Source organism: Tenebrio molitor, chromosome 4 (genome assembly GCF_963966145.1).
Source record: "Tenebrio molitor chromosome 4, icTenMoli1.1, whole genome shotgun sequence".
Classification (NCBI taxonomy): domain Eukaryota; kingdom Metazoa; phylum Arthropoda; class Insecta; order Coleoptera; family Tenebrionidae; genus Tenebrio; species Tenebrio molitor.
In genome coordinates this window covers 26,803,874-26,932,966 of record NC_091049.1, presented here as the reverse complement: position 1 = coordinate 26,932,966, position 129,093 = coordinate 26,803,874, and the positions used below count along the sequence as shown (strand labels likewise).

At 36.1% G+C, this 129,093-nt stretch overlaps 7 protein-coding genes and 5 long non-coding RNA genes across 13 annotated transcripts; 7 read left to right on the top strand and 5 right to left on the bottom strand.

The window, feature by feature from the left end:
• The first annotated feature begins 13,171 nt into the window (after positions 1–13,171).
• On the top strand, positions 13,172–14,398 carry LOC138128956 (uncharacterized). The gene is made up of 2 exons (XR_011158970.1): positions 13,172–13,311; positions 13,383–14,398. It is a non-coding gene; the product is annotated as an uncharacterized lncRNA (long non-coding RNA).
• Positions 14,399–17,967: 3,569 nt separating this feature from the next.
• On the top strand, positions 17,968–19,271 carry LOC138129209 (uncharacterized). Its single transcript, XM_069045461.1, has 2 exons — positions 17,968–18,185; positions 18,256–19,271. The coding sequence occupies exons 1-2, from the start codon at positions 18,140–18,142 to the stop codon at positions 19,008–19,010; spliced, it is 801 nt and encodes a 266-aa protein (XP_068901562.1). The 5' UTR covers positions 17,968–18,139; the 3' UTR covers positions 19,011–19,271.
• A 204-nt stretch (positions 19,272–19,475) lies between these two features.
• LOC138129208 (uncharacterized) lies at positions 19,476–19,731 on the bottom strand. The gene is made up of 2 exons (XR_011159153.1): positions 19,627–19,731; positions 19,476–19,568 (listed from the first exon to the last, which is right to left on the bottom strand). It is a non-coding gene; the product is annotated as an uncharacterized lncRNA (long non-coding RNA).
• A 3,037-nt stretch (positions 19,732–22,768) lies between these two features.
• Positions 22,769–23,836, top strand: LOC138129207 (uncharacterized). Its single transcript, XR_011159152.1, has 2 exons — positions 22,769–22,840; positions 22,910–23,836. It is a non-coding gene; the product is annotated as an uncharacterized lncRNA (long non-coding RNA).
• A 4,501-nt stretch (positions 23,837–28,337) lies between these two features.
• On the top strand, positions 28,338–29,629 carry LOC138129070 (uncharacterized). The gene is made up of 2 exons (XR_011159057.1): positions 28,338–28,635; positions 28,706–29,629. It is a non-coding gene; the product is annotated as an uncharacterized lncRNA (long non-coding RNA).
• A 1,861-nt stretch (positions 29,630–31,490) lies between these two features.
• Positions 31,491–32,599, top strand: LOC138129069 (endonuclease G, mitochondrial-like). Its single transcript, XM_069045323.1, has 2 exons — positions 31,491–31,603; positions 31,747–32,599. The coding sequence occupies exons 1-2, from the start codon at positions 31,552–31,554 to the stop codon at positions 32,514–32,516; spliced, it is 822 nt and encodes a 273-aa protein (XP_068901424.1). The 5' UTR covers positions 31,491–31,551; the 3' UTR covers positions 32,517–32,599.
• Positions 32,600–43,808: 11,209 nt separating this feature from the next.
• Positions 43,809–46,783, bottom strand: LOC138129430 (protein neuralized-like). The gene is made up of 2 exons (XM_069045724.1): positions 46,775–46,783; positions 43,809–44,507 (listed from the first exon to the last, which is right to left on the bottom strand). Exons 1-2 carry the CDS (start codon positions 46,781–46,783, stop codon positions 43,809–43,811), a joined length of 708 nt encoding a protein of 235 aa, XP_068901825.1.
• LOC138128028 (protein neuralized-like) lies at positions 44,368–48,550 on the bottom strand. 2 transcript variants are annotated; one of them, XR_011158494.1, is made up of 3 exons: positions 48,102–48,550; positions 46,775–48,050; positions 44,368–44,507 (listed from the first exon to the last, which is right to left on the bottom strand). XR_011158494.1 is itself a non-coding variant. In XM_069044225.1 (2 exons), exons 1-2 carry the CDS (start codon positions 48,108–48,110, stop codon positions 46,863–46,865), a joined length of 1,197 nt encoding a protein of 398 aa, XP_068900326.1. In that variant the 5' UTR covers positions 48,111–48,550; the 3' UTR covers positions 46,478–46,862. The 2 variants fall into 2 exon arrangements, 1 of the variants encoding a protein (XP_068900326.1); XM_069044225.1 differs by lacking the exon at positions 44,368–44,507 and having other exon boundaries at positions 46,478–48,050.
• Positions 48,134–86,125, top strand: LOC138129429 (ras-like protein family member 10B). Its single transcript, XM_069045722.1, has 3 exons — positions 48,134–48,245; positions 60,016–60,173; positions 85,367–86,125. The coding sequence occupies exons 1-3, from the start codon at positions 48,134–48,136 to the stop codon at positions 85,940–85,942; spliced, it is 846 nt and encodes a 281-aa protein (XP_068901823.1). The 3' UTR covers positions 85,943–86,125.
• Positions 86,126–89,982: 3,857 nt separating this feature from the next.
• Positions 89,983–90,758, top strand: LOC138129768 (uncharacterized). Its single transcript, XR_011159376.1, has 3 exons — positions 89,983–90,237; positions 90,292–90,444; positions 90,502–90,758. It is a non-coding gene; the product is annotated as an uncharacterized lncRNA (long non-coding RNA).
• A 19,691-nt stretch (positions 90,759–110,449) lies between these two features.
• On the bottom strand, positions 110,450–116,540 carry LOC138129428 (trichohyalin-like). The gene is made up of 4 exons (XM_069045721.1): positions 116,444–116,540; positions 116,105–116,363; positions 113,788–114,559; positions 110,450–113,554 (listed from the first exon to the last, which is right to left on the bottom strand). The coding sequence occupies exons 1-4, from the start codon at positions 116,538–116,540 to the stop codon at positions 110,450–110,452; spliced, it is 4,233 nt and encodes a 1,410-aa protein (XP_068901822.1).
• A 2,727-nt stretch (positions 116,541–119,267) lies between these two features.
• On the bottom strand, positions 119,268–120,040 carry LOC138129501 (cytochrome P450 4C1-like). Its single transcript, XM_069045793.1, has 3 exons — positions 119,700–120,040; positions 119,490–119,657; positions 119,268–119,437 (listed from the first exon to the last, which is right to left on the bottom strand). Exons 1-3 carry the CDS (start codon positions 119,947–119,949, stop codon positions 119,268–119,270), a joined length of 588 nt encoding a protein of 195 aa, XP_068901894.1. The 5' UTR covers positions 119,950–120,040.
• Between the last annotated feature and the right edge of the window lie 9,053 nt (positions 120,041–129,093).

The window sequence follows — 129,093 nt, the reverse complement described above, 5'->3', positions numbered from 1 at the left end:
CCCGGGTATAACCTATGTGATTGGAATTCAAATCTGTACCGTGTGCGAGTCCGGGCCTGTTTCGTCGCTGGAGCCGTGCCTGTGTCCAGACTGTGTTCAACCATTTGCTCAACGATCAACAATAATTAAGTAATAATTCAGCGTCGAGACAATCCAGATCAAGGAGGCCCGGGTCAGAGGTGAGTCGATTTTTGGGTTTTTTCCCTGGTCGTAAATCAAGCGGGATCTGAGGCGGGACAGGGACGGGGGCGTAATTTCGCCGGTGATCAATCATTTTTAATTTGTAAGGAAATTGCTGTTTTTCGCTTCTGGAAGAGTTATTTCTTGTCGGGGATCAAGTTTGACAGGTAGTATTTAAGCGGGATTTTGCAAAGGCGATTGGATCTCGATGTGTCAAGTCGCGCGGCGTTGCCGCTGTGCGCGCGATTGTTATGTAATCGAACCGATGCGCCCTCTCGCGGATTTTTTCCAGACGTGTTTAAGTGAAATTGGTTTCTTGAAAATACGCTGTTTGCGGGGGATTACTGCACTTGAGCGGGTTTTAGTTAAAGTTTGTTTTACGACAGAGCTTAGCCTAGCAGAAAAAGAACAAACAAGAAGAAAGATTGATGAATAAGTGACAAATAATATAAATAAGATCTACAAATATTTAACTGAAAGAAGACGTTTTATTATTTAAAGTGAATATTGTGAAATATTGTAAGATGTGAAAGAGAACTAAAAAAATAATGACAAAAAAAATTGGAAAAGATTATATGCAATAAAAAAAAATTTCTCTATTTACATAAAAAAAGAAAAATTTAGAAACACGTGAAAAAATATTTTAATTATCTCAGTAGGGAAGATCAAGTTTGACAGTTAGTATTTAAGCGGGATTTTGCAAGGTCACTGGATCTCGCGCGGTGTTGCCGCTATTTACTATTGTTATGTCATTGAACGACGCCCTCTCGCGGGTTTTTTTCAGACGTGTTTAAGTGAAATTAGTTTCTTAAAAATTTACTAATTGTGGGGGATTACTACACTTGAGCATATTTTAGAGATGAATTCGCGGAAAAAAATGCGCGAGGGGCAATTCCAGATAATAATTGTCGCTTTACGGCGCCGGCGGCATAAAAATAAAAGTTTCTAAAGGTGCGATAAAAAGTACTTGACAATAACTCGAAGGAGAACTGAGATTACGGTTTGTAAACTTTATTTCAGTTTTGGCTTGTGAAGTTTTTATGTACTGGAGTTTTTTAGATATTTTTGATGCGAATTATTTGCTGCGAAGTTTCCTTTTTCACAATGACAAATCAAATCGAAGATTTCAGGTGATGTAAAGTTGCGATAAAGTTTTTTTCTTCAAACGTCAGTAAAATATGACATTTACTGCTGGATTGATAATGCTGAAGTGTTACTCACTGCCGTGGCATGACGAGCTGACGAGCGGCAGATAAAGTAAACTAGCTAAATCATTCCTAACCCAAATTTTAACAAATTCGGTCCCGAATCTGCATATTGAAAGCGGGAGTGGATAAATGAGATTTAATCAAGAAACCTGTACATAATTGCAAAACGTACTTATAAAATCTATCCAAATAAAACTGGACAGACGAATAATTAAAAAAATCGGCTCTCAAACTACGAGCCTCAGAACATAAAACTTCATTTTTGCTCCTAATAAAATGATATACTTTTTTTTTTTTTTAAACAATAATTTCAATATGATCAATGTGATCAAGAAAATAATATTTTGATTAAGTGTGCTGTGATCACGAAGAAATGAATCGAAAACTATTTTTGGAAAAGTTATTTCAAATTCAATGTTTTGGTTGGAATTTTGGGAGGGATTTAATTCACTTTTTGTTTCAAGTGTGAATGAACACAAAATAAAATGAAATGATAAAAAATCTTAAAATATGTAAAAGGTGAGAAGATTTTTTGAAAAACAGGGCGTGTGTGAAATGTTCTTACCTTTGTTTATTTTCAGAATATTGGAGAAATAAAATGAGAAAGAGAAGTAAAAAAAAACTAATGACAAAACAGAGAAAAGAAATGGAAACAAACAATAGCTATTTATGTAACCAGTTAGGAAATGCGTTATTTTGTGTAACGAGTGGAATATTTGCGGGACGAGCGCAGCGAGATCCCGCAAAATCACACGAGTTACACAAAATTGCATTTCCTAACGTGTTTCCTAATGTGTTAAAATATCAAGTAGGTAAGTAGGAACGGTTATTTTGCTTAAAAACAAAAAATATGACAGTGTCAAATTGATGATACAATAAATTTTTCCTAACCAGTTAGGAAAGATTTTACTTTTCGTAACCAGTTACGAAAAGTGTGACGTTTCCAAACGTCAATTAATTTTGAAAAGTGTCACTTTATATGTCAAAATTAGAAAAAATATTTTTTTCTCCATTTCCACTCTTAAGTATGTATTACATTCTGTTCTTTTATTTTTTCTGCTTTTTGATAATAGCTTTCCTTTATTACCACTGTTCTCACCGAGATGTGTTGCATTTGTTTGTAATTAAATCTACTGCAGAATGTTTTTTACGTTTGTTTATTTTCAGAATAAGTATTGTAGAAACAAGATGAGATAGAGAACTAAAAAACTATTGCCAAAAAAAAAAAAGAGATGAGAACAAACAAAACATGTTTTTCTTCATTTCCACTCTTAAATATAAAGAAATGATAAATTGTAGTGATAACATAATTACATAACATTTTTTGATTTACAATGCAAAAATTTCCGATAATAATGCGGAATCTGGAAAAGTGCCCCGAATGCTTGCAGCGTTTCCACGTTGAGTAGCAAGGGAAATCCTCTCGAAAAGGAATTTCTTTGATTTTGAATCGCCTGATTCCGCGATAAGTCGGTTTCCGATGACATTAATGAAATCGATGGCTTCTTTGCACCAAGGGCCTAAAGTTTCAAAGGCTAAACCTTTAAATATGTAATTTGACGAAATAATTGCCATTTCAGCGGCAAAACCTGAAACTTCAGAAGTTTTGAAAACGTAACTATCTGCAAGTGTATCTCTTAAATATTAAATTGTATACTTTTCATTTTTCTTTTATAACTTGGACATTTTACATGATTCTTTTATTTTTTCTACTTTATTGGCACTGTTTCCACCCTCTTTTTAATTTTTTTAACTTCCATTTCTGTCCAATTATTTCTGTCAGCTGGAGATTATTTTTTCAAAATTTTTTTATGTATTTATTTTAATGTACTTATCTTTTTGATACCAAAAAATTTCTCAATTAACATTTGTTCCCTCTTTTTTCCTTGAGTATTTTCTTAGTCTTTGCACCATAATTTTTATCCAATTTTTGGATTGACATTTTTGGAATTTTTCAGTTTCTTTTAACATTTTGTGTCTGTTTTTATTTCTACTTTTCCAACCATGAAAATCTTTTATATTTTATCATTGTTTATATTTCATTGTCATCTAATTTTTTAATCTACTTCTTTTAATTGTCTTTCTGTATTTTTAATACCAAAAAGATTTTGACCTCAACTGACATTTCTAATTTTCTTTTGTGTTCAGAATTTTCATTTATTCTTTCATCTTGATTTTTAATTCAGTTTTTTTAATTCAACTTTTATCTCGTATTTGTATTTTCAAATTTGTCTTTTCTTCTGATTCTTGAGATTCTTTATATGTTTTGAATTTGTGTGTATTTCTATTTTTTTAACCGCAGTTTTATTTATTTAAATTGATTTCTCTTTTTTTTCCACTCTATTTTCTCATTTTTTTCTTTCATCTCAATTTCTTATATCAACATTTATCTAATTTTTACTATTTTTTGACTCTTGGGTGGTTTTCCATTTTAAATTTATTCTTCTTTATACCCTCATTTTTATTCAGTGTTTAATTTCCAAATTTATCTTGTTTGTAAACTCTCTCTGTTTTACATATACATATGTCAAATTTATTTCTAATTTTGTCAATTTTTTATTTGACATCTTTACAAAAAAATAAGCATTAAACTTCTTACCACTTGTTATTTTCATATTTTATCCAATCGCGCTTGTGAAACGTTCTTACCTAAAACTTTTTTGTTGTAAGTATTTTTTGTACCTTCTAAACAAAAAACACTGTTATTGATTTGACAACATAAAGTGTGTTGGGTTTAAGTGTTGTATACTTTTAAACTGCAAAACAATAGATGTTTTGAGACACCCTGTAGTAAAATAAAAATTATTTTTATGGTCCGCGGGATTGTTATTGTCATCAATGTTTGAATGAAATAATTAAAAAAAAGAAGTCATTGTCTGAAAAATTTGACTTTTTTATGAAATACGTAGTACACTTGTTACTGTGGAGAACTAGTGTACAGAGCGGCTGAAAAAATACCCCAAATTTTCATATTCGAAAAAGGATCAATTTTTTGAAAATAATTCTTGCGAATCTATCAATTCCGAAAAAACCTTGAAATATCATTTTTAGAAGAAAAACTAACAACTTATCTTACGTAATAATTCTATTGAACATTTAATTCAGTGTGGCTCAGGTCAAGGTAATTTGTTTGAAACACCCTGTACAAAATGTATACCGTAATTTTCGAATTTAAACAAATTTTCCAACTTTTGAGACCACTAACACCATACAGAAGACATTTAAGCTATTTTTAGATTTTTTGTCTGTCTGTTTGAATCCACTTAACTCAAAAACCTTTGAATCGATTTTGACGAAACAAAGTTTGTTACAAAGAGAACACTTTGAATTGTGTTCTTCACTTTATCTCATTACGATATCACGTGGTGAAGCTGCACAGGAACGATAAATGTTTACCTCTTCTTACTTACTTCTGTTTCGCTTATTTACATCTAAGCCGCATGTGGACCTCACGTCTCGTATTTTTTTTTTACATTGCAAACCTAAGCGCTACTGGCAAAAGCTGTTATGTAATTAAAGGAAAACCTTTTCTAGCTTGGCGATTCCTGAGCAAGCAAGATTTAACAAAAAGTGAAATAAATACATCGAAAGAAAGAACAGACATTTTTATTTACTAAATACATATGAGGAAATATTTGTTGTTGTTGACAGTAATATCCGTAACAACGAATCAATCCGGCCTGGATGCCATGCCCTATTATTTTTTGGGTTGCCACTATTTTCAGTTATTAATAAAACATGATACTAACTAATAATGGCAATGAATCAACAAATTTTGAAAAATTGGAATAAAGTTTTCGTACATGCTCCTAATAAATATTTTATTCTCTCTTTTTATGGATGTTTATGGTCGTTTATGGAGTCTTCTTCCCACACATTGTACACAAAGCGAGACCACATTTTGCAGAAGTAAACGCTGTAATATCGAATGACCTGTTAAGTATTCATATCTCCAAGTCCATTAAATCCATTTATGAGTCGTGTAAGAGCGATCTTCACCAGAGCTTGCAAAGCACGAATCTGCGAACAATGCACAACCGAAAAAAACCAACATCCATCGATCGAAGAATTTATTCTACGTTATGTTTTTTAAACAGGTCGAACCTGTTGGCAAGAAGAGCACATCCCGATAAAATCGCGGCTGGCTGTTTATTTTTTGCCAGATTTTTGTTTTATGAATTGGTCGGAATCGGCACTTTCCGAAACCCTTTTGTCAGCTTTCTTATTGGTAAATCTATCCTTAACCCCGGCGATTGTTATTTCCGGCCCAGTCAAAGCTTTTGCTCACCTTATTCAGGCGACTCTGAGGATCCAATTTAAGCGAACCCCGACAACAGATATCAAGATTTCACGAGGGGTCTGCCGAGATGTTTTCCTTTTTACGTCTGGCACGCTCAGGGCAATTTGTAATAAAAGGGTTGCCAAGCGAAATATTGAAAAGCATCGTCGGGGGAGGGAAATTAAATATATATTTAAAGGGTGCACCACTGCGGAAGAGCCGAGTAATGTGAACTTATGTTAATGGTCCAGGTTTATTGAGAGGACTTTATTCAGAGTCGGCTACGTTTTGGCAAACGTGAAAGGTATTTTGTCGAGGAAACTTTGTGAATTTTCCGACGATAAAATCATCTTTGCAGGCAGGACGGCGCGTTGGAGTTGTTTTATTTGCGAGCTCTCGAGGATTTTTCGCGTTGTTATGTGGACCGGGGAAATTTGAATCATTGTTTGTCCAGGAAATGGACAAAACGCAATTTGCCGCTTTCCATTTTCCACATATTTTCTTTTATCCTCTCCACACGTAAACAAAAACCAAGTCGTGATTTTTTTTTAACCGGTTTTAAGCGCTTTAGGCTTAATCCAACTCGCAAAGCAACAACAATAAGATAAAAAATTCAAATGAAAATAATGAAGATCTAAAATCTGATTATTGTGTGACACCGTCAAATATTGGGTAAATAATCTGTGTCTAAATAAATTTCTGGTTCAGAGTCCTTTGACAAAAAATTTTGTTTTGTCACGTATGTCGTAACTTACAGTCAAATTAGGTACGCGTTTGTGTCAGGTCATTGTTTTTTTATCCTGTGTCGTATTTTTCGTAAAAACAGTTTTTTTCCCAAAACGAAAATGATTTACTCAACTGAGCAGAAAGCGTTTATGAGAGAAAGTAATTTTCTCAAAGGTCGTAAGGTCAACGATGGGTGATCCTGTTCAGTGCAACATTAATGGCAAGCTTTCAGGTCCAATTTGCATACCTTGTGTTTGAATCGCGCTGCGCAATTGTTTGGGCAGACTGGAAAGATACAGAAAGAAAAAAGAAAGTGGAGGAGCAACAAAACGTGCTCCAGGGGTTTTCGATGCAGCTCTTTTTCTTTTCTTCGTGATTTAGCTCAACGAGTGAATCTTTCTGTTGAAAAGTGTCGCACAATATTAAAAATAGTTTTATATTTATATCCTTGTCCCATGACTTCTGTTCCGGAACTGTCAGCACAAAGGCTTCAGTTTTGTGAATGGTTTATAAACACGCCGCGTGTTGATGACGCAACCCTAAGTAATTTTTTTTTTGTGATGAAGCTTAGTTGTACAGAGTGCCTATAAATGAATGTGGGATCCTAGTAGGCGTTGAAAGTTTGCCGACTCTTTCACCAGAAATCGAATAATGTATGATCTACGACATGCATACAAAAATAGACAAAGACAATACCTTTGTAACACCACCGGGAATTATTTAGTTTGGGAAAAAGCTTTTTGTTAAGAATAAACATACCAGGAAAGCAAGAAACAACAAAGCAGGACTTCAAAAGTGGAAATGAGGTTAGTGTTTCATTAATTTAAACAAGGTGGCAAATTCAAATTCCAGACGGTATGAATTTGTAAAATCGTACAGTAATGGGTCACTTTACAGCAACAATTACTGTACGATTTTAAGTAATATTCAATTTTTTTACGAACAAATTTTAATATTCTTAAAATGCGAAAAAATAGTACATGCTCCTCGTCAGAAAAATGATTTTACTGGACTCGTATGGCATTTAAATACTCGCTAACGCTCGTACTTAAACTTGCCATGCTCGTCTAGTAAACTTCCACTTTTCTGAACTCGTAACGTAATCTACTATTACCTAATTTTTCCAGAATATTTCCAGAATTTTTTGCTGTATTTTATTTTTGAGTTAGCTACCAATATGACTCGGTTGCAATGAAAATGTGCAATGCAGGGAAACAAATTGTTGTGCATTGTACATTTTTCTTTCACTTCAATATAAATTCGTTCGATGAGAGCAGTCACCAAAATAGAAATTCCACTCGTTCTGAATAACTTCAAAAACTAGCTTTTTCAAGCGTTCAATGGCGTGATTGAATCGTAAATGAAAATGTTTCGCCATTCATCCTGAGCACCACTGAGTTGCGGCGAAATGATCTCATAGAGATGTTCCTGTTATAAAGAACCAAACGTTCCGGGGCCTCCGTCATTTTTACAAAATACTTAATTACTCAGCTAATTGTGGAAGTAGACTCTTGTGGTTTCATGTATTCAATTCGTTTCAATGAATTCTATGCATTGCAATTTTTAGATTCGATCAGGTGCAATCGCTAACGGAAATATCGCCACTTAATTAAAAATAAATCCCGGCGCCTCCACCATTTTCGCACAATATAATGAATTGCTCTTTTCTCAGCTAACTATAGAGCTAGGTTTATGCTGTTTTTAGCGTTCACTTCATCGCAATTAATTCTATAAAACGCTCTTTTTAGATTTGATCTAGCCCAATTAATACCGAAGATATTAACAACTTTATTACAAATATATCCCGGCGCCTCCACCATTTTTGGAGATTCTACAGATGCAATTATTTTAGTTGCTACTAAAGATAGATCCGTACGATTACTACCATTTCATTCACTACTTCTAGATCTGTTAGATGTAATTTTTGGATATGATTAAGCTCTATCAGTTGCGGAGATATCACTATTAAAACAATAATAATCTTTTTCCATGATCATTGAATTTCAGTGGCCTTTGCTCACTGAAATTAGTGAGCAAAGACGGCAATTGAATCACTAGTGAGGAAAAAATATTTTCTCACTAGTGAGCAAAGTGAATGTTTTGCGAGTATGTCGATAGAGGGCGCCAAATATGTTGTATTGAAAGTTTTTTAAATCTCTGTTTAAAATACTTTCTGAATATTAATAACTAAAGCTTGTCTTATTTTTGAGTTATTTAAATTTTTAAGCTGTTATTTAGATTTCAATTGACGAAAAAAACGTGAAATTGCTTGGGGTAAACTTCTGGAAAAATTCATGCTAAATCCGTTGTGCGTTGGTATCACTGATTAAACTAAAATCAGTAAACTCGTATGGTTGGGGTCCTCGCCTTCGGCTCAGACGCCCAACTTTCGTACTCGTGATTAAATGCACTACTTTGCTCACTTGTATCGAAAATAGCTAGCTAGCTAACTCAAATTATCACTGCCTTGATTTATATTTACGTTGCATCCTCCTAAACAAAATGTGAAGTAAAGTTAGTACCTGTGTCAAAACCAGTGGAGCAAAGTTGGCATATTAAAAATACATCTCGGCGCACCCTTCAAGTATGAAATAAAGTTTTTAAATTATAGGAAAGCTCCGGGGCGAATCGAGTTCCATAACTCCAACACCGCATCGAAAATTGTTGCCAACATAAGTTAACAATACAGTGTGATACCTGACAGGTCGCGGCCGCCACAAAATACAACCAATTTCTTGTCGCCGAACAAAGATTTCCTTGCGTTTATACCTCTCTTTTTCCTCGCTTGCCAAAAACAAACCGAAACGTCGCCGCTTTGATGGATGTTTCTAAGCTATTGGAAAAAACTGGCGAAACTTCATTATGTGGGAGGGGTGGGGTGGAGCCGTGTCAACTTTTTGCCAACGCTGGAATTTTAAATTTATCATCGAATTAAAACTCCTCTTGCACCCGAACAAAGAAACGAAAGGACGAGGTTCACCTCTATGCTTTAGCCAGGCGTCTAGATGATCCTGTTGAATATTTAAAGTGGACTTGATTGTTACTCGAGTGAAGAGGGATTGAGGGGCGATGCAGCGCTGCACCACTTTTAAAGCAGATGTACACTCGGCTCAACCACGATACAGTGTTATTTGATTTTGATACGTGATTGAATCAGACTCGTCTAGCTTGACATTTAACACACTTGGGGCTTAGCTTCTCGTCCTCCGTCTTATTCGGTCCCTGTCAAGCGCTTTACACGTGTTAAAATGAAATTAATGGTGAAAAACTTATCAACTTTCATGTAACGAGTTTAATTTATATTTTATTTTATTGTTGCAGTTGTTGCTAAATATTGTTTTATTTATTTTTTGTAAGTAACAAGTATTTACTAAACGAATGATAAATTAAATATGAATGTAAGGCAGAAGTGAAAGTATTCGCCGAACAGATAAGTAAAGCGGACCGCAGTCTGAACAATGTGTATAAGTGCACCTGTCTAACCTCGCTTTTTATCAAAAAATGTCGTTTGTAACGTAGATTAATAAAGCTACGCAAGTGAAAAATGCAAAACAGGAGCCTAACTGCACTTCCGGTCTAAGTTGTGAATACATTAACCGAATGGAGAATAAATAAAATGCAAGAAATTTCTATTTAATAATTGCAATAGAATCTGTGTTGATTTGTGTTTTGTGGGAAGTAGATTGACAGCTGGAAGCTCTCGTCGGGAACAATGCCAACCTGGCGCTCCAATTATCGAATTGTTGCGGTTGGTAGAACTGTCGGTGGCGTCCCTTTGTCGTGCCAACCCAAAATAAAACATCGAGTGGCGACGTGTTTGTCCTGCGACAAATAATTCCCATTAGAGGACGCCTCCACCTCGTCCTTTATCCAGTCGTTATCCAGCGTTGTGCGAATCGGAATCCTTTAATGCCGATTCGAAACAGACATCGAGTGTGGCGTCTGTTTTAAAAGGCATTGTTTCCGGACGCCTCGATATCGAAAAGCGAACAATGGAACTCCACACGATGTAAACCTTGGAGGATTGATATTTACAATTTTCCTGGAGAAACTCGCAATCTGTGTCTCGGATTCGAAAGTAAGTGAATAAGGGATGTCGGCGAGGCTTTAAAGTGGGGTTCGCTGTTCTTTCTGACAGGAGGGAAGTTTTAAGTGAATAGTTTGATGGCGTATTTGGGTTTTTTGCAAGTGAAGAGGGTGTCGAGCTACAAGGTTTAAACTGATGAGGTGACAAGCTGATGTGGAGTGTGTTTGATTTTATCGATTTATTTGTTTGGATAGGATCTGATATAATGTGACATCGGGGACGGTCCTCGACTAAGCTGCTCTGAACCCCGGACGAGGTTTATCAGATTTGTTCTAGTTTTGTCCGGAAGAGGCCAAACAAAATCGAGCTTCCGTAGCCTCCAAATTGCAAATTACTCCAATTAAAACTGTTTGGGAAAAGAAGAAATCTTCACACAACAAAAAAACACCCAACAATGCTGCCAGCTACCTATTTGTTTGTCAACATCGAGATCTTGTTCTTTCTTCTGGGCGAAGAAATTGTTTGCAGATGACCACGCAGAATGCGTGTCCTAGATGAAAGTCGATAAATCTTCATTGCCGATCATGACGTAATACAATAATATTGTTATCGCAGTGGATAATAAATTAATTTCAACTATAAAAGTGTACCGACTTTTACATCTTCTATGGTCTGACGTCTTCAAAGATGGCTGCCGCGTCATCTTTCTGTTGTGTGTTCCATTGGGTGTTTTTAATTTGTTGTTCACGCAATTAATCCAAACCTGGAAAGAAGTGTATTTCATCTCCTGTTTTGCATATTTCACTCACTTACTTATGCTTTATCAACCACAGCTTTGTCTGAAGCGTTTTCAAAATAAGGGAGGTTAGGTAAGTCCGCATTGTTTGGTGCTGTCCACATCTGTTCATCACGGCCTTTCACTTTTTTACACATTCTTGCTTAATTACAATATCTGTTGCAAGAAATAAACAAAACAATATTCAACAACAAATACAACAATAAACACAAATATAAATTAAAATTAAATGAAATTTGATAAGTTTTTCGTCGTTTTTGAAAATTCGAACTTGGACTGAGTGGATTTTGGGCAACATTATGTAAAATGATTATTAATTATTGTTATTCCATGAATATATTGTACTGTTTTCGACAACAATTAAATTAATCGCCAATTACCAACACCAAGTTGATAAACTCGCCGTGCAACAATCAATTATTTTTTATGGTCCATTAAGCATAACGTAGACCCTTCTACACTTACCGCAATTCTTAGAAACTCGATTGAGTCAAGAATGTCTCGCTTTCTCCAAAAGCTGTTATATTTTTGGAAAACTGGAAGAGTCTGGAAAGGGAGTTGAAGAAAAAAAAACGATTTCGTCAAGATGATCGCAGGATCTCGGTTTCTGACCTAGAAGGAGTACTTTTTGTTGTCTACAAATCTGGAAAAGATGAAACTTGCGTAAGAGTCATTTCTGCTGAAGACTTAGTAAAAGAGAAAACGTTTTGAAATTATGATTTAAAAATCCCTTTTGAACAATAGTGTATTGCATTTTTATTTACCCCTGTAAATCGCCAGATTTGGTCCCAGTTGATCATTTCTAGAACAGTGTATCACCTTCTACCTGCAAAACTTTATTGAAACTTTTTGCCTAGTGGCAAACACTATGATTCGATCAGTGAGGTTAAGCAGGGCCAACAGGGTGGGCGCTGAAGAATCACAGCTTCACCACTTGGTGGAAATATCTGTAACGGTAAATAAATTCGACCTCGATGCCGGGGAAATATAATAATAATAACTCTCTATTAACAATTTATACAATAAGTAATATACATTAATAAACAAAGAAACGAGCAACGAACACTGGAAATAATAATAGTAATAAGCGAATTGTTCCTCGATTCTTCTTAACAGTTTGTTACGTCACCATATTTATTGTTTGATAAACATTTATAAATTGTTTAAATTGATCATTAATTACCAAAATTTTATTTTTCAGTAAATAAAAGTTGTTTTAACAATTACATAAGTATTATTTCTTCATAGTCCATTATAGCTATTTACGTTACAAGACCCGTAGTAACGTTTTTATGGACGAGCTAGTGAATTACAGGTCGAGCCCGATAGGGCGAGACTTGTAAACTAGCGAGGCCATAATGCGTCTAACGGTCGTGTGACGTACAAGATTTTTTAGTATACTGAGACAATTATTTAAAAGAATATAAATTTAAATAAAAAAATTTGGCTCTGAAAAAGATTGCTATGCCTTGTTACTATGATAACAAACGATTCATCACAATTCAGTCTGTCGAAGTTTTTCGTATGATTTCTTTCATTTGCGCTAACTTCCTTTAATAAAATAAAGTCTCACAACCGAACCGAAGCAGAAGTCAAGTTTTCTTCCCAGACCACCTTTTGGAGAAGGTAGATAGTGCGCGATCAAACTTATTGCTCCAAAAATCATCGGGAAGATATTTCACATAGTACAAGTTGTTCTACAATTGGAGAATACGAAATAAAGTTGTTTGGATTGATCAAACGGTAATGCTTGGCTTTAGAAAACCATCTCAATGATGTAAGTAATTGTACATTTAATTTTTATATAAATAAAAACCAATAAATCTGACAAATTATTTGACATTTGCTACCGGCCGCGGTGGAAAGTAAAACGGACTAGACCATAAACATGTGTCTACCGGACTCGTCGTCAAGCAGGTAGACACCTACTACCAGCACAGTATACTAAAAATGAGTTTTATGTATCAGATCCTTTCATATAAGGAAGGTATCTCAGACATTTCTACAATCTACAGTGCATCAACAACAATTTTAGATTTAAGTCACGAAATGTGTCACTTACGCTTTGAACTATTCTACCTTTTCATTATTTCTGGTAAGACAATCCTTTTTTGGATAAAATGAATTCCCACCAACGAGATTTTCGAGATATGAAAATTTTTTAAGGGAGTGTGACAGCTTGCAGTGTCCCCCCTATTTTCGGGCGAGTGCGAAAAATACGATATGAAAAGTTTGTCAAAATGACAGGAACCACGTGTAACAAAGGACAAGGCCAGATCATCCAGTTTGGTTTAATGATGGATCAGTTTGTACCAAAACTCAAAGCGTGTTTAGATCCTGCTCATAGACGCCCATTTTGGATTAAACACTATTTAGGACAAAGAGGAAGTTGCGTCGACGACTCCAACGCAACATTCTCCTGGCCGAAAGACTTCTTCGAGAGACTAAATCCAGAACAAGATGGCGAAGTTTTTTCGGGTTTCGGGAATAACCAGTTGAGTCCCATATGCGACTTTGATGTTGACGAAAGCGTGATGGGGCTCTTTTATGTAAATGCAGATTCTGAGGGGAAAGTGCTCGATGAAGGGAATTGGAAGGCTTTGGAAAGAGAGTTGAGAGACGTGGTTAATAAGGGCGAGGAGAATTTGGTAAAAGTGATCACAGGAGCTGTCGGAAATTCGTTTTTGGCCGAAGACAAATTCGCTTATCCGAAATATTTTTTTAAAGTTGTTGTCCACAAATCTGGAGAAAAAGAAGTTTACATAGGAGACAGTTTCTCAGAAGGTGACGAAACTATATGCGAGAATGTTGTTTCTGATTGTGGTTGGGCTGATCGCAGCAAGGGAAGAATTTATTGTTGCGGACTTGACGATCAGCTCTTGAGCCAGTTGGGGTTGGAACCAGATGATCTTTTGTTTTGAAGATAATTTGCCAGTTGTCAAATGTTACGAAGATTTAGCTTTTTTTGTTCATTGTAATTATAATTTTATTTCCTCAAACTTGAAAAATCATTGAAGAATTATTACATCACATGATTCTATGTTGAAATACAAGCAAAAGACTCTAGTACCAATTTGCTGTTAACCCTCTGCTCATAGAGTTATTAACAGTCAAACTTGGATATTTGCTTTGATAACACAATAACACATAATTCAACAAATACAATAATCTTCCAGCACTAATTTTACCGTTTTGATTATTGTTTTATTTGTAATTTCATTTTTTTAAATGTTTTTCAAACATTTTCGAGCTATTGGAACATCGCAACTAAGCTAGAGTGATTTTTCGAAATTGAGTAAAGACAGTAATGACATTTTTGATAATAATAATAAATTTATCAAGGAGATTCTTTAAGTCCTTTATGGTTTTGTCTAGCCATTAGTCTTTTGACAAATCTATTAAATAGCACTGGATATGGTTTCAATATTAGACTTAATAATACCACACTATCCAAATTAAATCACCTTCTTTATATGGATGGATGACATAAGACTTTATGCATCTAAAAAGAATCACATTTTATCTTTACTAATAATAACTGAAAATTTCTCAAATGATATTGGCATGAGTTTTGGTATTGATAAGTGTAAAACGCAATCAATATGTCGCGGTCATTATGAAAATTTAGAATATATAACTAAAGAAGGAGAAATCATTAAAAATTTAAATAAAGGAGAATTTTATAAATATTTAGGTATTAATCAATCAAATCATATTCAACATTCAATTATAAAAGAAAATTTAGAAAAACAATTTTATTTAAGAATTAAATCTATTTAAAAATAAAAATTAAACGGTAATAATTTAATTAAAGCAGTTAATACATATGCTGTTCCATTGTTGACCTATTCTTTTGGTGTTATAAAATGATCCAAAACTAATTTAAAGAATATAAACATTCAAACTAGAGTTCTCTTTAGAAAATTTTGTAAACATCACCCCAAATCTGCTATTGAAAGATTTAATTTTTTTCAAATCTAGAAATTCTACAACACAATCAAATTGCTTCACTAAAAAATTATTTTCTCAATAGAGCTCGTGATAACACTTTTTTTAAAGCTTTGGTTTCAGCCGATAAAGGTTACACACCTTTAAATTTAAGTGATAATATAATTTCAGATATTGTTGAGCCAAATATACCTGACACTATACCAAATATAAAACAGGTCTTTACATGGGAGATATTTTAAAGAACTGGAACAACCAGAAATTAATATTCAGGCTTCTCATGCGTGGCTTAAGAAATCAAATATTCACCCTGAGACTGAGGGTTTTATATTTGCAATACAAGATCGTGTTATCAATACAAGAAATTATAAAAAACACATATGCGGTTTAAAATCGATCATCGATAAATGTAGGATTTGCGCAACTGAAGGGGAAACCATTGAACACATCATTTCTTCTTGTACCGTTTTGGCTCAAAGCGAATATAAGAAACGTCATGATATATTCGCAAAAATTATACACATGAATTTAGCAGCTAAATTCAACTTATTAAAGGATACACAACCACATTATATTTATAAACCAGAAAGTTGTTTAGAAAATGACAATTACAAATTATATTTTGATCGTACAGTTTTAACTGACATTCACATTCAGCATAACAGACCAGACATTATTATTTTAAATAAACAACAAAAGCAAGCATATCTTTTAGATATAGCTGTTCCAAATTCCCATAATATAACACAGACATATAACAGAAAAATTAATAAATATTTAGAGCTCTCCGTTGCTATGAGAAATCTTTGGAGTTTAGAAAAAAATTCTATTTTACCACTTATAATTTCAGCAACGGGAATAGTACCGCAATCTCTTTTTAAAAATTTAAAAATTCACATTGGTAGTTGAAATTCAAAAAGGTATATTATTATACTCATGTCATATCGTGAGGAAATTCCTTAACATTGACACAGAACATAATACACAACAAAGGCAAAATGCGGAGGTGAGACGCCGGTAATTATGTTGATAAGCACACTGCACTATTACTTGATAGTAATATCCGTAATAGTGTATGTACTCTGGCAAAATTGCCGTGCCGCCGGGTGGCGGAGGGATAGTTTTTATAATTTATAAATTATTGGTCTAAGAATAAATTCACATTACAGTTTTTTCTTTGGTCTTCAACGTAGATTCATGTAACATAAATAGTATGCGTCATTTTTAATACACCCTGTATGACCAATACAGGCTGTTTGATGAAAAACGCCTCAACCCATAACTTTGTTATTTATTACCCGATTTCAATGAACAAAAAAATCAAAGATATGGTTTTTCAAGCGCTACAAAACAGCCATAAAATGTTTTTTTTTTTGGCGTTATCTTCAATAGCTAACGATAGTCAACTTTTTTTTTTTAAATGGACACATGTAGTTTTTTAGGCTTGGTCTGGTAAGGTTTTTTTTTCTGGATCTAACGATGTATTGAAAGTTATCATTTGGTTCATAGCTAACTGAAAAAAAAATAAAACATTTTTTTGTGGTTCAGCTTATTATAAATTTTTTAAGAGTGCCATGAAAAACAATCGGAATACAAAGTACGATAAATGTCATCTAAACGTCAGCTTAGAAGTTTTCATCTGCTTTTTTAACCTTTTTTTATTTAAGTATAAAATAACATTGTCAGTCATGCAGGATAGCAGTCATTTGACTATTATTTTATGTTCGAGTGTAATAAAAATCGTAATTAGTCAAAAACAAAAAGTTAATAGAAAAAATAATAATAATTAAAAAAAAATATTTTTTTTAATTACATATTATTTATGTTTTCCAAGAAAATAATAATAAAACTCTTCAAGATTGCACCTGAAAATTTTCAAACTCACACTTGACATTTGTTGCTATTTGTATTCCAATTGTTTTTCACGGCACACTTGAAAATTTCATAATAAACTGAACCACAATTAAAAAAATTTTTATTTTTTTTTCAGTCAGCTATGAACCAAACGATAATTTTTAATACATCGTTAGATTCAGAAAAAAAAAACTTTATCAGACTGAGCCTAAAAAACTACATATGTCCATTAAAAAAAAAGTTGACTATCGTAAGCTAATGAAAATAACGCCAAAAAAAAAAATGTTTTATGGCTGCTTCGTAGCGCATGAAAAACCATATCTTCGGTTTTTTTGTTCATTGAAATCGGATAATAAATAAAAAAGTTATGGGTTGAGGCGTTTTTTATCAAACAGCCTGTATGCTGCAGCATATTGTTGTTCCTTTCAGCATCATAGGGGTGCTGTAATAGAATTTGAATAAAATCGGTTCACAATTTCAAGGTGCTACGATTTCAATGAAAATCGGTATATTTTTAATTGTTCATTACTGTTGCACTCCTAACAATAAAGTATACAATGTACAATTTTATATTACTCAATTAGTTGGTCCAGCTATTAAAAACAAGGTTCTAGTCTTTGGCTGGTGACACTGTAAGCACTTCGATCGGCTGCGGTCAGTGTTTGGAAGGGTGGCCGCGTTACATTCAGTGCCTCGCAGCACTCACAGCTTCACCACTTGGTGGAAATATATGTAATGGTAAATAAGTCCGACCTCGATGCTGTGTAAATAATAATAATAATAATTCTCTATTAACACTTTATACAACAAATAACTTGAGCAACGAGTAGGTAGGTACTGGAAATAATAATAGTAATAAACGAACTGTTCCTCCACTCTTCTTAACAGTTTGTTACGTCACCATATTTATTGTGTGATAAAACTGTATAAATGGTTTAAATTGATCGTCAATTAACAAAATTTTATTTTTCAATAAATAATCAGTTGTTTTAACAATTATGTAATTATTTTTTTTTAATTCTATTAATGAGTTTTATGTCTCAGATCCTTTCATATAAGGACATTTCCACAGTCTGCAGTGCATCAATAACAATCTTAAATTTAAATCACGATTAATCTAAATGTGTCGTTTACGCCTTGAATTATTCTACTTTTTTATTATTTTTGGTAAGACAATCCTCTTTGGATAAAATGAGTTCTTACCAACGAGATTTTCTAAATTTGATTTTTTTTTAAGGGAGTGTGACAGCTTGCAGTCCTCCCCGTATGAACATGGGAAAGCGAGAAATAAGGTACGAAAATTTTGTCAAAATGGCAAGAACCTCGTGCAACAGAGGACAAGGCCAGATCATCCAGTTTGGTTTAATGATGGATCAGTTTGTACCAAAACTCAAAGCGTGTTTAGATCCTGCTCATAGACGCCCATTTTGGATCCAACACTATTTAGGACAAAGAGGAAGTTGCGTCGACGACTCCAACGCAACATTCTCCTGGCCGAAAGACTTCTTCGAGAGACTAAATCCAGAACAAGATGGCGAAGTTTTTTCGGGTTTCGGGAATAACCAGTTGAGTCCCATATGCGACTTTGATGTTGACGAAAGCGTGATGGGGCTCTTTTATGTAAATGCAGATTCTGAGGGGAAAGTGCTCGATGAAGGGAATTGGAAGGCTTTGGAAAGAGAGTTGAGAGACGTGGTTAATAAGAGCGAGGAGAATTTGGTAAAAGTGATCACAGGAGCTGTCGGAAATTCGTTTTTGGCCAAAGACAAATTCGCTTATCCGAAATATTTTTTTAAAGTTGTTGTCCACAAATCTGGAGAAAAAGAAGTTTACATAGGAGACAGTTTCTCAGAAGGTGACGAAACTGTATGCGAGAATGTTGTTTCTGATTGTGGTTGGGCTGATCGCAGCAAGGGAAGAATTTATTGTTGCGGACTTGACGATCAGCTCTTGAGCCAGTTGGGGTTGGAACCAGATGATCTTTTGTTTTGAAGATAATTTGCCAGTTGTCAAATGTTTCGAAGATTTAGCTTTTTTTGTTCATTGTCATTATAATTTTATTTCCTCAAACTTGAAAAATCATTGAAAAATTATTACATCACATGATTCTATGTTGAAATACAAGCAAAAGACTCTAGTACCAATTCGCTGTTAACCCTGTGCTCATAGAGTTATTAACAGTCAAACTTGGATAGTTGCTTTGATAACACAATAACACATAATTCAACAAATACAATAATCTTCCAGCACTAATTTTACCGTTTTGATTATTGTTTTATTTGTAATTTAATTTTTTTTAGTATACTGTGCTGGTAGTAGGTGTCTACCTGCTTGACGACGAGTCCGGTAGACACATGTTTATGGTCTAGTCCGTTTCACTTTCCACCGCGGCCGGTAGCAAATGTCAAATAATTTGTCAGATTTATTGGTTTAAAAATTAAATGTACAATTACTTACATCATTGAGATGGTTTTCTAAAGCCAAGCATTACCCTTTGATCAATCCAAACAACTTTATTTCGTATTCTCCAATTGTAGAACAACTTGTACTCTGTGAAATATCTTCCCGATGATTTTTGGAGCAATAAGTTTGATCGCGCACTATCTACCTTCTCCAAAAGGTGGTCTGGGAAGAAAACTTGACTTCTGCTTCGGTTCGGTTGTGAGAATTTATTTTATTAAAGGAAGTTAGCGCAAATGAAAGAAATCACACGAAAAACTTCGAATTGTGATGAATCGTTTGTTATCATAGTAACAAGGCATAGCAATCTTTTTCAGAGCCAAATTTTTTTATTTAAATTTATTTTCTTTTAAATAATTGTCTCAGTATACTAAAAAATCTTGTACGTCACACGACCGGTAGACGCATTATGGCCTCGCTAGTTTACAAGTCTCGCCCTATCGGGCTCGACCTGTAATTCACTAGCTCGTCCATAAAAACGTTACTACCGGTCTTGTAACGTAAATAGCTATTAAATGTTTTTCAAAAATTTTCGAGTTATTGGAACATCGCAACTAAGCTAGAGTGATTTTTCGAAATTGAGTAAAGACAGAAAGAAACAAGGATTGTCATTAATGTCATTTTTGATAATAATAATTAATTTATCAAGGAGATTCTTTAAGTCCTTTATGGTTTTGTCTAGCCATTAGTCCTTTGACAAATCTATTAAATAGCACTGGATATGGTTTCAATATTAGACTTAATAATACCACACTATCCAAATTAAATCACCTTTATATGGATGACATAAGACTTTATGCATCTAAAAAGAATCACATTTTATCTTTACTAACAATAACTGAAAATTTCTCAAATGATATTGGCATGAGTTTTGGTATTGATAAGTGTAAAACGCAATCAATATGTCGTGGTCATTACGAAAATTTAGAATATATAACTAAAGGAGAAATCATTAAAAATTTAAATAAAGGAGAATTTTATAAATATTTAGGTATTAATCAATCAAATCATATTCAACATTCAATTATAAAAGAAAATTTAGAAAAACAATTTTATTTAAGAATTAAATCTATTTTAAAATAAAAATTAAACGGTAATAATTGAAATATAATGAATTAATAACAACAATTACATAAACATTTTTGTTTTATAATACAAAAATTTCCGATAATAATTTAATTAAAGCAGTTAATACATATGCTGTTCCATTGTTGACCTATTCTTTTGGTGTTATAAAATGATCCAAAACTAATTTAAAGAATATAAACATTCAAACTAGAGTTCTCTTTAGAAAATTTTGTAAACATCACCCCAAATCTGCTATTGAAAGATTTAATTTTTTTCAAATCTAGAAATTCTACAACACAATCAAATTGCTTCACTGAAAAATTATTTTCTCAGTAGAGCTCGTGATAACACTTTTTTTAAAGCTTTGGTTTCAGCCGATAAAGGTTACACACCTTTAAATTTAAGTGATAATATAATTTCAGATATTGTTGAGCCAAATATACCTGACACTATACCAAATATAAAACAGGTCTTTACATGGGAGATATTTTAAAGAACTGGAACGACCAGAAATTAATATTCAGGCTTCTCATGCATGGCTTAAGAAATCAAATATTCATCCTGAGACTGAGGGTTTTATATTTGCAATACAAGATCGTGTTATCAATACAAGAAATTAAAAAAAACACATATGCGGTTTAAAATCGATCATCGATAAATGTAGGATTTGCGCAACTGAAGGGGAAACCATTGAACACATCATTTCTTCTTGCACCGTTTTGGCTCAAAGCGAATATAAGAAACGTCATGATATATTCGCAAAAATTATACACATGAATTTAGCAGCTAAATTCAACTTATTAAAGGATACACAACCACATTATATTTATAAACCAGAAAGTTGTTTAGAAAATGACAATTACAAATTATATTTTGATCGTACAGTTTTAACTGACATTCACATTCAGCATAACAGACCAGACATTATCATTTTAAATAAACAACAAAAGCAAGCATATCTTTTAGATATAGCTGTTCCAAATTCCCATAATATAACACAGACATATAACAGAAAAATTAATAAATATTTAGAGCTCTCCGTTGCTATGAGAAATCTTTGGAGTTTAGAAAAAAATTCTATTTTACCACTTATAATTTCAGCAACGGGAATAGTACCGCAATCTCTTTTTAAAAATTTAAAAATTCACATTGGTAGTTGAAATTCAAAAAGGTATATTATTATACTCATGTCATATCGTGCGGAAATTCCTTAACATTGACACAGAACATAATACACAACAAAGTCAAAATGCGGAGGCGAGACACCGGTAATTATGTTGATAAGCACTGCACTATTATTTGATAGTAATATCCGTAATAGTGTACTTATGGACTCTGGCAAAATTGCCGTGCCGCAGGGTGGCGGAGGGATAGTTTTTATAATTCATAAATTATTGGTCTAAGAATAAATTCACATTACAGTTTTTTCTTTGGTCTTCAACGTAGATTCATGTAACATAAATATTATGCGTCATTTTTAATACACCCTGTATGACCAATATGCTGCAGCATATTGTTGTTCCTTTCAGCATCATAGGGGTGCTGTAATAGAATTTGAATAAAATCGGTTCACAATTTCAAGGTGCTACGATTTGAATGAAAATCGGTATATTTTTAATTGTTCATTACTGTTGCACTCCTAACAATAAAGTATACAATGTAAAATTTTACATTACTCAATTAGTTGGTCCAGCTATTAAAAACAAGGTTCTAGTCTTTGGCTGGTGGCAATGTAAGCACTTCGATCAGTGAAGTTAAGCGACATCGGCTGCGGTCAGTGTTTGGAAGGGTGGCCGCGTTACATTCAGTGCCTCACAGCACTCACAGCTTCACCACTTGGTGGAAATATATGTAATGGTAAATAAGTCCGACCTCGATGCTGTCTAAATAATAATAATAATTCTCTATTAACACTTTATACAATAAATAACTTGAGCAACGAGTAGGTAGGTACTGGAAATAATAATAGTAATAAACGAATTGTTCCTCCAGTCTTCTTAACAGTTTGTTACGTCACCATATTTATTGTGTGATAAAATTGTATAAATGGTTTAAATTGATCGTCAATTAACAAAATTTTATTTTTCAATAAATAATCAGTTGTTTTAACAATTATGTAATTATTTTTTTAAATTCTGTTAATGAGTTTTATGTCTCAGATCCTTTCATATAAGGACATTTCCACAGTCTGCAGTGCATCAGTAACAATCTTAAATTTAAATTTAAATTTAAATCACGATTAATCTAAATGTGTCGTTTACGTCTTGAATTATTCTACTTTTTTATTATTTTTGGTAAGACAATCCTCTTTGGATAAAATGAGTTCTTACCAACGAGATTTTCAAAATTTGAATTTTTTTAAGGGAGTGTGACAGCTTGCGGTCCTCCCCGTATGAACATGGGAATAATAGGAAAGCGAGAAATAAGGTACGAAAATTTTGTCAAAATGGCAAGAACCTCGTGCAACAGAGGACAAGGCCAGATCATCCAGTTTGGTTTAATGATGGATCAGTTTGTACCAAAACTCAAAGCGTGTTTGGATCCTGCCCATAGACGCCTATTTTGGACCCAACACTATTTAGGACAAAGGGGAAGTTGCGTCGACGACTCCAAAGCAACATTCTCCTGGCCGAAGGACTTCTTCGAGAGATTAAATCCAGAACAAGATGTCGAAATTTTTTCGAATTTTGAGAATAACCAGTTGAGTCCCATATGTGACTTTGATGTTGACGAAAGCGTGATGGCGCTCTTTTATGTAAATGCTGATTCTGAGGGGAAAGTGCTCGATGAAGGGAATTGGAGGGCTTTGGAAATGGAGTTGAGGGACATGGTTAATAACGGTGCGGAGAATTTGGTAAAAATGATCACAGGAGCTGTGGGACATTCGTTTTTGGTTGAAAAGAAACTCTCTTCTCCCAGATATTTTTTCAAAGTAGTTGTCCACGAATCCGGAGAAAAAGAAGTTTACGTAGGAGACAGTTCCTCAGAAGATGACCACATTGTATGCGAGACTGTTATCTCTGACTGTGGTTGGCCGGATCGCAGCAAGGGAAGAATTTATTGCTGCAAACTGGACGATCAGCTCTTGAGTCAGTTGGGGCTGGAACCAGATGATCTTCTGTTTTGAAGATAATTTGCCAGTTGTCAAATGTTTCGAAGATATACCTTTTCGTGGTGTTTTATTTCTTCGAAATTGAAAAATCATTGAAAAATTATTTTTCGTTAACCATGTATTTATAATAATTTATAACAGAAAAATAAACTTATTAAAAAACAAAAGAAGAAATGAACTATAGGATTTTCTTTTGACTGGTGGTGTCGAGAATAAAAGTAGGAAGTAGGTCGGAACGTTTGGAACGAAATGTAAAGAATGAAATCTAAGAAGTAGCATTTGGAGACAAAAGAGAATAAATGAAAGAAACAAAAAATGTATAAAAACTGACGATATTATAAAAATATGTATCTAAATACGAAAAAAAATCTATGACATGAAAAATGTACTAGATAGAAAGAAAGATAGATAAAATGAAAAACAAAAATTAAAAGTGGTACTTATGTAAATAAGGGTATTTAAAAAAAAATTTAACTGTAAAATAGGATTTATTACCTAGGTAATGGATGAAATACGTCATAAAATTTTGCTATGGATAAATAAAATATGATTAATCAACTTAAGTACATAATATTTTTGTTTTCCAGTACAAAAATTTCCGATAATAAAGCGGAATCTGGAAAAGTGCCCCGAATGCTTGCAGCGTTTCCACGTTGAATGGCAAGGGAAATCCTCTCGAAAAGGAATTTCTTTGATTTTGAATCGCCTGATTCCGCCATAAGTCGGTTTCCACTGATAAGAAAATTAACACGATACGGAAAAAATAAGAAATCATTGGCAATAAAAAAAATTATGTTGATGGTCCTTGTTGGGTCACTTTTTCACATTGATGATGCTAAGGTGTAGGCCCAACCATTTTGTTCTTTTTTATTTCTTTGCGTTTTTGTTATTTATAGTTTTTAATTGTTTTAAAAATATACATTAAAGATACATTTCTTTATTTTAAAGATGGGATCTATGAACGGAGATTTTATAAACTCACCGATGACACAAAAATGTCATTTACTCCCTAATTTGATTTTCTGTTCAAAATTTGGCAAGTTTTAAATGAGCTACTTTTTTTATGTAGTTTCCAAATTGCAAATCTGATAATTTGTGTAACATTTAAGAAAATAACATTTAACTTTTTTTGAAAAATTTTCAAATATATTTTTTTTATTTTGATACATTTGATTGTATTAGATATTGACTCTTTTAAAACATGCACATTTAACTAGAGCTGTGCACATATCAAACTTTTTTATAAAAATGATGCCCACGTGGCGTAGCGTCAACTAACGTCTTTCTGATATAGACAACTTGGGAATATTGAAATGATTTCGAATGAAAGAGGACTTTGCAAGCTCTCCAGTTCTATTTTAATCTATTTAATTCTTTTCTGGTACCGATTTAGCAAGATTTAAATTACCTATATTGTACATTTTTATTAAAAATAATGACAAAATCATTGTCGCATGATAAGCGAAACAAATTGTAGAGTTAAATTTAAGAAACTCTATACTGAGTTTGAATAAACCTCCACAATTAACATCTTGCTTTCATAATACGCTGTAAAAATAAAAGACAACAAAAAAAATTAACACATAAGAAATGTAATAAATTTGGAATTAGATAAGACTGATTCAATTAAGACAGCTGTAACAATCGCACAAGTCCATAAAACTTAGAATATCTAAAAAATATTTGTTCGTTGTGCATTATTCTCGCATTCACAACAATAAAGTATTAATTTTAATTGTTCAGTTTTACGCTCAATTAGTTGGTTCTGTTTTTTATCACAAAAATCTTACTATTCACGCAAATGAGGAGGACGATTCCACCACTCGCCTACGACTCGTGTTGGAATTTTTATCGAGTAGAATCATAACCATCATTATACTAACTATTAAAGTTGAAAGCTATAATAAATGCAACAATATTAGAAAATAATGTAGTAATCAATAGTAAATAATTTAGCAAGTAAAGAAAAATAAATAAAAAAGCCAAAAATCGAAAGAGCTATCTCTACGCAATTATCCAATATGAATTCATTGCAGAATCGAGTCTTGCTTCAAATTAAAAAAATGTAGAGAACGTAAATTCCGAAGCGCTATTCTACCATATAGCTGAAAATTTGTACCAAGGCGCCTTAACCGCCGCAAGTTATACAGGGTGTATTAAAAATACCGCATGATATTTACATCACATGATTCTATGTTGAAATACAAGCAAAAAACTCTAGTACCAATTTGCTGTTAATCCTTTGTTCATAGAGTTATTAACAGTCAAACTTTGATTGCTTTGATTGTAATGGAGAAATACCTATAAATAGCACCAATAACACATAATTCAACAAATAAAATAATATTCCAGCACTAATTTTACCATTTTGATTATTGGTTTATTTGTAATTTCATTTTTTTAAATGTTTTTTCAAAAATTTTCGAGCTATTGGAACATCGCAACTAAGCTAGAGTGATTTTTCGAAATTGAGTAAAGACAGAAAGAAACAAGGATTGTCATTAATGGCATTTTTGATAATAATTATTCGTCTAAGAACATATTCACTTTACAATTTTTTCTTTGCTATTCAACGTAGATTCATGTAACATAAATATTATGCGCCATTTTAATACACCCTGTATAACCAATATGCTACAGCATATTGTTCTTTCTTTCACCATCATAGGGGTGCTCTAATGGAAAAATTTGAATAAAATCGGTTCACAATTTCAAGGTGCTACGATTTCAATGAAAAGCGGTATATTTTTAATTGTTTATTACTGTGGCACTCCTAACAATAAAGAATACAATGTAAAATTTTATATTACGCAATTAGTTGGTCCAGCTTTTAAAAACAAGGTTCTACATAGATATGTATAGAATTGTATCCATTGTTGAGAGAGTAAAATTGATTTAATTTTAGACTGTAGGTAGGTACATTTCGATTGTGATTGTCTTTTCTTTTTTATTTTAACTGGTAGGTTTGACAGAACAAAATACACTTTTTCTTGTAGTAGGTGTATTGTGTTACGGCGCCAAATACAAACGAAACGCCGCCATTGTCAGATTTATCCGACACATCTTCTCGTACAAGAATTTCCTGAATGGACAGGTCGGCTCACGCACATCTGCGTTTGAGATAAACTTATCCGGAATCAAAGTTTGCGTGAATTCCAGTCGACACCAGACTTTCTGAACCCAACACTATTTGGAAACCGCGACAAGGTCCCCGGAATTGTTTGGAGATTGGCATCCGGAATCGTTTTGTATTAGCCTGCGCTGAACACACAAAGGTCAACCGACCCTCATTCCCAATTTCAACAACACTGCTGAAATAAACACAACACCAAGAGCCAAGGTGTTGAGTTTGGGGAACTGGTCTTTGCTCATTGAAAATAGTGAGCAAAGATGGCAATTGAATCACTAGTGAGGAAAAAATATTTTCTCACTAGTGAGCAAAGTGCGAGTTTGTCGATAAGGGCGCCAAATATGTTGTACTAAAAGATTTTTTGATCTGTTTTTAAAATACTTTCTGAATATTAATAATAATAAGTAAAACTTGTCTTATTTTTGACTTATTTAAATTTTTAACCTGTTCTTTAGTTTTCTATTTACGAATAAACGTGAAATTGCTTAGGGTAAACTTCTGGAAAAACCATGCTAAATGCATTATGTGTGGATATCACTGATTAAACTAAAATCAGTAAACCAATCACAAACACGCAACGCCTAACAACATAACCTCTTTAGTTTGGAATTTTGTTGATCCATGTTTTCTTGTGAAAACTGTTGTCGTGAGTTCACTATTGGGCTAATTTTGTAGAAGTTATTGTTTCAGTGATTTTAACAGTTATGAAAAATAGTGATGCAGATAGATATTGATAGGTATGTATGTACAGTTTACGTTAATATAACCTAATTTTTTACTCTTGTCATGTTTTTGTCACTTTGATTTATTGACATTAAAAAATAGTGATTTGCGGCATAATAAAGGGTAGACAACAAGTGAAAGCAATGACTGAAATACACTCACTGCAATTAACTCAAAATTCAAAAAGTGACAAGAAAATGCTGCCCGAAATTTCAAATCCGCGATTCTATTTTTTGATCATGGAAAAAATCAGATTCAACACGCATGAGCAAATGTGCACTTGTCCGGTTGAGGTCCTCGCCTACGGCTCGGACGCCCAACTTCCGTCCTCGTGATTAAACGCACTATTTTGCTCACTTGTATTGAAAATAGATATTAAATCAACAAACCTTTTTGAAATTATTGTTTAAACATCCCTTTTGAACAATTAGTGTAATGCAGTTTCATTTGGTCATGTAAATCACCAGATTTGTCCCCAGTTGAACACTTCTAGAATAGTGCTTTTACTTCGACTTGCAAAACTTTAAATAAAGTCTTTGCCTAGTGGCAATGTAAACACTTCGATCAGTGAAATTAAGCGACATCGGGTGCGGTCAGTGTTTGGAAGGGTGGCCGCGTTACATTCAGTACCTCACAGCAGTCACAGCTTCACCACTTGGTGGAAATATTTGTAATGGTAAATAAGGCCGACCTCGATGCTGTGTAAATAATAATAATAATAATAATTCTCTTAACAATTTATGCAACAAATAACTTACGTTAATAAAGAATGAAAGGAGCAACGAGTAGGTACTGGAAATAATAATAGTAATAAAGGAACTGTTCCTCCACTCTTCTTAACAGTTTGTTACGTCACCATATTTATTGTGTGATAAAATTGTATAAATTGTTTAAATTGATCGTCAATTAACAAAGTTTTATATTTCAGTAAATAATCAGTTGTTTTAACAATTACATAATTATTATTTTTTCATATTCTATTAGTGAGTTTTATGTCTCAGATCCTTTCATATAAGGACATTTCCACAGTCTGCAGTGCATCAATAACAATCTTAAATTTAAATCACGATTAATCTAAATGTGTCGTTTACGCCTTGAATTATTCTACTTTTTTATTATTTTTGGTAAGACAATCCTCTTTGGATAAAATGAGTTCCTGCCAACGAGATTTTCAAGATTTGAATTTTTTTTAAGGGAGTGTGACAGCTTGCATGCCTCCCCGTATTAACATGGCAATAGGAAAGCGAGAAATAAGGTATGACAAGTTTGTCAAAATGGCAAGAACCTTGTGCAACAGAGGACAAGGCCAGATCATCCAGTTTGGTTTAATGATGGATCAGTTTGTACCAAAACTCAAAGCGTGTTTAGATCCTGCCCATAGACGCCCATTTTGGACCCAACACTATTTAGGACAAAGAGGAAGTTGCGTCGACGACTCGAAAGCAATATTCTCCTGGCCGAAAGACTTCTTCCAGAGATTAAATCCAGAACAAGATGTCGAAATTTTTTCGGATTTTGAGAATAACCAGTTGAGTCCCATATGCGACTTTGATGTTGACGAAAGCGTGATGGCGCTCTTTTATGTAAATGCAGATTCTGAGGGGAAAGTGCTCGATGAAGGGAATTGGAAGGCTTTGGAAAGAGAGTTGAGGGACATGGTTAATAAGGGCGAGGAGAATTTGGTAAAAGTGATCACAGGAGCTGTCGGAAATTCGTTTTTGGTCGAAGACAAACTCACTTCTCCCAGATATTTTTTCAAAGTAGTTGTCCACGAATCCGGAGAAAAAGAAGTTTACGTAGGAGACAGTTCCTCAGAAGATGACCACATTGTATGCGAGACTGTTATCTCTGATTGTGGTTGGCCGGATCGCAGCAAGGGAAGAATTTATTGCTGCAAACTGGACGATCAGCTCTTGAGTCAGTTGGGGTTGGAACCAGATGATCTTCTGTTTTGAAGATAATTTGCCAGTTGTCAAATGTTTCGAAGATATACCTTTTCGTGGTGTTTTATTTCTTCGAAATTGAAAAATCATTGAAAACTTATTTTTCATTAATCATGTATTTATAATAATTGATAATAGAAAAATAAACTTATTGAAATACAAAGGAAGAAATGAACTATAGGATTTTTTTTGAGTGGTGATGTCGAGAATAACAGTAGGATTTAGGTCGGAACGTTTGGAACGATATGTAAAGAATGAAATCTAAGAAGTAGCATTTGGAGAGAAAAGAGAATAAATGAAAGGAAAAAAGATGTATAAAAACATGTATCTAAATAAAAAAAAAAAATCTATGACGTGAAAAATGTACTAGATACATAGAAAGATAGATAAAATGAAAGACAAAAAAAAACAAAAATTAAAAGTGGTATGTAAATAAGAGATTTAAAAAAAAAAATTAACTGTAAAATAGAATTACATAATATTTTTGTTTTCCAGTACAAAAATTTCCGATAATAAAACGGAATCTGGAAAAGTGCTCCGATTGCTTGCAGCGTTTCCACGTTGAATGGCAAGGGAAATCCTCTCGACAAGGAATTTCTTTTATTTTGAATCGCCTGATTCCGTCATAAGTCGGTTTCCGCTGATAAGAAAATTAACACGATACGGAAAAAATAAAAAAATATTGGCAATAAAAAAAATTATGTTGGTGGCCCTTGCTGGGTTACTTTTTCACATTGATGATGCTAAGGTGCTGAGACCAACCATTTTGTTCTTTTTTATTTCTTTACGTTTTTGTGATTTATAGTTTTTAATTGTTTTAAATTTATATATTACAAGTACATTTCTTTATTTTAAAGATGGGATCTATGAACGGAGATTTTATAAACTCACCGATATTTTCAAATTTTTGGCAAGTTTTAAATGAGCTACTTTTTTTAGGTAGTTTCCAAATTGCAAATCTGATAATTTGTGTAACATTTAAGAAAATACAATTTACCTTTTTTTGAAAAATTTTCAAATAATATATTTTTTTATTTTGATACATTTGATTATATTAGATATTGACTCTTTAAAAACATGTACATTTGACTAGAGCTGTGTACATACGACTCTTTTTTTATAAAAATGATGCCCACGTGGCGTGGCGTTAAGTAACGTCTTTCTGATTGACAACTTGCAAGTTCTGCAGTTTATTGGTTTGCCAAACCTGTGTACATTAATCTTTTTAATTGATTTCTGGTACCGATTTAGCAAGATTTGTAAATTGTATTGTACATTTGTATTAAAAACAATAACAAAACCATTATCGCATAATAAGCGAAACAAATTGTAACCAAAGTTAAATTTAAACTCTTGCTTTCATAATACGCTGCAAAAATAAAACACAATAAAAAAACCGAAATAAAATGTATTGTGTAATAAAAAAATTAGCACAATAGAATATTCACTAAAAATGTGGTGGATTGAAAAGAATTAAAATACGAAACAAGCAATAAAATGGGGATAAGAAATGTAATACATTTGGAATTAGATTCAATTAAGACAGCTGTAACAATCGCTTTATAAGATTGAGAATATCTAAAAATAAGTTGAAATAAATTTAACATGTCCGGCTTAGGTGTGATGACTATTATCGGCCATTCAAATCACCGGATTTGCCTCCACTTGAACACATTTGGACCAATGTGTATTCCATATCTCCTTCTACAGTTTTATTCATTTTTACACCGAATAACTATTCCACCAGAGAACAGTTCTAATATACGACGACTGAGTCATATTTGTGTTTTCTCAAACGTGAATCAACTTTAAAATTAACCTCAAGTACCTAATAATTTTTATCAATTTACATATCTCGACAGTTCGTTTTGCAAAACAAACTAAACGAAAATTTAAAAAAAAGCAACATAATAAAAATCGATGCAACTGAGAACGAGACGTTCAGGTCAGGTCAGGTCAAGTTTTTGCAAATGTAATTTTTCCTGGATTTTGTTTAATATTTAGTCAGCGCAAATTGTTTGTCTTGGCGATAAGATATGACAATAGAAGGTCTATAAATGGTGGGCGGAGACACTCCTTACGCCACTTGTTTCCAAAATGTGGCGCCTTCTAGTCTTGTGTCTTGTGCTTCCGTTGATAGTAATTCTTGGTAAGTTTGGGCAACTCCAAACTAATTCATTGTATTGCCTAGAACCAAAAATCTGCGTACCACGAAACCTTTTTGGTCAAAAATTCTACTATTTTGTCCAAAAATTTTTTGAAAAAATCTGAACCTTTCCCATTCTTTTTAAGGCCTGGCGGGTGTATATATCACCGTCCCTTGTATAACCTGGCGCCAATTTGACAGTTCGATCCAAGCAAATCTTGCTAACCTGCCTTGCAACTATGGCGCAGGTGAGGTCATCTACATCGGTCTAGAGACCGGACCCTCCGCCTGCAGACGGTTCCACCCAAAGATCACGGTCTGCTTCGACAGACACCAACACCGAACCTACTGGACTTCCCATTTCTTGGAGAACGTCAGATCTGACTGCTCGAAATCATCCCACAGATGGAACAGCAGTTTCTTTGATGGAGTCAATCCCGAGATGTGGTACAAAAACAATAAGTTTGACAGAGGTCACTTGAGTCCAAGATGCGATTTCGAGGGAGACTTGGAAAGAAAAATGACCTTCTACTACATCAACGCCGCACCCCAAAACTTAAGTCTGAACCGTGGCGGCTGGAAAGATCTGGAGGTCTACGCGAGGAGCAATGCCACCAAGAAGGTGGCCAAAGTGATCACTGGAACTTACGGTACTCTGGACACTTTTGGTGGAATCAGTGTTCCTAAGAATTTTTTCAAAATTCTTGTCTTTTGCGACAGTTCTTTCGAAATTTACGTCGGTGTGAATTATGGCACCAGACGTAGTGCTAATGATGTTTGTCTTCCTGTTGCGTGCTCATGGCGCCACGCTCAGACCAGGGAAGATATCATGACCACACAAATTTACTGTTGTGGATATAATGCTACACTCATCAGAAGCTTTGGTTTAACCGGAAAAGAACTCAAAATTCATTGATACCATCTACTAAATTTGAGTACCACGTATATATTAGAAATGTATTAGACTTGGTTTTAATTATACTCTAGGCTGCATTATGATATTGATTTTTCATTACAAAACTAAAGACAATTACGTTCACTTCGTTTATTGAGCATTGTGCGGTAATAAATGTTTTATCGCACACCGTGCTAATAACATATAATGCATCAAGTGTGAAAAGTTGCCGATTTCTCACGAGTGTGAAAAATTTTGGCACGAGACAAAGTCGAGTATATTCAACTATCCCACCTCCACCCGGCGGCACGGCAATTTTGCCGGAGTACATACACTATTACGGATATTACTATCAAGTAATAGTGCAGTGTTTATCAACATAATTACCGGCGTCTCGCCTCCGCATTTTGACTTTGTTGTGTATTATGTTCTGTGTCAATGTTAAGGAACTTCATCACGATGTGACATGAGTATAATAATATACCTTTTTGAATTTCAACTACCAATGTGTTATCTAAATCCAGAATTTTTAAATTTTTAAAAAGAGATTATATTTATGATTGCTTTATTTTGCCCTACGGGCTTTCGGATTCGAATTCCAAAAAACAAAAAATAAATAGTTTTATTCCTATCCCCCACCTCTTTCCTTCTCTGTTCTTTCCCTCCCCTTCGCTTCCCTAAAGCTATTTCGAGATGGTCCAATTCTACTCTCTCTCCTATTCTGAATTCTTCCACTCTTTCCCATGCTTCTTCGTTCACTGTTCCGTAATCTATCACTATTTCCCCCTATAGGTCCATTTCCCTTTTTCTTCCCCTTGTTTCTTCCCGTTCAACACTTCCCATCCATTTTCTTCGATCCATTCCATCAGTTTCTTCCCCTCTGCGTTTTACACCTTGTCTTTGGATTTTCTTTTCCCAACCCCTCTCTCCCCTCCCCAATTTCTTCCTCCTCTTTCTCCTATTCTCCCGTTGAAGTCCCCTCCCAAGAGCATACATTTTTCCTTGTTTTCTTTCATTGCGTCTTCGAACGTCTTCTTATTGTCTTCATCTATTTACTGTATATTGTCATTATTTCCACCACTTATTGCCTTTATGAACTTTTTTCCATGCATCCTTCTTCTTTTCCCTTTTCTTGTCGCTCTTCTTTAATTCCCAATTTCACCCCAGTTATCATTCCCCCGGTAGCCCTTTCCTTTTTCTTTTCTCATTTTGCCCCTCGACCTTCCCATTTGTACTCTTTCGGTAGCGACTTTCCCCTTTGTACTTCTTTTCCGGTTTCCGTTTTCTTTGTCCATTACCTTTTTATTTATCTTCTCTTTATACCTTTTCTCGCCGGTTTGTCTTCTCTTCTTCTCTACTTCTTCTAAAAATTTTTCCTCAGTTTCTCTTCTCTCTCATTCCATATAAACCATTCGCCAATTATCTGTATCTTCCTGTATCCTATTTTCACCATTTTTCCTCTATCTCTCTCTTCTCTAGTCACCTCTCTTAACTTTTTTTGTGGTTTGTTCGTCATCTATATACATCCTCTCACCTTTTCTTTCCTTCAACTTTCTCTTATTTACCACAATGTTCTTCTTTTGCTCCCAACTTTCTATTTTTGCCAGCATCATCTTATCTTTATTTCTTTTAATTGCTTTCTTTACGTTCACTTTCACCCTTATCTCCGTTTCTAACTATTCTTCCACCCCACTCTCTATATTTCCTCTTATTCCCCCTATTCCGGTTATTATAACATTATTCTTTCTCTCCTTCTTTTCTATTTGTTCCATCTTTTCCTTTATCATTTTCATCCTTTTCATCCAATCTGCCTCCTCCGCATGCCATTTTTCTTCTCTTCATCTTATCTCGCCGCTAATTCTCTCCTTAGCTCCCCCTTCTCTTCTCCCACTGCCACTAATTCCTTTATTAGTACTTTGTTCTCCTCTCTTATTCCCGCCGTATCCTCTCTTATCTCTCTAATCATGGTTTTCATTTCATTATCCATTTCCTTGCTTTTATTTTCTTCTTCGCTTTTATTCTTCTCTTTCTCTCTACCTGCTTTCATTCTTTACTTTCGGCAATTTCGGCATGCCTTCTCTTTCTTGCCCGCTGTCTTCTGCTTATCACCTCTCACTCACTCGTCGCTGTTTACGTTAGTAATTTCTGCACTTTTTTACTAAACACGTCTGCTCAGTATCGCTGCCAGACCAAGAATTCTTGTTATAAAAAGGGGGCACGGCAGCTAGGCCGAATTTATTTATCATTACAGATGTTTCTATCAAGTGAGTATAATTTCTTTGAAAGCACTCTTTTTACGTTATAATTGTTTATTATTATTATTTACTTACAAATGTCCTGTTTTCAATATTACTGAAATTTTTAGTGAATTAGAACTCGTTTGCAAACAGTTGCGACAAAGATGACTCATTCTTATCTTTAACTTTGTTCTTTTTTTATTTCCATATTTGGTATTTGTAGTTTTTAATTGTTGTAAAAATATGCATTAAGTAAATGTATTTATTTTAATGATAACATATCAACGGAAATTTTATACAAAAAAGATGTGTCGTTTACTGGCGTAATTTATATTTTCCGTTTAAGCTTTAAACCAATAACTTATTTTTTTTTTTATAATATAATTTCCTCGTTGAAAATGTGACAATTTTTGTTTAACATTTAAGAAAATATAATTAATTTTTTTTAATGTTTACAAATCATATTTTTTTTATAAAAACGGTGCCCACGTGGCGTGGCGTTAACTAACGTCTTTCTGATATTGACGGCTTGGGAATATGGGAACAATTTTGAAACCAAACAGAACTTGCAAGTTCAATTATTATTGATTTTCTAGGCCTGTGCACGTTGGATCTATGCCTGCTCTATGGTATTTCTCTTTAGGTGCCTATTTAGCAAGTTTTATAAATCGTATTGTTACATTCGTATTAACAACAAAATCGTAATCTCATAATAAGCGAAGCAAACTGAAATCAGATTTAAATTTAAAAACTAAATTGAATTTGATTAAATCTCCAAAATCAACCTCCTTAGCTTTCTTTATACGCTGCAAGGCATAAAACGAGTGGGCTTGAAGTAATGAAAATTTATATTTTAATCTGGCAAACGAACCAAGCAAAAGGAAACGAGAGAGTATTTCTATTAGTGAAAACGGAATATTTTCGATTCGGAGAGAACAATCAAGTCTTTTGTAAAAGAGAGGCACGGCATCGAGGCCGGATTAATTATCACTACAGATACTTCTGTCACGTAGTGAAGCAAGGAAGTAAGGATGAAGCGCGGTTTGTTCGGGGGGCACCCATCCAAATATTAATTGGTGGAAGCGTTGCTTAACTTCTCTAATTGTGATTTTTTGCTGTGGCTGCAAGAAATTGTGTAATTCGAGTTTAATCGAGCTTTTACAAAGATTTCTGCGGTCCAGTGGACACTCTTGAAAAGTTTGTCCCAACTTAGACACTAAATTAAGTCCAAATCTGGCAACCCCTCCCTCGACCAATCAATCGGGCCTCCCCACCCCCAATGTAGACAAAACTACTCCATCCAAGTTTCTTATTAATCCCATAACACCACCTCCTCCTCAATCAAACTAGAACAAAGCGACACCCGCAATTTCACTATCTGAAAACTTGCATCCGTCTCTCTCCCGGCCGCTGCCGCCCCCATCGCCGTCCCTTTCCCGCGTGGCGATTGTGCTCCGCACATCCCTCACCGAAAATTCTCCGATGGAGCGCTTTCAGTAGCGCTCCAACCGCCTACCAGTCCGCTCTGCTTCCGTCGCAACTCCCGGATCACGTGTCCGACGATAAATCCAAACTCCCGAAGTTATTGTCCGCCTGTCAAAAAGCGCAACTCCCTGGGGTCTCTTTGCGAACGGGAGGCGATTCGCAAATGCTCAAACTGTAAACTTTCCTCCCGGGGGAGTCGATCTTAGACGGCGGCGAAGTCCGGAGGAGGTCCCGTAAACAGGATTCTTCGTAAAAATAAATCACTTCTCTCGGCCGGGGGTGATTTATCGGGGTGGCCGAGATTGATGGAGCTCCTTCGCTAATTTACAAGCCCGCGCTTGTGAACACGCCGAGGGGTTGTGGTAGATGTAACTGCTGAGAAAAGGCTGCAAAGTGGCTGAAACGGCGAGTTCCGATGCTGACGCTATCACCCCCAATTCGAAACGGCATCTAGGTAAGTCGAAATATTTTTGGCGGGGAGGGGGAGGCTCTGATTAGGCGCTGAAAGGGAATTAATTCGGCTGTGATTAGCTAAGTCGCTGCATTAATAACGAATGATCTTCCCAAGTTTGGAAGTTGCGACCGGGAGTTTGTGCATTATTTAGGGGGTAATTAGGGCCCAAAACGGCCATACTTAATCACCGTATACTTACTTTCCATTGTGGAGAATCCCAGATGAGCTCCTCAACCAACTAATCCCCATCTAACTAGTCCACGCGATGATCGAACCACTTTCTGTGTCTTCTATTTATTATTATCATTGTTACTATAGATTGTATCGCTTTGAGTAGGTCAACGCAGAGCACGAAAAGCCACCTCGAGACTGTAGAAAGTCCAGTGCAAATGACGCTTCACCGCGCGGCCATCTTGTAAATCAAATTCTCGATCAAATTAGATCTAAATATTTAAAAAACAATATTTCACGATCTCTAAAGTCTTGGCAAAATGTCAGCTGCAGTGAGCCTACGGTCCAAGTGCGGCAAAACTTCTGAAACTTATCCGCTTTTTAATTCCATTACCTCTGAATTTTAAGCTCATTTGACGTTTGACGCGGCGCAGCGCCACCTATTCCAATTCTCCGGAAAACTCATTTCAACTTCTTAACAATTCAATTATGATTCTATTAAATTTCGACAAACAAAAGTCACTCAGGGCGTTATTATCCGTCAGAATCCAATCTCCTCGTGTTTTCTATTTAGATTTGGACGCCCACGTTGTTCGCGGTGTTTCGTTTTCCATTTTTAATCCGGAGCAACAGAGAGACCACGAGATGAGCTGTGCAACTTAAAAATCTCGTGGATTTCTCGTGAAAGTTCGTTTTGTACGTCTGCTGCTTATTACAGCGCATAACGTAAGAAAAGACATCCAAAGTGTGTTCCACCGGTGCTAGAAACAAGTTGAAACATCAAACTAGAGTGACAATTGTGCGACTGACATGTCAACTTCATCCCAACTTTCCTACCAAAACTTCCGTCGATTGACCAGGTGATGCAACCGAACAAAACCATCACTCCAAGGGAAAATTTGAATTGCAGATGTCGCGAGCTGTTCTTTCAAACTTAATTAAACTCTTCGGAAGTTGTGGCCGCAACGACCAGGAAATAATTAATTCTCGTGGGGCGGTGGAGGCGGCGTGCATCCCAACGAGCCCAGACATTAACGTTGTAGTTAAATCGCCACTTACGTTTTGTTATCGACGAATTAATTAATTAAATTCCTGTTAGTATCGCTGGTGCTAGGCAACCAGTAATGCACCGGTGCATAATTCGGTTCGTCAAACTTTCCGCACAATAAAACGAATTTGATCAGGCTGCTGCATAATTAAGCGCTTGATAAACATGATAACAATACCTTCATTGTTTCGGTTTAACGTTATGAAGCACACGAGTGAAACTGGAATCGTTCTTTATTCAACTTGATTAGGTTTGAAGGAGTTCTGTCAAAATGCGAGAAGGTGGCGGTGATGTTTGTATTTTGCGGGAAGGAGCGGATAATTTGTTGTAATTCCGCGGTAAATTTCGTATAAGGGAACTCGTTTCAACTTTCTTTGTTGGCCGGATTTAATTATCAAGGCGCCAAGTTTTAATGGATGGATGAATTATCGCGTGCCGAACAGCTTGCTCGGGATAAGGAATTGATCTATTAAATCTTCTCTGTGGAAAAACTTTTCATAATTTATGTCTTCCGTTGACGTTTAACATTGAAATGTCATTACAAGTTTTGACGAGTTAATTACTAATTAGGCCATTGTGCTTAGAAAATCACTACAAATTAACTCTTCCACGATTTCTTACTAAATTTGCGCTGTCAAAATAACTTCAACATTGTCTATGGAAGAAATATTAACATGTTATTCGAATCTTTTTCTATGGAAGAAATTTATTTCAATTTGACGTTTGTTTCATGAATTCTTTATGAAGAATATGGACACATTTTAGTCATAATTGTACTATTTAGCAACATTTGACGTTAGAGTGTCATCTTAAGTCCCCACAATGCAAGACATTTTGAGTATTTTGACTAATTTATTTCACGTTTATGATTAGAATGTCATTGCAAATTATTACTATACTATTACATTGTGACGTCATTAGTATCTATGGAAGAGGTTTTCACAGTTTAATTTGTCGTTTGTGGCTAAAATGTTGAAATTTGGAGGGAGTTAGCTTTTGAGATTTTATATACATGTCTAAGAGGTCCCCGGAGAAGAAGTTTTGACGTTCAAACGTCACTCCAAACTTTTTACCTCTTAACCCTAGAATATCGTACCTAATTTTCAAAATTTATATTTTTTCTATAGGTACTGCATGTAGCAATCTGATCTGACTTGACATTTGAGGTTAGATTAGAGGTTAAATTCATAATTTGTTGTTGAAATGTAACCATAGAATATCATTCCGAATTTTTACTGTGGAAGACATTTAGACAGTCTATGTTGTTTGTAAATCTTTGCCGTTCAAACGTCATTCCAATTTCCTCAACTCTTGATCTCTATCAAGGTTTCATTATTTTACATTTATAGTTGTTTACTAAAATTTTACAACCGACTATCACTTCCTAATCCGCAAAAAACATTTCGAGTTTTTCTGTGAAAGAAGATAATAATCTATCGTGACATTTAGGTTAGAATCTCATCCCAAATTTCTTATCGTTTGATACCAAAACGTTCCAAATTTGTGAAGAGACCCTTTCAATATTCGTGTCAACATTTAAATTTTTCTCGAAGATAAGAAAACAGTATTGTGACGTGACTTGTTGTAAACAAGAAGTGTCAACGCTTTCTGAAGTTGTTTTTAGCTCAAGTACTAATCACATTTTTATTTCGGCAAAATAAATAATTACACCAATTTATTTGAAAGATTAGTGATAAGATCAGACGTAGTTACATTCAGAAGTGACTGTCACAAAGTATATTTAGAACTGTCAACTGTCATAATCGTAACAATTTCATTTTTAGATTTTAGTCACATTTCTTTAGATTGTTGTAAAATTTGAGGAAAGCTCCAAAATATTTGCGTAATTTTCCTGTCGCTAGTTATACCCACACATAAATAAATTTCATGTTTATCAATGTCATTTTTGTAAGAAATTCCACCGCTAGACCCCCAAACCTTGACATTTAATAATAATTGAAACCACTCTAAATAATTTTCTGATATTCATAAATATTTCCAAATCCCTCAGACGCACTATTTTTCTTGTTGTTTATATCCCGCTATCAACAACTCGCTAATCGGGTATTAGATTTCATAAACAATAGCCACATTAATAATTTATGACCCAACCTGACCTTCCATTCCTCCCCGAGGGCCATAAACCTCTCAAATTTGGCAACGACGCCATCAGATTAATTCCATCCCACTCATCTTGACCCTCCACGCCAACCCCATCCCAACCCTCTTATCAATTCTGTCACGCGGTCAGTCGATCAAAGACGTGAGCGTTGCGATTATCCGACGCTTCCGGATCGCATGCAAATCCGGATTATTCGGAAAGCGATCCGGGAAAAGCCGCGTCATGAAATATGGAGCGGTTGGCCACTTTATTTAACGTCGCCGTCAAGAGGGACGTATTGAAAAAGTTCTTTTCGCGCTTTCTCCGGATCTATACTAAAAACAAGTTTTTTATGCGGCTTCCGGGCGGTGATCGTCGATCATCCGTGCATTATTCATCGAGGTTGGAGTGGCTGTTACGCGACGTGTGGTCACTCGATGCCGAATTTATGCGAGTGTGATGGATGGTCGTGCACGTGCCTACGCGCGCACGGTGTACGGCATTCAGGCCGCAATTTTTTCATGACCCGATATGTAAATTATGTCATATTTTATTAATGGGACCACCTAATCCGCCTGCTATTGGTGCACTATCTGTCAGCCATCATTTTCAAATGGGTTTCTGGAATGATTTAGTTTGTCTTGGTCTGCCAGAGGCCACGTCGGTCCAAAAAAAAACCGTTTTTGGATAAAAACTTCCAAGAAACTGCTCTGCTAATGATGAACTCGACGATAATGGGAGTGAGTCAGAAAATAAAAACATTGCTTTCGAATTTTCTGACGTGATGATGACCCAGATGAGTTAGAAGATTACGGAAAAACCGCTATATATGATGTACTATAAAGGTTGTGCCTTCATTGCGAGTAAGAAAGCACAACATAGTGTTGAAAGCTCCCATTCTCAAAGGAGAAGCTCGTGCTCTTGGCCAAACTGCAGATCCACTTTCTATATGGAATTTACTCTTTTCCGAAGAGATTCTCCTTCAAGTTTTCCTTCTAAAAGATGCAGACATGATCGAATTGAAGGATCTCTTATGACTCTTGATCTATACATCAATGTTCAAAGTAAACCATGGAAATATAGATGCAGTGGTAGTTACTGACGAAACAGGTAGAGATTCAGTACAGTCATGCATGAGCAACAATTATTTTGCAATTCTTCTGAATGTTCTATGATTCAATAATCTTGAGACAAGGACGGATCGTAAAAACATGATCCAACAGCGACAATCTCGAAAATTTTATGGTTTTATTGCAGTTTATTGAAAACTACCAAAACGTTTACGCAATAAGAAATTTGATGACAATCGACGAAATGCTTGTCAGTTTTAGGAGATGAACTCATCTCAGACAAGCCATTTCAATGTGGCGTAAAAATTGTGTCTCGCGGACGCCAGAACAAATTATCTCTGATGGACTTGACGAAGAATAACAGAAATTCCCTAAACCCTCAACAGGCAGTATAATTAAATTATATGTCTTGTAAAGCCGTTTTCTTGTAGTAATCGAGATATTACTGCCGATAACTGTTTTACTTCCATAGAGCTTGTAGATGTTTTGGTAAGAAATAAACTTAGGTACTGGTGTTAATACAGTAAAACAAAAAAGCGAGAAATTCCAGTCTAGTTTTTGTCCAATAAGAATAGAGAGCAAGGGTGGTCATTGTAGGAATTTATAGAGAAGGCCACCATGATTTATATGTTTATTAAACTTCCTCTATTCACTTCTTCTTTGGTCTCACTTTCTTTTTCTTTCCTTCAAGTCTTCCTCTGTCTGTAACTTCTTTGCTCACCCTCTCTTTCTCTTTCATTCAAGTCTTCCTTTGTAACTTCTTTGTTCTCCCTCAATTTTTCTTTCCTTCAAGTTTTCCTCTGTAACTTCTTTGCTCTCGCTCTCTTTTTCTTTCCTTCAAGTCTTCCTCTGTAACTTGCGAGTCTATTTTCCGGTAGTCTTTCCACATCTTACTCGTCAGGCTCTTAGGTACTTCCTATATTATTTTATGTTCTCCAAACAATGTTGCTCTTTAATCGTTTGTTCTCCTTCCCCGCTGATCATCCACTTTTCCTCCATTTTTACCATAGATAACAAAGAAAATGTATAAAATAAACAAGAGCAACATTTTACATTCATAACAACGGGTAATTTCCCACCTTTTTTGCCAAACGCGACGCCACTGGTGCGCAGATTTTTCACAAAAATGTCAAAGAAACGTCAACGATGTGCTGTTGTTAACCTCATACATATCGGTATGAGTCGTTCTAAGACAAACTTTTCGATAAAATAAAAGATGAGGTAGCACTCTTGATTTGTTTTCTTCACAGTAATTCGTGAAAAGTTCATACTTGCAAAAAAACCTAGCAGTCCACTCGTAGTTCGTGCAAAATATGGAAAGACGACAGAAAAATCCTCGAGGACCTAGTTCCAGTACGGTTGGCTTCAAAAAAAAAACGGGAACTGTCAGAAAAAGTTCTGTCAGATTTTATTAAATTTTTATAGTTTGAAACGGCCTTTTAGAATTTAGGTTAAAAAACTGCACTTATGTGTCAGAAATACTACTGTCAAACAGACACATCTCCGTTTTTTTTTTAAGCCAACTATACAAGAGAATTTTAGGATCACCGGAAGTAAATGTTTCATTACCAAATGAAGTGGAATCAATAATAATTCAAAAGCCCCAGGGATGTTATTTGTGTCCGAGGGTGAAGCACCCCATGACGAAATATCCGTGTGTGCAATGTACAAAAGCGATTTGTTTGCAATGCTCAAATAGTACGGGGTGATCAAGGACTGGGTTGGTAATACTGAATTTTATTTTTAAATGGTACAACTGGAGGAACTTCCGGTTGTTGATGGCTCTACACTGAAAATAATTGTTCCGTATTTCTTTTTATCGATAATTTTTACTCTCATAACCATACCTTTTTGTCGCTGTTACGTCAGAAATCTGTCAAATAAACCAACAAAACATATCCTGTTGCAGTGTGGCAAATAGCCGAATCAAAAATGTTCCTAATTGTATTGCCAACTCAAACAGTCATTCTTGATCACCCCGTATATTATGATACGAGTCTTATAAGAAGAATTTTTAGCATGCACGCGTGGACTATTTTTTTCTATTTTGTGCCTTTTTAAATGAATCAGTTTTAAAATTTGGGGAATTTTATGGTAGTTGGTAACACAAATGTGACAGTAGATCATTTGAAAGTTCAATTTAAAGTTATCGTTTGTTTAGCGTGATTTGGGGTTTGGCATTGAAAGTTACCAACCTTGAAAATGTAAATTGTACTGGTCTCTTACAGCACTTAAATCAGCTATTAAGGCACTCTTTTCAGTGCTGTAATAGCTCTGTTATAAAGGCAAAATAGAAAAACCATTATGGTCTACTCCTTTATGAATTAGTATGTACGCCTCAAAATATTGGTCGAATAAAATAATCCTTACATTTTTTTTCAAATCAAAGTTCCTTGAGTAATTCCGCATGTTCTTGTTTGAGCGTTTTTTTGGATTTTTTGTTTGTTATTTCTGGTAAACAGATAAAATAGCTTCGATGTAATGTGGTAATACGTGTATTTGAAATACTAAGCGATTTTTTATAAACATGTATGTTAATTAAGCAGTCTGTCAGGCGCCACACGGTAGTTTGTGTAAAAAAATTCACATGGTGGGTCAAGGGTTGAGGCCGCATCCCGTCACGTTATAGCTTTATTGATACTGATAAAAATCACAATACATGATAAAAAACAGAGATTGCACCAATCGACCTAGAATATAATCCGTCTGGCGCACACTTAATCAAACCAGGCTGATCCCGTCTGACGTCACTTGTACGTGCGGATCACATCCTTGATGTGAGCCCTGCAGATAGGACACTGACCATTCCCCGCCCCCTGCTTCTGCTGCATGGCGCACTGGTAGCACATGCACATATGTCCGCACTTATACAGCACCGAGTTGATGGCTTTCAGACAGCACACCGTGCACAACTCGTCCTCATTGACGTAATCCGCGGAGGTGTCTTCGTCACAGCTCGCGTCGATCTCCGCCTCGAGGGTCTCGGCCGCCGTCACGAACTCCACCGTGGTGGAGACGCCGTCGATGTCGAGGATGGCCCAAAGCGGCCCCGACGTGCGGACGCGCTTGTAGAAGGCGTCGATCTCGTGGCCGTCGATGCCGAAGTGGACTTGGCCGTCTTTCGAGACGTAGTAGGAGAGGACGGTGTTCTCCACGCACATGGTCTTGAACAGCGGCCAGATCCAGTAGCAACCTAGCTTGAACACGTCCAAGTAGGAGTAGTGGAGGTCGTCGGAGAGGGTGTTGGGGTTCTTCGAGGTGAAGCCGAAACAAATCGTGCTCGACAGCTGGTTGGAGAGCTTCAGGAGCTTGATCGAGATTTTTTCGTTGACCTTGACGGGGCGGGAGCTGAACACTAAACCCTTGCCGTAGCCTTGCAGGCGCTCCACCACGTGCCCGTTGGCCGACAGAGAGATGTTGGCGCCATGGACGTCGTGGAAACGTAACTGAAACACAAAAGAAACTCTTATCAAAAATATTTTGAGGTGGCTTTTTGTGCTCTGCGTCTACTCTCAGAATGCCTCGTCGCTGTCGTAATTTATTTTTACGTTGTTGTGCAACCATTCAAGGAGTAAAAACTACGACTATATGATAATTTACTAAACACAGTTTAGTTACCAATATTTACTTAAGTGTATTTCTCAAGCATACATCATCAAAATTTAAAATTTGATTAAATAGAATGACTCAATGTGAATCACAAATTTGTAAAAAAAAAAATTACGTAGATGGCTTTTTGTGCTCTGTGTCGCCTAACCTCAAAAATGACATCGCAACGAATAAATCAATGAAAACTGGGTCAATCTTAAAGGAATTGAAATTATTTCAAATTAATTAAGTTCTTTAGCTTAATTTCAACTTGACAATATTAAAAAATAAATTTTAACTAACCCACATTTTGCAGTTTGATACTTTACACTGTTGCACAACAAGTCAAGAAGTCAAGACCACGTTATAAGTTACTGAGCATTGTTCTCGTTACCATTATTAGCTTAACTGTTTTTCTTAAATATACCTTAACAGAGCCCATGATTGGTGATAATTGAGCAAAGTATTACTTAGCGTTGTCCATCGTGTCCACGACAGCATATATTTTTGTCCGCATTATATTTTTACACTTAAGCACGTTATCTCTGACTTAAGTAAGGTTTTGATTTGCTTCAGTTGAGCCTGTTTGGATGAAACGCAATCGATTTCCATTTGCACCAAAAAACAGACAAAAGTAGTGACCCTGAAGATCGAATTAAATGTATCAGAGTCTGGTTTAAATCTTGTAGCTTGTACAATAACAACTGGAGCGCGGCCACATGTTGCAATTGAAACATTTAGATTAGTGTGAAACGTTTAACTGATAATTCTGTTAAGGAAAATATTTTCACAAGGTTTGTGTATTTTTAGATATTTTCCGCGAAGGGGAATAATAATGGACTTGTGACGCATCCTTGCGCAACTCCTCGATTGAACCGGCGTGCTAACGACCTGTTAGCTCTAGCAAATGGCAGTGATTCATAACGTAACTGTTTAACCAAAGTGGCAAATTTATTTTTACAAGAAGAAGGAAGTAACTGTCAAGTGGGAACCAGAACAAGTCAAGACAAATACTTTTAGAGTTAAGAGTTTTGACAGTTTCAGATGAGAGAGAAAAATTCAATGTAAATGAAAAGTAAAAAAATTGTCGGTTTAAATTAAAAATTAATTTTTGAGGGACAGATTTGTCAAATTTTTCTTGTCAAATACGTCAGTTCAGTTGGCAACGATTTGGTACAAATGTCACTGAAAAGTCAAAAAAATTGTACAATTTTTGACAGCGCCACCGCCGACTACAATTGTTGCAGTGTAATTGGAGTAAGTGATCTTTGCGGTCCATTGTAATTTCTCTATCTTATCAGTGATTTCCTTCTGGAATACGTCCTGCCAGACACAGCGCCGCGACAACGCCATTTAAACGTCAAAAACCCCAAACACACTAAATCACTCTAGTTTACGACTGTTGACAAAACAAAGAACAAACAACCTCAAGGTGAACCACCACAAAAAGTGCACAGAAAGTAAAGCGGAAGAGGTAGCGATGCAAAATTCGACATTTCGTCGATTCACGCCAACTGGTTTTGTCACATTTCACGTTGGAGCGAACCCGATCAAGGCCGCCATTACCGACACTCTTACCTCTTCCATTACACAGGTCGCGTTCCTGGTACACTACTGATCCGGACGCATTCGCAAAATATCGACAGTAATCAATCGAGTGCGCGTAGCTGATAAGCCGGACCGGCTGATAAGGTCTCAGGAGTGACGTCGACACCAGACGAAGACCTAGCGAAACAAAACACTGCCAGTGTCAAGTGGGACACTTGACAGGTTCAAACCCGAGATAGGCGGCCGTGCACAGGAAAAAAAGTCAAAGATAAAAGGAGTCGTGAAAAATATTTTATTGTCAACTGTCAAAATCTAACATTTGCAACGACAAAGTTCCATGTGAGCGAAACAAAAGACAAGTGTCACCAAATAGCGAATTGCGGTATCTTCACAGTAAAATATTTACAGGTGCTGTGAATGATTTGTTATCTTATCAGTCATCAGGTCTTTTGTTTTGCGTTGTTGCCAGGAACAGTGACGGACTGTTGGTTGGAAAAACCGGAAATCTTCCGTAAATAGGAGTCGCAGACAATGCAAAGAATATTTTTGTAGTCAAGGTCATTCTTTGTCGTCTTACCTCTGTCATTGCGCCGAGCTCGCTACACTACGTACGTCACTGATTTATCGAAGGTGCACCGGACTAGTGAACGTCGAAAAACAAGATTTCATTTGTTCAGCTTGATCACATCCCTAATCACAGCCCTACAGAGCGGACAATGTCCGTCCCCCTTGCCTTGCCACTGCTCGACGGCACACTCGAAGCACATGCACGTATGTCCGCACCTGTACAACGCCGTCTCTATGACGTTGTCGTAGCACACCACGCACTCTTTCTCCTCGTCCTTGACTTGTTCCGGGCAGGTTAACAATTGAACGGGCTGGGTGGTACCGTACACGCTGAGAAAAACCCAGAGATGCAAGGTCGCGTCCACGTGGACCACCCCCTTGAACTTGCTCCCGTTCACGTGGAAGCCGATCTGGCCGGTCTCGCTCAAGCACAGTCCGATTTCGTCGTTGCAGTTCAAGTCGGAGAAGTCGCAAATGAGGACCCAGTACTCGGGTCTGTCCACCAGACAGTTGGCGTTGTCGGGTAGGTCGTCGCTGTCGAGGGAGGCGGGGTCGCAGGAAGTCACGCCCAGGTGGAGCAACCCCGCGAAGCGGCCCTTCAGACCGGGCGAGATCTGGATGGTGAGCGCCTCCCCCGGCTTGATCGACCTATCGGTGAACACGTAGCCTTGGGAGTACTTGGCGTCGAGCCTTTGCGCGGCGTTCTTGCAGACGCGGACGTTTCGGCTGTGGGTGGAGTGGAGCTTCATCGGGACTAGTTTCCTGTTGGGCTTGGGCCGCAGCTCCGCCCCTCGGGGCGCGTCCACCAGCCGCACCGCGCTCGAGTTGCCGAAGATGCTGAAGAGCGGCCACAAGAGCTCCGCCTGCTTCACCCGCCCGTCGAACGCGCCCTTCTCCTCGTTCTCCACCCCGTAGTGGACCACCCCCTCGGCGCTCAAATAAAAGAAGAGGAGCGTGTTTTGGGTGCACAGGTCCTTGGGGAAGAACCAGGACCAGTAGCCCGAATGGGTGGCCAGGTGCTGGCACGTCACCCCTTTCAGGTTGTCGGGGTTGTGCGACGTGAACCCCACGTACACGAACGCCCCCAGGTTGTCCGTCACCTCCATCAGCTTGAACGTCACCCTCTCGTTGGCCTTGACCGGGCGCGTCCCGAACACCAGGCCCCTGCTGAAGAAACTACTGTTGACGCGGCGCGCGACCGTCCCGTCGTGGCTCACTCTGATGTTCTGGTGGCGGTTGTGGCGGAAGCGCATCGGCGACTCGACCGAGGTCGAGGGTGCCGCCTCCTGCAATTTTGCATCTAGTAAGCCGTGGCGGCGGTGCTAACAAGTACTTACGGTTGACATCTTGCCGGCCTGACTGCTTCGAGATGCGCGTCTTCTTCGAATGTCTCAGCATTGTCGACTGTCAACAGTGTCAACTGTCATATGACGCGCACACGACGCAACATCGCAGCCAGCTTGATCGCTATGAAAATTGGAGTAATCCGCCTCTAATAAATGATGACTCACGGGAGTGGGGGAAGGACGGCGAGCACGAGAGTCGACTGTTTTGTCACAATTGCCCGAACAAAACGGTTCGATTGGAGGTTAGGTGGTTGCTTCTTTCGTTTTTGCTCGTAGTTGGGTATGCGAATATGTTCTGGAGTTTTCCGCAGGTCGTTCACATCGCAATTATGTCGTTTTAGCTTCGATAACGTGCGAAAAGTGCCGTAAATCACTGCGAGGTCGCTGAACTTCACTAAGAAAGATTGCCTTCGCTTTGACATTTGCAAGTTTTTAGTTTAGGGATTTTACGTTTGGTTGGTTTTTCGCCAACGATTCGTACTGAAACGTCAAAATAAATTCAAAATGCCTAAAAATAACTTGAAATTATTCGATCCCCACTTTCACATGTTGCAAACACACAACAGCTATTAGATAATAATTAAAAAATCATTTATTTGTACACAATTTCACAATTCCATTTTCATTTATTTTTTTAAATTTACCTTGCTCACGTGAAGCTGAGTAATTTCTTATCAATGATGTTATTGATAAAATACGATTTATGTAGAGCAAGGTCTACAATTTCTCGATGATATTTATAATTTAAATAACAGATGACAGATTAGTAGATCACATGGTTGGCACTTCTTATAAATTAATTTGATTATATCACCTCTCACCACACAATGCATTTCTTATAATCAGATCAATTCTCATTAGTCTTTAAATGTACGTCAATAACAATCGAGAATATCAATGTAATACACATCGCACAACAATTATCGCATCACTTTGTTTCTTAAGTGCCAATGTAGCAAATAGTCTGCAAACATTTGGTATAAATAGACTAAATTTAATCTTTAAGAAGATTTCAACCCTATATTGGAATGGTAATTGATTTTGTATAATAGTTTTTTAAATTACCTAACTAAAATGAAAGTCACAATTACCTACTTATAAGAAAAATTTTACAACACAAGAGTATCCATTGAGTTGTACTAATTATACCTGTCGGCGTATTATTGTTTGCTCGTTCATTAGAAGCTATTAAGAGAGTCCAAAGTAACATCCAGCTGAAAAAGAATTATTCTTCAGCTTAATTGTATTTGATTAAAACAGCAATTGCACTCATTACGTCCCAGAGACTAAGATCTGCTGTAATACGATATGATAAAAGGTGTTTGAATGTCAAACGTGTCAAATTTTATCGTCTCTTACATAGAATTAAATTCAGATCATTCAATATCGGCGTAAACATATTATTTCTAGTCTGTAAAGTGAAATTCAATTGACGTAGTCTCAAATTAATGCACTAATGATTCATAAGCTACCACTTATTTCTACTTGAGGGTGCCTCAAGTCTCAGCAATCGGTCCCATCCTCCACTCAACAAATAATTCCCTTCGGTGCTTCGTCGACGTTTCGTTTTATATCATATTGCAATTCATTATCTAATGGTCCGTGATAACTCCCATTTAATTAATTTTCCCGGCTTGTAGCCTCAGTTTCACTCAGCGTCTCTTTTTACCCCCAGGATTTGACATTACTCCTCGTTAAGCCACGCAACGGTTGTGTAATTAAAAGTTACTCCTTTCTGCATTTCCAATGAAAATATATTTTAATATATTCATGTATAAAATGCGTTATGAACAGGCATTCAGCTTCAGTTTCTGCACAAAAAAAAGTGTAATATAATCCGACGGGGGGTAGCATGTTGAATAGTTTTTGTGGGGTGGAAACATCAGGCAAAGATGTTAAATTTAATGAAGCAAATTATTGTGGTGTATAACTGGTTGCATAACCCACACGAGACCTCGTTTCTTGTGGGAATAACTTTTTTTTAAAATGAAATATGATTCGAAAATGGCGTTTAAAGTATCTTGAAGGAAAGGCTGAAGGATTTAAGTCGTTCAAAAAGACCTTGGATCCATCTGAGTCCTTAGAATCGGTCCGAGTAGGTACTTAGAGAACGAGGGTACAAATTAAAATGCGGTCGTTTAGCTGGAAGGGCCACCACCGCCGCCTCTCGTAATCCGGGAGCCACCCCCGGCGGATTTCCATTTTCCCCGCCGCCGCTCCGAAATGATTTTTTCAACTAATAACAAAACTCCATTAAAAACCGCCCGAGTCCGACGAGTCCGCTTTTAATGCACCCACCGACAATTAAAACTTTAAATATCGAGCCTGCGGAAAGTTGTAAAAAAAGCAACACCCCCTTTGACATCCCCGCCGGGTCGTAATCTTGGCGGCGACAGAAAGAAAACAAACATCACACAACAAGTGGCGAAACACGACTTAAAACACAAACATGGGGGCGGCGGAATTAATTCCAAGTGCGGTCGGGGAATCCGGAGATTTCGAGGGATCCCGCAAAAGGGTGGGACCACGATTGCAAAATGAGGCTTGAGGATTTATTATTTATTCCTTGACTGTTTTGTAAAAAACCTCTTTGGTAGAATTTTTTGTCATTTGTGTTGTGGCCCCCTGGCTCATTTTTCGATTTTGCCGCCCCCAGGTGGGATTAGTTCGATTTGAAAAGAGGCACAAAATGCTGTACAGCTCTTTTAAGTAAGAGCGTTAACGACACGTGAAAGAAAACGAGCTCGCAGAGTCCTTTTAAATACCGATGGGAAAAGGATCCAACGTCGCAAACACCGCACTTCCTTTGTCCTTGTGACGTCTGTGTCATCGTGGAAAGACGCGAAAAACCCGATACTCGTCCTGGGGAATTTCATCAAATTAACGCGTCCAGTGTGTTTGTTTTGTCGGTTGGCAACCGTGATCGATTGGCGATTCTCCATAAGCGTAAACGCAATTTTTCACCTTATTTCCTGGGACTCCTTCGGAACGCAACAAATATTGCCGACTCGACGAGTTTCGCTTTTTTACGAGCGAATGAATAAAAGATGGCGTTGATGGGCGAGTTTTATTAGGACGGCGGCGACAAATGCGCAAAGAATTAGCCGGAGGCGGCGATTCATCATTTTTCACTTAGGTGGTGCAATAAACGTCAAATGGGAGAAATATGGGGGCAGTTTTTCACCACACGCTGTATACGGAACTAGTCCAAGATGGCGTCTTGACAGTCGAGAATTCGCCGAGATTAGTGTTTTTGCTGTGGAAACAATTAGCTCTAATCCGGCCCTGCTCTCGCCACTCCATTAAAATGGTAATAAGCAAATTCGGCAACGTTTCGCCCCCTAAAGAGAGAATTAAAAATTTACAACCCCAGTTGGAAAAACAGTCCAGGAAGCTTTCATTAATCGCGTCGCCGCCTGAATTTTTCATCAACTTTTCACCCCAATTTTGCCACAGTGTTTGAATGCCACCCCTCCGGGTCGCTTCTTCACAACAAAAACGATTATTCCATCATCCCCGATCATAATAAACTGGACAAATGAGGGTCGTCAGGTCGTCCAGTTCGAACCTTAACCCGACCCACCCCAGACATTTGCATATAAAACTCACCCTCCCCGGTTTAATTTCCTTGTTCGATCCTGGGGGGAATACGGGTCGCGATACACTCATAAATTGAATTTCGGGCAAGGAATGCTGGAATAGGGGGTGGGTTTTGGGCGGGGGAAATTATTCGGTCGGCGGGTGGGAACGGCGGCAATGGACATGAATTTATTTAAGGGTTTTTGTGGGGGGTGCATGCACGCGTCTACCCCGTCAGGTTGAGGGTAGATGGGCGGGTGTGGGAGAATTTCGAGATGTCTTTGGGCGCGATTTTGGGGTGAATTTTGAAAATCAAAAAAGATGGAAAAATTTTGGCGACGATTGAAAATTGTGGTGATTTTCTCCGTGGAGAGGTGGTGTTTTGTATTCAGTCGTAGATGAATTGGAAGAAGAATTGTGTTTGAGAGTCTGTGAAGAAGTTGATAAAACAATGTGGGGTATCTGAATATGTAAAAATAAAATAAATAGAAAAATAGAATGAAAAAAAAATTTACAAGATATGCGAAAAGCGGATAATTGAAATGTGTAAAGAAATTATACAAGGAAAAACCAAAAGAAGATTTGACGAGGAAGTAAACAAAATCGAGTGAAGAAAGGTGGAAAAGGAGACAAATAAATAAGATTTTAATTATTATAAAATATAATTACACTGGAAAAAATCTAAAAGGATTAAAAAGGGGAGAAAAATAAAGTCAGTATAAGTTACATTTTTAAATACAGTAACACAATTAAACAAAAATGGGTCGTATAAATTATTAGGTAAAGAAAGGGGAAGGAAGAACTAGAATAGTAAAATGGAATGGATTGAAAAAGTGCAGAAAGAAAAGGAACAAAATAAAATAATATTGTATGAAGAAACATATAAAGAAGCGAATGAAGTGACAAAATGACGCAAGAAAAGAAAAAGACAAAAAACCCAAAATAAGCTTGCAGAATGCAGAAAAAGAATATACTATAGAAGATAAATGTTCTGAAAATAAATAGACGAACAAAGAAAAATTAAGTAATAAAGTAATTGAAACAAAAGAATTTTAACATTTATTATAAAAATACCAAATACAAAATAAACAATGAAAAAAAATAAATTCTAGGAAATTTGAAGCAAATAAAAGATCGTATAAAATTTAATTCATTAAGAAAAATATTAATAGGTATAGCTGCAGTAAACCACACAAATTCACAAGAAAGAAAAGAAAAATTAAAAGACGAATAACTTAAAATGTAGAGGGAATTAATAAATGATAATCAAATAAGGTATCAATTGTGAAATAAAAATATGTGTCAAGAGGATTAATAGAAAAATATAAAATAAACAAAATAAGAAAACGTAAGAAAATTGATTTGAATGTCCAGCTTTAGAAATGATAAAGAAAAATAAAGTGAAAAAATTAGGAAAAAAGATGTAAAGGGCCTGCGTAAAAGAAAATGTTATCATTAAAAGAAACAAAGTATGTATAGTACATTCTTCAACGATGCCTAATATTCAAGAAGATGAAAATTCCAACACGAGCCGTAGGCGAGTGGTGGAATTGTCCGAGTGAATGATAGCCATTATACGCGAGTTGAAGACAATACTTTCTCCACGACTATACCAAGAAAAAACAATTTTTGAAAATTGAATTTAATTTCACTTTTAATATTTGACAATTAAAATTGTGCCTCGTTTTGCAGTTGCTGCGCGATGCGCGACTTATTGTTTAGAAACGCATCCGCGATTTCCCGTGATAGAATGTAAATACGAGAGATGTGATTGTGGGTTTTATTATTTTCTATCACTGGGTGCATTCATTCTTTAATAGTCGTGCAGAAAAAAAACATTAAACCAAATAGGCTAGATTTGTGACCAAATAAAGATAACATAGCGAAAAAAATACAAAATTATGTGACCAATGTTGTAAAAAAATTAATTGAACTGTAAGGTTCAGAACATAACAATAATACAGGGTGATTCACGAGTATTAATGAGCCTAAAGAAATTTGTGATGCAACCAACAATACATTTGCACCGATTATGTGGATTTAAATAAAAATATATTTATATGTATTTTAATTTTATAAAACTAAATAGTCAACATGCCCGACATTACATTTGTCAAATTTAATCAGTATCATTATAATGTATTTTTGAGTGTACTATCGCGGCCATCCAAAAGTGAACGGTTGTTTTTAATAGTTTGATTTTTACTTTAAATCATAGGCGTCCTAAAATGTCAAAGTTTGACACTAGCGTTAAAAAAATTATTGAAACTATTTTTTTTTAAATGCCACATCTCATTCCGATTCAGACAGCTAGGGCGATTGCAAAGCTAGAAGAAAATTGGTCGTTGCCTTCTGTGGCGAGAGAATTACATTGTAATAAGACTTGCATCTTCAATATAAAGAGGCGTTGGCAAAAAAACAGGCTTGCAAGACCAATACGAATAGGTGTTGGAAAGGTTTCTTTACTACAGTTTACTTTCACTTTAATAATGTATTAATTACTTCTCAGCCTCATTTTTATTAAAAATTATTTATTACAACTTTTTATTATTAAAATAGTAACGCCTTCTGCACGAACGCCAATGAATACAGCCTGATTTAATCTAACGAAAAATACGAAAATTTTCGCAAGATATCGTTCACTTTTGGATGGCCGCGATTGTACTTACTTAATAAGTACAAAATTTCTACTATTGAATCTGACTGTACTTGCGTCAAGTAAGCGTCAAATCAAACATCAAGCGTTTTTGAGGTTATGTTACCTTTGTTTTGCAGCTTTCTCAAAAATGTTACACTTTTTTATAATATTTATACATGGCTTGTTTTTCTTTAGTAGACAGTAACATTCATTCTTTATTTTCCATAATTCACAATTTTTAAATTTTGAAAGAAAGTGACAATTGGTGATACATATTAACTGTTGAAAAGTTTTAAAACTTCAATAAAAATTGTAACCAATATAAAAATTTTTAATTACTGTCAGCCGAGCTGTCAGCTAATTAATGATTTTTGTGTTAGTCAACCAAATGTCACTTTGACATGTCAGCAGTTTCCTGAATACAGTACATTATCATGTATGGCGCTTCGAATAAAATCCTGGGCTGAGTAGGCGTTGGAGAAATCAAACCATTTAGAACAGTGTAAAGTTTGAATTTCTCTCCGCTACCCGATTACCTATGTTTAATCGGGCCATAATTGAACATGTTTGTTTTCAGCAAAGGGTGCCCTTAAATATTTGCTTCGAGAATAGGAATAGTTAAGTTATACTATTTTTAAGGTAAAACATTGCAAAGAAAGGAAATAATAAAAAAATTTTGACTCTAAATTTTAGGTTAGCTGTCAAGATGCTCCAATTAATCTACGCTTTAAAAAAGCACAACAATTGACGGTTTGCAACGCCTTCTTAGCCCAGGATTTTATCTGAACGCGCGAATCAATAAAACAGAAACTAAAAAACTACCGGGTGATCAAAAAGAACTCTTTGACTTGGCAATACAATTAAGAGCATTTTGTTATTCAGCTATCTGCAATACTGCAACCAGATATTTGACGTAAAATCAACAGCGATAAAATTGTAGGTTATGTACCTACTGTCGCAAGCAAAAAATTCTGGTCGTCAATGTCATTTCAAAATTTGGTTAGATTGTCACAATTAAAAACAATTGCCTGCCTGATTATGCCCATGTCAACAAAGTGTTAAAAAAATGAGAAAAAATGACAATTAGTGTCATACAACATGATGATAGGTTATGATATTTACGACCATTTTACAATGGAGCATTTTCCATTGTGTCAAAGCATGATTTTGACGAGTTTTTTTTGCTCGCGACAGTATGTATTTATAAAAATCAACGGTACAAAGAAACAACTTGAACTGTCAACTATCAGTGTGAAATCGTCAACAACCGGAAATTACTCCAGTTATACCATTTAAAAGTAAAAATCAGTAGGTACTGCCAACTCAAAGTCAACAGTCCTTTTTGATCACACTCTATTTTGGAGATGTATTGTTGATTGCATCACAGATTTTGTTAGGCTCATTATTACTCGTGAATCACCTTGTATAGTAAATTCAAAAAATTCCTTCACTGTCAAAATTAAATTTTGTTACCTATTTTTTTTTCCTGATAAAGAAGAACTGTTTGTGTTGGCAATAGAATTAAGAACATTTTTTATTCGGCTGTTTGCAACACCGTAACCATATATGTTTTGTCTAATTTTATGTTTTGTTGGTTTATCTGACTTAACAAAGTGGTCCGTTATGAGAGTAAATATTAACGGTAAACAAAAATTAAATTTGAAATACAGAACAATTATTTTCAGTGTCAAGCCGTCAACAAATGGAAGTTACTCCAGTTGATTCATTTAAAAATATAATTCAGTATTACCAACTCACACAGTCCTTCTTGATCACCTTACTTGTACGGTGTGATCAAGAATGACTGAGTCTGTTCGTGACAATGAAATTTGGCAAATTTAAAATTTACCATCAAAGGTTCATTTTTGTAATAGCATAAACATAACTGGCATAACCAAAAATGTCGTCTCAAGTTAAAAAATCTGGTCAGTGCCAATTATGAGACAAAAAACACCAGTACTTTTCACTTGTTTCATTGCCAACAGACTCAGTCATTGTTGATCACGCTGTATTTAGGAGAAGCAAATGTACATTTATAAAGCGGCAATAGCGCAATACGCGAGTAAATCTGATGGATGAAGGTTATAGGCTGTAAAAGCTTTTATGAGTTTTGCGTTTTTGTTCTTGTAATTAATTATCAAAACAAGTTACAAAAATAAGCAAGTTTTGCATAAAGTTCCAAATAAAAAAAAATTGCAGTATACTTCATTTGTTGTCGTCTTAGGTTTCCACCAGATGTTGAACAATTATTGCTCGACTTAATTCGCGATCATGAAGTAGCTGCTAGGATACAGTTTTCTAACAAATATTAGAATTGTCACAAAATGTTGTAATAAGACTAAAGTCCATTCAAAAATCGAAAAACCACCACCTGTTGCTTTAAGTTTGGTAAAATTTAAAAAACCCGAGGTAGTTATTTTTTCATACTATGTTGGTAAAACTATAAATTATGACATTTATTTGATTCAAAGTAAAATTCAATCCCTTTGAATCTCGTTCAAATTGTTTTGTTATTGCTCAGCACGTTTCATTTATTTGTTAATATTATTTTTACTTAAACAAGTTTACACGAACTCCCGATAAATTAGAATAATTTGACACTTAACCTCAAAATTACAATTCTCACCAAATTTCACAGTAGACAGCGTTACCAATAATAATCACCTAGGAAAATGCTACGTTGGTGGTTTTTTGATTTTCGAATGGACTTTATGTATTTTTTGTTCGACACTGTCAGAATTTGAGAATTTTCTCCTATGTGAACGGATTTTGATAAATGTGACAACTTGTCAAAACGAAACGTCAAGTTAATTTTAAAGATTTTAAGCGATTTGGAGCCTTTAAGGGGCTCGTCGAACAATAAAACGTTCAACTCGTTCGTGTGTAAATTGGACTTCTTTTGGCACTCGTGGGCCTTTAAAACGCTCGTTTCACTCGCGTTTTAATTTGGCCCACTCATATCAAAAAATCCCAATTTACACACGAACTCGTTAAATAAATAACTATTAGTTTTCCATTATTACATCAATTGGTAAATGACAAATAATTCATTTTTTATTTTGATTTATCACGGCCTCCTAGATATAACGATAGACTTTTAGTCTATCCGGCCGTGCGCATTCGTAGTTCCAAGCATCATTTTTGTTGTCTAGACTGAGCTGCGGTGCGGTGCATGGTTGGTTGCCTACTAGCATTTATTAAAAAAACAATTTTTTTGCCATTTATGCAATTAAAAAACAAGAACAACGGAAACTACACACTGTAAAATTTAATAAAAGTGTTACTGCAATGGTTGACAAGTGTTTAATTGCTTGATTTGATGGATTTGAGTATAAATAAGTATGCAATCAATATTACACAATTTTGTGCTTTTAACCTCGTTTCAAAAGAGGGAGCTTAGGTGCTCCCGTTAAATGTCATTTGGAAATCACAAAGATTTTGCGCAGGGCCGGATAAGAGACTTGTCTCTTGTCGTATCTAGGAGGCTGATCTATAGATTTTGGCTACCGTCAGGGGCGCCACTGTTGACAGAAATCAGATGATTGAAAGTCATACTCGCCCTTGACCCGGCTTATGTTTGTGCATTGTTTTTTAAAAATCGGTTATTGGTTTTACGGTTTTTATGATAGCTTTTTTAAGGTTACACAAAATTTTAGCTTATTTAGAGACAACACCAGCAAGCAGATGTGTTGTGAAAGGCGAAGAATTGTTGTGTGCGAAGTTGTTAATTTTATTGTGATATTTCACACATTTTATGCTTTATTCTTTTGGTTGGCTGTTTTTCGCAGTTCGTATAATAATATTTTTTTATTGTTTCTAGCCTCGACACATTTTTAATCCCTTTGGGGATTTCAGCAGAGTGATCACTGACTTATCGCCGCATATATACATATTTTTTTTTTGTAACTGAACCCACAACAATAAAACATTCGCAATCTGTGTTTTCATTTCGAGGACCAGCGATCCCCTTTGACACTCTCGTAATTAACATCTGCGCCGGAACAGGATAATATTTTTCTGTTGTTTGTAGCCTCGACACATTTTTAATCCCTTTGGGGATTTCAGCAATGCGATCACTGACTTATCGCCGCATATATTGTTTTTTTTTTTTTTGGTAACTGAACCCACAACAATTCGCAACCTGTGTTTTCATTTCGAGCGCCAGCGATCCCCTTTAGCACTCTCGTAATTAACATCTGCGGCGGCACGATCCTGTTTCGCCGCCCCGATCGCGAGCCTTCATTTCCGATTTGTTTTTTCCAGTTCCCTTTATTCGCATCCACCTGTCCTTTGCACGTCGCCAACCGAAGAACTTAATTAGCGAGGCAGCACAAAGGGTTGTATCGGTATCGATTCGGTCCGCAAAGTTGGCACTAATTGGTAATCACGGCATGTTTGATTACACCGGCGGAAGCGGCGGTTGATATCTTCATAGACCCTTAGTTATGGGTTGTGGGTGCGCTTCGGCGAACCCGTTTCGCTGTTTAAATGCCAATTAGGACGCTCGATCGGCTCGCCCTTCGTGCGGAAGCTTTGAGCGAACACTCGGTACAAAAACGCTAAAAAGTTCTTGGTCACAAATTTAAGAGAAATATCAATTCATGAATTTCTTCTGCACTATAATTTCTAAACAAATTAGAGAGAGAGAGAGAGAATTGAAGCTCCTCCAGAAGCTCTCGTCAGTTTTCCCCAAATTGTTTAGGTGGCAGAGAATGTACATTGTTCTTCTTAACTGCCTTTAATGAATGGGAAAGAGGTAATTCGTCTTTCTATTTTAGTCGCGTGAGCGCTTGTAGTTTTTTCCCCTCAGTTGCGTCCTTGAGTCGTTGACGCGACGCGTGGCAGTTGATGCGTGACTCACGCGGGCCGATCAACTGCCCGTCAACTGTCACTGTTGATGCGAGGTGGTGGGGCGGAGATAGCGTCTTTCGAATTCGAGTGCTGGAGTTTGTTCGATTACTTTATTTGATTCAGCGCCTCCTTTTCGTTTGCGTTCCAGTTAATATAATTTCTTGGGGAGGGAAATGTCAAGAAGCGAGGGATACGCTCTTGGGGCGCTTGCACAACACGAACAATCTTCGTTTCGGTTGTTCCGATGGATGGAGTCTCCTCAATAATTAAATTTTAGCAAAGGGATTATTATTCCCAAAATGTTCAATTACTTTTTGTTTTCTTTTTGTTAGTTTCTTTTTAATTTTATATTTGCACAACACCTTGTTTTGTGATTTTTATTCTCCACCCTCCCTTTCCATCATATCTTGCTAAAATTAGCCAATTCGAGCGAAGCCCTGTCGTGTAGCTCCGTTCGTCTAATTGCATTCAGCCATCAATAATCGCCTTTTCGTTTCTCGTCGAGCCGGAATCGCATTAAACATGCCTGAAAATTGCAAATTACAAGCTTTCAAGTTCCACCGTCCCTCAATAAAATAGCGCAATTTCCACCCGAAAATAGTCAACCGTTGCGAGCAGTTAAAAGGCTGAAACGCCGCCAAAGCGAAATTATTGGAATAATTAAAGAGCTCCAACGAAAACATCTTGTCACCAACCCCCACCCCCCAACAACTTAATTTCCGTCAATAGCCGCTTCCGGATTAGATTTTAATTGCGCCACATTAATAAAGTCGCCGCCCCACCCGCCCCCATCGATCCGCCGGCCTCTACGTGCGATTTATGGCCTTGTTGTTGTAGAGTTGGACCTGGATTTTTTGGAAAGACGCCAGAACGAGCCCAACAATGAGAGTCAAGAGGCGCCCCGGAGCCCCATCGAGATCAGCCCGGAGTCAGTCGATAGGGTTAAGGTTATACTGCTGGGGGCGCCGGCCGTCGGCAAAACCAGCATAATTCAGGTGGGTACGCAGCCCCCGCACATTTTATTATTATTATCCGCGCACACTAGAACCCCACTTATGCTAAACCCTTCATTTTTTTTAATCCTGAATCCTGGTTAATCCCTTTTTAACTCGATACTTAAGGGTTGATCCTCGCAACGTGCTTTGCTCCAAATGCAGGCCGATGCGAGCTTTATAACGAAGCACGTAGGGTGAGTTTTAATTGGAAATAAAAAAAATACACATTTTTAAAATAATAATAGTGTTAATGTCATCGGTAATAATCAAAATTTGAAATGAAATAATTGATTTCATCATTACTTGATTATAGTATTCGTAATGATCACTGCGGCCTGAATGCTGTGCCACCGGGGTGTGGTTAAAAGAAAATCATGTTGACTTCCAGTACTTGTAGATTTGCTGTGAAAGAGACCCCAAAGGGGGGATAAAGACTTTGTTTGCGTCTTAACCAAACCACCGTAAAGACTAACTCCAACTCAAAAAAACAATCTCGTTCAGTTTCGGTTTTATTCGGGATAAGAAAATTAATTCTCTCTGTGTAAGTTTGCAAAATAGTCTCCGTTTACCGAGATTGCTTCTTGTTAACTCAACACAGTCGTGGCAGACAGACGTAAAGCCGCCCGTTTGCGGCCGGAAACGGCTTTATCGCGGCTAAGGGGCGGTTAGCGCTGGCGGCGTCTTCGCAACAACTCTCCGCCCCTCTTGAAAAACGAGACGGCCGGAATCAGAGCAAATTGGCATTCATTTTATTCACTGTTTCGCGTCAAAGCTGCCGGAACAATGACTCTCGACGACAGTTAATTGGGAAGCATTTGGGAGACATTTATTTTTCAGTGATGAGGCGTGGTTTCACTTGTCTGGTTTCGTCGTCTCTCAAAATTGGGTCCAAGTAAAATCGGTGTTTGGGCTGCCACTGAGACGGATTCTCGGCCCAGTCTTATTTTTTATTTACACTCAATGATACCAAAAAGTTTTTGATGATCTGGAACCAACGAATGACTGTTTCCAACAAGACTCAGCTACTGCTCACACGACACCAACAACAAGGTTTGGGACATATTTCTGTTAGTTTCTCTGGGATTTGGCAAATCTGGTCCTCACACTTCCACTCACACCACTGCCGAAATTAATTACGAAAAGGAGGGGGAACATTCCCGTTCTAGGCATGATTAATTACTCCCACCTCGCTCTAATTATGTAGAGTAACGGTTGTGGTCATCTCGACAGCCGCGTCCTTCTTCTCATTCCGTCATGGCCCCGTGAGGGGAGTCAAGAAGCGCCACCCCCGTCGCCCACGAAATAATTAAATTCTTGGAGTGAAACGTGATCGATGTGCGAAAACACACGCGTTTCATCATTTTAATTAGATTTGTTCGTTTGTCGTTAATCGAGCCGGAGTGGAAGAGTCGCTTTGGTAATCTTTCTGCGCTGATGGCTCCAGATATTATTTACTCTGGCTAAAAGCTGTCTACAATCTCTCGGTTTGTTTTCGGCATACAAGCGCTCTAAATGTTTCGGAAAATGACTTGATTTGGATAATCGGTGATCGCGTTGGACGTAGTGTCCCAAAGGTTGTACCGTGTTGGTTCAGATGGTTCAAGATCGCTCAGATCTGAAGGACGCTGTCTTAGACATTTGACTCTTACAGACAGATTGTTCACAACACCAGGATGGGAAATGAGGGAAGATCTAAGACGCTCAATCTCTAACAATACTTTGTCCAATAAAATCTTTTGAACTGCATCCAAGTGTACACCAAGTATTTGTTCCTTTTAATGAAACACACATTTTGTGAAGCTTTGAATAAAATCGGTTCACAAGTTCCAGGTGCAATTATTGCAAATTGAATTTTTTACGTTTAAATGTGGAGTTTTCTTAATTACATATTTATTATCTTGTTTCTTTTTACAGCACATATTTTTTCATTTCTACCCATAATGTTCAATTACTTTCTGTTTTTTTTTTTGTTGTTATTTTTCTTTAACACAATATTCTGTTTCGTCATTTTTATCTTTCACCGTCCTTTTATTATTATTATCATCATTATTATTATACAGGGTGTCTCAGCTAAGACTTTCGAGCCTAATATCTCGGTTATTTGCCAACGGATTTTTATGAAATTTAAAATGCAGATATTTTAGACCGTCAAGGTTAAATTAGCAATAATAAAATTACCTCAAGTTAAAAAATGTCATTTTAACACATGTTTCCTTTATCGAAAATTATGCGCGATTGTTATTAGATTGTTAAACATTAAAAAATAGGGGTCTACACAAACAATTAAGTAAATCACTTGTCTGATTCAACGAAAAGATTAGATTTTGTCGTTAAAAATTTAATGTAAAATTTGAAGGTATTTGAGCAGTCACCTTTTGAAACAATTGATGATTAATTGCCAAGCCACATTTTGTACACCCTTTAAAGTCTGTCAAAATTGGGCGCGCTTTATTAGAAACGTCAGATTATGAAAATTTATTGAAAATACTTTAAAAATACACTACAGCGGCAGAAATTTCAATATTGTTGAAAAAGGAAAAAAAAATTGCCTATGGAGAGTGTCGTAAGGACTTCAATGACACAGTTCGTTTTCTCGTGGAACGCTGTCTAAATGTAGGCCTTATAAAATGTAAGGCTAAGAGAGTCGTCAATTTATTTGAAGACACAGGAAGCGGACGTGAACTAAATTACCTTGCTAAAATATGCCGATCGTGTTTTAGTCCTTTATGGAAGAATTAAAGCATCAAGTATAATAAATTACTTCCAAATGTTGTCTTTAACTTTGTAAGTGTTTTTAAGGTTAGCAAGATAAACGTCAAATATGTCACCTGCGCTTCTGCGAAAAGGGATGACCAAAATTCTGCAAAATTGCGCGTTTGTTTCATACGCGTCTACGTTTTTGCATTTGCAGCCACGTTTAACACAGTTTTTTGATTTTTTCTTGCAAACCAGACGTCTTTCAAGGACGAGTTTTTCCCAACAGAGTTTTTTACTGACGATTAATTTTTTATGTAAATCTTAATTGATTCAACATTTTAAAAGGGCACGTAAAAATTACGTTTTTAAGACTTGGGTGATTGCATTAATGGGATTTTATTCTTTACCGTCTAAAATATCTGCATTTTAAATTTCACAAAAATCCGCTGGAAAATAACTGAGTTACTAGGCTCGAAAGTCTTAGCTGAGACACCCTGTATACGGGATATTTAACGAGTGATAATAATGAGCTCGGTGGAATTGAAAATGCAACCCATAATACATTTCCAAAGTTAACATGGCTATTTTAATTATCGTCGGGCTCATCATCACTCGTGAAATATCCTGTATATTATACTTAATTATTTATTACCTTGTTTGTTTCTACAGCACATTTTTTTTAATTTTTATATTAAAATGCAAAGAAGCCATCGATTTCATTAATGTCATCGGAAACCGACTTATCGCGGAATCAGGCGATTCAAAATCAAAGAAATTCATTTTCGAGAGGATTTCCTTTGCCATTAAACGTGGAAACGCTGCAAGCATTCGGGGCACTTTTCCAGATTCCGCAATATTATCGGAAATGTTTGTATTATAAAACAAAAATGTTTAAAATAATAGTTATTTATTTAACGAGTTCGTGTGTAATTTTGGCTTTTTTTGGCATGAGTGGACCAGGTCCACGAGTGCCAAAAAAGCCCAAATTACACAAGAACGAGTTGAATACAACGTTTTTTTGTTCGACGAGCCCCTTAAAGGCTCCAAATCACTAAAAATCTTTAAAATTAGCTTGACGTTTCGTTTTGACAAGTTGTCAAATTTATCAAAATCCGTTCACACAGGCGAAAATTCTCAAATTCTGACAGTGTCGAACAAAAAATTGTTTTTTTCTCCCATTTTTCTCTTCTTAATTTTTACCCAATACATTGTTTTGTTATTTTTCACCGCCCTTTTCATCATAGTGTTTTAAGTATATTTTCTGTTCTCCTCTTTTCTCTTTTTTACAAAATCTACATACTTGTTTTTCCTACTTTTGTAAAGATATATTTTTAAATATTAAAACTCTTGGTTTTTGTATTGCTTTTCATGTTTTCTTCTTTTTTATCGTCCTATATTTCTTCCCAAGCTTTTTTCTATTAAATATATTTTATTAAGCACCGGATCGTTTTCTTATTTCTGCTCGGCACATTTTTTTTTCTTTCATTAATTTGGAAATACGTTGTGTTCCTCCAATAATTTCCTGTTTTTGGTGGCACTTTTTTTTTCTTTTTCATTCCATTTTTCCATAGTCCACACTAAGACCTTTTGAACTGCATCCGAATGCACACCAAGCATTTGTTCGTTTTACTGAAACACACATTTTGAGAAGCTTTGCATAAAATCCGTTCACAACTTGGAAGTGCAATAATTGCAATTTGAATTTTTTACATTTTGTTCTCTCCTCTTCCACACTTGTCCCATCTTAATTACCTTCGTTGTCAATTGTTGAAGTTGCAGTTTTCTTTATTATTCCTTATCTTCTTCGTTTTTTCAGTACCTACCTACATTTCTTTTTTCTATTTTCTGTTCTAAGCCCTTTTCAATTTTGCAAAATCTTATTCTTCCTATTTATTTGAAACTCTTGGTTTGTATTTCTTTCTTCTTTTTTTTGACGTCCTTTGCGACTTTCCTCTTGTATTTTTTCGACATATTTATTTATATTTGATATATTTCCTTACGCTCCGTATCATTTTATTCTTTTTATTTCTTTTTTATTAAATTAATTTGCTTATAAATTGTGTTTTCCCAAAATGTTCAACTACTTTATGTTTCTTTATTGTTATTTGTCTTTTCTTTTTCGTTTAATTTTTCCACAATACCCTGTTGGGCTATTTTCGTTTTTCACCGTCCCTTTTCATTGTAGGTTGCTAAAATTATCCTATATTATTCTTTTTTTTGTTCCTTTATACAGCACACTTTTTTTTCTATTTTCTGTTGTTTTTCCTATTTTTGTAAAGATATCTTTTTAAACATTTATTTAAAACTCTTCGTTTTTATATTCCGTTTCGTTTTTTTCTTTTCTTTTTGTCATTTTTTCTTTCTTTCCTTTATTGCCATATGTACTTCTATTTTCGTACACATCTTTCTGTATACACCAAGCATTATTTGTTTTGCAAGTTATTGTTCCCATTTTTATATAGATATATTTTTAAATATTTATTTAGAACTCGTCGTTTTTTATACCCTTTCGTGTTTCTTTTTTTTTTTTGGCGTACTTTTTTCCCGTATTTTTCCGTCTAATTTATATATATAGGATGTCCCAAAAATGGCGTACTAACGGTGCACTACGGTGTAGAAGAGACTACCGTAAACGTCAGAGAAATGTTTAAAAAATTCTATTGGACTTATTGGCTAATTTGACGGTCTTTGAAAATGGCACTTAACAGGAAAATTATTTTGAAATATATGTATTAAATTGTCATGACAGCTACCTCTAATCGTACATATTATCACAAAGTACAAGATTACTCACTACCAATATCTAATCCTGCACAATAGTGAATTTAGAAGCTTTGAAAATCGAAAAAAATATTTTAAATCCACTACGGTAACATTGCAAGGTAATGATGTACGAGTACATCTTTGTTTACATTGTATTACCGTTAATAATAAAAATAATAATAATTTATTTTTTTGTCTGAAAAATTTTTTCCATATTTTTTTCGTGTACATTTAAACATCCTGGATACGGTAGTAAGTAGTTAGTACGCCATTTTTGGGACACTCTGTATATATATATTTGCTGTACTTCTTTAAGCACGGTATTGTTTTCTTTTTTTACTGGCCACTTCCTTTTTCTTAATTTATTTGCTTCTAAATTGTGTTTACGTTTCTTATTTGTTATTTTTCTTTTCAAAACAAATCACAACTGACGTTGCAAATTATTATCGGTCATGTCGTAGCGAAATCGTATGAAAATGTCAAAGAAACGTCAACGATATCCTGTGTTAACCTAGAAAACAACTTTTCCAATTACTCCAGAATAAATGTTACAATGGGTTTTATTAATGATAATTAATTAATTAGTAATAGATTTTTCGAGAGCTAGGCAACTAATAAAACGAGTGTGCGTAGCAAGTATACATGTCCTGCTCTGATTACATAAATAAGAATAATAATTCACTCTGTCTCTCTGGACACATTCACCCAACATCAGCAATGGCACTTGCTGTGCGAATTATTTTAATCATGATACACTTTATTTTATTTTCCCTTCTAAACGCGACCAAGTTAATAAACCCCCAGAAGCTTTCCCGGAAAATATTTTGAAAGGTGGCAAAAGATTTAAATTTCAAATGAGTCGAGCCGCCTTGTTCCCCTTAATTAAAACCCTTCAGAGAGAAAACCTGGCGGTAATTGCTGCATCTGACCCCAATTGACTCCTGAAGGACCGCCCAACAATTAATTCTTCTGTAATTAGTAAACTCCAAAGATGCGCTTGAACAGCTCTCAGACAAGCAGAATTTCTGTTGAGCCACGTTTACCAATTAATTCATTTCCAAACAGATAACCACCGATGCATGTTTCGCATGTCCCGGGTTAACCAAACAAGCCGATGCGGATTTAGATGAATCTGTCCGGTGCACAAGTTGGTGCAGTTGCATGTTGTGGTGAGTGTTGCAGAATGATCGAATCGAATTGGCGTTGGAAATTTTGTTTAGTTGATTAAATTTTATAACTCGTGTTGTTTTATCTGTTCAGAGAATTTTCTCTGACCTTCCGACCTTTCTCAAATCAATAAAATATTATTTCTTATTTATAAACACAACACTCGAGTTAGGTCCAAGTTTGAAACTTATTGGTAAGAAAATTTGTTGTGGCTTTTCGAGTTTTCGCTGAAAAAACTATTCCAACGTATAAAATGGGGAATTGAGTGATGGATGAAATAACTGGAGAAAATCGAGCAAGAAAATGATGAGTTTTAATAAAAATTTCAGGATTTCAACTTCCCAACGAAAAAACAATAGCTATTTTCCATATGAGTACGGAGGTTGGGCGTCTGAGCCGAAGCTGAGGGCCCCAACCGTACAAGTGATTAAATGCACATCTGTTCATGCGTGTTGAATCTGATTTTTTCCATAATCACTTTTTGAATTTTGAGTTAATTGCAATGAGTGTAATTAAATCATACTAATATTCAGAAAGTATGTATTTTAAAAACAGATTAAAAAAGCTTTCAGTACAACATTGTATTTGGCGCCCACAAACTCTCAAACCATTCACTTTGCTCACTAGTGAGAACATATTATTTCCTCACTAGCGATTCAATTGATCTTTGCTAACTACTTTCAGTGAGAAAAAACCACTAAAATCCAATGATCATGGAAAAAATCCTTGAAATTAATCAGTCGGACGGAGAGAAATGATGAGGTCCTCGCATTTTTTTCGCGAGCAAATTTTTATTTAACTCTCTCCCCCTAATACAAACATCAAATCCCACCCGCCCCCGGGATCGCCGCCGTAAACCTCATCGTTCCCCCATCACCGGCAGACTCCTGATTTATGGCCACGACTCGGATTTACACAATAATTATCCCGAAACAACCCTCCACTCTGGTAAACAAGAGAACGAAAAACGCAACCCCCCCCGACCCATTTGCCGCCGCGTAAAAAATCGCGGACAAACCGGAGCACGTCATTTGTAAACGTCGTCCCTCTTCTTCCGTCACACATTTTTCTGGAAAGCAGCGATGCAGAAGGAGGAGATGGGCCGCCCCACCTTCGATAACTGACAACGAAGGTAATTAAGATGGGACGAGTGTGGAAGAGGAGGGAACTCAACGTAAAATGTATTTTTGTATTAAACGATCGTTTGACATGATTATTAAGAGAATTTCTTTTGAAATTTTTTTAACACAGTTATAAAGAAGACATGTTGTTTGTTTGCTGCAACCTCGTCTTTGATTAGGTATAACTCGGGGAATAATTGGGATAAAAAAACATTCCAAAGAAATTCGTCAACAACTTATCATATCCTCTGGATTTCTTGACTGAATTTTTTCGGAAGAGTCAAAAACTGCTTGTTATCGTGTTTTGTAAAATGTACGCCAATGCGAAGTAATCTATAGGAAATATGCTTTAAAACAAGGAAACCGCATTGGTGTACGTTTTATAAAATATGATATACAGGGTGTATTTTTAAAATGTGCCGAAATTTTACCTACGAGGTTGTTTGACAACCTAGAAGACTAAAAGTAATTAAAAAAAATTGTAGCTCAAAAAATAAATGTCATTTTATTTTTTGACATAGAATTTTTAAAATATTTTTTCCGAGTTCTACATGAAGCCAGTAGCTTGTGGTTAAAATATCTGTACAACTTTCAATAACACCCTGTATGTTAATTTTTCGTAAATGTTATCATTTCAGTTCAAAGGTTTAAAAATTAAGTCAAGAAAATTGTTGATTACAATTACAGTAAACGTGTGTAAAGTTTGCCGAAATCGAAAAGTTGTTTGCTAGGTTAACAACAGCACATCGTTGACGTTTCTTTGACATTGACGCGTAAAATCCGCTTATCAGTGGCGGCGCTTTTGACAATAAAGCTGGTAAATTACCCATTCTTAAGAATGTAAAATGTCTTGTTTATTTTATAAATGTTCTCCATTATCAGAAGAAAATGTACAATAACAATCCATGCATTGAACGCTTATTTACATAGAATTCCGCTACGACATGGAAGATAATAATTTACAACGCCTGCTCTGATTTTTTTTTATCACTTTGTATTTACGTACGTACCTCATCTATTATCAATCTTCGTAAACAATGAAAATTATGTATGTATTAGATATGTATGTGGAAATTGTCAATAAATACCATAAACAAATAAAGCGTAAAAAGCAACTACACGTGGTAATAGTTTTTTTGTCTGAATTATTAAAATGTGTAAACGAGACAGTAATAGTTTTTATCTACGACCATTACATAATACGTTTATTTTTTACGTAACTATAGATACATTATGCTAGTCATAAATGTCACCCGTGACTTATTTTAAGTCACTTGTGATTTATTATAAGTCACAGATCTTATTCGTTTATTATTTACGTAACTATAGATACATCATGCTAGTCATAACTCATACATTACACCCGTGACTTATTATAAGTCACTTGTGATTTATCATAAGTCACAGATCTTAAAAATTTTGTAAGCTAAGTGTTTTATGAAAAAAAAGTCGTAGGTTGTAGATAAAACGTCGTATTTAACTCGCAAATAATGCCTATAATCCACTCTGGTGATTAACAAACTCACCTGCGGCTCGTTTTTTAACTTTCACCCTCGTGGATTATGACAGGCATTATTAGCTCGTCAAATAATATACTATTATGCCAAACTATGACATTAGCTTGTGTTTGCTCACAAGATTTTTTCTTTTGAATTTCGAAGCGTCACTTCGATTGTAGACCTAATCGACAAAACAACGATTCACAGTTCTTTGAACTGGATTATAACGAGAAGGAACGTGGTCAAAGAATTGAGAACGCTGAAGAGGGTCGACCTGTCAATGGAAAAAAATCTGGCAGCTCTGAATTCTGGACGATTGTTCAGCACAACATCGATAAAAACTTGAATTTCTTCGTTTTCCTTGGAAGACAATTGCGTTTCCAATCTGTAAGCTTGTGCCACAATTTCGTCGCCTTTTTTCAAAATGGAGTCACAAAGCAAGATCGCTGACACAATTCCAGTCTAAAACCAAAAGGGTGTAACATTACGAAACGCACATCTCAACAGCTCTACCCAAGTTATCACAACGAAGCAAATATCGTAGTAGAAAAGCAAGTGGTCCTGCGTCAGTCACATATCACTCTTTTTGACGATCAAGTCGATGTAAACTAAAGTTCTGGATACGCAACTAAAGATGTTGAAGAGGATCGCCCATCCGAAGATGTCGTTGAAATCTTCTACACCCTGTTTCAAAGCGAAAACCCCACTCTTGACTCGCCTCAGAGTTGCGATTATCTCCTTTGAGTGGAGCTGACTTCTAGTTTTGCCCACTTGTAAGAGAATCTCCCTGAGACGCTCGTACCTCGACAGTAGCAAGACCAAAAAGGTCGAAGTGACAACAATGTAGAAGAATTGAGTGAAGTGGTGGTAACACTCGAGTACGCTAAACACGAGATGAAGAAAACTGAAGTGTTGAAAGACGGCATAGAACCCGAAAGCTGTCAAGCAACAATAGACGACTTGTGGTACTACGAAGACCATCTTGATTGGAATTCTTTGTAGCGCAGCTTGGACAGTTGCAAGACTCTTGATCAGGACGTAGAACAGGAAGCAGAACTGCTTCAGCTCGAACAAAATGGCCAACACGAATTGCATAAACGTCAAGACGTGGTAGTTGGACGTGCTGGCGCAGGTACTCACACCACAAGGTCCACGACGAAAACGCTTGTAGAGTGGAGTTTTTGCGACCAGTGCGGATTGGTGTTCTTCGTCGACGACGGAGTCAGTGCCGCAAACTTGCCCCAAGTGAAAAGTTTGTCGATTATTTGGAGGTCCATCTGGACAGAGTGGCGGCTACCCAAGCTTTGGTATGCGAATGTGGAAATTAAATTGATTTCGATCGTATCGCAGGAAATTACAGATTGGAAAACAACAACAACATGTTGTCAACAAAGCTTGATTGGTTTGTTTGTAGCATGATAATTTATTCGCTTCGGTTTTGTTTTCAATAGAGACGTTGTGGTTTAAGCTGGAAAGTCGACAAACAAGACGAGACAAAACATCCAAAGCAATTTTATTTGAAATGATGGGGGGTTAAGCAACCTCCGGTGCGGTCAGAGTTTGATTGGGTGGCCGGAGTGGAGAATTGTAATCCGAATGAATAATTTTACAAATTACGAAGTCGTTTTGGCAAGGGGAAAGAAACTCCTCGCTGGTTCAAATTGTGGTCTCTTTCGAGAGAATGTTTTTGACCAAGATGTTCGGGTTTATAAGAGTTTTAAGAGATTCCTGGTCTGGCAGCGATAGTGAGCAAAGGGCATGCCGAAATCGGCGAAAGTAAGGAAAGAAGGCAGCAAGAGAGAAAGAGAAGAGGGTAGGATGTCTGATGAAGGTGCGAACCCAATCAGAAAGAGTTCCAGAACGGGAAGATCCCCAAGTAGCAAGGAAATGGATAAGGAAATGAAAACCATGATTAGAGAGATAAGAGAGGATACGGCGGGAATAAGAAAGGATAATAAAGTACTAAGAAAGGAATTAGCGGCAGTGAGCGAGGAGAAGGAGGAGCTAAGGAAAGAATTAGGGGCAGTGAGAGAGGAGATGAGAGGAAGACAAGAAAAAAATGGCAGCCGGAGGAGGCAGATTGGATGAAAAGGATGAAAATGATAGAGGAAAAGATGGAACAAAGAGAACAGAAGGAGAGGAAGAATAATGTTATAATAATCGGAATGGAGGGAATAAGAGGAAATATAGAGATGGGAGTGGAAGAATAGTTAGAAGGGGAGATAGGGGTGAAATTGAAAGTAAAGGAAGCATTTAAAATAAATAATGATAAGATGATACTGGCAAAAATAGAAATTTGGGATCAGGCGAAGAACATCATGCTAAATAGGAGTAAGTTGAAGAAAGAAAAACACAAAAGAAGTTAAGAAAGGTTGCTAGGCAAGAGAAAGATAGAAGAAAAAAGGTGAAAATAGGATACAGGAAGATACAGATAAACGGGGAATGGTTTATATGGGACGAGAGAGAAGAGAAACTGAAGAAACATTTTTAAAGGAAGGAGAGAAGAAGAGAAGATGAACCGGCGAGAAAAGGTGTAAAGAGAAGGTGAGTAGATGGACAACGAAAACGGAAACCGGAAAAGAAGCGCAAAGGAGAAAGTTGTTACCGAAAGAGTACAAATGGGAAGGTCGAGGGGCAAAAAGAAAAGAAAAAGGGAAGAGCTACCGGAGAATAATAACCGGGGTGAAATTGGGGATTAAAGAAAAGCGACAAGAAAATGGAGAAGAAGAAGGATGCATGGAAAGAAAAGTTCATACAGGCAATTAATGGTGGAAAATAATGACAATATACAGTAAAGAAACAAAGACAACAAGAAGACGTTTTGAAGACGCAATGAAAGAAAACAGGGAAGATTGTATACTCTTGGGAGGGTACTTCGACGGGAGAATAGGAGAAAGAGGAGCAAGAAATTGGTAAGAGGAGCGGGGCGGATGGGAAAAGAAAATTCAAAGACAAGGTGGAAAATGCAGAGAGGAAGAGATCGATGGAATGGATCGAAGAAAATGGATGGGAAGTGTTGAACGGAAACAAACGAGGGGACGAAGAAGGGGAATGAACCTAGGTAGCAGGAGGGAAACAGTGATAGATTACGGAATAGTGAACGAAGAAACATGGGAAAGAATAGAAGAATTCAGAATAGGAGAGAGAGTATAGTCGGACCATCTCGAAATAGCTTTGAGGAAGCGAAGGGGAGGGAGAGAACAGAGAAGGAAAGGGATGGGGGATAAGAATAAAACTGTAAATTTTTTGAAGTACTGTTTTATGTTAAAGAAAAATGTAATCAGGAATCGGAAAGGCAAAATAAAGCATTAATTCATATAAGAGTTCTAAGCGATGTGGAGAAGATGTCTAGAAGCGATACTGCATCCTTGATGATGAATAAGTCGTGTTTGTATCGAACAAAACTAAATACATCACCCGAGAGTAAGGCCGCTTTCGTTCACTTGAACTGCATCGTCGCGTGAACGAAAGCTTAGCCTTCCTCACTCTTACTGTAAATAACCATTCCCCTTTTTTATTACTTGAGATTAAAGATATCGATTTGTTTGCGATTTCAAACCAATTCAAGCCGGCGTTGAACAGACAAAAAAACAACGAGAAAAATGTTGTTAATATATCCGGACCGTTTTTGATTAATTTTTTTTTCTAAAGTACAAGTTTATTCGCTTGAAAAACTTTCCAACAATTTTTTTTATATTTCGTAATTAACTCGATCTCGATCCTCCGGTCTTGCTTAAACATTTACAATATCAAGATTTGCGCTTCCGCTTCGTTCATTTTGTATTTAGTTCACATCTAATCAACGCGTCTTAATTTTGTGGTTCTTCTCATTTCCACTTTTTCCAGATGTGCTACTTCCATTTTATTTACATAAAACAATAAGACATAAGAATCAGAAATTTCCAAGCGTTACAAATGCTGCTGGTACCGTCTACACCGATTCGAAGCCTTTGGAAAGCCAGAACAGATCGAAATCACCCAAAAAGTAATCGAGAATGTTACTGGATGGCTATGCAACCAAATATACAATCTACAGTTCCCGGAAATATATGCAACCAGACATACAAGCAACCGAACGACCTTGAACTGCAAAATTACTGCAAAATACACGGGATTTTGGGCCATAACCGACTGTCTATAAAAGAATGTAGGATCGTAGATGGCTCTGAAATTTGCCACCTCGTTTAAATTCATGATTCGCAAACTGTCAAATATTCACAAGCAATCAACACAAAATCAACTTAACTTCATTCACGCTTTCGAAGACCTTCTTTGTTGTTTCTTGCGTTCCTGAGCTATTATTTATTCTTAAAAAAAAGTTTTTTCCAAAGCTAGATAATCTCCGGAACAACGAAATGTATAAACGACAAAAGAATAATTTAAATGAGTTAATAGAAGAGATTACCAACTGTTGTCGCAACATCAATGAACACATGTTGCAAAATATTTTTGAAATAAGAAAGTGAGAGTGAGCAGATGTTCAGAGCAAAGTGGACGACACTTCGATTCTGGTGAAAAAGTCGGCAAACTTTCAACGCCTACTAGGATCCCACATTCATTTATAAACACTCTGTACAACCACTTGATTTATTTAAACATGATTTTATTTACTTTATAGACTTGCAGATACTTTCTTTATGTAAAATTATTTGATTCTAACAAGGTTTCCACTTTTTCACTGGAATTTCATTGCGTGCATTCTCTTTATTCTCCGTTGTGCTTTAACGCGTTTATTTTATTGCTCTCGTGTCCTTGAGTCAAGTCCCAGCGCATCCACCATTTCTCTTTGTTGCCCTTCGTAAAATATCACCTAAATCAATGAAATTAAATCAATTTGGAAGGAGAGTCGTCCGTTTGCTGCGCCCGTTTGATTTGTGAATGCGTCGGCAAAGCAACAATGTCAAATATTTATTTGTGAAACTTCATCAATCTGCCGTACGTCTGCTCTGCCGAATTTCTTTTCACAAAACGTCCATAAAACATCTCCGGAAATATTCGCAGAGACACGGCAACAATCTTTCCTGTTAGGCGAGGCAGGTCGGTATTTTCCCAAGGAAAAATTCCGCGTCCAAACACGACCTATTTACATTCCATCCGGCGTCCGGTCCACAAAAAACAACAAAAAACCTCCCTAATTCCGGCGCAACAACCTAATTGACATTTAATGCGTTTCCGGCTTGCATTGTCGTGGCCGCGACATTAACTACGTGCCCGGAATTCCGGACGTGTCCGGAATGTGGAAAACTCGCCCTTTTCCCACCTCGATAAAGCGATTACTCTCCAATCCGGGCCCATTGTTGTTAATTGATGTGTTTCGCGCCACCACTTCCGCCCCTAACTATGGATTTTCGATATTAGTTATGTGTAATGCGCTTAGCAAAGGTTCGCCTTTGAAAATGCAGACTAATTGGCCGAATTGATGTCTTCTCGGGCCCGGCTAATGAGCCATATTTATGTCGGGGGCGGGGCCTGGGGTGATTTACGACGGGCCCGCGATATAATTTCGCTAAAACGGTCGTGTTTCTCGCCTTGTAAACAGGGCCTGGAGCCGGAAAAAACCGAGCAAATTAAACGCAGATTAAACAGTCGGAAGATGAGCAATAAGAGTTGTTGCGATGGAAATAAAATCCAGATTTGGATCTAGTCGAGGGGGTGGCGCAGATTTACACTTTGGGAAGGGAAGGTTTCATTTTAAAAAGCAGTTGGGGGAATTGCATTTGTGCAAAGAGACGTTTTCATTAGTTTCCGTCTCTTGTCTGGCTTAAATGAGTCGGTAATGAAAGGTAACAGAAAGAAGCGAAAAGAGGAGAGCGGAGAAATTCAGTATTAACCAATGCGAGCGTAAAGTAAGAAATAGAATGTCTTAAATTAACGCAGGTCATTTATTCTACGTGTATATTTGGTTGCCTACTCATCTAGTAATCATTACAAGAAATTTATACAAATGAAATCATAGTACAGTTCTGGATAATTAAATAAAAAATAATAAGTAAAAATATTGATGTTTTGACAAAACTGAAAGATTTTTGCCGAAGCGGATTTAATTACAAAATGTGAATAAAAAAATGTTTGAACGTTATTCGAGCGAACAAAATTATATTTCGCAAAAAAAAAATAAATTGAATGTTGAGCGTTCCAGGATAATTAACAAAATTTTTTTCATTTTCTCTTGTTTATCAAAAGCTTGAAATGTATAAATTACAGGTATCAAAAGCTAAAAATGTTTTGTTAATATTTCACGTTAAAGAGGTATTAACGAATCAATATGCGAAATGCCAGAAGTAATAAAAAAGGAATTAATTGACAAATGATGAATACAATATCCAATCCAAAATAAAGTAGAAATGATTTGTTGGAGGGGAATAATTAATTGAATGTGTAATTTTTAGCTGAAACTGTTTAATGCTAAAATAATTGAAATAATGATGGCGTGGATTAATTTTAGCATTTAAAATTGTGATATAGCGTTGAGCGAAGCTTCAGATAATGTATTCAAAATTTAATCCCTCATAAATATTCAGATAATAAAATTTTGATAGGTAATATTAATTTAGTACTGATCCTTTACTCTGATTCGTGCAGAAGTAAATAGCTATTTTCAATACAAGTGAGCAAAGTAGTGCATTTAATCATGGGTACGGAAGTTAGGCGTCTGAGCCGAAGGCGAGGACCCCAACCGTACCAGATTCAACACGCATGAGGTGTTGAATCTGATTTTTTCCATGATCATAAAATAGAGTCGCGGAATCGAAATTTTGGGCACCCTTTTTTGTCACTTTTTTTCACTGCAAAAGCAAAGCAATTTCACGTTTTTTCGTCAATTGAAATCTAAATAACAAGTTAAAAATTTAAATAAGACAAGCTTTAGTTATTAATATTCAGGTTAAAAAAACTTTCGATACAACATATTTGCCGCCCTCTATCGACAAACTCGCAAAACATTCACTTTGCTCAGTGAGAAAATATTTTTTCCTCACTAGTGATTCAATTGCCATCTTTGCTCACTATTTTCAGTGAGCAAGAAAGGAATTGCTACATTAAGGGCCAGTTTATAGAACGTGACTTTGTTTAATTTAATATTAATTTATTATTATTTAATATTTATTAATATTTAATTCGAATTAAATTTTAATGCGCGATGAATCCGAAACTTCGATTGGTTCAATCTGATCACGTGTTCAGTTAATCTCGCATTTGATTACGATTAACTTAATTTCGCTTCTCTAAACTGGCAGACAGATTTATTAGGTACAAACAAAATATTTTTTTATTATTTTTGCAGTCAGATATATTTTTGTTCCTCTTTAGATGAGGATGATTTATTTATGAGGATTTCTGCTGAAACCGATTTAATTACAGATTGTAAAAAAATATTGGAAAGTTTTTCAAGCTCATAAAATTATGTTTCATGAAACAAAATAATAAATTAAAATATAGAGCGCCTCGGGAAAATGGACATTTTTTTCGTTTTATTTGACAAAAGCCTGATTGGTATGTCCGCTTGGAGTTAAATTAGAAATGTGAAAAGCTCACAAAGTTTTATTAATGTTTCACTTTATAGAATATACTATGAGTATCTGAAATATCAGAAGTAGGTAATAAAAAAGGAGTTGCGACTTGACAAATAGGAAACGAAATGAGAATTTATTCCGTTGAAGTAAATGAAAATGCTGGGATCATAGAAAGGTACAGAAAGTGAAAAAGAAGAAACACTGTAAGTAGTTATTTAGACTAAAAGTGAGGAAGGCAAAGCTTTCGTTCACGCGAATTACGGACAATACAATTCGCGTGAACGAAAGCCGCCTTACTCTCGAGTGCTGTATTTGGTTTTGTTCGATATCTCCGTAGAAGGTGAGTCTGGAACTTTGTATTCAAAATTTTAAATAAAAATAAATCACAGTTGCTAAGGAAAAAAATCAAATACAAAATAGACAAAATTCTGTAACGTCAATAAAGGTGGTTGTGTGCACGTTGTGGAAATTGTGGAAATGGATGATGAAGAGTTATATGTTTCTCATGATGTCCTGGAAGAGCCAAGTGACAGTGAGCGAAAATGAACTGAACGAAAGAGAAACCTTCACTTGTAACTATGGAGACAAACTCACTTTCTAGGGAGTTATCGAACAAAAGAATTTTTTATAGTTTATTTTGGACCTTCGCATCTTTCTTCTATACAAAAAGCCTGATCTAGATGACTATTTTTGAGACTCGAACTGGATGTGCTCATTTTCTTCTTTGGCAAATTTTTTCGAGAGACTAAACGAAAATTACCCCCCTAGCGGCACTAACTAGGAAACCATGGGTCTTTAAAAGCTTTAAAAGCAAAGGACGTCCTTTGATTTTTTTCAAATGAGGTTTAAATTAAGTATTGGCCAAACAGAATTCAGAAGTAACGAAAGCCCCGCCCATAGATACCATTGCGTCATATTTGTGGGTGGACTGAGGATACTCAAGGACAAGTTCAAGGCTCGATAACTCGATCAATTATGGACCGAATGTCAAGTTATTTGCACCAAATTAATCAGGAGAGCAAGACGAATCTAATGAAGCTAAAATGGTCTCCGTAGCTCCAATGATAAGCCAGATCGTGTGCAAGAAATTGACTGTCTCAATTGACTAGTTCAGACGAATGGTAGTGTATGCGACAGATCTTGACACAGAATTATTTTTTGTGGGCTTCGCCCAGTTGCCGACCTCAACTACTCTGGGCTTGGCACAAAAAGAATCACTTCTACTCTTAATGATATAATCTACTATTTTATCAAATTAATTCGTCTAACCTTCCCCACGTGTTAAAATGTCTCCAAACAACCCTGTCCATATTTTTGAATTACTTTCTTTTTAATATCGATTTTTTTTTATATTACATACAAAAAGCTCCTCGACAAGGGTGCCCTAACCTTGACAAGAAGCTTCAGCTCAGTTTTCAACTTTTTTTGCCACTCCATTTTGTTCTCATAAGTTTGTGATCGATAATCTGTCTCTTTTGGTGCTCAGCAAGCAATCCCAATTCCCACCTTTCCATTACACCACAATACATTATTGATGCCAGTACGTTTTCATTTTGAAGTTAAAATATTTCTAGATATGTTTTTTTGAAAGCTGCACTATTTTCCGTAACGACACACTTGTTTTATAATTGATTGATAATAAAAACAAATTTGAAATTTTTCTCACCGATCGAATAAATATTTAATGTAATTATTGCCACACCTAATTTACATACAAATTAAACAAAAACAAGAGAAAAAAGAATGATAAATAATTAACATTCAAAATAATTAAGTCAGGAAAAAGCAGGCAAAGTTTAATTATTTGACAAGAGCGATAAAGAAATACCTAAATTTGCTTGAGCGTAAGAAACAATGGAATTGTAGGGAAAAGGTCTTAAACACTGTGATGCGAAATTGCGGGAGCGAATTCATTGTCCCGGAATTAATTTTTTACGAAGATAAGAGGATGATGGCGGAGGCAACACTTAGCACAGTATATAAAGCACAAATAAAATTTAAATAAACCTTGAACTCGGAGAAACAAACTAAAAACAATTTCCTCATCCACTTACCGCTTCTTCTTGTGCTTATTTTTAAAGAGATTCTTTATCAAGTATTTATTTGCACGTTTTATTTACAATATCTGAATAGTTATTCACATTACAAATGCGGTAAGTTACATTTTACAGCGCGAGGTTTTTAGATTGAAACACGACGGCGCAGCGGGGGTGTTTTAACAAAAACCGAGCGATGTAAAATGCATACCGCATTAGTAATGTATTAATGTTTTTGGCCGACAACTCGTTTTCTCAAAGACTGATTAAAAAAATACCAGAATGTTATCTATTATACCGATAACTGATATGCTTACGATCTATACCACAAGATGGCGCCATCAGAATTCACAATTATGTTCATTTTCGAAAACTGAACGGATCAATGGTAGCGGTCTCTTGTTTTAGTATCAATGGACTTTATGATAAAATGACAGTTTTTTTGGAGGTCCCTGAAAGCTTAAAATTTTCGTGGTATTTTACACACTCCGTGCGGTAAAATGACAGGTCGTTTGATTAGTGCGTAAAAATCAAGATACCGTAGCTGTTCAAAATGTGTAAACATGTCATTTAGAGTTGAGGAAGCCAAAAAATATATTTCGATTCCTTTCCCGACACATTGACATTCATAATTTTCCAAACTACTGATTTAAGTAAGTTCGCACTTTAGCTTTATATTATATTTTCCTCTACATTTTTTACCAAAGTGCTCGCTTAAACGAGCTCGATTAAACATTTCCTACAAGATAAAACAAATTCCTCTAATGCATAGTTAACGAGTTTGTGAACAAACTACTGAAAGTTTTATTAGGATACTTTATGAGGCAGCTCTTTCAAAACTGGAACTTTCCCCCGGAGTTGGTTTAGTTAATGTTAATAAAAAATTCAAACAGTTTCTAGTTGGTTTCCCTGTTTTTCCTTTTCTGAAATTATCATGATTAAGGCGTAAATGAGGTGTTTCCACTCAAAGCAAATTATTCTCAAAGCTCGGATTTAATTCCAATTTGCAGAATGCAAATTTTGTCTTTAATTCCTTCTTTATTCTATGTTAATGACTCCGCAATTAAAATCAACAAGAGCGCGGCGGCTGCAGTACCGATTCATATTTTACCAGAGGGCGCTGCGAATGTGTCAAATTTTGCAAGTTTTGTTAGGTTAGGTGGAGCACGCGGTGTGAAGTTTTAAAAGTACAGGAAACGTCCATAAACTTTTTTCAAGGTCAACATCAACACCGTTGCTTTAAAATTGACGTTTGTTTGACATTTCACCGAAAAATCAGTGGCGGCGCGTTTGGCAACAAATTACTCAGTTTTACGAATGCAATATTTTACGTTGCATAAGATTCCGCTACGACATGACGGATAATTTGCAACGCCTGCTCTGATTTGTTTTCTTTTTGATCACAAGATACAATCTGAAGGGAAATGGTAATTGTACAAAAACGGACAAATTGCAGAATTCCTTGACGCAACAAGCGAGTGAATAAAGAATGGAAGAACGAGAGAAAAAAAATCTTGAAAAATTGGAAATCCATCGAATGGTGCAGAACCCAAACTCAGTTCTGTTCGTCATAAAGCAAGCCCCTCTTCATCCACATTTCTACCCAAATTGATCTCGCACAATGCGAACTTATCGAAAGCAAGAGAGCTAAAAACTTGAAAGCCACCAAAAACTCCCATTTGCTTTGTCGTCGGAAAATTGAAAATTACCGAACCAAACAAATTACCATACACATCTCGAAATCTGTCCCCACATCCTGTATACCAACAAAATCCAATAACTCACCCCAACACGCTCTGAAATATTCAAACGCGGCGCCTGCCACCAAGACATTTTTCTCCACGTCTCCTCCGATAGAAATGATTGAAAAGAGCAAATGCGCCCATTTATTATCTTCTTATCCGGACAAAGGAACAAATTACGACGTGGATGGCGAGGTGGATTTTATAGGAGCTGTAATGGTGGGTTTTATCCTCCCCTGCAATCTGTAACGTTCAAACCGAAATTTGCTCGTATCGTTGGATGGTCTCGCCCTTAAATCAACCATTACGGACCGTTTCCCATCCAAGTGTGCACGCTTTTTATCGCGGCCTAACAATTTTCCGCGCCTTCGTCGATTTTTACGGCCGCGAAAAGACTTAAATATTAAATGTGATGACACGGAACGGGTGGAGGTTACGAGGGGTGTCGCCGCAAATGTACAAGCTCGGAATGTGACGGTTGCAGGGCTGGGGGCGGCGGCAGATTTATTCGCGGGCTACGTGGTCGATAGTTCTATTTGCAAAAACATCCACAACAATTTTTTCACTCTTTCGTTTTTTAATTCGTTCAGTTTGGAGTTGCTCAAGGGTCAGCACTAACTCTCGCTCTATTCACAATATTGCGCAGGTGTAGACTTCAGGTTTTCCGAGAAGATTTATTTCCAATACGTAACACAGAACGCTCAATTTTCTTACGCTTCAGCAAATGTCAATGTTAGTTTGGGAGATAGCGAGAATGAAGTTTTTTGCTGAATCCGCCATAAGAAAATCTCAGGGATGTAGTTTACAGTTCGAACTCAGTTTAAACGGGATATCTAAACATTTAATCTCGGAACTTCCCAGCGCATCCGCCATTTTTGTAATTTAGAAAATGGCACTTCTTATAGTGGCACAGCTAACAGCGTACGCCATTTATTCGTGGCTTTGCGATAGAAAAATCTGCAGTGCAGTTTTTAAGTGTTCTCAAATTTTTGTGAATAGCAGTCGCAACAAACCAACTAATCATGTCAGAGCGAAGCAAACTGTAACAATAGTTCCAAACAGGCTGCATTAAATATTCACACAACTGTGAGAGCAGCAAGGCATTTTATTACGCACGCACGTCCTCACTGAAATACAGCTCTGCACGAGGACAGTGTTGAATTTTTTAGATTGCGACAGGACGTCAAGAGATATTAATTTTTTGTTCCTTTTGTATTATTTCCAAACCTTTCCAACAAAATTTATTAATGTCAATGTAGGATTTCACCTGAACTGCTTATTGTCAGCACCGTTGCATGTTTATTGCACAGATTGTCTATAAATGAATGTAGGATCGTAGTAGGCGGCGAAAGTTTGCCGACTCTTTCACCAGAAATCGAATAATGTTAGTATGATGTAGGATATGCAACTCTCAGAACAAATTGGTTTTACTGGTTGCCTGGCTTGACAAAATATGTACTTTACAAAGAAAACGAAATAAAAATAAAATAATGAAATAATTATTTATTAGGAGATCTCAACACTCAAACAAATTATGCTGATTTGCAATATAAAAACAGATAAAGACAAAACCTTTGTAACACCACCGGAAATTATCTTGCTTGGAAAAAGGTTTTTTTAAAAGAATAAACAGACCAGGAACTCAAGAAACAACAAAGCAGCAATATTTAACAGTTTGCGATTAGTATTTTATGAATTTAAACCAGATGACAAATTCAAATTCCAGAGCCATCTGCGATCCTACATTCTTTTATAGACAGTTGTATATAGCGAACATGAAGGGGACCCGAAACAGAGCTCTGAGGAACGCCACCGTAGTGAGTGGAGCAGTTTCGTTGTTATGCGATGTGTAATTTCAAATTTGACTGGAGAGCTCATAGCAAGAAGCTATAAAAATAAATGTTTTCATGTTCTGGCAACAATCCAATCCCTGGCTTCACGATTGATAAACTTTTACTTAACTGCGTTCGCTCGTTCTTTTAATGCTTTTATCTGAACGTATTAATCATTTTTACGTTCAAGCTTGCTACGTGACTATTTACGATGTGTCTAAAGAACGATCGTGTAGGACTCGTTCGTAAACTTTCTGCACGTTTCCATCTCTTGAGGATATTGTCACCATTTACAGTCTCAACTACGTCAAGAACTGAAACATAAAACAGCAACTCCAAAAAAATAAAAATGAACAGTTTTATTCCTATCCCCCATCCCTTTCCTTCTCTGTTCTTTGCCTTCCTTTGCTTCCTCAAAGCTACAAGATGGTCCGACTCTCCTATTCTGAATTCTTGTACTTTTCCCATGCTTCTTCGTTCACTATTCCGTAATCTATCACTCTATCCCTCCTGCTACCTATATAGGTCCATTCCCCTTCTTCGTCCCCTTGTTTGTTCCCGTTCAACACTTCCCATCCATCTTCTTCGATCCATTTCATCAGTCTCTGACCCTCTGCATTTTCCACTTTGTCTTTGGATTTTTTTTTCCCTTCCCTCGTCTCCTCTTCCTCCTATTTTCCTATTTTCCTATTCCTATTTTTCCCAAGAGATTACGATCGTCCCTGTTTTCTTTCATTGCGTCTTCAATACGTCTTCTTGTTTTTTTTTTATACCCTTTCCCCTTTCACCACTTGGCCTATCAGGTACCTTTTGCGGTCGGCTTGTTTTTCTCTTTTTTCTTATGTGGTGCAGCGGGGCTCCGGGGTACTTTCCCCGATCCATGGCCCGGCGGAGGTTCCTTCCTTCGAAAAAATCCTCCCCCTTCGGTGGGATTCGAACCCACTAGCGCCGGGACCGCGACCTCGGAGCACTGTCTCCGACAGCCATGCGGCCACCGAGCTTCTTGTTCTCTTCATTTCTTTACTGTATATTGTCATTATTTTCCACCATTTCTTTCCATGCATCCTTCTTCTCCCTTTTCTTGTCGCTTTTCTTTAATCCCCAATTTCACCCCTGTTATTATTCTCCCGGTAGGTCTTCCCTTTTTATTTTCTCTTTTTGGCCCCTTGACCTTCCCATTTGTACTCTTTAGGTAGCGACTTTTCCTTTTGTGCTTCTTTTCCGGTTTCCGTTTTCTTTGTCCATCTACATTTTTATTCCCCTTCTCTTATACCTTTTCTCGCCGGTTCGTCTTCTCTTCTCTCCTTCTTCTAAAAAGTTTTCTTCAATTTCTCTTCTCTCCCATCCCATATAAATCATTCCCCGTTTATCTGTATCTTCCTGCATCCTATTTTCACCCTTTTTCCTCTATCTTCCTTTTCTCTAGCAGCCTCTCTTAACTTCTTTTGTGTTTTTTTTCTTCGTTTGTCAAATCGTCATCTATTACATCTTCTCTCTTATTTAGCATAATGTTCTTCTTCTGCTCCCAACTTTCTATTTTTGTCAGCATCATCTTACCTTTATTTATTTTAAATGCTTCCTTTACGTTCACTTTCACCCCTATCTCCCCTTCAAACCATTTTTCCACCCCCTTTCTATATTTCCTCATATTTCCTCTTTCCTATTCCGGTTATTATAACATTATTCTTCTTCTCATTTTTTTCTCTTTGTTCCAAATTTTCTTCTATCATTTTCATTCTTTTCATCCAATCTACCTCCTCCGCCTGCCATTTTTCTTCTCTTCCTCTCTTCTCCTCTCTCACTGGCCTAAATTCTTTCCTTAGCTCCCCCTTCTGCTCTCTCACTGCCGCTGATTCCTTTCTTAGTACTTTATTATCATCTCTTATTCCCGCCGTATCCTCTCTTATCTCTATAATCATGGTTTTCATTTCCCTATCCATTTCCTTGCTTTTATTTCCTTCTTCGCTTCTACTTGGGGATCTTCCCTTTCTACTCTTTTCTTTTCACCCATTTGAACGAGTATTACAGTTATCTGTAATAACCCATAATTCCTAATACTTATCTAAACGCATGCAACAGGTGTCCCTTCTTAATACATTTTTACTTGGACTATCATATTTACATTTTGATGATTCTACAATGATTTAAATTGTCTCCCCTGTTAAATTTATCTCTACCCGTAAATGGGTGGCGTGACTGCATTTTGTGCTCTGCGCCGAACCACAGCTATTTGAGTACATTTTCAAAGACGGTCGGCAAATTTTATTTAATTACTGCATCACCACTTTGAAGGGTTATTGTGCCGACGAAGATATTGAGAAATATAGAAATTTGCAACAAACAAAAATCCCCCCGAGTAGGTGGTTGTTAAGACGTTTCGTTGCAATTAGTCAAAATTAAAAAATCGTAATTTAGGGAAGCTATTCAGGCCAATAATAGGAAGTCCTAAAATGGAGAAAATTAATTTTGTAACTTTTTTTACAGCGAATATCCTCTCAAAGAACACTATTGAAATCGTTTCAAAGCTTGTCCCAAATGAAATTTTTCGAATCGCGGTAGTTTATTTGATACAACGATTTTCTTTTCACCTTGCTAATGTCATAATTAAGTTTGTTTTCTTTTGTGACTACTTCTGGTTCATGACGTTATTTTATTCGGCACAGTAGGTATCATTTCATTGTGTTGAAAAGAACGTCAATAACGCTCCCTCAGCAATAAATGTGAATTTGTGTAGAATTCGGCAGCAAAAAGCTCATTATAATATGAATGCGGTATATCAGTGCCACCCCCACGTTCAATCACACTCATCCCTATTCTGTCGACAGCAATTCGTGTGGAACGACTTCTGCGAGGAGTACATCCCCACCGACCGCAAGCACACCTATTACCCATCCGTCATCACCAACGAGCGCTTGTACGAGATCAAGATCAGCGACCTCCCCGTCATTCCCTACTTCCCGGTGAACTCGTATTACGAGTGGGCCAACTACCGCTACTACGGCTTGCGGAGCGCCTCCGCCTACATCCTCGTCTTCGACCTGTCCAACCTGGAGACCTTCCAGTACATCCGCACGCTGCGGGAGCAGATCTGCGAGAGCCGCAACATGTCGAACGTGCCGCTGCTCGTCGTCGGCAACAAGCAGGACCTCATCGCCGACGAGGCCGGCGCCGCGGTCAAGCCCACCAGCAGCCACGAGGAGAAGCGCAGGGATATCGCCAATCTGGTGAAGAAGCACTGGAAGTGCGGATACATCGAGTGCAGCGCCAAGTACAACTGGAAGGTGGTGGCGGTGTTCAGGGAGCTGATCACCATGATCGACAGTCTGGACTCGAGGGATCAGAGCCCGATGCTGGATAACATCCAGGATGCTCTCGACAGGAACAAGTGTGTCGTCATATGAAGGGGGGAGGGTGCTTTTTCTTCGCTACATCTGCAGCAATAAATTTCTTAGACAATCTTGTCCAGGCATGGATCACAAAGATTATTACGTAATCGTGGTTGTGATTTTGTTAAAATGTGCCAACTGTAGTGGGGTTTGTCACATCAGTACTATACTACCATTATCAATAAATTTGCTGAAGTAGTTTGGTTTTTTCTTATTTACGTACAAGTATCGATAAATATCAAAAAGAGAAGCACGTCAGAAGACTCCTTCATCGATGACATTATCACAAATCTTCAGACAATTCCTTGTTATTAAACAACATTTACCACTGAAGCAAGTTGGTTCGATCATTTTTCGAAATTACCAAAAGAACTTCCTCGTACAGAAACGCAAACTTCTTCTTAGCGTTCTATTTTCCAGTTTCCTTGTTTTAAAGCATATTTCCTAGACCCTAGGGGTTACTTCGCATTGGCGTACATTTGATAAAATATGATATACACGGTGTATTTTTAAAATGTGCCGAAATTTTACCTACGAGGTTGTGGGACAACGTAGAAGACCAAAAGCAATTAAAAAAAATGTAGCTCAAAAAAAATAAATGAAATTTTATTTTTTGGCATAGAATGATTTTAAATATTTTTTCCGAGTTCTACATCAAGCCAGTAACTCGTGGCTAAAATTTGGTCACACATTTCAATAACACCCTGTGTATCGACAGGTTGAAAGGGACAATAAGAAACGTGATCTGACGAAAAAACAAGTGCAAAGTAAGAATCATGGGAAAGAAGATTAGCCACGTTACCTTCAGAATCACATTGACTGTCATAAACATATTGATTCATTTAGTCTAGATTCTCTTGTGATTTTCAGTTTGGGTTTCTTCACCAGCGGAAGCGATCTGCAATGACTCTCATGATTTCTTTCACCAACTGAAGTCTACACAAATGGATCAAGATTGTGAAACTAGTCTGAAAAATATCCGCAAGAAAATTAATTTGGCGTTGATAAATTTAGTGGTAAACAATTCCCCAATTGTCAATTAGATTGGCAACACTGTTGACAACTTGATTTGAATTGTCAAAGTGACGCTTCGCAATTCCGGGAGAAAACACTTTCTGTGATTGTTAATAAAACTGTATTATTTTCTAGTGCTGAAATTCTTTTAAATTAAAACTTTTGAATATGAGAACCCTAAATGACAACAGTGTTGCCAATCTAATTTAAAACTCATTGCCTACTTTAATTATAGATTTAAATGATCTCAGGGTATTTACGTTGAGTTTCTTAATAGCTTCATAAAATTATTTTTATCTATTGTTTCCAGGATCTTCTGACAGGCTTCTTCTTCACTAGTCTTGGCATTTTAGAATAGTGGAAATTAAATAATAATGAAAATATTGTTGAAGAAAATATCTCTACTCTGAAGATGAAAAAGGAATAATTTTATTGTGAAGAATATTTTTAAATTTGAAGCAAGTGTTTTCTATGAATTTATATACAGTGTGGAACAAAATGATTTTCATCTTTGCATTACCCTTGTAAAGTACGAAGTGCCGCTCTACTAAAAAAGGCAGTACTCTAACCTCAAAATATACATCAAAATTCCAAATATGATTTATTGCGAAGGGATGAAATGAATGTAAAGTTGAGATTGAAATTGAAAAGGAAGCCAACAGATGGTGGATTTTTGATTTTGAAACAGATTGTAGCTCGTTTTGGAAAGCGTTACTATTACCGTGTGAGCAACAAGTACTGATTGAGTTGGCAATAAATTCTGGTGATTTTTGGTGACTTTTATGGCATGTTCCAACGAGAAAACCATTTTATTAATAAACGATTACAAAAACCAACAGTTTTAAATTTGAAATGTATACCAACTGTCAATAATGTCAATAAAACAAACCGAAATAGGTACAATTCACAGTCTTGAAAATTTTATGTAAATTTTTTTTTTTGCCAACTGAATCAGTTATTGTTGCTCACCCTGTACTATGACTAGTACCGTGCGATCGAAAATTAAAAAAAATCGAAATAACCATGATTAATACACTTCAGTTGGCAGCACGTAAAAATTTAATTCAAATGTCATTACAATGGTAATTGTCATTATTAATTATTGACTATTAAAATTTGGTATTACAATATGTTCACTTTAGAGTAACAAATTTTCATTGTCCAGTGTTTCTTCAGCAATTGAGAAAGGCTTGGTCCTATTCGACACCTCGAGTTTTTGAGGAATTTCAACAAAAATTTCCAGACTTTCAAGGCACTTAACCAACAACTTGCCCAGAAAGTCTACAAATGCGTAAACATGTTTTTGGAAACAGGTAGTGTTCTGCGCAAAAACAAAAAGAGTTTCATCTAGTTGTACCTTTGGATTACCTTTGTAAAATACGAAGTGCCGCTCTACAAAAAAAAAGAAGGCAGTACTCTAACCTCAAAATATACAACTGTGATTTATTCTAAATTGAATGAACTAAAATTTAGCAAATTCTTACTGAAGCTAATGTTGACCTTCTCAATGACACTGCTATTGACTGTTGTCAAAAAAAACAATTAAGTCTTTAGCCTTAAACAAAAATTGAGCTCTTGGGAAGTGTTGATTTGAAGAAAAGAATAATCACATGATATTAGGGAAAATTAATATTTTACAATTTATTCATTGATTTGTCCGTTGTAGACGCATTAGTCAGACTATTAACTAGAATATTTAGTATTTTTTTCAATCGATTGGAAGACATAATAAATAATTTTATTATTATTAGTACTTAGGTAAGCGATACATGTATCCACTCACGATAACTTAAATATTTACTAATTTCGGTAATCATCATCATCATCATCATTATATTGCTATTGAGACGTTAATATCTATCAAAAGCAGTAATTTAAGATTGAGATAATCAAACAAAGAAAATGTCTGTTGAAGTACAGCAGTAATCAGTCTCTTTCTAAAGTATAAAAGAGAATTAAGGACTCGCTTCAGTGGTAAGCTGTCCACGACAGTGGTTCACCGTTTCAAAATTCTTAATTAGACAACTATTTCGCCACTTGCGAAAAATATTAGTTTAGAGATAACCATCCTGGCAAAATTATTATTTGTCCGAATATTCGATGTATTTTACTGAATCAGAAAGATGAATCGAGTAAATCCCTTCGATGGTAAGTTTTTCACAAAACTTAGTTATTCATTAGAGATGATAAATTCCAGAGACTGATGATCCATTTGTGGGATTGAAAAAAGTATCTTATGAGTTCGGCTACCACAAGTTTACAAAGATTTTAAACGCTTGTTTGAGCTTAGTTAGTTTCTGTTGTATGTTGCTCTCTTTTCATTATTTAATTGAGAATTTCAACAAAGATTTGGTTATAAGATATTCACCGTCAGCGATTGTTTACATCTACGTAAGTACAAAAAAAAAAACTACTTCATAGCACTTTTCCGATTGTACAATTCAAACTACAGATGATACTAACGATGTTTATCTCCATGGTTCTCGAAAAAAAGACTTTTTATTTAGTGGGCGAACAGAAACGTCTGTTTTGGTCCATCAGCAGCGCTGGCCCTGAAGCACGTCTTTTGCTTTTGAAGAATGCTTCACAAATTAATCGCTTCACCTATCTTATTTACGCAATTTCAGCTGCTTGGAGCATTGTCTTGTTACCAGTTTTTGGCAGCCACAAAGAATGGTTGCTCACTGAATACGTTTTTGACCGATATTTCGGGTCAAGTTCACATATTTTATACCATCTGGCATTTTTTTTTTTTACACCTTTCTTTATTTACACATCAGTTCGTCACTGTTGCAGCTTGTTTTACTACATATTGCAGTTGTATTTGCAAATGTTTTTGATTAATCAACGCATTTTGCAAATTTGTGATGACAAGACCGTTCTTGAGAAGCTGACGTTTGAACAACGTGTCCGACACGAGAACGAAACATTCAAAAAGTTGTGTTTTTGTATCGACCATCATGTTGTAATAACAAGGTAGAGTGACAACACAAATTCTAGATGTGTCTTTGCAAGAATTATGTTTGTAGGTTAACAAGAGACCTACTGGAAATGGTGAGATCTGTGATGGCAATTTTTTTGCTTCTAGGTGTCCTAAGTTGCATCTCTGCCATGTACTCCATATCTTATGTGCGTTTCATTTAGTTAGAGAACTAGACAACAGATTAGGATTGTGAATGTTTCAGATTTATGCAGACGCGAGCAACATTTTGAAGATTCGCTTAGGTTTCGCGACTATCTTTAACGTCGTTGTTGTTGCCACTTTTTCTCACGCTGGTCAAATCCTAATCGACGAGGTATCTAGAAAATAAAACTTTTGTTTTTATCAACATTAATTTCAATATTTACAGAGTAGTTGCATTTTTGACACTTTGACGAAGTGTTCCTGGTACAACTGGAATAAGAGAAACAAGACTGTTTTGCACATTTTTATGACGAATTGTTTGAAACCTTTTGCTATCTCTTTTGCTGGAATAGTTTTAGATTATAAAATGACCATTGCAGTAAGACAATATTTCTAAGCAAATCTGTGCAAATTGGTACAATTTATTTTTTTGCAGATGTTTCGTACAGCTTGTAGTTACGCTCTGATCTTCTACAACTTACAAAAAAAAGCCGCTTGATATGGGAATATCCAATTATATCACATCACCAAATTCTTGTTATCTAAAATTCTTTGAATACATAAATATTTACAGAATTATGTGTCACTGCAATAATTATACGGTGATAGATATTTTTTTAAATTAGCCAAGCACTTCTGTGACACTTAATGTCTTTTGATTCTATGTCGCATACAATAAATAGTGAAGTGAAAACATTTAGACGATTGGATTATTCTTTTCACATGAAATTTTTAACAAAATGTATTTTCACTATAGTAGGTATCTTAGCATAAATGAAGTAGATCACAGTTTGTTTATTTATTTAATAATAATAAATTAAATTAAATTTGTAGAAGTACCTATTGGTCTTGCTTGTGACAAAAATACATATAATGAAAAGGTTCTGTTATTTCTTTCCCTGCTAAATATATTTATTTGAGTAAAATGTCGAGGAGATTGTGACGTAAAGATCTCCGAAAAAATGCTTTCTTTTCTTGCCAACCTAACGTAACTGTCATTGTTGTATCATTTGTGACTTTGTGAGGTGGTTCTCGCGTGTTCTGCGCACCACACTAGACACTACAGAGTTCTCAGAACGAAGGGAATATAAAGTAAAGATCCCATAAATTTGAAAAGAATAATGTGAAAAGAAAATACAACGAACCTAGAAATAAAAGTAAGATTTGGCTGATATTGAAACGTTTCGACTTCCTTGGTTCCTCCTCGATGAAACTTTCCTCCCTCATTTGGTGTATTGTTGGTTGCCGCATTCCCTCGGATGATATTTTTGCGCGAAAATACGAAACAAAAATAATGAGAAAATGTTTATGGATCCTACGTTGTGTTTTGTTGATAATTTAATTTAATTTGTTTCAACGAGAGGCCGTACTTTCGAAAGGTTTTCAGAAAATGGACTTAAAATGGTTGGACACATTTCACTTAAATTTTATTGAACAAGAAATCGTTTCTGGTGGTGCTTGGTCCCAACAAATGGTAGAAGTAAATAAATGAATTTAATAACAGAAGTTGGTGGACATTTGACTCAAGTAGATTTGACTCGCGGCCCGCGAATTGAGACCTGACCCATGAATAAATGACTAAGCTGGGCAAATACAGAAGTTTCTGGCGCGAACAGCATTATACGAGTTTGAGATGCAAACTATGTGATCCGATTTAGATTTGACTTGTTTCCCCAATTAAATTGAACCCGACGCAATGCCCTGGAATCTAATAGATCAGACTGGTCTACTCCGGTGGTTGAAAATAAAAGGGAAAAAGTTCTAACAAGGCCAAAGGGCAAATAATATAATCCTTATTTTAACACGATAATGAATTAATGTTGTTTGAATAATTAACCCGCGACTACAATGCAAGTACAAGACTTAGAAAATAGTTATTTTTATATTAAGTGCGTGAAGAGAGTGTTTTTTGTGCATGAAAAGGTCTTTTACGCCGAGACGAAGGTCGAGGCAGTATAAGCCTAAAAGCCTTTGAATGCACAAAAACATCTTCACGCACGAAATATAAACAATATTTTTTCTATAATTGATTCAAAAAATTGAAATTAAAAATTCAAATTTTTTAAGGAACTCTGAAGTTTCAATGCAGTGACCATGTTGCTAGGTAACTAATAAAATACAGTGCGTGAAGTGAAACACAGAAATAGTCGTGTGCGTGAAATCGCATTTCATACACTGTTTTGTATGGTTTCTATGGTTTCGATCTTACTAACAATGCAAAAATTACACGTTAGAAAATGACCCACTTCAGGCACCGATAACTATGCATGAATTTCAATTTTTTGAATCAATAATAGAAAAAATAATTTACCTTGTAAATGTAAACCACGTGGCGGCCAAAAAATTGTGGCCGTCACTTTCTTGACATTCAAGTAAAGTGTAAATAAACCTTTAGGAATCGTAACCCCACTTCCGATTCTTGTAATTTTGACAATCAATTTAAACTGTTTGAAGCTCAGATATTCCAAAAATCCGATATGAATGAATAAAATTAGGGCAATCGTACATAGATAACCTGAGGTAAACGTTCTGTGTAGTAGAAATGACAAAATAATTTTGAGTTTTGAAATTTACCACCTAAAAAATAACGTTCATAATCAAGACGGTAATCATGATGACAATAAAGTACGGATTACAATTTTTTTTTAAATTGACAGACAATGACGGCCATAGTACTATGGCGGACAATAAATTTAGGCCGGCAAATTTCTGACATTTCAAAAAAGTCAATGCAAGCGACCATTTATTGTCATTATGACTGATATGTCAGTTTGTCAAACTGAAGGTTTTCAAGCTGTTTGGCGTTTCCTTCGCCCTTTTCGTAACTTACAGATCATGACGCACTAACATAACTGATTTGTAGTAGCACTTCTCTCTGCTGCACGCTTCTTTTCCCAATTTAAATTTTGATTATCGCTGTCACGGTGACAAGAATAACAAAAATCGAAAGTGGGGTTAGTTGAACATAATGCCAGCTTCACATTTTCATGTCAAGCCAATGACAGGCCGGCCTAAATTTATTGTCCGCCATAGTACCTCCGGCTACTTTGGAGATCAAACCCCGAATGAATCAAAAAAGCCTCGTTTCCCGTCCCGCATTCGGTTTTATCATTTTTGGCGTACCCCACTTTCGCAAACCCTACTTGACCAAAGTGACCAATCAGCTCGGTTCTACTTTACGCCGATCGCGACACCTTTTCGATATCTCTAGAACTTTTGAAATTACAGTTTCCGTTTTCCACCATTATTTTAAATGTTTAAATTTAGACTTTTGTTAGGACCAGACCGAATGTACATAATTTGTTGTTGAATTAAAACTGTGAAATAGTATATTAAAAGACAAGTTTCATAAGACCAGTCTTGAAACACGAATTCAAGTTTAAAAAACCAGTGACGTAGACGAGTTATTTTAAAGAATGAGTGCTTCAAGGTCTTATGAAACAGGTTTTTTATAGTATTTTTTGTAATTTGTCCTTTTTAAGCCGATTTTAAACAAAAATGTTTACTTTCCTCGATTTAGGGATTTTTGTGGCGGTTGGTAATGTCTTAATTTTAAAAGTGAAAATTTGATCAAGTCTTCAAAGTTGCCTTTTGTTTTATTCAAATTCTGTCACAAAACACGAATCTTTCATGTACGTCCGCTGCAATACGTGAAATTGCCAAAAATACGGTAGCGAATTTGTTGCCTGATAAATCCTGATAAATGATTTTTTGCACATTTTGTAATTTAAACTGACACGCATGACGGATCAAGCTTTGCCAACCTAAAAATTTTCGTAAAATATTCCGTGAAAAAATGGCTATAAGGACATCCCAGATGATGACGTCGCGTTCGTTAATATGTCTATTAGAGAATCAAAATGGAGGCAAATTACAAAAAAGGACACTAAATTACTGACTCTATACAATAATAAACATCAGCATCAAGAAACAAACAAAATTAAAATTGAAATAAATTAACACTGTCACGCAAGTGCCATGTCATGCAACTAAATTCAGTTGATCTACTACTTCTAATAATTGTTCCTACATTGGTTTGATTCCCCAAAACTGTTCTAATTAATTAGTAATTTTTATTCGCTCTCTCTCACTCACACCTCTCCGACTCCTTTTCTACTTTGCTTTGTTACTTTTCTAACTACAAGTGCAAACGATTCTAGTTATTTTCTACGATAAAGCGCTCTGTTTCTAATTTGCAATTCTCGCCCTTTAATTACAAATATGCTACAAATTTGAGAATGCTAAAAAAAGTAATTTGAAACTTGCTAACATCAAATTCATTAATTTTAACTGGACTCCCCAAATTGTCGAACGAATCAATTTTGCAATGTTTATTTTCCCATGAAAACTGTTATTATTTGTGTTGTGTTTGGTCCGGACGCGTACCTGCATTTTCAAAAAAAGGTTGACAGATTTCACTTGAGGAATGTGGTACCACTTTTGCCGACAAAGGCATCAATAAAATAACATTTACAACTGGCTAGCATTTGCGCCCCAAAATGAACGACTTTTAAAATGTTTCCTTGAAATTATTTTAAAAATTAAAATTCTTCATTTAGCGAACCTATTCGGACCGTTACAATATATTACTTAATGTTATCTCTAGATCTAGTCTCAGAATTTGTAAAAACTTGCCAGTGCTCGATTGTCACTTTTTCACTCAGATGAAACGGGTCTTTATTTTTAATTGGTTAATACCTAGGTTGTGTACTGAGAGTAGAAAGTTATCTGACTTACCTGAATCTTATTTTGAGGATTATTGTAAATGTGTAAACTTTCGATTAGAAAAAGTAGTCGTTTATAAACACATGTAACATAAATAACAAATGTTTTGCTTGAAAATATAAATCTTCTCATTAACCAATTAATAACTTGAACCTCGTTCCACTAATAAAGCAAACATTAGGTAGGATGTTTCTTTGAGAAATAATCATCATCATCATCATCATCATTATTATTATTCACAAATCAATTGGTGCCAAAGACGAGAACGGAGAAAGGGCAAATCGGGAACGATCGTCGTTCTATCTATACAATTAAAGACCGATCAAATTAATTTGTAATCGAGTCAGCCTTGAATCCGTATGTCTTTTCGATTGATATGCACAGATCTAACCTGTGTTTTAAGCTGTGTTTTTTGTTCAAGAAACGACATACGATTTCGGATTCATGGATAACTCGATTACAAATTAATTTGATCGCTGGATATAACTTGAAAACAAATGAAAATTGAATAAGAACATATGAGTTATTTACATTATTTTCACCTGTAAATACACTCATGGAGTTTTGGCCGTTCCTCCCGACTCACCCTGTATAAAAAGAACTGCTTTAACCTTGTTGTTGTTAAAAAATAATGAATAATTTGACTGCAGTGATACATACAAATCTACCTAATTATTAAATTATTGAAGTATTCAAAATATTTAAAGTACAACAATATAACATAATTTGATCTTTCAAGATCGAGCGGCTTTTTGAAAGTTGTAAAAAACCAGAGCGTAACTACAAGCTGTGCGAAACATCTGCAAAAAAATAAATTGTACAAATTAGCGCAGATTTGCTTATAAATATTTTCTTACAGCAATGGCCATTTTATAGTCCAAAACTATTCCAGCAAAAGTGATCGCAAATGGTTTTAAGCAATTCGTCATAAAAATGTGTAAAACTGTCTTGTTTCTCTTATTCCAGTTGTACCAGGAACATTTCGCCAAAGTGGCAAAATTGCAACTACTCTGAAAATAATCAAATTAGCTTTGTCGAAGAAAAGTTCAATTTTCTAGATACCTCATCGATTAGGATCTGACCAGCGTGAGAAAATGTGGCAACAACCAGAACGTTAAACATAACCCCAAAACATAAACGAATCTTCAAAATGTTGCTCGCGTCTGCATAAATCTGAAACATTAACAATCATTCTGATCTGTGGCCTACTTTTCCAATTAAATGAAACGCACATAAGATACGAAGTACAACGCAGAAATACAAATTAGGACACCTAGAAGCAAAAAAAATGCCATCACAGATCTCACCATTTCGACTAGTTCCTTTGTCAACCTACAAACATAATTCTTACAAAGACATATCTAGTATTTGTGTTGTCACTTTACCTTGTTATGACAACATGATGGTCAATACAAAAACACAACGTTTTGAATGTTTCGTTCTCGTGTTGGACACGTTGTTCAAACGTCAGCTTTTCAAGAACGGTTTTGTCATCACAAATTTCCAAAATGTGTTGATTGATCAAAAACATTTGCAAGTACAACTGCAATATGCTATACAACAAGCTGCCACAGTGACGAACTGATGTGTAAATAAAGAAAGGCGCACAAGAATATGTTATATGGTATAAAATATTTGAACTTGACCCAAAATATCGGTCAAAAACGTATTCAACCAGGATCCATTCTCTGTGACTGCCAAAAACTGGTAACAAGGCAATGCTCCAAGCGGCTGAAATTGCGTAAATAAGATAGGTGACGCGATTAATTTGTGAAGCCTTTTTCAAAATCAAAAGACGTGCTTGAGGGCCAGCGCTGTCGATGGACCAAAACAGACGTTCCTGTTCGCTGGCTAAATAATGATACCTTTTTTCGAGCACCATGGAGATAAACATTGATGTCATCATCTGGAGTTGTAACTGTACAATAAAGCATATTAATATTTTTTACTTACGTAGGTGGTAACGATAAATGCCGGTGAATATCTTATAACCAAATCTTTGTTGAAATTCTCTATCAAATAATGGAGACAGAGCAACATTAGACAGCAACCAGCTAAGCTCATAGAAGCATTTAAAATCTTAGTAAATTTATGGTAACCGAACTCATAAAATACTTTTTTCAATCCCACAAAGGGATCGTCAGACTCTGGAATTTATCATCTCTAATGAATAACTAAGTGTTGTGAAAAACTTACCATCGAAAGGAGTTACTCGATTCATTTTTCCGATTCAGTAAAATACAACGAACATTCGGACAAATAATTTTGCTAGGATGGTTATCACAAAAATTCCAATTTCAAAAATTTTTTTTTCCAAGTACCCAAATAATTGTTTAATTAGGAAATTTGAAACGTTGAAGCACCGTCGTGGACAGCTTACCTCTGAAGCGAGTCTTTGATTCTCCTTTCTACTTCAGGAAGGAACTGATTAATATTGTACATCGACAAGCATTTTTTTTATTTTATTCTCTTTATCTCAAATGACTCCTTTTGACTGATATCGAAGTATCAATAGCAATATAATAATGATGATGATGATGATAATAATGATCTTCACCGATAGTAGTAAATACTAGTAGGTGAATGCATCGCTTTCTTAAAATAATAATAAAATTAATTAATTATTCCAATCGATCGGCTAAAATACTAAATATTCTAGTTGATAGTCTTACTAATGTGTGTAGAAGGGACAAATCAGGGGATAGACAGTAAAATATTAATTTTTTTAATATATCAAGCGATTGTTGTTTTTCAAGGATCAGCATTTTCCAACGGTTCATTTTTCGACTAGAGTTGAAGATTTTATTGTTTTTTGACAACAGTTAATTTTAATTCTGAATCATTATTTATTACATTATTGTTTCATTCACCTCCAAGAGTGAACGAGCCACTAGGAGTGTCATAGAAAGGTGAACGTTTGCTTTAGTAAGAATTTGTCAAATCAAATCTTGATTCTTTCAATTTAGAAGTTTGTCATTGTGAAGATTCACGATAGAAACTTTTTATGTCATTTTCAAATGAAAGAAAAAACTTGACGTAAAAAGTAACACGGAAAAAGGATCTTTGGAACAGTACTTAAACAGTTGTAAAAACAAGTACAGAATTATTATAAATGATTGTAGTCGAAGCAGGCCGTGCCCATGTTGTGAAATTTTTGCAGCTTCCATGTGAACTGTCAATTTTTGCCTACTTGGACTACAATCATTTATAATAACCCTGTGTAATAGTACATACAGGGTCGCTAAAAAGTATGTGAACAGCTAAATATTTTCAGAACGGTTTAGCAGAGCTCGTTGAAATTTGACACAAAGTTACAACTGTTTAAATTCTATCATCTGAGATTTTTTTATCATTTATTTTGCAAATCGAAGACTAAATTCATTTTTTTTATGGCACAGGGGGTTAAATTTAATATCTATGAAAAGAGTATTTTTTGTGAATTCCGTAATTGAGATATGTGAAGCAATTAATTTGTGAAGCATTTTTCATAATGAAAAGATGTGCTTGAGGGCCAGCGCTGTCGATGGGCCAAAACAGACGTTTCTGTTCGCTAACTAAATGCAGTGTTCTTTTCGAGTAGACCAGCGATAATCATCGTCGATATAACCAATAATCGCAACAGTGCAAGTGAAAAATCTATTTAATTCTACGTAAGTAGACGGTAAGAACAGGTGAGGGGGCATATCTTAGGGTCAAGTTTTTGTTGAAATTCTTTATAATAAAGTAAACGCTGAGGAACAGGCTGAACCCATAACATATGATCAAACAAGCATTTAGAAATGTCGTAAACTTGTGATAGCCGAATTCATAAATACTTTTTTCAAACCGATGAAAGGATCATCAGACTCTGGAATTCATAATTATCACAAGTCACAAAGAAATTTGTCAAATACCAAACTCCACAAATATTTTCGAAGAGACATTTGAGTTTGGTCATAAACAGCTTACTACTAAAGCGAATTTTCGATTCACATTTCTAGTTTAGGAAAAACGAATTAGTATTTTTCATAAACAGAGAATTTTCTTTTCATTTTTCTTTCTTCTTTAAATTACTACTTTTAATCTACCTGTACAAAACTGACAATCAAATGATCTATAATTAATTTGTGACAATTCCTTTAACATAGGTTGTTCGTAGCAAAAATGAAACAACATTTTCTCGGAACAATTTATTCACTATAATGCTGAATAAAAATCACACAAATGATCAGTTTTTTAAATAGGAAAACAGTTTTTGAAGCAAATACAGAAATGACAAGCCATTGTCAAAAGGTTTTTTTGCGCTCCGCCCAGTTGCCGACCTCGACTTCGTCTCGGTCAATCTCTGGACTTGGCACAAAAAAAACTCACTTCTATTCTTAATGATGTAATCTACTATTGCAAATTTCAAAAATGGTGCGCTCGGTGCAAACAATTAAGAAGAAACATGAACAGCTTGTTTTTTATGACAACAGTTGTGTGAGACATGCATTTTAATACACTCTCTTAAGTTTCTATCGGTGGCCGCATGGCTGTCGGAGAAAGTACTCCGAGGTCGCGGTCCCGATGCTAGTGGGTTCGAATCCCACCGAAGGGGGAGGAATTTTTCAAAGGAAGAAACCTCCGCCGGGCCATGGATGTGTGTGTATGTCTCCTCGGGGCTGACGGTAGGGTGGTGGAAGGAAGAATCAACACTCTTTCGGCCACCACCGCGAGGTCAGCACGGGTTCGAGTCCCGTCGGGAAGGGCGCCCATGGGTGTATAAATGTTGTTGTGTATGTCTGTGAATGTGAGGTGGAATGGGTGTGGGTGGCCGGGGAAAGTGCCCCGGAGCCCCTCCGCATCACCTGAAGAAAGGATAGGCAAAGGAACAAGGAAAATGAATTGAAAAAACGGCCGACCGAAAGGTACCGTAAAAGCCGTATGGCAAAAAACGGGAATGGCAATTTAAAAAAAAAAAAAATATCGTATTCAACAAGCATCTCTGTGACTGCCAAAAACTAGTAACATCACAATGCCCCAAGCAGCTGAAATTGCGTAAATAAGATAGGTGAAGCGATTAATTTGTGAAGCATTCTTCAAAATCAAAAGACGTGCTTGAGGGCCGGCGCTGTCAATTGACCAAAATTGACGTTTCTGTTCGCTGACCAAATAATGAGCCCTTTTTTCGAGAACCATGGAGATAAACATCGATGTCATCATCTGGAGTTGGAATTGTACTCGAAAAATGCAATGAAGCAGATATTTCTTACGTAGGTGGAAACGATAAATGCCGGTGAATATCTTATAACCAAATCTTTGCTGAAATTCTCTACAAAATAATGGAAAGAGAGCAGCATACCATAGCAACTAGCTAAGATCAAAGTAGCGTTAACAATCTTTGTAAACTTGTGGTAGCCAAAGTCTATGAATACTTTTCTCAACATATCAAAAGGATCGTTGGACTCTGAAAATTGGTAATCTCTGATGAAGTAAATCAGTTACTTCAAAAAACTAACCGTTAAAAGAAGTTACTTGAGTCATCGTCAGCAAAATACAACCGTATCAAGATAAACGATTTCTACGTGGTCTGAAAAATTGCAAATTTAATAAATATTTTTCCCAGGTAGCGAAAAGAGTGTCAGATTCTGATATTTCAGATTTACAAGGACAATTAATTTCCATAAAAACAACTACACAATTTTTAACAAAGGAACTGCCTACCTACTGTATAAATGCGAACTTCTTTCCAAAATAAAACATTTGTTGTAATAAACAAAGTGTGTTAACCTTCATTTATGATGCTATAGTGAGAATACATTTTATTTAAAAAAAATTATGTAATAAATTGTAAGAATGATTAACCTAGAAACTGAACACTTAATTTTTAATTAATAACTCGATCTTCCCAGATCATGCGTTTTTTTGTAAGTTGTAAAAAACCAGAGCGTAACTACAAGCTGTACGAAACATCTGCAAAAACATAAATTGCACATATTATCGCTGATTTGCTTGTAAATCGTTTCTTACAGTAATTGCCAATTTGCAGTCTAAAACTATTCCAGCAAAAGTGATCGCAAATGGTTTTAAGCAATTCGTCAAGAAAATGTGTAAAACCATCTTGTTCCTCTTATTCCAGTTGTACCAGGCACACTTCGTTAAAGTGTCAAAATTGCAACTACTCTGAAAATAATTTAATTAAAGTTGTCGAAGAGAATCTCGATATTCTAGCCACCTCATCGATTAGCATCTGACCAGCCTGACAGAAAGTGGCAACAATAAGAACGTTAAACATAATCCCGAAACATAAGCGAAGCTTCAAAATGTTGCTCGCGTCCGCAAGAATCTGAAGCATTAGTAATCATTCTGATGTGTTGTCTACTTCTGTTATTAAATGAAACGCACATAAGATACGAAGTATAATGCAGAAATACAAATTAGAACACCTAGAAGCAAAAACAATGCCATCACAGATCTAACCGTTTCCACTAGTTCCTTTGTTAACCTACAAACATAATCCTTGCAAAAACATAACTATCTAGAATTTGTGTTATCACTCTACCTTGTTATTACAACATGATGTTGGATGCAAAAACATAACTTCTTGAATGTTTGGTTTTGATGGTGGAGACGTTTTTCAAATGATAATTTCTCCGGAATAGTCTTGTCATCAGACATTTGTAAAATATGTTCATTGATCAAAAGAAATTGCAAGCTTAACTGTAATATGTTATACAACAAGGTACCACAGTGACGAAATGATGAATAAATAGCAAAAGGTGCACAATAAAAAAACATTTGAGAAATAATTTTTGAACTTGATGCTAAATATTGATCAGAAACGTCTTCAATCATTAACCATTCTCTGTGGTTACCAAAAACTGGTAACATAGCAATGCTCCAAATGGCTAAAACTGTGTAAATAATATAAGTGTAACAGTTGATTCTTGAAGCTTTCTTCAAAATGATGAGTCGAACTTGAAAACCAGCGCTGTTGATGGACCAAAAGAGACGTTTCTGTTCGCCGAGAAAATAAAAAACCTTATTTTCGAGGAGCATGGAAATAATCATCGACGTTATCATCTGCGGGCGCAGTCGTAAAAATGCAAGAAAGAAGTGAATCAAATTTAATCTTTTACTTACATAGACCATAACGCTAAATGATGGTGCATATCTCATGACCAAATCTTTGCTGAAGTTCTTTATCGTAAAGTGAACAACTAGCGACAGACCAACACAACTGGTTAAAGCCAAACTAGTATTGAACAATTTTGTAATTTTGTGGTAGCCAAAGTCGATGAATACTTTTTTCAACACCCCAGAAGGATCGTGGGACTCTGAAAATTAGTAATCTCTGATGAATAAATCTGTTACTTCAAAAAACTAACTAACTGTTAAAAGAAGTCACTTGAGTCATCGTCAGCAAAATACAACCGTATCAACATAAACGATTTCTACCTGGTCTGAAAAATTGCAAATTTAATAAATATTTTTCCCAGGTAGCGAAAAGAACGTCAGATTCTGATATTTCAGACTTACAAGAACAATTAATTTTCATAAAATTTTCATAAAAATAACTACACAATTTTTAACAAAGAAACTGCTTACCTACTGCATAAATGCGAACTTCTTTCCAGCGTTTTCCTTTTCTATTGTCTCGAAACGGCCGTTTTTGATCTATGTACAACTACAATGCTGATGTTACTTTTTTTACGAAATAGTTACCAATAATTGATTGGGGTGATTTACTTCATAATTCTCAAGGTAACTCTTTGATTCTTCATTAGTGTCATTACTAATTAAAACAATTTAGAAGATTGTGATGCTGTTAATCCAGAATGACAATGGTAAGTTTAACTTTCCAACCAAATAAAGAAATGCTACTATTGATATAAAACGAACCAGCGAACTGACCCCACGGAAACAAAATTATTTAGTGATTTTCTTAACGACGAAAACTGAATCGAACACTGTAAATATTCCTTTTGAAGTATTTAGTGACCAATATGGGTCATCCAGGTACTTCGATTGGAGAGAAAAACATAAAGAAGCTTTTGTCTATTTTATACCTAAAGGTGTTTTTTTAAATTTGGCGTCGAAGCAGGCGTTGGAGAGTCGATTGAGATCGCACCACTCGTGTAAAAGCGTAAGATTTAAACAGCTGATCCGTGATCCGTAACCTGTATAGTGCGTTCACAATCGACAATTCAACGTCTACTTCAACGCGAAATTAAAAAAAAACACCATTTATATGAACTAATTGCTAAAAGCGATAGATTTTTATTTTGCGTGAATAAGTAGCAGATTTGTGTCTTTTAAACTTTTTTGTTCGACACTGTCAGCATTTGAGAATTTTCTCCCATGTGAACGGATTTTGATAAATGTCACAACTTGTCAAAACGAAACGTCAAGCTAATTTAAAAGATTTTAAGCGATTTGGAGCCTTTAAGGAGCTCGTCGAGCAAAAAAACGTTGTATTCAACTCGTTCGTGTGTAAATTGGGCCTTTTTTACACACAACCTCGTTAAATAAACTATAGTTGACTCATATTGCAAAGAACCACTTGTCATTTGCAGCAGCATTTTTTAAATATTTTTGAACCAAATAAAGGCACAACGGGATAGTTGAGATTGAATATTTTTCATATAAGTACAGTTTTGAAGTAACTTCAAATGACTAATGCCATAAAAGTGGTTCTTTGCAACTTGAGTTTAGTTTACTATTATTTTACTAGCAACAATTATTATAATTCTGAAAAAGAACAACAAAAATAAAAATGTAGCTTTAATAGAAGAAACTCTTAATTAAATACCCAAAAACAAACAATAGCGCAAGTGTTCAAATTGCTCTCCGTCAACCATTTGGCACTGATCGATACGAGTGTAAATACTTTGTACACTTCGCTCAAGGACTTCAGGAGTAATGTGCTCTACTTCAGCGCGAATTCTTTGCCGTAACTCGTCTAAATTATTTGGCCTATTAAAATAAACCCTTGATTTTAAATAACCCCACAGAAAAAAATCTAAGGGAGTCAAGTCTGGGGAACCCGGTGGCCACTCAATTGCTCCTCGACGTCCTATCCACCTTGCAAGAAATGTGGCGTCAAGATATTGACGAACGTTGATTCCAAAGTGAGAAGGCGCCCCATCTTGTTGAAACCAAATATCCTGATGGGCTACATCTGCTTCGTGATCATTTGGAAACATTGCTGTCAGAGCTGGCACTAAATCAAACCGCAAAAAGTCCTAATAACTTGGTGCTGTAAGGTTTTCTTCAAAAAAGTAAGGCCCTATAAAAGCCGTCCGATTATTTCAATCTAAATATTTAATTTCCCTTGGAAAAAGGAAAGGATACATCTTTGATTTCCCCCTGAGAGAGGGCGGGCTGCTGAGACTTTCCAGAGCCTTTTCAGCCACACTGACGGGAAGATCCGGATTGGTGTGGAAGGAAGTACTGAGGGGTTAATCTGACCCAGCATCACCTTATTTGTGATGTGAGACCTGTGCTCATACCACGATGTGATGGTGTGGGGAAAAGTTCCGCGAAAAAACCCACCCAGGTCAGGCGGCGGGATTAGAACCAGGGACCTCCCGAGTGCAAAGTGGCGCGCTAGGCGCTTGGCCGCGATGCTCAGTAATTTCATTGGCGTTGACTGTGAGAGTCTTGAGTCCATTGAGGATTTTGTCTTGACCAACATCTCCAACTGTAACGATGTACTGTCCCATTCTGGCAAAAAGTGGTTTCGTCAGAAAATAGGATATTATTTAAAAAATTGGGGTCTTCATCGCAGCGTAACATTAGTTCTTCGCAAAACTGCATGCGGCGGTCTGGATCATCCTCGTTTAATTCGTGAATCAATTGAATTTTGTAAGAATGATATTTCTCTTTCTTCAACAACTTCACGACAAAAGAATGTTCCACGTTGTTATTTAGGGCTAGCTGACTTATAGAGAATGGAGAGGATTTTCTTCAGCTGCAACTAACACATCTAATCTGGTTTCTTCGTTTACTCGAGGGCAACCAATTTACTTACTGTGGATCTTGCAATAGGATGTTCTTGGTTGAATAATTCACATGTTTCCTCATGTGTTCTTAGCTTATCACCATATCCAACCATTATTAAAATTTCTATTCTTTCCCCTTCAATTAAACGTGCCATTTTTTGTTAAAGGCAAAGAGAATTCGCTTTTAAAAAACTTGCTAAATGGCTCTTTCACACTCTCAATAAAATACTCAAGTGCTGTTTTATAAAAGATTTATTAGTTTTTGTTTTATCCGTCAAAAGTGAAACAAACATGATAACGATAATTTGCAAAAACAAGTTTAAATTTTGAAGTATGTTATTTTCTCAAAAAAGCTATCAAAGGTACCAATTTTTTTTCACCATCATTTAAGTAGTTGGGCCATCTATAAAAAGCAGCAAAAAATTGGGGTTGTTTTTGAAAAAAAAAAAACAATGATGATGTTATTGTGTCATAAGTAAAATTTTTATCTCATAAGGTGGCTAATTAAAAAATAAAATTGACCTGTCTGAGCGTTTTGCTTGAAAATATTAAATAACGCAATTATAAATTTTGTTCCTTACTTTATCACCACATTGTATACAGGGTGTAACAGAAAAAAGTGCATTTATTTTAACTGGTAGTAGAACTCATCTACTACAACTTTTCTAAATAATTTTTTTTTTCGAAAATAAATTCTGAAGGGTTTTAAAAATTAATTTAAATTTACTAAAGTCTTGCTTACCCACCTATGGAACGATTTTAATCTAACTACATTTAATAAAGAAGGAAAACAAACAGCAGTAATAAAAAAAAAAACAAACAAAAATGAAACCATTTCATTCATCAAATGCAGGTTATACGATTCCTGCTTAAAAAAGTTTTTAGACTTATAAAATTGCCTTCAATGTGAACGGCACGTCAAAATAAAAGGAGGACAAATGGCAATTCAGTTTTGTAAATTCCAAAAAACTTTATTTAAAAAAGTTGTTGTAATTGATGAGTACTATTACCAGTTAAAATAAATGCACTTTTTTTTGTTACAACCTGTATATTTTTTTAAAACCCGTTCGAAAAACTATGTTAGTTGAAAGAAGATTTTTTCAAAATGTGTTCTGTGCTTGTTTTAATATCACTTCAATGTTTCTTTGCCGATGAAAGCAACAACCTTCAAAGGAAATTGACGTGTTGGTAATTATGTAAAAATGACTCAAAAGCCGACTGTATACCTAATACAGTGTGGAACAAAATGATTGTCATCGAATTAGCTTTGGAATTTTTTCACATGTAAATGTTCTTGCGCCTACTTTATAGCCTACTTTAATCATAAATTTAAATGATCTCACGGTATTTCTTCAACAAAAGGAAAGTTATAATGAGGATAACAAAGAAAGAAGAAAACAACATATTGTATTGAGTGTCCTGGGCAACCAAGGTACTAGGACTTGGAAGGTTTTAACAAATTTCATTAATACAAATATTAGTGTTTTCATTCATTTTTGTCTTATGTCTACTTAAATCATTGGTTTTTAATTGTTGTAATTTCTACTCTTAAAATTAAATAAAACAATCTCTGTTTCGCAATCAATTAGACGAGTCGCTCGTTCGTAATGCGTTGTGCCCATTGTGCCCTTTGTGCCACTTTAAAATTCATCGCCTTGGCAGTGAATGTATGCCTAGAGAAAATGGTGAAAAGACATGTTATAATCTTGCTTAAGTGCTTTGATATGAAAGTATTATAAAACTATTCAGAGAGTTTTTACATACACACACACCACCTTCAAGATAAAACGGCTTTTTGTAAGTTGTAGAAAACCAGAGCGTAAGTACAAGCTGTACGATACACCTGTAAAAACATAAATTATACAAATTATCGCATTTTTGCTTGTAAATATTTTCTTACAGTAATTGCCATTTTGTAGTCTAAAACTATTCCAGCAAAAGTGATCGCAAATGGTTTTAAGCAATTCGTCATGAAAATGTGTAAAACGGTTTTGTTTCTTTTATTCCATTTGTACCAGGAACATTTCATCAAAGTGTCAAAATTGCATCTACTCTGAAAATATTTCAATTAATGTTGATAAAGAAAAGTTCTATTTTCTAGATACTTCATTGATTAGGATCTGACCAGCGTGAGAAAAAGTGGCAACAATAACAACGTTAAAGATAAACGGGAAACATAACCGAATCTTCAAAATGTTGCTGGTGTCCGCATAAATCTGAAACATTAAAAATTATCCTGAACTGTTGCTAATTCACTAACTAAACGAAATGCACAAAGTAAGATACGAAGTACAACGCAGAGATGCAACTTAGGACACCTAGAAGCAAAAAAATTGCCATCACAGATCTCACCATTTCGACTAGTTCCTTTGTTAACCTACAAATATAATTCTGGCAAAGACATATCTATAATTTGTGTTGTCACTCTACCTTGTTATTACAACATGATGATCGATACAAAAACACAACTTTTTGAATGTTTCGTTCTCGTGTCGGACACGTTGTTCACACGTCAACTTCTCAAGAACAGTCTTGTCATCGCAAATTTGCAAAATGTGTTGGTTGATCAAAAACATTTGCAAGTACAACTCCAATATGATGTACAACAAGCTGCCACACTGACGAATTGATGTGTAAATAAAGAAAGGTGCAAAAGAAAATGTAATATTGTATAAAATATTCGAACTTGATCCGAAATATCGGTCAAAAACGTATTCAGCGAGCATCCATTCTCTGTGACTGCCAAAAACTGGTAACATCACAATGCTGCAAGCGGCTGAAATTCCGTAAATAAGATAGATGAAGCAATTAATTTGTGAAGCATTCTTCAAAATCAAAAGACGTGCTTGAGGGCCGGCGCTGTCGATGGACCAAAACAGACATTTCCGTTCGCTGACTAAATAATGAGTCCTTTTTTCGAGAACTATGGAGATAAACATCGTTATCATTATCTGTAGTTGCAATTGTACAAACCGAGAAATGTTTTCATGTTTTTACTTACGCAGATGAAAATGATAAATGCTGGTGAATATCTTATAACCAAATCTTTGTTGAAATTCTCTATTAAATAATGGAAACAAAGCAACACTATACAGCAACTAGCCAAGCTCAAACAAACGTTTAAAATCTTTGTAAACTGGTGGTAGCCAAAGTCTATGAATACTTTTCTCAACACATCAAAAGGATCGTCGGACTCTGAAAATTGGTAATCTCTGATGAATAAATCAGTTACTTCAAAAAACTAACCGTTCAAAGAAGTTACTTGAGTCATCTTCAATAAAATACAACAGGTTTAACAAAGGAACTCCTTAGCGTATTAATCTAAACTTCTTTCCAGCGTACTCCATTTCTACTGCCTCGTTTTGGAAGTTATTGATCTATGTAAAACTACAATGCTAATGGTACTTTTATTACGAAATAGTTACGAATAATTAATTGGGGTAATTTAATGCATAATTCTCAAGGTAACCCTCTAATTCTCCATTAGATTAATTAATAATTCATTACTAATTAATTGCCGTGCCGCCGGGTGGAGGTGGGATAGTAAATATAATTTAGAAGGTTGTGATGCTGGTAATCCATAATGGCAATGTTAAGTTGTACCTTCAAAGCACATTCCAACAGCACAGGGCCATTGATATAAAACGAATGAGCGAACTGACCCCAGATAAACAGTTTCCTGTGTGTGTTATTAGGCATAGGATTTTTTATCGAGGCGATATCCGAGATTAAAAACATGCCGTGTAGGGAAAATAGCTATTTTTCAATACAAGTGAGCAAAGTGGTGCATTTCATTACGCGGGCGGAAGTTGGGCATCCGAGCCGTAGGCGAGGGCCCCAACCGGACAAGTGATTAAATGCACATTTGTTCATGCGTGTTGAATCTCTTTTTTTCCATGATCATAAAAAAGAGTTGCGGAATTGAAATTTCGGGCAGCATTCAAATCACTTTTTTAAAGTAAATAAATCAAAATGACGAGTAAAAATGAGGTTATATTAACGTAAACTGTACATATGTACTGTTACCAAGGAGGTTAAAGTAAGAGGAGGGAAAGCGCCCTATGCTAGTAATGCATTGAAAGTGATGCCAATCGTCCACCGGGTATCGCATCGCTTTGGCGCCAGTGGCGTTCCTTTAACCCCCGCAACAACGTGGTAAGCGTTTTTATGTTACAACAAATGCTCCAGTGCGCCCCGTCATGTACTTACAGTTTTTTCTGAATTATAAATTTACTTCTTTTATTTTTGTTAATTTTTTTCATGTACTTTATGTTACAAATGACAATAAATGCATCTGTCTTTTATAGGCCACTGATACCATCCCCACCAACCACCCCTGTTTAGCAACCTTTTATGGCTCTGCACGATTTGGCGGGTGGCATCACTTTTTCAAACTGGCTTTCCCTCCTCTTACTTTAACCTCCTTGACTGTTACGTTATTTATTTTTACTCTGGCCCGATGGCTGAATAAAATAACGATTTGGGTAATTGTTCACTTTAACTACTTCTGGAATTTTCGCGTTTTTTTTGGCTATACAGCCTCAGGACGTCCTCCTACATCGTTTCCCACCAGTCAAACCTTGTGCAAATGAAAATTCTCCTTACCCTTTAGTTATACTAAGACTTGGCGCGACCTTGACGCGACCTTGAAACACAACAAGAGAGAAAAAAAAGGGCATTTGCACAAGGTTTGAATGGTGGGGCACGATTTAAGAGGACGCCCTGAGGCTGTCTAGCCAGAAAAAACGCGAAAATTCCAGAAGTAGTTAAAGTGAACAATTACCACGATTTGGGCGTTAGCGTCGTGACCAGGAATTGACTGAAGACGGCACCGCTGGAACGCAAACCGAAGGAGAGGATGAATGACAACAAACTTACTCAAGACCTCGCTATAATAAAAATAAAATGAAAGATAATTATAACAAAATGTAGAAAAGAAAAATTATTGACATATACAGGGTGGACCATCGTATGGCATTTTTTAAATTTAACCTATTTAAAATGGTCCAAAAAAGATGAAAATTGGAGGAATTGATCTTCAATTTTGATACTACAACATGGCATAATTATTTTTTAGAAAACAAAATTGTGGTGAAAGTTGATTTTGATAGCAATTTATTATCAAATTATTAAAGCTATCAGTTTTTTTTTCTTTCACTGCATCTACGTAGTGCGTACATTATGATGATATGCAAAACGGAATTTAGATTGGTATAGTGATTGAATAAACCGAAATATTAAATAATGTAATGGAAAACACTTTTATTTATGGCCGAGTTCTTAAATGACAACCCTCATGAACTTGTGTCAGGCTGATTTACAACTGTCCCCAGTAAAAGTGGTTCTGAGGTACAATCGACACGAGCTATGAGTAATAAGATCCAGGCCCGTACTTAAATCTTCTATGGAATTTAAAACTCTCTATTTTAAATTTTTGAAAGCAACATTGTTAAAACAGCTTTGCTTACTCATTTAATATTAAGCATTGAAGACAAATTACATTTATCTAGTTATTTTACCCACTTATTGAAATCCAGGTAAAAGCAAGATTAGTTGAAAATTTAAGTAGCCACTACATTACTACTTTACTTTATTTTACCCTACGGGCTTTAAAGGATTCCTATACTTTACAGTTCTAAATAAACTTACAATTCCAAAATCATTCTTTTTCTTTTTTAAATTAACCTACATTTTCTTTTATTCCCCACCCCTCTCCTTCTCTATCCTTTCCCTCCTCTTCCATACCTCTTTCATCCATCCTATCTCTCTTCCGTCTTCGTTCAGTATTTCTCCCCGTTCCTTTTCCTCCCTTTCTCTCATTTCACCGCATCCTCTCCACATGTGCTCGATCGTCTCTCTCTCCTCACGGCACATCCTGCACATTCTTTCCTCCTCCTCCATCCAGTACTTATTTTCTCTCTCTTCGTTCCCACATCTAAATCTCGCCATCATTTTCCTTTCTTTCGTGCTCTCTCTCCCCAGATACACCGGAACATCCTCTGTCACGCACCTTTCATACTCCCTGTTGTACCTCGCTTCTCTGATTCTCTCCCTTCTCTCCTGCTTGTCCGTATCTCTGTCCCTCTCGCTCAGCTCCGCACACATCCATCTTCCTTCCGCTCTCATTCTTTCCACTTCCTCTCTGGCATACCCGTTCCTCCTACAGTACTTCTCTCTCTCCTTCTCATCCGCGTTCTTTTTCTTTTCTCTATAGCACTCAGTCAGTATCCTGCATTCTTCCCTTCCACCCATTCTGTCCTCGAACTTTGCCGCTCTCTTTCCCGCTTTTACTCTCAGCTTGCTCCTCTTGCACTCTTCCCTCACTATGTACCCTGGTGTTTCTCTGTCCACTCCTAGCACCCATCTCAAATATTTCTCTTGCACCCTCTCCACCTCCTCCCGTTCCTTCCATCCCCATATCTCTGCTCCGTACATCAGCACGCTCTCCACCATGCTCTCGAACATCATCATTCTCCTCCCGAACTCGCCTCCCCACATTCTCTCTCCTATTCCCCACACACATCCAACTACCTTGTTCGCCTTCCTCACTACCTCTCTCACTTGCGCCCTGACTGTGGCTCTCTCGTTGAAGGTGTAGCCCAGGTACTTAAACTCGCTCACTCTTTCTATCTTGCCTTCTTCCCACTTCCACTCGCTCTCCTCATTCTTCCTCTTTCTCTTGCTGAACACCATCATTTTTGTCTTCTCTACATTCACTTCCAGCTTTTTCTTTCTCACATACTTTTCCAGGTTCCTCATCATTTCTTTCATCTCTCTCTCACTCTTTGCCACAATCACCATGTCGTCCGCATACGCCAGGCTCCATACTTTCTCCCTACCCACTACAACCCCCCCCGCCTGCGCTTTCTTCAACATTTCGTCCACATCCGCTACGTATATCGTGAACAGCAGGGGACTGAGCGGGCAGCCCTGTCTCACTCCCTTTGTTGTCTCAAACCATTCGCCCTCTTTCTCTCCCACCTTCACCTTGTTCCTCGTTCTCGCATATATCTCCTCGACCTTCCGCACCAGCCATTCACTTATTCCTCTTTCTCTCATACATTCAAACATTTTCACTCTGTCAACCTTGTCGAACGCCGCCTTGAAGTCTATGAACAATGCGTACATCCTCCCCCCTTTCTTCCTCAATTCGTTCCTTGCTAAATGGTCCAGGATGTACACATTGTCCACAGTACCCCTTCCCTTTCTGAACCCTGCCTGACTATCCGGCAACACTCCCTTTTCCTCGATTTCCCTCTTCATCCTTTCGCTCAAAACAGACGCATACAACTTATACCCCGTGTTCAGGAGAGTTATTCCTCGGTAGTTTTCCGCTCTATTTTTCTCGCCTTTTTTAAAAATTGGGCAGATTACGCCTTCTCTCCAGTCCTCCGGGAATCCCTCTCCTCTCCATACCCCATTCATCAGTTCCACCATTCTCTCTACCATTCTTTCAGTCCCATACATCCACGCTTCATTTTGCACCCCGTCCCATCCCGGTGCCTTTCTCTTTTTCAAGTATCTTATGTGTCTTCCCACCTCCTCCGCTGTGATTTCTGTTTCCTCCATCACCGTCTGCTTCTCTTTCCTTTGTGTTCCCACCTTTCCTTCTTCTTTCCTCCCTTCCAGCAGTCTCATGAAGTACTCTTCCCATTCTTGTATTGTTATTTCCTCGCTCACAGGTTCCTTTTTCTTCCTCTCTCTGTTTATGTATTTCCACACCTCCCTCTCTGTTCTTATTTCTTTTATCTCTTTCTCCTCCCTTTCCCTCTTCTGCTTCTTCTTCTCTCTACATCTCTCTCTGTATCTTCTTTTCGCTTCTAGGAATCTGCTTCTGTCAATTTCGTTCCTCCTCCATCCTCTCAGCGCCTTTACCACTTCCCTCTTTGCTTGCTCACATTCTCTGTCCCACCATCCATTTATCTTTCCTGCCCCTTTCGCTCCCCTTACTATCACCTCCTTTTTCTTCGTCGCTTTCTCGATCACTTCCTTTAGCTCTGTCACCATCTTCTCTATTTCCTGCTCCTTGAATGTTGCTTCCTCCAGTCTCCTCCTGTACTCTCTCACTCCATGTTCACTCCACACTTTTACTATCACCTTCTTCTCCTCCTCTCTCATTTCTCCCTTTTCCTTTTCTTCTTGGTTCGTTCCCTCTATGGTAATTTCTAGAGGGAGATGGTCGGAGTCCACTCTTTCTCCCACTCTGAACTCTTTCACTCTCTCCCATGCTGCCTCATTTACTATTGCGTAGTCTATGACTGTTTCCCCCCTGCTGCCTACGTATGTCACTTCCCCTTCCTCATCCCCTCGTTTATTCCCGTTCAGCACTTCCCATCCATTTTCTTCTATCCACTCTATCAGCCTCTTCCCCTCTGCATTTTCCACTTTGTCTTTCGTTTTTCTTCTCCCATCCCCTTTCTCTTCTTCCCAATTTCTGGCTCCTCTCTCTCCAATTCTCCCGTTAAAATCACCCCCTAACAGCATGCATTCTTCCCTGTCCATCTTCATTGTGTTCTCGACCCGTCTTGTTGTTTTCCTCATCTCCTTGCTATATACTGTTGCTATTTTCCACCATTCGTTATCTATATGAACGTTTCTTTCCATGTATCCCTCTTCTTCCCCCTTTTCTTTTTGTTTCTCTTCAATTCCCAACTTTACCCCTGTTATTATTCCCCCTGCAGCTCTCCCTCTTTTTCTTTCTCTTTTTGCCCATTGTCCTTCCCATTTATATTCTTTCGGTAGCGTCTTTTCTACTTTTTCCCAGCTCTGTTTCTCCACCCACGTCTCCACCAGTCCCACTACCTCGAATTGTCGTACATAGTCCCAAAATTCATCCCCTCTTTTTCTTAATCCCGCTACGTTCCAATATAATACTTTTGCTCCTTTCCTCCCTTTCGTACCTTGTTTCTCTTGTTCCCCTTTGTGCTTTCCTTCCGTTTTCCCTTTTTTTTGTCCATCTACCCTTTTCTTTATCCTTTGTCCATTTCCGTTGTCTCCCTTTCCTCCCTCTCCTCTTCCTACATCTACTGAAAAACCTCCAGTCTCCCCTTTTCTTCATTCCATCTCATCTGCACCCCCTCTATGGTTATTTTCATGTACCCAACTTTTAGATCTTTCCCTTGTCTCCTTTCTTCTCTGGCGATGGCTCGTATTTTTTTCTGTATTTCCCTTTCCTTCTTTGTGAGGTCGTTGTCAATAAATATTTTCTCTGTTGCCCTATTTCCTCTCAATTTTCCTTTTTGCTTCATTACCTTCTCTTTCCCACTCCACTCTTCCATTTGCACTAGTATTTGGTCCTTGTTTATGTTGTAGCAATCTTTAACTTTCGCTTCCCCTATGTTTTCTTTTATAAACTTTTCTACTTCCTCTCTGCTCTGCTGCTTGCTACTTCCCTCACTTCTCCATCCCGTTATCACTATGTTATTTTTCCTTCTTCTTCTTTCTTCATTCTCCATCTTCGTTTCCAGCCATGCTACTCTCTCAGACATGCTGTTTTTCTCCTCCTCCCATTTCTTTTCTTTATTCTTAAATTCTTCCCTTAGTTGTTCTATTTCTCTCTTGACATCTTGATTCTCTTTTCTCAGCTCCTTTATTTCCTCTGTAATTTCCCTTTTCACTTCCTCCAGCTTTTCCAATATCTTTTCCATTTCCCTGCCTAATTTCTTCTCCACTTCCGGTGACCTTGCGGTTTTTTTACTTGTCCCAAATACCTCTTCCTCCTCCTCCTCTTCTTGTCTTCCTGTCTTCCCTTTTCCCGTTCTTTTCCTTTTTTTCTTGTCTTCCTGGGACGCCTCCCCCCTTCCTTGGCTAAAAGATCGGTTTCTGCTTCCCTCGCTCATAGGCTTGCTCTTTACCTCCTAGATGTCGCCGTTTTATATCGCCGTTTTCCGTTTGTTTAACCTTCTCTTCTTGGGTGTTTCCTTCCTCCCCACACCGCTCCGCCTCTTCCTACCTTGCTTCGCTGATCTCTTGCTTGCTTGCTTCGCTGATCTCTCTTATTTTTCTATACCTTTACTACTTTTCCACTTCACTCTCTTAGCTCGTTTTCTGCCACGTGTAGCTCGCTTCGTCGGTAATACAGGAATTAAGTAGCCACTATTTAAATCTTATCTACTCAAGCGTATTTTCTGGGTTTATTAGATTTGTTAAGTACTAGGAAAAAGGATTTATTTGAAAATTTACCTGCCTGCTGTTATTTTAAGAATTTACCTGATTGTAACAAAATGTTTAGTTTATTATTGAACTTCCAACAGTCTGGACGTGCTTTTGAGTTGTGTAGTTTTTGTGAAATTAATTCTGAACAGTAATTATGCCTTTTCAATATTCATTTGAAGAAAATACTGATATGCTACTAATTTTTGGAGAATGTGGCAGAGACGCTACTCTGGCCGCTGAAACTTACGCCGCGAGGTTTCCGCAAAGCCGTGCTCCAAATCATCAAATTTTTAAATCATTAGTGTCTTCTTTACGTGAAACAAAGTACAAAAATTGAATTGGTAGAGGCGGACCCATACCTTGGCCAGCGAGATCACCTGATCTTACACCACCAGATTTTTTCTTATGGGGTGCCATCAAAGAACGTGTTTTCCGGGAGAGACCGACAACAAGAGATATTATGAGGGAAAGACTAATTACCGCCTTCCGCGAATTTAATGACCTGAATGTTGCGGCTACCGTTTAAGCAAATTTTAAGAGACGCTTGCGACTTTGCATCGAACAGGAAGGTCATCATTTTGAACATCTAATGTAAAATAAAATAAATTAAAAATCAACTATTTGTTTATTTTATCTAAATCCGATTATCAAAAAAATTTTAAGTCCGCCCCTGAAATAAAGTCTACCCTCGGCTCGTCAGAGATACCTTTTGTGATTTATGGTTGGTTGTAATACTTTACAGCGGGCATTGTGAACGCAAATTTGTTGTGGACAGAAGTTACAGCAATAAATCCATTATACTTTGCCGACAAAAATCACAAAATCTCAATTCATTTAAAATCAAAGGTTCCTATCAAATTTTAAATTTCGGGAATACATTTTCCATAATATTTTAAATGTAATTATTAAAAAAAAAATTTTTGAATTTCTGAATTTTTTCACTTTATAGCGTCCCCTTAAGCTGTTTAGAAACTTAATTCAAAAAAATAAAATTACCATGGTGTAGTACTTTAATTGAAGATTGTTACCTGTAAGTTTATTTTTTTTTTTAACAACTAGAAATAGGTTAAATCTCCAAAATGCCATACGATGGTCCACCCTGTATAATAAAACTAAACCAGGTTTGTGTAATGATAATAAATTTTGACAATAAAGTTATAAATGGACTAACGATTTGTACGAAAATGACTTAATTACAATGAGTTGAATTTGAAACCAAATGGCTGTTTAACTGCTGGCGAGTGCTGTCCTTCTGGAGGCGGCAGGGACGACTGGATGGGGTCTGCTCCAGAGTACCACTTCTTGATTCTGTGACCCTCCTCGCACAGGCTCGGCTCCGACGAAGGGAAGGACGTGGACCAGCCTGAGAACCTCGTGTTAGAAAATCTGGCGATTTTGGGGACCTGGAGGAGATCCGGCGTGGGGGTGGAGCTGCCACCGTTCGCTGTCCGTCGACCTGTTCGCGTACACGTGCGTTTTAATTTGAGGTACCGCTTGCACCCGAAAGGGGAGAAAATGTTGAGCTAAATTTCTTACCAGGCCGAAAGGGGAGAGTGACTTCGATCCGCACAGGGCGATTTGTTCCAGAAGGGAACCTCTTGGCGTAATCATCCTTGTAACGCCCTTGGTGCATGAATACCTATTTCCTCATTAGTGATTCAATTGCCATCTTTGCTCACTATTTTCAGTGAGCAAAGACCACTGAAATTCAATGATTATGGAAAAAAATTGATTTCCTACGTAAATTAAATTCGTTTTATCAAATGGTATGTTTTACAAATAAATAAAAATGCTGGGTTAAAACCAATTTATTTTAAGATAATATACACTAGGTATGCTAATAAATTTTATAACTAAATAGGTCAATTTCAAAAATGGTGCGATTGAGAGAAAACCTGAGCAAAGTAATGATAATGATTTTCACCTAAAGTGGTAATTATTTAAACTGCTCTAATTACATTCCTGCTTCATTAGCTTAAAATATTAATAAATTCATTAATAATGTCATGCAATGTGTTAAATAAATTAATAAGTAGTGCTCTAGTTAAGTTTCTGCCTAATGCGCTCAAATAGAGACAAATTAAATGAGTGGAGAGAGTGAAAAATATTTTTTCCCTACCGGTTAGAAATGTAGGTTGTGGATACCTCATTTGAGGTGAGAAAATTCAACTTTCTCGCTAAGGTAAGAAAGTTAATCATGAAATGTTTATGGTAAAACTGTACCAAAATACAAATGTCAAAAGTGTCAAAAGTGAAATAAGTTATTGATAAATGAAAGCCAATTCAATGAAGTAAGTTGGTAGGTCAATCATATAATATGGAAAATAAACAGATAAGCTAGGTAGGTAGATTACTTTACCCTGTTTATATCAAATTTTCGAACAAACCTCAAATCTTCAAATGCGATGACAAGTTAATTAAACAAATAACACAGCCTCCTATTCAATTCTCAAAATTTTCGTTTTAAATCACGAATATAACCATCTTGTTTTACTTTTTTCAACAAAGTTGTGCCGGTAGGGAAAAAAATTGTATTCAAACCTTGTTAAGAAAGTGTCCTTGCAGACCTTAGGCACTTACAAACCTCGTCTACGACTCGGTTTATAATCTTTGCCTGCGGTCTGCAAGAAACCACTTTCTTACCTTGGTTTGAAATATACTATTTTCCCTACCGGTTAGAAATGTAGGCTGTGGATACCTCATTTGAGGTGAGAAAATTCAACTTTCTCGCTAAGGTAAGAAAGTTAATCATGAAATGTTTATGGTAAAACTGTACCAAAATACAAATGTCAAAAGTGTCAAAAGTGAAATAAGTTATTGATAAATGAAAGCCAATTCAATAAAGCAAGTCGGTAGATCAATCATATAATCAGGAAAATAAACAGATAAGCTAGGTAGGTACTACAACTTCTGTTTATATCAAATTTTCGAACAAACGTCAAATCTTCAAATGCGATGACAAGTTAATTAAACAAATAACCCAGCCTACTATTCAATTCTCAAAATTTTCGTTTTAATCAGGAATATAACCATCTTTTTTTGACTTTTTTCAACGAAGTTGTGCCGGTAGGGAAGAAAATAGTATTCAAACCTTGTTAAGAAAGTGCCCTTGCAGACCTTGGGCACTTACAAACCTCCTCTACTGCTCGGTTTATAATCTTTGCCTGCGGTCTGTAAGAAAGCACTTTCTTACCTTGGTTTGAAATATACTATAATTCTTCTCATATTATAATAAAATCAAAACATATGGATTATCAGCATCACAACCCCCTAAATGGTTGACAATTTTTGTATTCTAGACGATAGTATAATCCAATTATCTTGTCCTTCGAGCCGGATTCGGTGCTGCGAAGTCAATATAAAATTAATTTGTTTCCGCACAGAGAGTCTTTCTGGACGTTCTTGTATACAAAAGGCTAATCTCCTGTATGTCCGTCCAACTGCCAGAAAATATTTTTAACACGATAGCCTTGAAACTTTATAATATAAGTCAATATGCGTTTTCCTTCTTCCATATTAATAATATATTAATAATGCAAATCTGAATAATCTGAATTGATGATTGACTCGAACAAAATCGTTAAGGTCGTTAATGACGTAAATAAAAACTTGCAAGTAGAGTAAAATTGCAAACAGTTAATTTTAAATAGACGATGAGGATATTTACCAATATTTCTACTCTAAGCACATTGTAATGGGATAGTTTACTCCAGGATAGGATATTTAAGGTAGTGACGCTACCATGGAGACCGATTTCAAATGTCAAAAATTTCAATGAGAGGGCCTTATGAACACGAAAATGTATATGAATGAAGTTGGCCATGATTTAGGTAGCGTGTGTTGCTTTTACGTATAACAGATGGCGGTGTTCAAGAAAAGCATGTTCTTACCTGTCACAGGAGTAATATTATACAGGGTAAGTAACAATAACTATTTCAGTTGGCAAAAAAAAATTTTACATAAAATTTTCAAGACTGAATTGTACCTATTTCGGTTTGTTTTATTGACAATATTGACACCTGGTATACATTTCAAATTTAAACGTCTTGGTTTTTGTAATCTTTTATTAATAAAATGGTTTTCTCGTTGGAACATGACATAAAAGTCACCAAAAATCACCAGAATTTATTGCCAACTCAATCAGTACTTGTTGCTCACACGGTATAATAACAACATAACAACACGCCTCTATTTCAAAGCAATCGCTGAAGAACTTTTGGAGATCCTAATTTACATTTTTATTTACGTATATAGATAAAATCATCTCCGAATAAAAGTTTCTTAGAATCTACTGCTTGGCTTGGCAGAACTTGACCAAGATGCAATTACAATATACAACCTAACCTATTACAAGTGCGACCTACTTTTTCCGCTTTTTTAGCAAAACTTGACACTCATCTTTGGGCATCATCAGAGCGGCATAATCCAGTTCAATCTCTTTTACAGTTTTATAGAAAACCGGTTTTACCGTGTAGATTCTAAGAAGACTGGAAAGAGTAATCTTCATCCCTGTTATTCCAATCTTCCAACCTAAAATACTCTCAATTGGAGTCGCAACTTGTTCTTGACAGTTGTCATTTACCTGGACAATTTCTGGGTCCGTGACTGAACGGCATATAAGCACAACGATGGCTCTTTTCCACCTCTTCTGGTAAGAATCTGTCTGGATCGAAACTGCACGGGTCAGGTCTCATATGGATCTTCATCATGGGAATGATGACGTTTGATCCAGCTGGAAACACTTGAGAATCTGGAAGTGCGTTAGTAGAAGTTGTAGAAACATCACTTGTACCTATTTCGATGGTCTCGTCCACTTTCCTCATCACAAAAGGAATTGGTGGGAAGAATCTCAGCGATTCTTTGATAACTCTCTCCAGATACTCCATGTTTTTGACGTCCTCCATAGTGGGATCTCTGTGGCTCTCTCCAAACAACGAGTCAAGTTCGCTCTGGACGTTCTTCTGAACTTCAGGATATATCGCGAGTATCAGAATTGTGAAGCAGGAAGCGTACGTTGACGTTTCTGTACCGGCGACGATCATATTTTGAAGTTCTGCCGAAACATTATCTTCGGACAGTTCTCTTTTGGCGAGTAAACCAAACAAATAGTTCAAATAACGTTTGCTCCTCAAATCATCATCTGCAAAAAATAATAGCATGTTGTAAAACAAGAAACTATCAAGATAGACTACCAGAGACGTCGGGATCATAAGTATATGTACTTTTCTTCAATTCAATCAACTGAAACAAGATGTTTTTGATTTTCTTTTAATTTAAAGCACAAGTGGGTACCTGTTTGATGAACGGCCACATAACTTGTGACAGTTTCTCGATGGTTTTACCCAATTAGCCAAGGTTTCTGACAACGTTCCACCACGATTTCTTCAAATCTTGAATTGTCATAGATGATTTATTGCTCTTACTGCTTTATCTTTATTTACCTTCTAACTTTGGCTATGTATTCATCTTGTCCCACTACTAGATCTGGATTGACATCAGCGAACGACTCTACCAACAAACCATCAACTTCAATCTTTCACCTTTGAACAAATCTTACCACAGAAAGCGTTGACCGATGCCTGTTCGAGGCCGGAGTGATTCTGGAAATAGCTTGTTGGGTCCTGTCTCTCTAGATGCAGGTTGTCTTTTTGTCCACATCGGTATTACGGAGCCGCAGTCTTTTTTGTAGAGGAGTGAACGAAACGAACACGTTTAGAGCGTGAACGAAATTGGGCGGAACATCGGTCGCACACGAACGGAGCCCGCTCATTGGCCGAACAGTGAGCGAGCGGAGAACTCTGAACAAACCGGGATGCGAACGATGGCGCCGCATCACAATATGCACTCAACTTTCATTTAACTGCATTACCCGTGCATATCTTGATGATGAAATGCACAATAGGATGTAAAAATGAATTCTAAGAAGTGTGTGTTCAGTATCTACAGTGTGTTTGAAAATTATAAAATGAAAAGTAATGGTGTGGAACGTTTCGTCGGTGAAACAAGGCTTCAGATTTTACTTAAGAACAGCCTTTATTCTGCGGAGATTAGGAAACAGAAATAAAAGTATGTGATTTATCAATTTAACAAAACGCTAATTTACTGTATGTACTGAACTGCAAGAAAATACATTTATCATGATACCTTTGAAGCTTTCTAAGTCACATACAACGATACTCGTTTTCCTTCCTGTATATCATAAATATATTAATAATGCAAATCTGAATAATTTGAATAGGATTGATTGGAACGAAATCGTTAAGGTCGTCTAATGACGTTAATAAAATTATAATTAGAATGTGCACATAAAACAAAAACAAAAAACTTGCAAGAAGAATAGAATTGGAAGCAGTTCATTACGATATTTACGACGATTTTACTCTAGAAAATGATATATTATGCTCTCTTGTGGTTTTTTTCTGAACTATACAGGGTGCCTCGCGAATTCCGAATTCAGTAGTCCAAATATGGAAATTAAAAAAAATCGGGACTCCCCCCACAAAGATACATTGGTCTGAAGGTGCACTGTTTGAAGTGCGTTTTCTTCAAATACAGGCGGAAAAGTTTTTATTTATGGTGTAGATGATTGTGGAAAATAATAATGTAAAACAATTTTTTTGAAGAATACCTTTACTTTGGAGTAAAAAAAATCTTAAAATTTTGTGATCGTAATTTTTCTTAAAAATGGAACGGCAGCGTAAGTAGAATAGTATTTTGTGACTGTGGATATAAAGGCTGCTATGTATTGAACAAAATTAAACTGCTTATATCTTCTTCAGGAAGAGCGAAGTTTTTTTCTAAGTATATTTCGACCTCCACTGGGTCCTTCCCTATCACGCTCGGAATTCGCGAATTTTGAGACACCCTGTATAGCTATTTATACAACTTCACTTCGTTCGGAAGCCAAACTACCAGCTTCAACACGTAAGACTTAATTTTGAAACAATTTTACGTACTCACAAGAGGGCGAAAAGTAACTATTTTTCGGACGCTGACCGTGGCGCCACCTGTTGGTCTATTTAGTAAGTTAGCAACGAAACCGAAAAAACCGGTAATTGTCCTGTCACTATAAATTATGTAATTGTATTATAAAAATAATAAAAACAATTTTTTTCTCAAGCTTTTTTAAATGCCTTACATAAAAATGTCATGTTGACAGTTACAAGACCTATCAAAATGATGACGAATAAGTATAGGTTGCTATTTAAAAAATAGATGATGACATCATTACTTTGAAAAGGAATACCTGTATAAAAAAAATGTTACGTCGATAAACGTGAAATTAAAGTTAAAAATCGCCCTGTTTTTGTTCTTTTCTCAAAAGTCAACTTTCGGCTTATTGTGATTAAACTCTTTTCAATTATACTGCCCTTGCAAGTTTTTGCTTTTGTGTTGTATACACATTCTGATAACAATTTTTTTTGTTCGACACTGTCAGAATTTGAGAATTTTCTCCTGTATGAACGGATTTTGATAAATGTCACAACTTGTCAAAACGAAACGTCAAACTAATTTTAAAGATTTTAAGCGATTTGGAGCCTTTAAAAGGGGCTCGTTGAAGAAAAAAACGTTGTATTCAACTCGTTGGTGTGTATAGTATTTTTACCCCTAATAGAAATATTGACTAAAATCATAAATCACACCAACAAAGAAACAGATCTTAAAGCACTCCACCCGGTAATTTATGGTAGGATATTAAATAACCTCAGACAAAAATTGGTCGCACATAACGGGCAACAATGACCGGTTTCTTACCTGAACTGTAAGTACCTGTAAGTGGTTTGTAAAATGTTTCTTTGTTCGTGTAATTTATGATTTTAGTCAATATTTCTATTAGAGGTAAAAATACTATAAATTGGGCCTTTTTTGGCACTCGTGGGCCTTTAAAACGCTCGTTTCACTCACATTTAATAATGGTCCAGTTGTGAGAAAAAAGCTCCGATTTACACACGAACTCATTAAGTAAACTACTATATTTATGTCATTCGACGACCTTATTGATTTTATTCGAGTCAATCAATTTTTTTATTTATCAATTAGGTACACGAAATATTTAATAACTAAATTATCCCTAAAAAACCGAAAAAAAAAACCCAAATTATTATCTAATATTTAACCGGTGCCACTGTGGTATGTAACAAGCCGTTCGTTGCGAAATAGATGGTCGTTCAGTGTTAAAAAGTAAACAGTTGTAAGTTGCAATCTTTTGCTACTCTTATTCACGTTTTTATAATTTTGTTATATTTAGCAAATATCTGAAGTATGTACAGGGTAAGCGAAACTCGATGTCTCTATTCATCAAATTTTTTTTTTTCCAGCAACATACCTATATTTTGGCATAGGTATTTAAAAAGATCTAATTTTTCTGAACAAATTTTCTAAAGAAAAAATTTTGCTATCTTCCGTTAAAAATTATAAGCAAATTTGTAAAAAAAAAGTATTATCAAAAATTCGCAATTTAGCAAATTTTGTTCTTTACAAAATTTGTACGAAATGCATCGCACGGCTCGAGAATTGATGCAGATCGCGGCAAACTCTATGGAGATCTAATCGCACCATAGTCTCCGGCGAAAAGTGCATGATTTCTGCATAATGCTCTGATGAAATGTTTCTGGCTACACAGGTCAAAAATTTCAAATGAGACGGCCTTATAGACACGAAAGTATATTGGGTGATTCAAAATGATTGTGGCCAAGTATGGCAACTATATACGAAAATTTATGTGGCAACTGTGTGGGTAGGGTTGAATTGACATTTCTTTGACAGTTCATAGGCGTGCAATTTTGAAAGTTGTCAAATCAATGTGCAATGGAATTAAAAAAATCAAATCCACGCTTATGAAATACACTCCTGGACAAAAAAACCCGGACACTTTAAAAAAATTTGATTTTTTTAAATTTACCTTAAAATACAAGGGAGATACACATTTCTTCCAATTCTCTAATCAGTTTTACACATGTCGATTGTTATAAATAAAAGTTTTTGTTATCATTTATTATTATTGTTCACTTTCTTAAATCTTAAATTAATTAATAAATGAAAAAATTCTAGTGTCCGGGTTTTTCTGTCCAGGAGTGTATTATACAAATATTAACACTACCCCATTCACACAGTTGCCACATACATTTTCGTACATAGTTGCCATACTTGGCCACAATCATTTTGAATCACCCAATATATGAATGAAGTTGAGCATGATTTTGATAGCGTGTGTTGCTTTTACAAATACGTCCAACATAACTGTAATATGTTATACAACAAGATACCAATGTGACGAAGTGCTGCATAAACAATAACAGGTGCAAAAGAAAAAAATATTTGAGAAACCATTTTTGAAGTTGACCCTAAATATTGATCAAAAACGTCAAAAACGTCAAAACGTCTTTGGCTGGTTTGTCTGCCTCACTGCGTTCGGCAGCCAATCTACCAGCCGCAGCACATAAAACTTCATTTTTGCTCCTCATAACATAATATACTATTTCCGTGGTCTGAAAAATTGCAAATTCAATAAAACATTTTCCTGGGTAGCGAAAAGGACGTCAGATTCTGGTATTTCACATTTACAAGGACAATTAATTTTTATTAAACAAACCACTGAAAAGTTGCGAAGATGGTTTTTCCAGTTCGACAGAAAAAGTCTTTCGTGCATAAATGCAAACTTCTGCTCAGCTTTCTATTTTTCTACTGTCTCAAAATGGTCCTGTTGGATGTTTATTGATCTGTGTACAATGACAATGATGATGGTACTTTAATAACAAAACATAATTTTTGTTTCTTTATTATGAATAAGTAACAATTAATTGGGGTAACTTACTAATTATTTGACAATTTTTATACGCGTATATACTCTTATACAGGGTGATTCATCTTTTACCGCCGGTGGCAAAATGACCTTTAAAAATTGAGACAGAACTATGAAATATACAGATCTGATTAAACAACTAATAATAATTGAGAAAATGACAAAATTTGACATTATTAACTTATAAATTTCATTTTTTGATATTATGTGCATCACAAATAATAAATTAGGTCTGCAAAATATGAAAATGAAATCATAATTTAAAGGTCAATTTTGCCACCGGCAGTTAAAGATTAATCACCCTGTATATTCTGGATAATGGTATACTATTGTAGACTATCCCACCTCCACCCGGCGGTACGGCAATTTTGCCGGAATACATACACTATTACGGATAATACTATCAAGTAATAGTGCAGTGCTTATCAACATAATTACCGGCGTCTCGCCTCCGCATTTTGACTTTGTTGTGTATTATGTTCTGTGTCAATGTTAAGGAATTTCCTCACGATATGACATGAGTATAATAATATACCTTTTTGAATTTCAACCACTAATGTTTTCTCAAAATTTTTAAATTTTTAAAAGGAGATTGTGGTATCTACTATTCCTGTTGCTGAAATTATAAATGGTAAAATCGAAATTTTTTCTAAACACCAAAGATTTCTCATAGCAACGGAGAGTTCTAAATATTTATTAATTTTTGTATTATATGTCTGTGTTATATTGTGTGAATTTGGAACAGCTATATCTAAAAGATATGCTTGCTTTTGTTGTTTATTTAAAATAATAATGTCTGGTCTGTTATGCTGAATATGAATATCAGTTAAAACTGTACGATCAAAATATAATTTGTAATTGTTATTATTACAGCTACGCAGTATCCCTAGAATTTCCGGATAAACAATAAAACCCTTTTTCTGCCAAAAATCATTTTCTCATCCTTCGGGCCGGATTGGGTGCCTCCTGAATCAATATAAAATATTTCTTTTTCGCCATTTTGTTGTATTTGTTGTGCAAATTAAATCCCAATATTTATTTTATTTGCAGTTAAGATTTTAAATTTATTTGCCACGCTCTATTTAACTACCATATCTTGGAAATGAGAACGAATAAGTGATGGGCTTACCATGTGCAATGGTTTTTATCGGAGTTTCAGCAAAACTTCTTCATCTTTATCATCGCTATTAACGTGATTGAAGCCACACCTCACACTTACCTATGCTTGTATCGTTACGCTTTAGTTACTTAATAATAAACGGTATATACGCCAAGTTTTACTGACGAGTACCTAATGTAATGATTCTACAAACTTGAAGAGTGACCCCCACGTAATAACCAAAAATCAATGAACAACATATCTGTCACAGAATTTCACAAGACAAGCATTACTGTAAGTAAATAATCCAGTCTCATTTGTACTAATGAAGTTATTATTAATTATTCACGATAAACACAACTCCGCACTGTTCTATTTTTGCTGGCCTCTCTTTGAAAATGCAGGTACGCGTCCGGTTCAGACGCAACACAAAAGTAATGTACATATTTTCATGGGAAAAGAAACATTGCAAAAAATTATTCGTACGACAATTTGGGGAGTCCAATTAAAATCAGGGGATAATTGAATTAATGAATTTGATGTTAGCACGTTTCAAATTGAGAGAACCATCAAATCAATGTTCATTAGGTTAATTTATTTTTTACCAATGCAGAACAATTTTTAGAAGTAGCAGATCAACGGAATTTATTTGCTTGACATGGCACTTGTGTAACAGCGTTTCAAGCCCAATTTAGGTTTCAAAATAATATTAATTTGTTTCATTTTTACTTCTGTTTGTTTCTTGATGCTGATGTTTATGATTGTATAGTCAGTAATTTAGTGTCCTTTTTCATAGTGGAAATTCAACAACAAATTATGTACATTCGGCCTGGTCCTAACAAAAGTCTAAATTTCAACATTTAAAAATTATGGTGGAAAACGGAAACTGTTATTTCAAAAGTTCTGGAGATATCGAAAAGGTGTCGCGATCGGCGGGAGTAACAAGTAAAGTCGTACTGAGCTGATTGGTCCTTTTGGTCAAGTTGCGAAAGTGGGGTGTTGGAAAAATGATAAAACCGAATGCGGGACAGGAAACGAGGCTTTTCTTGATTCACTCGGGGTTTGATCTCCAAAGTAGCCGGAGGTACGTTCGATACCTCCAGTAGCCATTTTGTTACCACGTACTTTACATTTACAAGGTAAATTATTTTTCTAATTCATGTACTTAAATAGTAGTCGCGGTTTAATTATTCACAAAACATTGGTTCATTATCGTGTTAAAATAAAGATTATATTATTTTCTTTGAGCATTTGATGACCACGTGACTCTTTAGAATCTGGAATTAAATTCTTTGTCGCCAAGTATGTGATCTTCTTGCATTTACCGATTAGGGAAACGTGCTTTCGCCAAGGCGAACTATTATACAATTACTATAAAACATTGTCATTCATTATTTTCGTCTTGGAGTCTCAAGTTCGGGAAGCTACCGCCAGTGTCCGTCGCATTCAATTAGCTGTGGTCCAGCGTAAGAGCACAAAATTAGCCGTCACCCCCAAGGGGGACAGTGACCAAACTAGGCCAGCTGACACGTGAAGAGAGGTACCCTTTGGCCCTGTTAGAACCCTTTTATTTTCAACCACCGGAGTAGACCAGTGTGATCTATGAGATTCCAGGGCATCGCGTCGGGTTCAATTTAGTTGGGGAAACAAGACAAATCTAAATCGGATCACATAGTTCGCAGCTCAAACTCGTATAATGCTGTTCGCGCCAAAAACGTCTGTATTTGCCCAGCTTAGTCATTTATTCATGAGTCATATTCCAATTCGCGGACCGCGAGTCAAATCTACTTGAGTCAAATGTCTACCAACGTCTGTTATTAAATTAATTTAATTATTTCTATCATTTGTTGGGACCAAGCACCACCAGAAACGATTTCTTTTTCAATCAAATTTAAGTGAAGTGTGTTCAATCGTTTTAATTCAATTTTAGGAAAATCTTCCGAAGGTACGGCCTCTCGTTGAACCAAATTAAATTAAATTATAAACAAAACGCAACGTAGGATCGATAAGCACTTCTTTTCTCATTATTTTTGGCAACCAACAATGCACCAAATAAGGGAAGAAAGTTTCATCGAGGAAAAGTCAAGGAAGTCGAAACGTTTCAGTACCATGATACGAAATAAATATCTTTAATCACGGCGGCGGTACTCCAGAGAGTACGAATAGTTCGCTCTGGAATTAGGTACGTCCAAAAAATTCGAATAGTTTTGAGTGAAGCTTTTAGTGGAAAATGATTTGAAAGCAAAATGTGAATGTGAAAGTGCTGTAGATAAGCTGGCATTGCATAATTAGTTACCACATCCATTAAGAATTCTGTTTTGTAACTTTGAGCTCGACTACAACTACAATAAACAACCTGAAAGAATTCAAATTTTAACACGTACCAGGGGTAATAATTGAACACATTATTTCTTCTTGCACTGTTTTGGCTCAAAGCGAATATAAGAAACGTCATGATATATTCGCTAAAATTATACACATGAATTTAGCTGTTAAATTAAATTTATTAAAGAATACACCACCACATTATAGTTATACACCAGAAAATTGTTTGGAAAGTGATAATTACAAATTATATTTTGATCGAACAGTTTTAACTGACATTCATTAGTTTAAATAAACAACAAAAGCAAGCGTATCTTTTAGATATAGCTGTTCCAAATTCACACAATATAACACAGACATATAACACAAAAATTAATAAATATTTAGAGCTCTCCGTTGCTATGAGAAATCTTTGGTGTTTAGAAAAAAATTAGATTTTACCACTCATAATTTCAGCAACGGGAATAATACCGCAATCTCTTTTTAAAAATTTGAAAATTCTGGTCTTAGATAACACATTGGTAGTTGAAATTCAAAAAGGTATATTATTATACTCATGTCATATCGTGAGGAAGTTCCTTAACATTGACACAGAACATAAATACATAATATAAAAACACAACAAAGTCAAAATGTGGAGGCGAGACGCCGGTAATTATGTTGATTAGCACTGCACTATTACTTGATAGTATTATCCGTAATAGTGTATGTACTCCGGCAAAATTGCCGTGCCGCCGAATGGTGCAGGGTTAATAAACGTATAATTTAGCAATTTACTTCCGCAGTTATCGCTGTTGCTAATTTGAGAACTTTCTAATCTTTGAAAAATAATATAATTCCAATTTTATTTGAAGCACTCCTGCATGCAATTGATAATAATTTTTGGTCCTTCAAACCGGACAAATAGATTGTGTGATATACATACACATAGATACATCATACAATTATTGTTTCCCCTTC

Excerpts from the sequence above, each read along its gene's own strand:
- LOC138129209 (XM_069045461.1), top strand. The coding sequence starts at position 18,140 with ATGTGTCGTTTACGCCTTGAATTATTCTACTTTTTTATTATTTTTG. Across the intron at positions 18,186-18,255 it reads CTACTTTTTTATTATTTTTG|GGAGTGTGACAGCTTGCAGT; the intron begins GTAAGACAATCC and ends TTTTTTTTTAAG.
- LOC138129069 (XM_069045323.1), top strand. The coding sequence starts at position 31,552 with ATGTGGCGCCTTCTAGTCTTGTGTCTTGTGCTTCCGTTGATAGTAATT. Across the intron at positions 31,604-31,746 it reads TCCGTTGATAGTAATTCTTG|GCCTGGCGGGTGTATATATC; the intron begins GTAAGTTTGGGC and ends ATTCTTTTTAAG.
- LOC138129429 (XM_069045722.1), top strand. The coding sequence starts at position 48,134 with ATGCGCGTCTTCTTCGAATGTCTCAGCATTGTCGACTGTCAACAGTGT. Across the intron at positions 48,246-60,015 it reads TGATCGCTATGAAAATTGGA|AGTTGGACCTGGATTTTTTG; the intron begins GTAATCCGCCTC and ends TTGTTGTTGTAG. Across the intron at positions 60,174-85,366 it reads GCAAAACCAGCATAATTCAG|CAATTCGTGTGGAACGACTT; the intron begins GTGGGTACGCAG and ends TTCTGTCGACAG.
- LOC138129428 (XM_069045721.1), bottom strand. The coding sequence starts at position 116,540 with ATGCACCAAGGGCGTTACAAGGATGATTACGCCAAGAGGTTCCCTTCT. Across the intron at positions 116,364-116,443 it reads CACTCTCCCCTTTCGGCCTG|GTCGACGGACAGCGAACGGT; the intron begins GTAAGAAATTTA and ends GTACGCGAACAG. Across the intron at positions 114,560-116,104 it reads GGTTTCAAATTCAACTCATT|CCAAGGAAGGGGGGAGGCGT; the intron begins GTAATTAAGTCA and ends CCGATCTTTTAG.
- LOC138129501 (XM_069045793.1), bottom strand. The coding sequence starts at position 119,949 with ATGATCGTCGCCGGTACAGAAACGTCAACGTACGCTTCCTGCTTCACA. Across the intron at positions 119,658-119,699 it reads GGACGAGACCATCGAAATAG|ATTCTCAAGTGTTTCCAGCT; the intron begins GTACAAGTGATG and ends ACGCACTTCCAG. Across the intron at positions 119,438-119,489 it reads CGGACCCAGAAATTGTCCAG|GTTGGAAGATTGGAATAACA; the intron begins GTAAATGACAAC and ends AGAGTATTTTAG.